At 40.6% G+C, this 144,179-nt stretch overlaps 1 protein-coding gene and 1 long non-coding RNA gene across 7 annotated transcripts; one reads left to right on the forward strand and one right to left on the reverse strand.

Annotated features, from left to right (window-relative positions):
- Positions 1–37,107: 37,107 nt before the first annotated feature.
- On the reverse strand, positions 37,108–76,428 carry LOC142361410 (uncharacterized). 4 transcript variants are annotated; one of them, XR_012764007.1, is made up of 7 exons: positions 75,844–76,428; positions 75,061–75,169; positions 70,447–70,584; positions 67,149–67,217; positions 66,310–66,539; positions 41,002–41,097; positions 37,108–38,289 (listed from the first exon to the last, which is right to left on the reverse strand). It is a non-coding gene; the product is annotated as an uncharacterized LOC142361410 (long non-coding RNA). The 4 variants fall into 4 exon arrangements; XR_012764006.1 differs by having other exon boundaries at positions 70,447–70,869; XR_012764008.1 differs by lacking the exon at positions 70,447–70,584 and having other exon boundaries at positions 66,310–66,380.
- Positions 76,429–78,247: 1,819 nt separating this feature from the next.
- On the forward strand, positions 78,248–112,100 carry PCDH10 (protocadherin 10). 3 transcript variants are annotated; one of them, XM_075420975.1, is made up of 7 exons: positions 78,248–81,888; positions 83,224–83,282; positions 83,865–83,971; positions 92,408–92,713; positions 106,028–106,117; positions 108,089–108,163; positions 110,485–112,100. In XM_075420975.1, exons 1-6 carry the CDS (start codon positions 79,273–79,275, stop codon positions 108,121–108,123), a joined length of 3,213 nt encoding a protein of 1,070 aa, XP_075277090.1. In that variant the 5' UTR covers positions 78,248–79,272; the 3' UTR covers positions 108,124–108,163; positions 110,485–112,100. The 3 variants fall into 3 exon arrangements, with proteins under 3 accessions (XP_075277090.1, XP_075277091.1, XP_075277092.1); XM_075420976.1 differs by lacking the exon at positions 106,028–106,117; XM_075420977.1 differs by lacking the exons at positions 106,028–106,117; positions 108,089–108,163.
- The last annotated feature ends 32,079 nt before the right edge of the window (positions 112,101–144,179 follow it).

Below are 144,179 nucleotides of genomic sequence, written 5' to 3' on the forward strand. Positions count from 1 at the left end.
GGCCAAAGATCATTAAGAGAAAACAGAAGTGTCCAGATCCTACTGCAGAAACATGTAAAATTTAGTCAATCTTGCTTGACTATATTTTGTTAACTTGCTTATTGAAGAAGTTATCTGTCAGTGTTTAAGAGGCATTTGGACAACAACCTTAATAACATGCTTTACCTTTTGGTCAGCCCTGAACTAGTCAGGCAGTTGGACTAGACGCTCATTTTAGGTCCCTTCCAAATGAAATATTCTGTTCTGTTCTATCTTAAAATCTTAGACTGTGATAACAGTCTAAGTCTTAACTGTGAAAACAAAGGCATGTTACAGGTAACTAATTACACTGTGTATCACTCCATTTCCACTTCAGTGTCTGATGATAAGCTAAAATAGCTTTTTCACCCTTGTGAGGATGATTCCCTTGCCACCCTCCTTTATAGAAAAGGGTAAATGAACCTAAAGTCAGCTGGAGTGGGGGCCAAATGGCTTTGGTGCTTCTCCAGTGTGCAGCTCCCCAGCCACCACCGTTATGCAACGTTTGTTAGAAAATTCTCCTGGAGAAGCAAGTGGAAAATCACCTCTGTCATGTCCCCTAGCTGCCAGATGGCACACCAGCTTGAAGAGACAAGGGTTGTTATCTGAATAGTCTCACTAGAGGACAAAATAAGGATAAGAGCAAGGGAGGACATGTAGGATTGAATCTCCTGCCTGCAAAAGGTGTATATCTTGGGATTTTCACTTGCAGGTGGATATCCCAACATATACAATTGCTTAGTGAATAATTATCCCGGAAGTCCAACTTCATAGCAGGGGTTATTATCTCAGCAGCAGCATCCTATTCATGTGGTAACACAGCTTCTGAGAAGCTCAAAGAAAGCTCATGGTTTCTGAGAACACTCATTTGTATAGAGACAGTCTAAAATTACATGGCAAACAGAGGAAAGAAGGGGTTTCAAATGCTTCCAAAATGTAAATGAGACCAAAAAATCCCCAAGCAGCAGCAGGTGCTTTTACATATCAGCATTAAAAAAAAAAACCCACATTTTTTTCTGAATGACTACAGTCAGTATAGCTGATGAGAGGAAAAATATAGCATTGATGTGAAACATTATGACTTTATATTTGTGAAACGAGCACTCCTTCCCCACCCACACATCCTTCTAAGTCAAAAAAAAATTCTCTAAACTGTACAGTGATGACACTGGGAACCTAAGCCACCTAATCATCCTTATGTTTCTCTGTGAAGGAAGAGGGAAACATAAGAGATCTCTTTCCCCAGGAGATGAAAGAGTTCCTATATGGCATATACAGCCATATATACAAGGTATCTACCAAAAACATTAATAAAGTAGAAAATTAAAAATCAATTAAATGTCATTTTGTAATCAAGAAATTAGTGTTTCTGCTTTTCTGTCCACCTCTCAATGTGCAGTTTCTTTTACTGTCTCTTTCCTTCTCTTCCATGTTTTACTTCATTCCCCTTGCTAGATGCTTAATTGTGCTGAAAAAGTATTTTCCCTTTCTAAACTAAAAAAAAAAAGGCAAGAAGCAGCTATTTAACACTCATTACGTTTCATTAAACCTCATCATTTCCCTGTGTCAAGCACTTTGCCACGAAAACTATTTTCTCTCATGCTCTTCCTTTACAAGTAATAGTACAAATCTTATGATCTTTTGGAAAACATTACCTCTCATAATGGCATGTATGAATTCATAACCTTACCTCTCCCAGGTGTATTATCCCATCACAAGAAACACAGTGACTCGTGAACTTCAAAATTTCTTCAACCCTACAGGAGCTGATGAGCAGGGCAGTTTTGCTTTGTCTTTCTTTACACTGAATCAGAATAGATCTAGCACCAGTTTGACCTGGAGATTGAATTGAATCATTGGGTAAAATCGAATGATTGTAGAAAATATGTAAAGCAGTGTAGTGATAGGTAATGTAATGGACTCCTTCAAAAGCTCTTCTGCACAACTCTGCGGATGTTAAGGCGGCTATTTATTTTGCCTCAGACTTTCAGTCTGTTTGTTCTTTATAAAATCTTCCAGATAAATTCACACAAATTCTAGGGAGACATTTTTTTTTTTTGAAGAATTCTTTGTAGCATTGCCAGTGGTAGTTCAGTATACTTAAGAAACAAAAAGGCTCATTTTCTTTCTTTCTGAAAACCTTTGATTTCCAACAATTGCTTTTTACCTCAATTAATCTATATAAAGGTATACCTTCACCATAAATATGTGTGTGCTTCTACAGATTTCTGAAATAGCCCTTTAAAGTATCGCTAAGAAAAAGCAAAAAGTATGTTGTATTCTACATAAGACACCAGTTTACCTGTCTGACCTTTGATTAAGTATTTCATTAGCCTCTCACTCCTAGCAGGAAGCATTCTTCAGATATAGCATGTATGACATATCAGGAAAAGAAATAGGAGTTAAAACAATTTTCACATCTCCTAATGACTTGGCATAGTGGAGAATCTTCTATAGATCAGTTGATGGTCCACACAGCTCTTTGATTATACAGTGGTGGGATTGTAGTTGTGTGTCACTGAAGGTTTTTTTATTATTTATTTTTAATTTGTGCTGGAATTTATGATAGGGTCACTTATTTTTCATAACTTTCTAATCAATATGAATTTTGGAGAAGTGGGGGTGATGCCTCATGCAACTTCTTTTCCCACCTAAGTCGCTAGGTCTAATTTCAAATGTCTTCAATGACTTCTTGGAGTTGAGTAAGAGGAAACCAAAACACATTTGCTGCTGTATTCAGTCCTTCCTCAGTTTTGCTGTCAGGGAATATTTGGGATTCTTCAAGCATATTTATTAAGTCTATACTCAGAACAGCAGCCATGCAAAATATATCTGCATATTTTAAAATAAGGGTAAGACTGCATTAAATCTACTAAAAACTACTGTCCTAGTTCTAGGTTTACTTTTTAAGCATTTTCTTTCCACTCAGGTTTTACTTTCAATCTTGCTTCATCATTACATTGTAGTTTGGTTTCTGATGCCTTCTTCATGAAGTCTTATGGCACCTTCTTCATCACAAGTCTTTTGAAATCTTACCTCTCTGAGAAATTACTTTTTCTTTCCCAGATTTCCCTTCTGGGAGCTACTTTCATGAACAGTCAGCCTACCTTCAGCAAACAAATTGTGTTTAGGTTCTTCCAAGCAAGTATCACCCTATCTGTTGTGGTACTTGTCACATACTGTGGGAAAGCAAACCTTCTCCAGACTTAGGCTGAGCACTGTAGTCTGAAATAAGTAATGTAGCATGAAGAAAGACTGTACTATTAACTTCTGAACTCTTAAGAAGAATGCACTTAGAAGGATATTAATTTATCCACATGTCAGCCGTTGTGCTAAACATATAGGAAGATAGACAAGGAAGATGGTTTACTTAGACAGCTTCATTACTTTAGTCTACTGAAAGTTATTAAACCTTACGTAAAGAAGGGCTCCTGTCAGACTCTGCTCCTTAGTAACAGTTTACGCAGTCTTCTCAAACAAGGAGGACCAGAAAACAGTTGTAAAATGCTTCTTGCATGAATAACAAGCATCACCAACCTAAACTTCCAGTTCTTAGGAAATTTTGTACAAAGCTGGCTTCTGTTCAATTATCTCATTGAAAATGAAACATAAGGCACAGGACTATCTGTTCCCCATTACGAGGGCACATAATTTTAAATAAAGTCTCTTGCTTTTAGTTACATTATTTTCACCTGTCATTGTCTCCACCTCTTCAGAACCGATTGGGTTTTCTGGGAGACATGAAGAGCGTTTTCCCCTTTGAAGTGGCTTACAGGTAACTAAAATAAGAGACAGTTCCCTTGAATTGAAAAAGAGATTATTAGGTCTTCATGTCAAAGAATCACAGAACCACAGAATGGTAGGGGTTGGAAGGGACCTCTGGGGGTCACCTAGTCCAAACCCCCTACCAAAGCAGGGTCACCTACAGCAGGTTGCACAGGACCTTGTCCAGGAAGGTCTTGAATATCTCCAGAGAAGGAGACTCCACAACCTCCCTGGGCAGCCTGTTCCAGTGCTCCGTCACCCTCAAAGTGAAGAAATTCTTCCTCATGTTCAGGCGGAACTTCCTATGCTTCAGTTTGTACCCACCGCCCCTTGTCCTGTCGCTGGGCACCATTGAAAAGAGTGTGGCCCCATCCTCCTGACACCCACCCTTCAGATATTTATAAGCATTTGTTAGGTCCCCTCGCAGCCTTCTCTTCTTCAGCCTAAACAAGCCCAGATCCCTCAGCCTCTCCTCATAGGAGAGATGCTCCAGTCCCCTCATCATCCTTGTAGCCCTCTGCTGGACTCTCTCCAGTAGCTCCTCATCTTTCTTGAACTGGGGAGCCCAGAACTGGACACAGTACTCCAGATGGGGCCTCACTAGGGCAGTGTAGAGGGGAAGGAGAACCTCCCTCGACCTGCTGGCCACACTCCTCCTAGTGCATCCCAGGATCCCATTAACTTTCTTGGCAGCCAGGGCACACTGCTGGCTAATGGTTAACCTGTCGTCCACCAGGACACCCAGGTCCCTCTCCACAGAGCTGCTCTCCAGCAGGTCCGCCCCAAGCCTGTACTGATGAATGGGGTTGTTCCTCCCCAGGTGCAGGACCCTGCACTTGCCCTTGTTGAACCTCATCAGGTTCCTCTCTGCCCAACTCTCCAGCCTGTCCAGGTCACGCTGAATGGCAGCACAGCCTTCTGGTGTATCTACCGGTTCTCCCAGTTTGGTGTCATCAGCAAACTTGCTGAGGGTACATTCTAACTCTTCATCCAGGTCGTTGATGAAGAAGTTGAACAAGACTGGGCCCAGTACTGACCCCTCAGTAACATCACTAGTTAACGGCCTCCAACTAGACTTAGCGCCGCTGATGACAGCCCTCTGAGCTCTGCCATTCAGCCAGTTCTCAATCCATCTCACCGACCACTCATCCAGCCCACACTTCCTGAGCTTCCCTATGAGGATGTTATGGGAGACAGCATCAAAAGCCTTGCTGAAGTCGAGGTAGACAACATCCACTGCTCTCCCCTCATCTACTCAGCCAGTCATGCCATTGTAGAAAGCTATCAGATTGGTCAGGCATGATTTCCCCTTGGTGAATCCATGCTGACTACTCCTGATAACCTTCTTTTCCTCCACTTGCTTGTTGATGACCTCCAGGATAAGCTGCTCCATCACCTTTCGTGGGATGGAGGTGAGGCTGACCGGCCTGTAGTTCCCTGGGTCCTCCTTCTTGCCCTTTTTGAAGATTGGAGTGACATTGGCCTTTCTCCAGTCCTCGGACACCTCTCCTGTCCTCCAGGACCTCTCAAAGGTGATGGAGAGTGGCTCAGCAATGACATCCGCCAGCTCCCTCAGCACTCGTGGGTGCATTCCATCGGGGCCCATGGATTTCTGGGCATTCAGATCGCTTAAGCGATCCCTCACACAGTCCTCCTCGACCAAGGGAAAGTCATCCTCTCTGTAGGCTTCCTCTCTTACCTCCAGGGCCTGGGATTCCTGAGGGCCTGCCTTGGCACTGAAGACTGAAGCAAAGAAGGCATTCAGTAGCTCTGCCTTCTCTGCATCCTCCGTCACCAGGACACCCGCCTCATTCAGCAGCGGCCCAACATTGTCCCTAGTCTTCCTTTTGCTGCTGATGTAGTTGAAGAAGCCCTTCTTGTTGTTTTTGACATCCCTTAACCCATAAGCTCTCAACTCGTTCATCTGCCCCCAGGCCAAGCTCAATGCATTCCAGCTTCAATTCCAGGTGGGCCCTGGCCTTCCTCGTCACATCCCTGCATGCTCTGACCACATTCCTGTATTCTTTCCAAGTGGCCTGTCCCTCTTTCCACATTCCGTGGACCTTTCTCTTCCACCTGATCTCCGCTAGAAGCTCCTTGTTCAGTCATGCAGGTCTCCTGCCTCCTTTGTTAGATTTCTTTCTCAGAGGGATGTACTGCTCGTGAGCATGGAGGAAGTGACGTTTAAACAGCGACCAACACTCTTGGACCTGCCTTCGAGTGCGCTGGCACACAGGATTCCTCCGAGTAGCTCCTTGAAGAGGCCAAACTTAGCTCTCCTGAGGTCCAAGGTTTTGATCCTGCCTATCGCCCTGCTTCCTCCACGCAGGATCCTGAACTCCACCATTTCATGGTCACTGCAGCCAAGTCTACCTCCAACCTTCACATCCTCAACCAGTCCCTCCTTGTTTGTTAATACAAGGTCCAGCAGAGCGCCTTTCCTTGTTGGTTCCTCCACCACTTGCATCAGAAAGTTATCATCGATGCTCTGTAGGAACCTCCTGGATTGCGCCTGCCTAGCTGTATGGTCTTCCCAGCTGATGTCAGGGTGGTTGATGTCCCCCATGAGAACCAGGGCCTGTGACTGTGAGGCTGCTTGCAGCTGCCTGTAGAAGGCCTCATCAACTTCCTCCTCCTCGTCAGGTGGCCTGTAGTACATACCCACAGTAATGTCACCCTTATGAGCCTGTCCCTTAATTCTAACCCATAAGCTCTCAACTCGTTCATCTGCCCCCAGGCCAAGCTCAATGCATTCCAGTTGCTCCTTCACACATAGAGCAACTCCACCACCTCTCCTTGTTGGCCTGTCTTTCCTAAAGAGTCTGTAGCCACTCATGACATCACGCCAGTCATGCGAGTTGTCCCACCACGTTTCTGTGATGGCGACCAAGTCGTAGCCGTCCTGCTGTATAATGGCTTCCAGCTCCTCCTGTTTATTGCCCATGCTACATGCATTGGTATAGACACACTTGAGCTGGGCTGTCAATCTCACCCCTGACCCTGGCACGCCAAGCCTGGGCTCATCCCTAGTGAGGTGGGCTATGTCCCCTTCCCCCTTCGAACCTAGTTTAAAGCCCTCTCAATGAGCCTCGCCAGCTCGTGGCCAAGAATCCTTTTTCCCCTTTGAGATAGCTGCACTCCGTCTGTCCTGACACAAGTCAGAATAAACTGTGCAACTCATTCATGTTTGAGCTAGAGAAGTTAACCAGATAGTCTATTAAAGTCCTTCTAGGGGAGTTTGAGTCTTGCGTTCCTGTTTTCCACTTCCTCCTCTCAGTGAAGAACAACTTGGCTTTTCACATTAGCATATCTGTGATTCCCCTTTCCAGCAGGATCTCTTTTCCCACGTCTCCTGATATGAAAATTTAGGCAAGTACATCAAGACAATCAAAAATATCTGAAAGAAACTAAAATAATGTTTGTAAAAAACCCAAGTAAACTTGGTATAACAAACATTCCAAGTTATGCTTTTATGTAACCTCTAGGAAGTTGCTTAACTGAGGCCAGCATTTTTGCAAAGCTTTCTGCCATTTTTAATTGCAGCCACTTTTTCACATCTATTTGCATGTTCTAAATCAAACTGAGAGCCGAAGGTGTATTCAAGAGATCTTTTTTCAGTTGTTTGAAATTACTACTCTGAGCTAAAAATCAATGTTCTATCAACAACCTTTTTTTTAAAGGAATTTTAAAATATAATTTCTGCAGTTAACTTCAGGCTACCCTTATATTCTCTTTCTAGGCCCTCTTCTTTCCTTCAATCTGCCACCCATTCTATCTCAAAAAGTGAAAATTAACTGAGACATTATTGCTTAAATGCACTGATAATTATATTGTTTAGATTACCTACTGCTTTCTCACAGCCAAACAGGACTGGAGTTTTTTTCTTGTCAATGCTTGTTCTCTTTCTGAAAACCTGTATTTCCAGCTGTGAAATAACAAATAACCGATCTTCACCCCTTCTCTACCTCCTGAATTTCCCAGAACTTTCATACGCGAAAATTAAATGTCTTAAGTGTGTCTGCAGGCTCTCATTTTTTTAAGACTTTTTATTTTTTCAGTAAATAATTGTGGAAAGCTCCAATGTCAGATGTAAGTATGTAAGGGAGAGGAAGGGAATAGATAAAGCATGGAAATATATCAGTGGAAAAGGACTCTGATACTCCATAATTTTCTACCTTCACAGGTAAAATGCAAATCTTCGATATTTACATTAACACAAAACACCTCTGACTAACTTGAAAAATGTATTGATCTCATTTTTTCCATAACTTTACCCTTTTTCTCATATTGGTTCAGAGCTGCCAGTCGAAGATGTCTTCAGCAATTGCTGGAGGAATTTCACTGCATCACCTGTAAGGACGCTAGATACTCCATATCTCCCCATGCACCATACTCACAGCCACCTCTCCGAACAGCCACAGGCCCTCTTACACCCACGAGTGGAAAAATCAGCTGCTTTTTCTGTATGTCCTGGATAAGCAGATCTCCGTTAAGTTGAAGAAGTTGCACATGTGCTGCCTGCCCCTACAGAGCTAGCTGCAGAACTGAAACATGTACCCGTAGAGTATAAAACTGCTTTTCAACTCTGAGACTGCAATTTCCAAACACATTTTTTAAAAAAAAAGTCCACTTCAGAGTATTTAACATCAAAGTCATTTCATGTTAACCTATGAAAACCAGAGTAAGACACTGTATCTAGAGCCATACAATGATGTATCCATAACCAGCTTGGAAATATAACAAGATTTGTGATACCTTAGCTTTAAAACTGTCCAATGATTTTTTTCTGTAGTTTCTACAGCGTATAACAGCTAACTGGAAAACTAATTACTTGATTGCAGAAAGTGCTTTCACATGAGATGATCCTCAAATAGTGAAAAACCTCAGCTAAAGACCTTGTCCTCTCCCTGCATTTATAACAGATGCCCACATAGTATTTTTTAGTTGCACTTTAGGTACTTTTTTTAGGAAGTAAAACTGCCTACAAAGTAAGCAAGCTCCCTGTAAATTTTCATAGCTCATTTTGGCTGTTGCTTAAAGTGTCTGAAGAATTAACAGAATCTGCTGTCAGTGAGAGAAACCAGTGGGCTGCACAAATAAACTTAAATTTTACTTCCAGGGGTTGAAAGTGAGAATAAAACCTGTTTCTTTGAAAAAAATGTTTTTTTACTCTGCTATGATGCAACCTCTGGCTGAGCAACCAGTGTGAATCCTGTGATATGCAAAAAGGAGTTAATCAGCTTTCGGCAGTGCTAGAAGCGTCATGTTGCAGCCCCAACGCTATCAGCAAGTGACAGTGCAGCCTTATGATGTAATCCTTCTAACTTTGTCTTGCATTATGACATCAGAGCACTCTGCCTACACAAGAACAGGGGCAGACAAACTGCATTTCCAACTCTGTCATCAGTTGCTGGTAGGTAAACATCCTCCAACCCCTGTAGCTCCAATGCAACATTAATTTTGCAACGTTAATTATGGCTGATAAATATACTAGGAGAAAAATATTTGAATGCAAGAGTTATTAGCACATGTTCACTTTTATCTGAAACCAGTACACATTTTCATAGTTATAAAGAACAAGATACAATATTTGATCATATTTTTAATGGTGTTTTAGAGAAAATGTGTCATTTGTCTTCACTATTTTACTTATTTTGCATCTTATTTCACACATAAAATCAAATTTTAAATAAAGTCTCAAGACACACTGACGGAAAAATATCAAGCATACAAAAAAAAATCTTTTACATATAAAAAGAAATTTGAAATTGTAACTTGGGGGGGGGGGCAGGGGGGCTGTTATTTTGATAACTACAGAATACCCATAAGGGTCTAAAGAAGACAATACAGATTACAACAATTCTTGCTTTTTTTCACACCACTTCCAAAACCTGCAAATAGAAACGAGCATAAGATACTTGCTGTTAAGAACCTGGAATTCAAACAGACCAGAAGAGGCACCAGTACTATGTCATTTACATTATTACTTGTACAGGAGCTACAATCTTGTTTTTTAAATGGGAGAAGCCTCCAGGCAGACATTACAACGAATTCTGAAACCACAAGTACAATTAGGCCCAGGGCCAACAGCCTGAAGCATGACTCAGTCAAGGGACATCAGATCATAGATCAATATCTCTGATCAAAAGAACAAAAGCAGAAGTAAGCAGGGTGCATACATGCGAAGAAGTAATGAGCAGAAATATTTTCCTAGCCAGAGTTTAAAGAGGAAAATAAACTGAGGAGTATGATACAATGGTCATATGTTGATATTATTCCTATATTCTTCTGGGGAAAAAATCCTTTAAAAATCAAGCTAGGACCATGCTGTTTAAACGCCTCTCTATTAACCGCGAACCTTAGTGATTTAATGTCATCTTCAGACCCTGTAACTACAGATTCATATACATAACTCTACCTGTGTGAATAGTCTCAAAGATTTCAACAGAATAATATATACACCGAATGCACACCCAGTATTTATCTGAAAAGAATGAGTACACTGTAACATGCATAAATAATGCTTAATGAAAGGTTGGTTTTGAGGTAACTTTATTTTAAAAACTGAATTATCAGGGCATTTGTAAGACAAGTGTGTTCAAATGCAAACAGACGCGATCTGCTGGGGTCATTTCTTTTTGCCTCCATTGCCTCAGCGGCCACCTCTGAGGGAAGGGAAGGGAAGGGAAGGGAAGGGAAGGGAAGGGAAGGGAAGGGAAGGGAAGGGAAGGGAAGGGAAGGGAAGGGAAGGGAAGGGAAGGGAAGGGAAGGGAAGGGAAGGGAAGGGAAGGGAAGGGAAGGGAAGGGAAGGGAAGGGAAGGGAAGGGAAGGGAAGGGAAGGGAAGGGAAGGGAAGGGAAGGGAAGGGAAGGGAAGGGAAGGGAAGGGAAGGGAAGGGAAGGGAAGGGAAGGGAAGGGAAGGGAAGGGAAGGGAAGGGAAGGTGCTGCATCTCCCTCCCTTCCCCAGAACATAGCTATTGAACGTAAAGGGTCTCCTGCCATATGTAGAGTGTGCATCATGCCATACAGCTCCTCTCCCAAGCCAAGAGACCGCGGGAGCAGTGGGCATTGCGAAGCCAAGAGAATTATTGAAGGAGGCAGGTTTGCTTTTTACTCTATGGAAACATGACAGTATTCCACATTAAATAAGTGTTGTGGTTACAAATCTTCTTTGTTTTTGAACTTGTCTTAAGCTGCTATTAGAGTATTATTTCCTTTTTTGACAGTTGGCTGGCATCCTTCTAGCATGGGTGAAGTCATAACTAAATTCCTTTCTCAGGACTCATTCTAAACCCTATGGGAAAGCAAACACCTTTGCACAATGTTTTTTTGCTTGTGTGTTCCTCTAGTCACTTTTGCAACACAAGTAGCTTTGCTCAGCAGCAAATCCTATTCAAGCAGTTATTGTGATTGCCTGCACTAACATGAGACACTCATTTAAGAAGATTACAAAATAATGATGAAATTGCAGCATTACAGCAGTGTAAATCTCATCGGTGAAGACAGAGCGGAGCTCTCAGAAAGTAACAGATTGCTATTTTGAGTTTCTCTGTTTCTATTATTTGACTTGTCTGAACACAAGAAAAATAAAACCTTTGATATTTTAAATGTAATTAAATACTTCAGAGGTAGCTGTGTATATTGCCTATATTGTAGTTTCACCCCAGAGTTAACAAATGAATAGCAGGTGATTAAAATGCCATTTATTGTACCAGTAACTTGTTTCATAAACATGAATGTTGCCACTTTAAATTACCTTGCAAAAGCTAAGCCATGTCAGCTTGTACATCAGACATTTTTGCACTGTAACAGGTATTTGGATTGGAAGCGCTTAAGACTATGAACTGCCACTTTGTTGAAAGACCCAGTAAGATAGCCAGTACTTTAAAATTATATATTTCAGCAAATATTCTGCAAAACAGTCACGAACTTAGATTAATTACTATAACCAGACTGGGAAGGCACCAAAACCATGGGAATTCATTGTTGGATTGCTCTTACTGCTCAGCTGTGAGCCTCAGGTTCAGGCAAAACTGAAGACAACTGAAATTATCTAAAACTTCAAACCCATTGTGAAAGCAAACCTGCTGATCTTGCTGCAGGACACCTCGCTCCCTGCAGATACTCTTAGCAAAATACTTCCCTCTTCTTCCCCATAATTCCACACCCTTGAGGTGTTTGTGCCTTTCTGGGCTGTGATGCGGTCTCGTGCTCTGCTATGGAAATGGGTAAGCTGGCTTCCAGCAGTACAGTCTAGTGAGTGATTAAAAAAAGAAGAGCAGCTGTTCTCAGCTTGGATGTACTGGCACTGTTTGCATTTTAGCATCCTAACAGTGCCATGAGTTACTGAGAGTATTTACTGCTCTCGCTCGCCCCAGACACCTTTTCTGAAGCAGTTTATATAATAGACTTAGCAATTTATGCCCATATTCACAAGTGGTTCATCCACCCAGGCTCTCACTCAAAGTATTATAAAACACATTACCATATGTATAAGGCTTTATGTACAGATATTATATATACATTCATACATACATATGTTTTAAGTTAATATACATTCTGACAAGGACAGATCTGAGCAAGTGAAATTCTTCTCTTATTGAAGTTAATAGCAAATAACCTCAATAGTAAGCCAAGATTGAGGCACAGTAAGAAAGATTTCTGGACTTTTTTCACAATTAAACCTAGGTGAGGAACTTTTTGGGATGACATTTCCGCTGAAGCTACGGGAAATAAAATAGTGGTTGATGATGGAAAGCTATAATCCACTACCTATGTCTCCGCATCGGCCCTCAGAGCAAGGCTGTTACTCCAAGGACAGGAATCTGCTAGAAAAACTACATATCTTACACGCAGACAGAAAAAAAGTCCAAAAAAATATATAGTTATCCTTTCTCATTTATCAAGAAGAGCATGGCTAGAATGTAAGCTATCTGTTTAGATAAATTACCTTGAAAAGATTTTTATATCACAGTTAGCTGAGAGGTGGGTTGTGTCTTTCTTGTGGGGAAGGCAGATGGCAGGAGGACACTGCCTCTGCACTCCTGGTAGGTTGCAGGTATCTGCTGCCCCAAGACCCTCCGCTCCGGGCCAAACTATTGACTCAATTTGTTAAATATTTCAGGAAGGTGGTGGCAGAGTGTGAATTTCCAGAGGCCTCACAGCAGCTGTCATGGACAGTGGCTGCCCATTTAGAATTTTATCTTATTTCCATCCTGAAAGGACAGCGTGTTTTTTGGTGTAGTGAGATACTTGCAGGCATTAGCTGGTAAGGAAACCACCCTAAGCACTTATTTTTATTGTAAGGCACAAACACTTTCAAAATTCTTGTTCTGGTGTTCCTATTCTAGTCAATTTATTTTTCAAATCATTTGAGAAAACACGTCTTTATAGCTTAAAAATATGCCTGTAAAAATAGCCTTTATAGCTAAACTTTAAAGCAGCTGAACTTCTTTGGAAAAAACTTGATGATTTACAGTTACAGTATTCTGTAGTTACAAGGAGCATTTCACCCTAAATGTAAATGATTTGCATTTGAAAAACAAAGTTAAGCAAAACATTACTCTGCTTTCAGATTTCAAATCAGTTTTGGCAGACAACATATGTTCCCCAAAAGCATACTTTGGGGACTTGGGCCTTGACAGAAGGGAAGCACTAAAAGGATGAACAACCAAGTGATATATTCCATCTCTGTTTTCAGTAATGTTATCGTTTGTAGCATTTACAACAACAGCAAAAAAATGATTATTCACAAAGCAACAGCTGTCTTCTTCAAACTGCTCTTAAAACTCATCTCTGTAATGATGTTCACAAAAATTTGACAATGGTTAGGCAGATGATATTCTGCAGTTGCCACTTATTCCAAAAATGAGAATCATTTCGTTCCTAACTAGTGTTTCTTCTGTCTCTTTGTATTTGCTTTTGTGAATAGGGACTATGTTTTGCTATACGTTCCAAGCATGTTGGCAATAATCATAGACTCTCTAGATATTAGAAATATTAAAGGAATAGGAAATAAAATATCATGTTTATATTTACACTAAAGCACAAGTTCTGTTAGACAACTAAGCAAATGACAGCAAATGGCTCCTGTATTTACACTAGGTAATAATTTACTCCAGTAAATTATGAAATTACATCTAATTGTTTCTCTTAGGTAACTATATTGTATTAAATAATCTGACATGTGAAATCAGATTTAAATGTCAAGTTGAAAGAAATCCACTGAACAGGTCTCTCCAGGTATCATAGGAATGCTAACATAAAACTGCAGCTAGGAACATAATAAACAAAAAAAACATTTCCAGCATAATCCCAGCAATATTTTTGGGATAGATCACAAGAGAATTTCAGGCAAATAAAGAACTCTTTATGTGTATTGCTGAGACTCAACAATATCAAAGCAGATAGTTTTCATCAGCTGCCTTAAAACCCCTCAGCTGTCACTCTTTCCACCTCAAGCCATAAAAACACACTTGATATCAGGACTGGTATGTTTACAGCTCCAGGAGTAGAGGCAGCAAGATTCATCTCTCACCTTGTCTCCACCTAGTACAGATCTACCAAAATATCATGCTGGATTTCTTAACACACAAACAGTGAGGAAAAGTTGACGTGAAAAAAGCTCTCCTGAAATGCCTCTCAGTGCCTTGAGAACCCTTTTGAATACTGGAGATTCAGGTTAAAAATGACACTGAAATTTGAAACGCCTCTCCCTGGGACAGGGATTTCTAACTCCCAAGAAAACAGCCCAACCCCTAGACCATAGGCATGCTCTGAGAAAACTAGATTTCTCCAATTCTGAATGTTTGGGGACAGGGAAGGATGCAAAAGAAATGGAAACACGTTCTCCATCCATCTAAAAACAACCCAATGATTTAGATTTTTTTTATTCGTATCATAGAAGTGTTAGCTATATAGAATATTCTAAAGATAAAAGTCTCCTCTGAATATGTATATAAAAGCTGGAATGATTTTTTGAGTACTTTAACAGCTTCAGTAGTAACCCATGAAGCACTGGGCTGAAATTGTTCAAACGGTAGCTAATATTCAAATAACCCATCGAAACTGTGTTTGCAACAGACTGGCATCATGAAAAGAATTTTGGATAAAGGGGAACAGATGAAGAGAAATAGCAAAGAGAACTCGGAGGCGCTGTCAAAGTCCCCCAGGACAGTTTCAGACAGAATTAGGACACCATTTGCAGGGAAAGTCGTTGTTATGGACACTGAAGGCTCAGCCCCAGCTCCGCATGAAGAAAGCAGTCAGAGACGAACTTGGATGTTCAGCTCCGATCAGAATTTAATTTACATTTAATTTTCCTGTAACCTGTTGACTCCAAATTTTAAAGTAGAGGTCCAGCCTCACACCAGACTTCAATCTTGGATACACATCCAGGTGAAAAAAAAAAAACCTTGGGGACTGTTCTCCCTTGCAATTCTAAACAAAGCTGGGATATGGAGGCACGCAGAGGACACCGATCTGTGCTTCAGAGACACGAGAGTTGAAGAATCACACTCTAAGTTAAATACTGACTGATAGAATCGGGTGGGTGCCAGGACAGGTAGAAAGACACCACCTGGGAGGTGTAAGTGACACTTTGGCAAGGCATGTCCCCTCTGCAAAGAGACGATGCCAGGCGGCAGCTTCACAGCCTCGGTGTGGTGTTTCAGACCTTACCTCAGCATCCCTGCTGCTGAATCCCAGCTATAAACCCCAGGACTGACTTGTACCTGATTTTCCTGTGTCTTTGGTGAGTGTGGTAGGCACTTTCTCTTCCTTTTCTCTCCTCCATGGTCGTCATGGCCCAAAGCTCGTCATAATTGATCTCTGATTAGAGATTCAAAATTGCTTTAGAAGAAGGTATCAAAGCAAATGGTTCCCAGAATACCACAGACTGTGGTGTTGGGATATTCTTAGCGAAAGCAGAACACTTCTAAATTCTGCACCAAGTAAAATTGAAATTTTTATAAATTCTGGTGGGACATTAGACCACAGATGCAGATGAGTCTTTTTGTGATGAAGAGGGATATAACCTGGCACAAAGTCCAAGGGGCACTTTGTTGTTAGGAACCTCCAGCATGGCTGGGCACGGTACGCTGAGAAGCTGGACCCTGACTTGTCACCCCAGCATTTCCTAATGTTTAGCTTCAGACAGCTTCCCATTCCAACCTGTTAGTACTTCCATATCACATTCCCAGGGACCTTCCAGTGCACAGGGTGAGGTTACTCTGCAACTTGGATATCCGAACTTAAGAAATGATGTGGTCTCCACGAGTTAGGGGACACAGCGACTTTCGTGGCTTGAGCTCTTTGCCAGTACTTAGGCACCGGTTTATTCCGTAGTGATACAACAAATATTTTGAACCATCTGCAGAGTATGTATTATTGGCTAAACAGTCAATTTATCAAATTACTATATATCAAGATTGTGGAGTCAATATACTCTGGCTTTGTGACAGAGAGTGGGAGTAGGAGGAAGAGAGTAAATATTCCCCTTAGTAAATACTAAGAGACATCATTATGAATACATACAGAAATACAGAACACTAGAAACTAGCAACCAATTAAGGGCCTTATATCTCTCTGTTTCTTATCTATATCTCAATTCTTATCTTATAAAACCTTTGAATAGAAAAGGAAAGACCATTCTAAAGGCAGTAAGTGGAGTTCGAGGTAGATAACTGATTATAGCGTCTCCAAAGGCACCCAGGGCTCTCAGAAGGATATAATTTAGAAGTTGATAATCTACCTCTGAATGCTTCAGCCACAAAACTCTCCACTTTGCTTTAGGTGATCTAGAGATACTGGCAGCAAGATAGTCACGTCGGTTCAGACCTCCGCAAAATTCCCTTCTTCCTTCCAGAGAAGAGAGTCTTGCATCAGCATCATACTGCACAGTATGGAGCTGTACACAGACATTTGGCCTTTCAGTAGCAGCCAGCACGTTAGGCCGGTCAGCCTAGAGTACTCAAATCAATTTGATAAAACGAAGTGATGGTGCAAATCCTATTTTCACCAAAAGAACGAACTTCGGTAATTTAGGCCAGTGCTTGCTATATTCATTTTTAACAGAGGCTCACTGGCTAAAGGTAAGGTAGTTACCCACAGCAGCCACAGGCACAAAACTTATTTGTACCAAAATGCTTCACTTCTTTAAATCTGGCTCTAAAATTACAGTACAATAAAACAAGGCACAGTGATGTGTTAAACTGCGACAATAATTTCCGTAAAACCAGAGCTGGCAACAGACTCTACATTGCTACCTTACACAAACACCTCTTCTACAGATGGTTTAATGACCCATTCAGCAAGGCGTCACAGGCTGCTATGAATTTGTGCATGTTCCAGGCAGTGGCTGTTAGGAAGCCACGCAGGTCTACATGGAAATCAGCTGCAGACTTCCTGGGAGAAATCCACACAGGTCGGACCAAGATACTCCTTGCATTAAAGGAAGGAAAGGAAATGCAAAGCTAAGAATTACACTTTGTTAGAGTAATGCTGTAGACTTTGCGCATTTTCTTTAACTGAGTAGCTAAAGTTCACAGACCAGCTTTAGTTAAAGAAACTGGCTGGAAAGTGCGGTGCCTCAGTTTATTCTTTTTCTCAACATGCAGCCTCAGCATGGGGTAAAAATGCTATATTCAAAACCACATTTTAATTAAAACAAGTCAAAGGGAAAGAGAGTTTTATGTATAAATAAAAAGACAGCAGCACACCTGCCTGATCCAAATTCCAATTAGACTGGGCTAAGTTTGAATTGGAGAGCTGGATTTGGGTTAAAGCGCAAAGGTTTGAAAAACACTTTCAAACTCATGCAAATTTAGTCACCTCAGGAAACAAGTTTTACATGTTCTCCTAAGCTTTCTGGATGAAAATCCGAACTTGTCCACTCTGAAAAATGGAACCGAGACAAAAATCTTAATGCTAAGCTCAGGCATTTAAACATTTAAAAGCTGAAATGCTATTCAAACCTAGCCATGAGATTCTAGCAACCTTTGACTATCTGCTAGTTCACATCAATAAAAAAATTATAGATGTGAGTTTCGCAGAATAAATAAACAATTTAAATATTAAGAAAACTAATGAGCCAGAATGCTCTGGAAAAAGGATATGTGTTTCAGAGAATTTGTGTATGCAAAAGTTTCTAAACAGGCATTTACAAGCTTCAAATGCATTTGTATGAAACTAAAATTTTTATAGAGATGTAAAATCTCTACTGCCCTGTTGCTTCACTCCCTGCAATATTGCCTATGTCTTCTGAGCACAACACCTAGACTTTGTCTTAGTTTAGCTATAATGAACATTAAAATAAACCGAATCTTCTGTGTAGAGCCAAAATACAGTGTTTCAGATTGAAACTGGAAACTGCGGAATTCAGCTGCATTCATCCACATTTAATTAAGATTGCTGCAAGTGTAGGTATTCCCAAACTGTCCAAAACATGACCTGCTGAGGAAATCAAGTAACCAGGGTCAGATACTCTAATTGGAAATTATTTTGTCCATTAGGAAGATAGGAAAGAAGATAAATGTGGCAGAGAGATAGCTCAGATAGAGAAAAGCAGTACTCGGGCAAACTCTGGTGAGACAGTGCTACAGGGGATCCCTTGGGAAAGGTGGGGGTGGCGAGAGCCGGAGCTGTGACCAAGCCCCTCCTTTCCTCCTGTGATCAGGGAGACACCATCGTATACGTTTCTAAGAAAAATGGGAGAGCATCAAAGGCTAACCCGGTGTCACAACACCAATATACAGTGCCTTGACTGCTGTCCACCTCTGCAGGTCAGAGGGGTAACAAGGAAGAGGCTGTCAAAAGCCTGGGCATTTTCAGTTATTCATATCCCCTTCTCTCAAGTATATAAATGTACTGAAAAAATGCAAATGCATTTTTAGTCATCTTCACACTGCATGCACATACATATTTAAAAATACACACACAGACACACACACAGTGTCTCTTTGGGAGCCATAAAAACAGCTCAGCCATTCTTAGCACTGCTCGAGAGCCTTCTGGAATTCTATCGATCCTACACACGTGCACTCGGAGATGACGCTGTCGCAGCGGAGACCAGTCCACCTGCAGCAAACCCCCATGCAAGCAGGAAACCAAAATTGGGTCCTCGCTCCTGAGAGCCTGTAACTAAAATACAGGACACAGAACTAAAGAAAATCCTAAGCCTCACAGATACTGCAAAAAAAATAAACAGGTGTCCTGTTCCAAAACTTCTACTTTTAACCTATACAATGGAAACTTCTGATGGACTTCAGGTTGTGTGTCCCTGGAATGAAATATGGATCTACAGCCTTTATGAAAGTAAAATATTTCAAAGAGAGCATGAAGGAGAAAAGACATTTTAAATATAATATCTCTCTCAGCAGGAATCTCTCTCAGTGTCAGTTGATGACACTGCAGACTTTGATGCTGCTGTGACAAATATTTTCTCTAAGGTGAACTTTAAGTTGCTTTAGTTTTACCATTTTTTTTCGACTTTAGATCATATAGGAATTGCACTGAAATTACAACCTATACTCCCTCCAATCATTCACAGATCAGATAATAAAGACCATCTATTTTTATTAAACTGCTATCATTTCTTATTAAGATTATCCAGGCAATTAGCTCTTGATAAAATATCTTGTCCGATGTAGTTTTAATTTTGACCTGCAAGACAGAGCAGAAGTAAATAGCATACACTTGAAAGAGCAGTGTAAGTTGTATTTCTTAATTTCCTTAAAAAAATAAAGAAAAAACAGTAATTTGTCATTCTGACAAACTAATGAAAGATACCCTGGTATTTTCTTTTTATTCTTCCAACTTTGGAGTGGTCTGCAATTTTCAAGTTGTTGTTTTAAAATTTTGTCTAAAGTTCTTGGCTTGAATTTTTTTTTGCGAAAGGCAAGCTATCTCTGCATTCCACATTTCTTTGCAGTCTCAAAATAGTCATGTAACACGAAAACTCAGTCAGAGCTGTAACAAGCAGAACTGCCAAGATAACAGCAAAAATATCCATCCACTACTTTTACCTTGGTGCTAAGACATATAGCACAGCATTTTTAAATATTTTATTTTAAACTGGATATTTAAAATCTAGATTGACAAAAGGATAAAACAGGTGATAGTAGCTGTGGCAGCTGAAAAGCCTCATGGCCCACAGCCACAGTTCAGGGTTTTTTTTCCCCCTTTAATGCATTAGGTTAGGAGGAGAAATTATTTCCCTGTTCAGCCAACTCAATCACTCAATTTTCACTTCATGCACAATTCTTATGGTCTGCCATCTCCATCTCCTCCAGTTTTCTCTTTCCATTCAACTGCTGTCATTCCTTGAAGCATAATGTAATGGTAACTTACACAGTGGTATGAGAGAATGCTTTACTTCTTTCCTCTTGCTCTGTTTAAGAAGGAATACTTCTTGTCTTTTTCTATGCATACTTTTTTGTAAAAGGATTGCAACTCTTCAAGTCTCCATTTAAGCTGTAAAATTTCCTCAGAAAGTCCCCTAAAAACCTGTGTGTGTAATTGTACCCTCCACTATTTTAATGCTTTCCAAGACCTGAAAGCATGTGCTTTCAGTTTTAATGGAAAACTTAAATCTTTTTTTCCTAATTATATAAGACTGTGGGTTCTGGTCCCTGTAAATGAGGAATTTCTAGTCATGAAATTTTACCTACAGGAAAAGCTGTCAGTGGTCAAGGCTGAAACTTACCCATTTACACCTTGAACAGCAGCTGATATGCAGACAGGAAAGATCCCCCAGGTCTGGACTCAAAATGCTTTTAGCATTCTTAGAGGACCGGCGTAGAACAGAAACAAGATGAAATAGCTACAGTAAAAGAAATTACAAAAACCATTAAGACATTTCTCCAAACTAGTCTGTTAGGTACGTTCTGATTTATCATAACCTGGTACAAGCGGAGATTAGTATCTTTTCCTATAAGTTCACAAAGAAAGATAAAAGAATGCAAGTAGAGTTAAGAAGGTCAAAGAGTAAAAGCAAACTACACTATTTCCAGCACCATAAAAGAAAGTATTTGGTTGAGAATAGCAGTATTTCACAAAATGGCTTTTGTAGCTTGATTTCTTTGCCAAACCTCTGTTCGGCACAGAACTGCAGGGAAACAATTTCAGCTCCAGCCTTGTTTTCCCAGACTTCCAATTTGTGTATTCAAGGGCCAAAATTTGGTATCCGCCAATCCTCCAATATTGTAAAGAAAGTAAGAATACAACGATGCTAACAAAAATGTCTAAAGGAAACCCTACGCTCTCCTCCCCAATGCAGCTTCAGTCTTCACAGCAGGATGTCAGAGCTGTTGAAACAAAGACCACCAAAGCAGTGACAGTTTCTCCAAGCATTATTTTTTCTGTAGTGTTCATCAAAGACCATTACACAGCTTTGTATCTCATACATACACATAAAACTTGACTGCACAGATATCACTGTGTATCAGACCAGGTGGTATTAATGAGACTGTAACTGACGATAATCTGTGTTGTGATGTTCAAATAATAAGAACCAACTAGACAGCCATATAATTAAGGATGCTGAGGACAAAACGTATATCCCAGACCACTCATGGAGCAGTTACCACAGTAATATGGCTTCAAATAAATGATCAAATTCTAGTTTTAGACTTTTTTTCTGTTAAAGAAGATGGATGAAGCTTGACACAGTTACAAATAATAGCTCTTCTTAAACATGATTAGAAGTTTAAGAGCAAACAAGTAAAACTAGCTTTTTTAATGAAAAGGCACATTTTGACACAATTACAATCAAATTGTCTTCTCAGTATGTAGAACTTAACAGTTGCTTCATTTGAGGAGAGAAACAGAGAGATACATGAATCAACAGTGGATCTGATTGGTAAATGTTAGACTGCTTCCTCAAGAAAATCTCTATTAATCAAAACACTCCTAAACAAAAGAGAATAATAAACTGAATTCAGTTCTATCGTCAGTGTACCTGGGGCAGGGAGGACAAAGGAAGCTTAAAAGTTGACAAGAACATTTGAATATTTTCATAATAAAACACAGACTCCTGTATTTCAAACAAGAAAGGACATCTTAGATAATATTTAGATGGTCAAAATTAAAGACTGTAAGAAAGAAAAATGTTTTTGTTTCCTACACGAGAATATGTTTGACTGTGGGTCTCAGATCAGGGTGGATTTTTGCTCACTCCTCCTCTAAATCAATAAAAATACTGTGCTAGGAAAGTAACGATTATCCTTCATGGATCTGTTGATGTGAACAGTATTGTATTCATATAAAAAACAGCATTGACAAAATGAGAGCCAAGTCTCTTATTCACTAAGTGGTTCAGCTGGGAGATGGATTTCCTAGGAGAACTTGTTTGGACTGCCTATATCTACATGATTAAACCAAAGGCTGCCAGTGGCAAATTTAAATATTCAAGTGTATTTAAGGGAAGGGGAGAGTAGAAGGAGAGTGGCAGCATCCACTAGAAGATGGTGGTTCACTGTATTATATGATACTGTCATTCTAATACCTGGACATACCCAGGGATCCCGATTAGTTGCCATACATGCTGTTAAGCATAGACTGTAACTCAAATCTCATACTTTGGTTGTGAGCACTTCGTATCCAGCTCTCCACCCTCCTCACACACCCCAGCTCAGTAAATAGCATTGTATGACATACTACAGATTTCCTTTTCTACTGCCTTAGGAAAAGCAAGGAACAAGGGATGAGTGATGCATATCTTAGGATGAGATATCAAGAGGTGTGGCAAGAGTTGATCTTTCATATTCCTGTAAAGTACTGACTTTTTATGACCATTTAAATGGCCATTTTTACTTACTATTACATTAATAACATTATCCCAAATATTTCTGATACCTTTCTTATCCTCCTCTCTTATTCTGCTGCAGAGAGTTGGTTTTAAATGGGGAAACATAGAGAATAAACTTTAGACTTTACTTTTGTCAGTGCTTTTGGACTCTGCTCAGTTTGAGCCAACAAGAAACTTCCACACACATCAGTCCTGTGCACTGTAGTTCCATACTAAAGTAAAAGCTAAGTTTTAACCCTACTATATTTAGGATTCTGCATGAGCCACATCAAAACAGAAAAATCATTTTTAGATATATTACTGAAGTGAAAAACCTTCTTATTTTCAAATCTAACCCTTACTCACCCCTTCTTGAATTTTGAATGCCTTTTGAATGACTTCTGACCTTAAGTTACTGTGTTCCTCTTGAATCAGAAGTTTTAAATATTGTATTCCCCAAACCTTGCCCTTTCTGTTCTAAGCAATATTTTATGATTGAGTTGCTTTAAAGTCATATTTGTAACATTTATGAAACAGGAAAGACATTGAAAATATATTGAAACAGAAGAATATTTTTTAACTGAATAATACAACTTTTTAAAATTTCAACTAATGGTAGTATGGTTTTTTTACATGTTGCTTAGAAGTAATTTTATTTGGGACAGATAAGCATTCAGATCATCAAAACCTAGAATGAATGATTTACTCACAATCCTAAACTAGTCTATCACAGATAGTTACGAACTTTTATGCACAACATCATGTATCTGTGGTGAAATTAGGTCCAAGTCACTATCCTAAGCTGATACCCTACCCAGGGAGAATGGATTACAGGCTTAGTTACACCAAAACCATGCCACATCTTCCTTACAGTGGTACACTTTTTTTTTAATACGAGCAGAATTTGACATATGGAACCCTAGATCTGCTCAAAAATAACTATAACAGTATTAATGCAATCATAACGTAACTGGTAATCAAAACGTATCCCAGAATGCTGACATAGCATTTTTTCATTCTAATGGACTAGCTAGACGATTTTTCTTTAAAATACTCAAAACTTTAGACAAAAGCAAAAGAAGTTTTTAGCTCAAGAAGATTAGTTAAGGGCACATCAAGCCTTTATAGGCTATGAAAGATAAAAAAATAATTGGTACCAGCGAAAGACTGCTGTTAGTCATTGGTATAAAAAAAATTGCTAGCCTGACATCTTTGAAAACCGAAACTATCAGCTTATTCATAGGAAACTCACAACAGGGGCAGGAGCAATATAAAAATTCAGATCTCTTCACAATCATTATGACTAATTCTGATGAAGCAGGATTATCTTGTGCTTACATTTGTAGAAGTCTGTGATATGCAGATTTTCACAAAAAAAAAACCCTAAAATATAAATATTGCACTTACAGCTGTTCATATTAAATATGTCTAACTATCAATTTATTTAGGAATGGGAACATGATACAGATACACCCACTTCCGTGCATATAAGCAATGACACATAATGACTAACGCCAGCTTCATTTGTTCTTTGCAGAACTCATTGAACCTTTACATATCAGTTTCTTCATTTGCAATTGCAAGTTTTTGCAGTTATTGGCATGCAGAAAAGTCTCTCACTCTTTCAAGTGCACAAGGTCTTGAAGAATTTGAGTGCACATAATATAACTATTTGGGAAAGGAGGATTAGAAGAAGGAAAAAGAGAGTTATGATGGTGCTTCTCCCTGAGGACTTCTGCAGTTTAAATTTTTCATTATGCATTTTTTCTATGTAAGTTTAACTTTTTAGCATTTTTTTAAATTTAAATCAAATTAAATTTAATAGAATTTCAATAATGTTATCATTTAAATTTTAAATTGCATTTATTTTTGATAAGGAGGGCAAGACAGTAAAGAGGGGCACTTAGAAACATCAATATGCAGCTTCCTTTCTCTCCCTAGACTCAAGCTCATAACCAGCTACATTTTCATGAGGGGAAGACATGTTCAGAGTTACCCAGAAAGACTCTGGAAATAAACAGTTGTTAGTGTGCCTTCTGTCAATGTACAAGTCAAATCACTGCCACGTCCTCCTCTATCCCGTCACGGATTAATGACCTCTGGGCAGCTGCCTGGGGAAGAACAAAGGAGATGCCCATGTCACTGTTTGAAGCACTTGGTAGTAATTCCACATCGCTGCACTGGTATCTACTGGTGACAACAGAGGTAACCAATAGCTGCTGGCTCAGTTGCTGAAGCAGACCCAGTGTTGCAGCCAAAATGCCAATATTTTCAAGATCCAAGATGAGTGTATTAACTAGAAGCTTTAGCTTAGCTTCTGGAGTTGCTTTTGCTCATCCTGCATAAAAACTGGCCTGAGAACAGTAGATCACCTCTGAAAAGTCTCTTGTCGTATGAACTGTAAGTATATTGAGCTTTTAAAAATCTCCCTTTAAAGGTCACAGTGACCCTTTGATACTAAAGTTTCATTGAATATGAATGGAAACTTTTCCCACCTTCCTCCACTATGGCTATCTTACCTCATCTCTTTCTCTAATGAAATTTCCTCTTTTTCATCTCTTCTCAGTTCAGTGACAGTTGACATCATAAAAGATAGATGTAGAAACCTGCAGAAGAACACACTAACCTTTCATGCTGATAGAGCAGACCTTTTAAAGGTTTGGCTGCAGCCTGTAGACTGTACTGATAGAGATTTGTGCTATCATCTTTACAGATGGATAATGAATTTCAAGTATCAAAATGTCTATACAGAATAAATCTTGTTTTGTTGTCAAAAGGGACACCAGAGGACCTCCTCTAACTCCCATTATACAGATTCTCCATCTGAAGAATTTACAAGGTTCTGCAGAAACCATATTCATTTACAGGGACCAAAACTTTGTTTAAAATTGTTGCAGCAGTATCAAAGGCAAACTGGAATTTCTATAGAACAGAAGGCTCCCCTTCTGACACACCAAGTAGCTTCAAGAAAATCGTGTCTCAGACCTCATTTAATGCATTTTACATTACTTTCACCACCTTACCGTCATGCACTCAGGTCATCGCAGTATTTTTTCTTTCCTTCCTGTTCTACTTCATTTTGTATGATGTCCTCTGCCGTGCAGGCTTTTGTGGCACATAACTCAAACACATCTCTTAAGTTGGTCGGTAGGCCTTTAAGTCGAAATTGGCAAGGAAGTGGCAGGGTTTATTATTTTTACTTTACTGTGATACAAACACATTTCTGCATCATAGACTATTGAATTGAATTTCAATGTTGATCCAAGTAGCACCACTCCATCAAAGTTAATATGATAGCTTATGAAAGTAGAAAATTATTCAGAGTTTTCTAGGTCTCAGAACGAAACTGGTGAGAAAACCGTGCGGTATCACAACTTGCAAGGCAGCCGGTGTGTTTAAGTTTCACTTTTGCATAGAAAAAGGAGCAAATGCCAATTGTGAAGTTCAAAGGATTGGCACTGTAGACAGGAACGGATGAAGAGTTCATCATCATTGCTTTTCATATATTATGTATGCACAGGAGGAGAGAGAGCATTTCTCTGTAAAAAAAAATCGGCTGTTATAACACACACATGCAGTTGAAGGAGGGAATTTTTAGAGATTAGATCAAAGACATTGATCTACATCTTGTTTATGACAGCACAAAAAAATTCCATTCATGATCCCGTCAGTTACCACCAATCTAAATTACCTGTAAGAATCAGGGCTATATTAATCTCAGATTAAGCATTTCAGTGTCAATACTAGAACTCTACATTTCCAGTGTTTTATAGAACTGAAAGACACAAGCATCTCCCATCAAGTATCTTTCAGGTGAAAAAAAGTTCTAGAACATAACAGCCTGGACAGGTTTTATAGCAACGTCTTTTCTTGTTGTCCCCTAATTTTGTGGAAGAATTTAGTAGTTTCTCACTATCCCTCCCTAACAACAAAAATCTCTTTGCTGTAGTTACAGGTTTATTGTGTCCTTAAACCATGAGACAACTTGGGTAGAATTTGACATTGCATAATGATTTCCAGCCTTATCATTTCAAACAAAACCCAAGCAGGCAATAAATCCAATGTTTATGAAATCTAGGGCGTGTCAGAGAAACACATGCCATTAAATGACACTGTTTGGTATCATTTTATCTTGGTATTGCTTAAGAATATCAGATGTGAAGCATAAAGTTGAGCTCCATCCCTCTGCTGCAAATTCCCTCTGATTGGGATGAGAAAGAAATGGATGCAGCAGCATCTACAAGAATGTGCTTTTATCTCTGAATCACTGCTTCCTTCCTGCAGTTCAACTACCCAAGTTATAGCAGAATAATTTTGTACCGTTCGTGGAATACTGAAAAGCTTTTCTCTCTCTCATTTGCATGTCTTTTGGCCACTTTTTTCAGCTCATGAAGTCAGAACATTATCATAGTTTTGAGCTTCTCAGCAGTAAGAAAAAAAAAAAACATAATATGATCTTCTCTGTTGGGAGAGCAAGGATGTAGAGGGAACAGATGCAGCAGCAAAATGTAAAATAGTTTCTTTACGGCTATATCTTTCTGGCTTTGCTATGAAAAGACCTCAAACAAATAAGGTGATTAGCTCATGCTATAGATCATTCATAAAAAAACAGAACTTCTCTAGCAACAGCTCACTTGAGGAAGGGCTGCTTTTGGACACACTGTTCATACATCAGAGTCTTCCACAAGTAGGAAAAGCAAAAAGAAAGTACATGCAACCGCTTCTTGTCCTTCCTCAGGCGCACGCCAAAAACTGAACCAATGGGTTGCGCTGAGGTCTAAAGCAAGCCAGCTACAGGACACCCACAGCTGCAGCAACACCACAGAGACATGCTGCAAGTTGGTAACAACTGTGGGAAAATCCATCTAGCAGAGGCTGAAATTTCATTCTTGCACAGCAAAGGAAGGAGAAGAAAGACTCCAGCCAACTGACACTTCTAAATGAATATAGAAGCCACTGTACTTCCTTACAACGTGTATTTGGAACAGATGTTATTCAATTCAAAGATCATATATCAGCACGGGTAACAGGTCAATTTTATCTTCAATCTTAAAGAATCTAGAGTTTTCTTTAATGTAATAGTGATGAGAGGTGCAGTACCACCAGCTGTAGAGCAGAAAAGGCTGAAATCTTTCTCTTAAAACGTCAGACAAAAAGAATTTGTCCAAATCATGTTTGGTATGCATTTTATTAACACAATGAAATTGCAGGTTGCTTGCAACACTAATCACCATGCAAAAACAAATGCTCTTTTATGCCTAGCTAGTATGTTTGTTTACCCCATTTCTACATGACTATGTAGTTACCTCCTAAGATTCAAATTTATATGTTCCTTAAAACAAGTTTTTGCTGCTCAGATTTTCTTCAAAGTAGGAATACATTGCTTTTCAATATAGGAAAGGGGAGCATGTTCTGCCAAATCTTTCTAAGATTATCGTCCGTGCATTTTCTGAAGAGACTGATCTGCTAAGTGTGTTCTCTCCTATTGCATCAGTGTAGTCTCCTGACCCTTAAGACCACAACTTGCATCCAAGTGAAGTGAACACATTGCCTCCAAAAATCCTATGTTCCATTGTGCGTGAAGTTAACAAACCCTGAAGAAATAGTTATGTCAACTCTTAGTTACACTGCAAAATTTAATTTTTCTCGTTTAAATATGACTGAAGAAATTAAATAGCTTCCAGAGCCGGTTCGTCACAAGTTTCATCTTTATTTAGTGGCTTAGGAACTCTGAAGCACAAAAGTGAATCATGAGAAACATCTTTCCACCACCACCTCCTCACAACAAAACAGTAGAAACCAAAAAGACAAAAACAGCCAGAGGAAATCCTTACTTGGAACCACTTCCTTTTCAGATAGTATTTGTTGTGGGTTATTGGTTGTTTTCTAGACCTATGTAACAGAACTTGAGGTGTTTAGTAAATAAATCCTGCATACTTTGAAGCAAGTACACTCCCTCTATTGTGAATAGTATTTTGTAACCACACTGTAATGAAATGTTTTAGAGGATATGTTTCAAAAGTTTAGAATGCATTTTAATATTGTGTATTTATAAGTTTTAGCAATTAGAGAAGACATGTAAACTATTCTGCATAGGTTACAACCAAGGAGAAGTTATTTTGCTCACTGGGAGAGGAATGAAGAAAAAAGACTTTTGCCTCTTTCATTTTAAATTTTGTTTCCCTGACACAAGTAGTACAATAATAGAAGCATTTAATGACACTATTAACTCAACCACCTAAAACCAGAATCTGTATTAATTACATTCATTACACTTAATTGAACATAATCATCTAACCTAACAATTCCTTGTACACTAATTAATAAAACAGCATGTCTTCTGGATCAGAAATGCATTAACTTATTTCTTTTGAAGGTAAGACATTTAGGGGACAGGTAAAATTCATAACTTTCATTATTATTATATTTGGACAGACTGTTAACTTTTGTAATCACAGTGACTGTTGAGGGCAATGGATCTCAAGTGAAATTGAAATTTCATGCAAATTTTGCACATCAAATGTGTTGTTTTTTTTTTTTCTCCTTGATGACATTTGAAGAAAAAGACATGAATCAGCAAGGTCATTTCCACAAAAACACCACAAGAAGTCACAAAAAAAGTCTAGAAAGCATGATCCATATTATGAGCAATCTCAATAACTCTACATTTTTATATAGTGGTGCTCAAGTATACACTGTCATCTCCTTAAGCAGGTAAAAAGTAAAGCATTTCTTCGATAGGTCACAAGCCTGGACAGATCAGACGGACCATTCAAAAAAATGCATAAATTACTTTTTTCTTCCAGCAGGAAGCTCATGATATGATATGATGGATCACTTCAATAGTGATGGATATGCCTTTGTTTCAGGGTGCAAAATGGCCAGAGAAAAGAAAATAAAAGCTTCAGGCTTAAATTGATATGCATACTAAATAAAGCAGCTCTGCACCCAAAAATCTCCCCTTGACTATTGATTACTTTGAAAAAAAAAACCTAACTGTAAGTGTGTTAGCCTTTGATAGCTAAAAGTCTTAGGCACCTACAGTTTTTTTTACACACTGGCAGGAGTGCCTCCACCTTTCCAAATCTGAGCTGCCTCTCATCTGTTGTTCTGTTAGGCATGAGCCAGGCCTAATTTCTCCACCTTGCTTTTGAGAAATATGATTTGATAGCTATTTCAGCCACAATTTCCTTTCAGGAAGGACACAGCTGAACAAAAGCAAGGAACGCTTTCATCCTGACATTGTGGAATGAAGCTTATCCTGTGCTAGAGGAGACCAAAACAAAGACGACCCTCAGCCTGGGAAGTCATCCTAAAACCTGAATGACAGACATCTCTGAGAATTATTCTCTGACCTTCTTATTAAAGCTATTATAATCTTTAATAATAATTAAAGCAGCAATAAGCTAGAGGGAGAAAGCTCTAACCACGTTGTCATTTGGTAGCTATGCAGGTCTGCATCCTAAAGCATGCATTTCGTTTCATACTGAATAAATAATTTCAATAATTTTAATAAGTAATCTTTGAAGAAGGAAATGGAAGAACCAGGCCTATACTTAACAATCAGGACACTTCCCTGGGAAGGGAGAGTAATGTGTGTTTGGTCCAATTAATCTCTGATGTTGCTTCACTGTTCGTAACAAAAATCAAATCAAAAGCTAGAAAATACCACAGACGAACTCGGCAAAATAGTTTAGAAGGCAAAAACAAAAAACAAACAAAAAATAGCACACTCCCATCATGAAGGAATTTTCACCTTGATTTCACATCCTACGTAAGTGAGCTGTGTTTGGTGAAGTAAGCAGGGGAAAGGGTGGAAAAGAGGAAAGCAAGCATATGCTTGCATTCCTAAATATCTCTCTACATTAAAGAAACAAAATGAGAAAAAAACAGACTAGGCATTAATATTCAGGAAATTATCAATCACAAGCTGAAAGCACATCCCCCAGATAATCAAGAAAGGGGTCTAAATTTTAACTTTACAGGAGTTTAAAAACCCATTCCCACTCTCAGCATTACCCTCCGGGAAGTTCAGCCATATGTTGTCTACACGGTACCCACGGACCCCACATTGCAAGCAGAGATGTCCGACTTCTCCACATATACCATATAAGAAGTCTAGATGCTTAACACAGTTCCAGATCTCACATTGGAAACTAACTGCCTAAACTGGTAGCTATTGAAAATGTACCAAAATATAACCTTTCCACAACTACCACCGTCCCTTGAAATTATTCAACACACTTTCTGAATTTGATTTGGCGTGTCTTGTTTGAGGGATGCTATTTCTGCACACAATGATCAAATGCACTTTTCTTTATTTCAGTATATTTGCTGTATGACTGAAATTCTCTCACTGGAAAGTTAGACAAGCTACACATTTGAAAGAAAAAGTAAGTCCACATAGTTTCATAAAAACATATTAGTACAAAATGGTAGGATCAGTCACGGCAGAAGCAAGAACAAAGTTCAGTGGTTGCATTTCCCAGCTCTAAATTAATTTAACCAAGTCATACATCCTTTAAAGATTTTTTTTTAACCTTCTTCCTTAATGAGAGTGACTGAGCAAAAGTTGTATTCCACTCATATCCAGATAATGAAAACATTTGGTATTAGCATCATTCCAAAAAACCTCATCTATTCCCATTTCCTTCAAGTTCCAACAATAACTGAATTAATTAACTGAACAAGCTTCTGTATTGTTTACATCATACAGTATGCTAATACTCTACATCCTACCTGTAAAAAAAAAGTTGTTCTCATGAATCTCCCTCCACTCTTCTCCTCTTTTCTCCCTCAAGCCATTTCATAGGCAGATCTTTTCAGGCCTCTCTCTTCACAGCCTTTGACTCTTTGAACAAGTAAATGGTGGGAACCATCTTGCCAAACTCCACCTAGGCCGTCCATGAGAACCTTTGAACTGTCTGTGTACTAAATACTGGCTCTTACAGTAGAAATAGACAAAACACAAACCTACTTCGATTCTCTCACCTAAAATTACAGAGAGCACACACACATCTACATGTAAACAGCCATACCCACCTCTTGCGAGTTTATCTACACTAACTTGATTTCAGACCAGCCGCATATGACCCTCCTTTCCTCTCTTCCTACTCCTCAACACACAGAGTTTGTGAGTTTCTGACCAAGAGAAAATTTGAATCTTCTACTGTTTGAGCTAAAAATCTTGCAGAGACAGCATATCAATTTTCAGGATATACCAGATCCAAATTATAGCCTGTTCTGAACTCTGATCACTATTTTGGATCCTAGTGTCATTTTCTTAGTTTGTAATTAGTAATGTTATTTTGGTGTCTTATTAATAACTAGTGCCACAAACTAAATACCATAGTTTCAATGAAATCATCTTTCGGAGTCAGTAAAATAAACAGTGTAAAACACATGCATTTCCTAGCTAGACAGGTATGTCACAGCATGCAATTTTTCATTTCATAAGCATAAACAGATCAAGTCTGACTACCCAGTTATTAAGTGATTATACTTATTAGTGAATTAAGCAACTTTAAAAAAAAAAACCAAAAAACATCTATAAGTAGTATACATGACTCACAGGTTCAGGACCTCCTTCCCTTTCCCAGGAAGCGTGCTGCAAGGCACACCCAGCCCCGTATCTGTTCTGTCTTGCCTCTGCAGCGCAAGCTTTGGGGAACGACTGTTATCTTTTGACACTCGTAACTGCACAACACCGCATGATCTGCAGCCCTGCACAGTATGAATGTTACAAATCTTTCTCTGCAAGCAATTTCAATGTAATTTTGGTTTTATTAAATACCTTATGTCCTGTTAATGAACTTCACCTGATTCACTGTGTCTCAGTAGTGTAACAAGAATTTCTTTATAAGGACTTCTAACAGGCAGCCAAGGCTGAAGATACATTCCTGTCCTGAAAAACTTTAACATGTTTGTGATTTTAATAGCTACCTATCAACAGGAATTATTATTTCCCAGTTTTGCTTCCGTCATTTGCTTATTTTCAAGCAAATAACTGTCTTCCTTCAAAAGTGGTTAGAGGGGAGAAAAAAATACTTTTTAAGTTTAATTTCTCTAGAAATGTTTGTGGAAATCAAAGTTACCAGGTAAACTTGAGGATGGTGTGGGCTATATTTGCTGTGGAGGAGAACAGAACTGGCATATGTTGAAACTAGCTTAGCTGGTTACAAATGTAGATGTAAGACATGGCTATTGTATGCACTCTGAAAACAAAGAAAAAATTTAATTTAGTGTTGAGGAGCTGAGAGTGGAAAAACTGGTTTCCCAGCATTCTTCCTCAGAAGCCCAGAGTAAAATTTTAAAATGTAACCCAAATCAGTTTTGCTTCCTGCCCCCCTCCTTTAGACAAACAAAATACTCTCAAGGCTGACTCGTCTTATTTAATAGCACTCTTTAAAACACATTTGCTATTAGAGTTTGGCATCATTAATTTTTCTGGAGCGCACTGTCAGCATGTGAGCAAGTACAAATGAGGAACTCATGCACGTGGTGTTACATGGTATAGAGCCTGCCTTCAGCATTTCTCCATTTCTGACAAGCAGGAAAGTAATTATCAAACCAGTTGATGTAGAAGCCTGAGGCAATACTAACTAGTTAATCTAATCTAATCTAAATTTTTCTGGTTTTGCCAATATGTAGTCTGTTTATTTTTTTAATTATTAACCTACCTGTTTGTGTTTTTTTTAAGCTGTCACCCTGGAACTGTTGTATCAGAATTCCCTTTATGTAACAAAATGCCACCAAAAAACAAAATATTATCATTGGGAGTTCCAGGTTTTCTTCTCTCTGGAAAAAAAAGTCATTACATGTGAAAAAAGTATTCTTAAATGGAGCTCAATTAAAGAAAAAATTGATGTTGGTTCACAAATATGCTCTGAACCCATAATTTTTGTGTTCCTTCCTTTTCCTCTTCCTTTTCTTACGCAGCCAGTGCCCACTAAGATCTGCAGTCAGGCTGCAGCAGTAACAGGCTCCTGCCCCAGGAGGGCTTCCCGACCACCCCTGGCTTCCCCACAAGGAGAAGATGGCAGGGACGACCCCCAGGGCCAGGTACCGGAGCCTCAGCTCTGCCCTAGCCAGGAGGCTGCTGCTCTCACCCTGGATTCCGCAATCCGACACCGGCTCCAAAATGGGTAGGAAGGGAGGGACAGCACTGGAGCCCTCTCCCACTGCTTGGATTTTCCCACTCGAGGCTTCTCCTTCCTGAAGGAAGGACAGGCACAGCCTCCCCCACTCCCTGCTCATTGCCCTTCAGGGCAGGAGGTTAAGCAGGTGCACTTTTTTTCTCTAACTCAACTACTTTCATTTCTCTTTTCCCTCTTGAAATCTCTTTATTTTGCAGGCTTATATCACATTACCCCCCGTCTATCGTCTCTTTCCAGCTGAGAAACTCTGCTTTTCCACATTTGGTTGTTCCTCAAACAGAAACTATCCCATAGCTTTACACTTTGTTGCTGTCCTTCTCTGAACCTATTCCAGATGTACTATATGCTTTTTGAAACAACAGGAGCCAGCGCTACATACAGTATCCAATGAGATGCAGGCAAAACAGGGATTAATACACGATGCTCTGTTTTGTTCTCTGTTCCTTTCCCAACAGCCCCTAGCACTCTGTTTTCTTTTTGGATTATTACTGAGCTGAGGTTTTCACAGAACTATTTATCATAAACTCTGAAACTCACTCATAGTGATAACAAGACTTGAACCTCAGCAGCAGAACAAGCATGCAAAGCAAGGACAGCAGCAGGGCAGTGGAAGAGAAATCTTTAAAGACGTTCTTTGAGACCTACACCCCATGGCTGACTTCTCAGTTTATGAAAGTTTACATTAAGAATTCAAAATTTGTTTTCATTCTTAATGTAAGCACAAAAGCAGAACTTAAGCAACTGTCAAGGAAGAGTAAAGAAGTAAGTCAAAGAAAAATAAGAATGCAACATCAAGGGTGACTAACAAAGAACAGAATGGTTCAGAAACCGCTGAAACCTAAGGGCTCCCATGTCTCCCACATCCCAGGCAAGCACTGCTCCTCTTCCCTGCAAATGGCATCCGACACCAAGGAGCTACTGCTGAACCAGACCTGCTGCCAAACAATCCCTGCAACAACTCTCTCAGGCAAGCAAAGCCAACGCCACACTTCTACACTGCTTTGTGGGCTAATCCACTCACTCTCTCCATGCACTGGGCTTCAACGTAAGCCAGCAAGACTCCCAAAATCTGGATAGTGATAGCTAGTGAATTGCTTCACTTGAGCTTTAAAGGCTTCCTCTCAGCAGGATTTATGATCTCAGCTGATCATCATGCTAACTGTAGTGACATAGCTGCCTATTCATAGTTCCCCAGAGGGAAAGAAATGTGCTGAAGTATGCTAGCAGAAGACCATAAAGACAGACTGTGAAGACACGTACATCTTTTTTAAAGGAGGACTGCTTGTTAGTGGACTGAGCACCTTTGGATGCTAGCCCCTACTTGCTCTTCGCCTTTCGGCAAATCAGCCAGCATCTTTTCTGGATTAAATTAACTATAAGCACAAGGATGAGATAAAGAGTGACTCGTCGTCTTACCTTCGGTGGTGTCTTATCTACCAAAAAACTGCCCTCTGTCCCTTGAGGCACATGAGAATAGCAGTACACAGACCAGACCAACTTACTTGTTATAAGATGCTGTTAACACCCCAGAAAATCCTACATGAGAATAAAGCACTTGCAGAGTGCAGGGAAATTGCATCACTTTTTGAGAAAGATTATTTACATTCATGGGAGCATGCATCTTGCAGTCAGTGTTGAATAGCCAAATAACATCAGTGAGGGAACACCACAGATTTGACACTTGTGATGCTTTCTGCTGTGAAAGGCAGATAATTTTGCTCCAATCATTTCCAGGGGCATCTAGTGAGTAAAATGAGTACTTTTGAAGAAGTTACATAGCTAAAAGTGTAAGAGATTACACTCCTTGCTCTTTTGGTCACCAAGAAAGTTGTCACATAATGCAAGACTCTGCTCAGACTGAAGTAGAGGAGAAGTCTCTTCTGGTGTGACAACATTCATTGCTATGGCAGACACTGCAGAGTCTGGAGGAAGATATATTAAAGAGAGACTTCATAAATTCATGGAAAAACAAATAAAACTGATAAAGCTTTCAGGAGAATGCCTCACTGGAAGATTATTAGATTGTTTCCTATAAACAAAGACAGGTTGTGTTTACCATCAGATCAACTACTTGCGTCTAAATCTGATGGATCCCAGTTGACAACAGTGAAAAAATACCCTGTCCAAGTGTTATCTCTGTTATCACTGGCTTGCTTTGTCACTTTCTAAAGTTTTGTAGCCATTGAAGCTGGCTGATAAATGGTTGCCCATCAATAAAGATCATCCCTTAATGTCTAGGTTTGTCTCAGTAAATGCCAATTTTTTTAAACCACTGAAGCACTTCATCAAAATCTAAAGTGTGCTCATTAATTCAGGACTTCCCAGATTACCTTCTTATCTTAATTCACTATATACAATACTTGTCAGATATTTAGAAGAAAAATTGACACCAATAAATCTGGGGTGGGTGGAGGAGTGGGCAGTAGGGGTAGGGGGGAAGCTCAAGCAGACTTGCACACTGTCTTACCAAGGAATCCTCAGCTGAATATGCAACCAAGCATCCTGTGCCAGAAAAAGGCATGGGTGTATCCAGAATCTGACACAAAAACAATCATGTAAGACATAAGCATTATCTGACACATTCATTTTTCTTGGGTTTTTGAGAGATGACAACAGACAAGATTATCTTTCCTTCAGGTCATGACAGACTTTAGGATGAACAATACAGGAAGTGAAAAACCATTATTTGAAAAGAACCTGGTAATATTAAACTGAAGAGCCTAAAGCAATGTGAAGGTCTTGATACCGTACTTCATGACCATTTAGCCAGGCAGAAATCTATACCAAATTAACGGAACTACAAAGATTTTCTACTTGTTAGTAGAAAGCACAAAACATGAGGCAGCTTCTTGTTTTCTAGCACGTGGGATAATTTAGCTCACATACTTTGCTATTGCTTTGTCACCAAACAAGGACCAAAACTTGTTATTTCCACTGTGACAAATGATCAAGCATGGATACTAATTCAGTTCCACATCACATTTGATAAGGTTGACAGGTTCAGAAGAGGGAAAATCTGTAACTGCTTATTTGGCCAGATTGTTATGAAATGATGTGGGCATTTGCTGCACAGCAGGGGGTGGCTTTTATTGGCCAGGAGCTCAGCAGACAGGAAAGCTGTGTTTCGAAACTGCAGATCTTGAGGTTTCAATCCTGTTTTCTAGTGCAGGTCATATTGAGACAGACCTCTCTTTGTAACTTGTTCCACACTGTTGGAACTGCTACTGCAAGTCTATCTGCTCACATACATTATTAATATCAGCCCCATGTGTCATCCCCCCTCTAACCTTCAGTCCAGCTATTTGAATTTCATTAGGCTATAACTAGAGTCAGTTGAAACTCGGCGCTGAAGACAGACAAATCACAACAATTCTCTTACCTCGTTATTAAAGATTTATATTACAGCACAAGATACAAAGATTACAAACTTCATGTTCTTAAATGAGGGAAAACACCAAAATGTTCTTCTCTGGTGAGGATGAAGTATAGTGCTCCTCAAATACTATTTTCTTCTTATATTATTTTAGAATACCTTGTAAAAATCAGTCCATGCCTTCAGAAGGTTGCAGTTGCAAAGAAACGTAGTTCTCGCAATACAAAAGCATTCCTTTGGGACACATTCCAACAGCAAGAACCACATTAACATAAGGGTTTTCAGGAAACACAGGGGATGAAGGGTACATAGGATGTCTGGCCTAGGTGACCACTTCTTGTTCTTTTCTTCTTTCAAGAAGCTTGATAGATGCAAGATCAGACACACTCTACAGTGTTCAGTAGCAGAACGTACAGCATTTCCTCCAATGGAGAAAAGCCATGCCAACTTTCTCTTTTCTTTTATGTTTCAAAACAATGTCTCAGTCATTGCTGGGAAAAAAAATCTTCAACACCTAGGCTCAGCTTAAGGTTAGCATTTTGGAAATGTTTTTCATGTTAAAAAAAAGCTTTGTGCACAGGTAGGGCAGTTCCATACTCACAGCTACACAAGCGATCAAGCTCCACAAAAGATTTTTTTTTTTCAGTTCAGAACTTGTTTTTCTCTTTCCACACTTTCACACTCTAAAAGTTGCTATTTCACAGTAGTAAATTACATCATTAAATTTTTTGACAAACATCCCTGGATATTAGGAAAAACAGAGTGGTTAGCTTTTCTGTTAATCATAAGCCCTCTTTATAATTGGTTTTAATGACACAGTAATTCTTCTGTAGTTTTCTTAGTGGCTGTTTGCTTTCCCTTTTATCATTCACATTCATGTACTGTGTGGTGCACTAGCTGTCCTTGACATTCCCTTATTAGGTTTACAAATAATCATTAATTTGTTTTGTGTTCTGCCTCCTGTTTCAGTGATATATAGGCATGTCATCACCTTTCTAAAGTGTATTCATTATTTTTCTTCTTCAAAAAAAGCCCACTACATGAAGGGTTCAAGGTAATTTGCATGGTACACACATAACTCTGTATACTCTTCAGTGCATCTTCAAAGTTTACGTTGTCTATTCTTTAGATTTCATAATGAATGGACTCGTGTTCTGAAGTCTCTTTCACCATTTGATTGCTCTTTCTCTTGACCTGTTTGAAAGGCATTGCACTACAGTGAACAGAATATTAAACTTGGACTCCAGCTTGATTGTTACTCCTCTTTTTGTCCCAGGCCTTTGTATTGCACCATCTCCACTTCCCTCCCACCACAGAGGAAGCAAGGCATTCCTAAAACATGGGCTTGAGCACGGGTTTTTCTGTTGAAGGGGTGGGGGGGTGTTGGGGGGGTTTTGTTGTTTTTTGTTTTTTGTTCTTTTTTCCAGGAGGAACAATCTCTTATTCTGGCTTTGTACAGTACCTGACACAGACCTAGGGAATTAGTTGAGGCCTATAGGCACTAAGGCCTTCTTTTTTCTGTTTCCACTTTCTCCCCTAGGCTATTTCTATTAATTCAGCTCAAGATTTGAAAGTTCTTTGATATAAAGAGGTTGCCTCATTTCACGGCTTGAGGTCAGCATTTATACCAGTGAATGCAGTATTACTAAGAAAAGTATTTTTATCAAAGCTTTGCAACATACTAGAAAATGCTAATTCTGATTTGATACATCAGATGTCCTTAAAGTTATCAGTTAAATTTAAAGTCATCCTCAGACTTGTGTCTCTTCTCTCCCGAGAAGCTAGCTCAGGAATTCTCGCTTAGAATCTCTGCACTCCACTGTGACTGACTGTCAAAGGGGCATTTATTGGCAAGTCATCTGGAATTTAAAGCCCTAACAAACAAACATGAATCTTTCTATTATACTTCCACCTGCCCCCCAGCAGTTTTGGTAACCTAGTTTATGTAGTACTGTAATCCTTACTGCTGAAAAAGTAAATTACAGGGACATTCTGGATAACGAACTTGTTCAAAATATACTCTTAATTAAAAAGTTAACACCACACCAAACCAGTTCAAAATTTCACTTGTGTTTCTGATATTTAGATGCAATATTCTACAGTTAATAAAACATTAATAGCCAAATAAAAAGAAAGCTATGACACAATTTTCTTCTCATGTTGCCAAGAAGGAAGAAAAACAAGCTAATGAGCCTGTAGCCATTCTCAGCAGTTTGAAATTCAATAAACTCTGGAATCAAAGGCCCATTTGTTCATAGTATCAGCTGGATTATAGACAACTAATTGGAAACCAGTTGGAAAGGAAAACTAAAAAGGCACAAATGTGATTTGTGGGACTAGGTGACCCTGATCTGTGCTATAGGTGACCCTGCTTTGGCCGGAGTGTTGAACTAGATGATCCACAGAAGTCCCTTCCAACTCCTACCATTCTGTGATAATGTGACAGGTGGATCCCATCCCCTTGTGAAAGAAGAATACCACCATATATTTCCTGCGGCTAACAAAATTGAAAAGTTATTACAGAATTACTCAATAGTTTAAAAGGATCCATGGAAAAAAATAAGAATTTTTAACAGAAAGTGGTGTAGGGGACAACTTGTCCGAAGTTGGGTCCCATTAAAGCCTGAAAATGTCAGCCGCATTAAATAATCCCATTGAAGTTTGTACAATATTAGAGGCCATGTCACAGACAGTTATCCACAGACATTAGAAAAGCCATCCTGAAGAACAAAGGACACCGACCAGAACCAAATAATTTTTGCTGCACTCTCAGAAATGACAGTCAGGCATGTTATTTAATACACAGTATAGCCCAGGTGATGATGATTTATCAGTTTGATGCTGGAATTAAACACATGGTTATCCAGTTCACCTTCTACGATAGATATGCTCACGATAGATGTTGCCACTACGTTGGAAAGACATACACTAAGACTTTTTTTTCTTAAGTTTCTATCATGAAAAGAAACCAAGAGACCAAGATACAAGGCAGATTACCTCTCAGTGATTTTAAAACAGCAGAAGTCAGATGACTTCAAGAAAGGCATGTTGAAAGAGAAAAAGATTAGAAGTAAGATTAATCTGATTTATACTGGAGTACCAGTGTGAATCCACATCTCTTATGTTCTGCCTTAAAGAAAACAGTAACAAAAATCAGTTGCCATGTGTGTTGCATTTTTTTTCATCCACACTAAGCTAGTACTGAACAAAGTGATATGCCTTGTTATCTTAGTAGAACCTCATAATCAGTGATTCATTCAACGAAATCATTAGACCATATTCAACATAAGGAATTATCTGTCCTGTACTCATAGCTCTATGCATTGACCTGATCCATGCTGCATACCTCATTTCTCTTTATATTGCTTTGTAAGGAGCCATCCCTTATTTTGGTCTGAACATTCTGTCAACATCTGCATATGTGTAAACCAAGTGTAAAAGACAATCATGTCAAAAGTGATAGCGTTTCCCACCCACTCTGTGAGAATGATTACAGTGTGTTTAAGGCTGTGAATCTGGTCCACTGTGCCTTGTGGCAGCCTTTTCCAACACAATCCAACTAAAGTGAGCCCTGTGCTGTCCTTCATGTGATGTTCTAAAACTAATGTCAAAATTAGGGACCTCAGAGTTGAACGAGATTTATTTTTAATGCGTGTTTCAAATCACTGATACGGTGGAGCTGAATAAAATGCAGCTTTCATTTCTTCCCAGAAACAAATTGTTGAAAAGAGTTAGTTATTGCAGCTTCTTGGAAGTAATGTCTTACAGTGACGAATTTCCTTTTCCCCCTTGTATATTGTATTTGTACAAATGACAACAAGAACATGCAGTGTCATGTAGGATATTCACAACATTTTACTAGAGAATTATATTTGCAATATGTTATTCAGCACATTCCTAACACACCTCTGTATTTAGAGATTCATAACTCCAGCGAAATTTCTACTTCACCTGGAACTTGGCAAACAGGTTCTCCACTCAGCAGATCTTCTTCATGTGAGCCTGAGAAAAAAAAAAAAAGGCCAATAAATGGGAACGCATATGCAGCTTATGGCAGAAATTACATTAAAACTGAAAAGAAACTATACTCATTGTATCAGTTTATATACTAATGTGAATTCTATAAGATTTAGAACTGGAAAGCTTTTCTTAAGAAGCAATAAAAGCTATACAGAAAGAATACTTCATCCTTCCTGAAAGCTGAAATTATTAGTGTAAGATTTAAGAGAAGACTGGAAGACTTTTTTGAAAGGTAAAATATCACATATTTTCTCCTTTTCTTGAGTTAGCCAGGTCATAACTATCTGTACCTATGTTAATATTGGGAATGTCTGAAATAAATTGCTCGCAAGTAAGATATAATCAAGAATTACATAGCTATATTCAATGAAAATTTGAAGTGAGGTCTAAACAGTAGAATCAGTCCACAGAATACTCATGAGCAGAAAAAAAATTCTCACTCATTAAATGGACTTTTCTATAGACTCTAAGTAGGTGATTTACAAAACAAAATACAGTAGCACTTTGCATTAGAAAAATTAAATCCTGTTGTTTGGTAAGACTAACAAAACAAACAAGTAGAAGTCACCACATAACAAGTTGCAGCTGCTTTAAAAAAATTGTTTTAGTTTATCTAGAAAAAGTTGACCATCTCCATGCAATCAGTGTCAAAAAACAAATGACTGAGCTTCCCTACAGCGTTTCAATGGAATTAAAATCTGTTAACTGTCTGCACATCAATAATCTTTTGCAACAACCACTTTAAATCTCAAGGCTAAAGGCACACTCTCAAATGAAGTACATCATCAAGTACCGAATAATTTAAAAGGTCATGAAGAAAGTTATGCTTGAGTAGTGTTGTAACAAATAAGCAAACCAAACAAGCCATAGCTCACCCACTTCCCCTTTCTGCCTCACCTAGCACCACCCCTCCTTCCACACACTAGGGTTTGAAACCTCAGGTAATAAAAGCTGTCATGTGTTTATTAAGGTCATGAACATACAACACCTGAATGATCTTTATATCCTTGGTACAACTCCTGAACTATATAAACTGGCCACACTTGTCTTTTTAACAACATCAGGAGTACACATTTTATAACAAACACACAATTTTGACAGTGGCAATAGTTGCACCCTCCCTAAATGTTTCAGAGGGGAAGAAAAAGTGGAATTCAAACCTCTTCCATATTTATGTACTTGCGTCACATCTTACTGAAGACAACCTCAAACATCATACCCTAGGTTACTTATGTATCAGAATTCTCCAAGTATAACCTATAGGAGATATGAGAATCTAATTCAGACAGGCTTTCATGCATGACTAACATTAATCAACTTATAAATCTTGATGTAGAAGTTTAGCTTAAGAAAAATACAGTAATTAAATCAATACAACATTGCTGTTATATTTTGTTCGTCACTACCTATAATACTGTATCATTAAGCGTGTTTAATTCCACATAAAGCAGTCAAGCAGTGAACGCTAAAGCCTTTCTCAGACATCATTTAACCCAGCAAGCCTCAGGCGCCACTGGAAAAAGCATGCAATTTGAGAAGATGGATAAATCCAAAGATAGCACAAATTTGGAAATATTTCATGTCTCAGTGGCCAAACACAACAAGCCTGTATTAATGACAAAATTCTGTCATTGATAATACTCATTATTCATAGCAAGACATACTCCATAAAAGGACAATGATCTTTTGAGGTATATATTACTGCATTAAATACATAAATGCAGGCTAACATACTCCTCCATTACCCCCCTTCAAGCTGCAGTGGAATCACTATAACAAAATGTGGATGGAAGACAGTGAATGACTTCACCCCAGCCTGGGAAAGTCTCTCTCGTCCACTTCTGAAGCAATCAAACAGGCATCCTTCAGGCTCAGCAGAAGGCATAAACAGTGTTTACTGCTCCGTCCCTCACAGGTCACTTAATCTCATCTGTCCTCCAACAAAAAGAGTGCAATGGGGAGGTGTAATGGGTTTGCATGGTGAGGTTTTGGTAGCTGGGGGGAGGAGGGGGTGGGCTATCGGGGTGGCTTCTTTGAGAAGCTGTGAGAAGCTTCTCCCGTGTCTGATAAACCCAGTGCCAGCCGGCTCCAAGATGGACCCACCGCTGGCCAAGGCCAAGCCAATCAGCAACGGTGGTAGCACCTCTGGGATAACATACTTAAGAAAGGGAAGGAAAAAAGCTCTGGGGGGAAATGGCAGTAAAGAGAGAGAAGTGAGATGATGTGAGAGAAACAACTCTGCAGACACCAAGGTCACTGAAGAAGGAGGGGGGAGGTGGTGCTCGAGACGCCAGAGCAGAGACACTCCCCTTGCAGCTCATGACGAAGACCATGGTGAGACAGGTTGTTCCCCTGCAGTCCATGGAGGTCCACGGTGGAGCAAATACCCACTTGTAGTCCATGGAAGGGACCCCACGACGGAGCAGGTGGATGCCTGAAGGAGGCTGTGATGCTGTGGGGAGCCTGCACTGGAGAGGCTCCTGCCAGGACCTGTGGACACCTGGAGAGAGAAGCCCATGTTGGAGCAGGTTTGCTGGCAGGGCTTGTGACCTCCATGGGGGATGCATGCTGGAGCAGCCTGTTCCTGAAGGACTGCACTCATGGGAAGGACCCACGCTGGGGCAGTTTGTGAAGAGCTGCAGCCCATGGGAAGGACTCACATTGGAGAAGTTTGTGGAGAACAGTCTCCTGTGAGAGGAACCTGCACACTGGAGCAGGGGAAGAGTGTGAGGAGTCCTCCCCCTGAGGAGGAAGGAGCGGCAGAGACAATGTGTGATGAACTGACCGTAACCCCCATTCCTCATCCCCCTGCACCGCTCGGGGGGATGAGGGGGAGAAACAGGAGTGAAGCCGAGCCTGGGAAGAAGGGAGGGGTGGGGGCAAGGTGTTTTAAGATCTGGATTTATTTCTCACTATCCTACTCTGATTTGATTGGTGATGAATTAAACTCCCTTTTCTCCCCAAGTTCAGTCTGTTTTGTCCGTGACAGTAACTGATGAGTGATCTCTCCCTGTCCTTGTGTCGACCCTCGAGCCTTTCATCATATTTTCTCTCCCCTGTCCAGCTGAGAAGGGGCAGTGATAGAGCCATTTTAATGGGTACCTGGCATTTATCCAGGCCAAACCAAAACAGGAAGTCAAAAAAATTACACATCCCACAGATGCTCTTAACGTGCAGTTTGCTGTTATTTTACATTTCCATGAACCCTGAGGGTTCATCTTTCAAAATGTGAAATGAGAACTATGCAGTGTCTGCCCAACGTAGTAGGAGAATTACTGAGGAAACCCCTGTTTTCTTATTACACTAAGAGTTACAGATAATCATTCTCACATAGCAACAGAAATCCATTGAAACCAGAATCTCCATCGTCCGGCAATGATACAGGAAAGCACAATTCATCGTTGAAGCAGACCATCAATTGTCACTGAGCAGCGACATCAGAGAATGCTTTCCTGTGGAGTCCCAAGTCATCGGCCTGAACTTCTGCTACATTTTTGCATTAGACATTTGCCTGCTGAGCAGTATTTGCCAACACAGCGAGAGGCAAACATATTAGCCATGGGGAGAACAGAAGGGGGAAAAAAACAATAAAACAAACACAAAAATATGGGAAAATAGTATAAAATCTTGTAAATATCAGAGACAAGAAGTGGAAATAATCCTCATCCCAGCACGCACAAAACACATGAGAGGTTCAGTAACATGCTCCTTCTAGGGACTCCTCTGAGGATTCAGAAGTACTTGCTTATATCCAGTACTTCGGTGTTTATACCTCTATTTTCACATGCGTTTTGACCTAGAAATTTTTGTTCGTTTTCTATTTTCTTACAACTTAAGGTACCAGGTGATAAAACCCTGAATTAGCTGTTCAGATCAGCAACTAAACTGAACCATTTCATATCAACTGAACTCAAATTTTCTGCTTTAATTAACCACAAAAAGATCTAGCCCCTTTAGAAACAGCAATTTCTTTTTCATCTTCCAAGCAAATAAGAGTATAAACATCAATAAATTCTGAAATGCGAGTTAGAAATGAAACTTCCCAGATGTTTTATTATTTCAGTATGTGTAGGTTCCTATAGGAATAACCAACATTCCTGCAAGAACACTCCCCCATTTCATTAATAGTGAAGTTGTTAATGCAGTAGACAAAATGGACCACAGTGACAAAACGAACACTTCCAAAAGTCTGTTGATCAAGCAATATCAAAGAAGCAGCAGTGTCTGAAGGAAAGGTAAAAGATCACACAGTAGGAGAAGACTGGGGTAAAATAAGTGGATAATGATTAACTTAGGAAAAGTTTAACATGTAAGGTACCACAAAAGCCTATGCATTGGTTTGTCAAACCTTTTTTTCCAATTTTTTTTTTCCTTGTAGCCATTATCTACATCCCTTCAGTGCTATCTATCTCAGGTGTGACTACACGGTCTATGCAGTCATTCCAGAGCTCAGCCTGATCTAGCTAGCAGAGGCTGTGAGCATGCTGGCACTATCTGACAGCCCACAGATTTTAGACTAAATTATATATACAGTTATGTAATGGTCTGTTTTATAGTACATTACAGAATTTACAATACAGTCCCACAGAGAACCTACAGATGGCAACAATAATGCATTTTCACTTTTGTGAGTGAAACCCAATTATATGTTCAAATCTCCAAACATTTCAACTGCAATTTAAGAGAAGGTGGTGAATTGGAAAGCAAAGATAATAAGAATTAAACAGTTGTGAAGGTCTGTAGTATGGCTTGGCAATCACTGTTTTACTTTAATCATACATATTCAAAACAATTCTCTTCACAGGTTAACACTTTCCTTGCTCACCAACAAGTAATGGGCCAGTTCACTATGGCAATATTTACTGTTCCTTAAATGGGAGCTTAGAAAATATTCTGACAGCCTCCAACTTAATTGAAACTTGTACAGTCAGTGAAAGGTTGAGGGAGGAGATAGACAATACTGAGGATGTAATTTTATTCATTTCAATGCAATCAATGTAAGCCATCATTCAAAAGTCAGAGAGTCTTCATGGATTCAAAAGACAAATATTGAACAGTTCCCTCCCTTTGGGGGGATTAGTACCATTCACAAAACTATATGCTAGTCAGACATTAAAAATGTCTTCAAATTCATTTGCCTCTTGAAAAAAGAGATTACTATCTGCCATTGATAGAAAGAGAACAGAAATTCAGTTTTCCTTCTAGGATAAAATCCTCTTTATTTAGTAGTTAAATTTATTTGAAATAGTGATGAACAAACACAATCACAGCAAACCACTGGAAAAAAGTAGATCCAAACTCTAAATCCACCATCAAAACTAGAAGCCTTCCAAATGAGCATGCCCCGTATTCATGTATTTGCAGATAACTTCACTCTGTCGTCGTGGCCTCTGTGTCAACTTTAGCTTTCATAAGCTCTGTAAATTAACTCTGAATGATTACTGAAACAACTCCACCACAATTTAGAGCTTAGCAAGTCTTTTAAATACTTTTCAAATATGCATAACTATAATTTTTTATTCTGGATCTGCGATCTTGTCATGAGGACATGCAAGTGCACTGCAGAGAAATCATGATTCAGACGATCACAACTTCTCCCACATTTCTCCCATTATGGTAAGGATAGAAAATTATTTCACCTGCAAACCTTTCTTAAACTGGCTTTGTAAAATCTATTGTTTTTAAAAACTCAGCCTTTCAAGGCATGGTATCTGAAAAAGAAAAACACACATTCTTTTTAAATTTCAAGTCTTTTTTCCAGCCTTCCTTTATACAATTTCCAGCCTTCCTTGATATACAATTATATCAGATGTGGATTAAAAACATAATCCAGAAATTATGAAATTTAAGTCTTGTTTTTTAAAGTCTATTCCCCTCTTTGCCACTTTTCATAGAGCACTTTCATCTCACTACATGCCTAGTGAGGAAAGACTAGTGTCACATCTTTAACCAATTCCTGCTCTCCTGATTTCTTTTCTTTTTTTTTTTTAAGAGATTTCCAGGGTACAAGTTCATTCCTTATGTGACTAGTTTTAATGAAAAGGGAATGAAGGTCCTGTCCTTTTTACCAAGATCAAACTCCAGGCCTTGTGTGAAGAAAACTGTTTGCTTGATGTTTCCTTGGTAAGCAAGTAGGGACAGAAAGATTTTAGGCCCAGAGGGCCGTCCACAGAACATGCTTATTGCCAGTTAATTCTGATTAGTTTATAGCTCTGAAGTGAGGAAATACAGGGAAAGTAATATGAATTTTACTCCTGAAAAAATATGTTTGCCTCTTCTACATTATAAGACAATGCACTAGTTACACATCCAATTTTGGGACATAATTGGTCATCAGCCAGCCATGAAATCAGTTCTGAGCATTAAGGTCTGTTTGCAAGGACAACTTTTTTTTTGGAAGATACTAACAAGGTGGTTGCACCAAAGGCATCACTAACCACATCACTGACTTGGAGAGAATGTATGCAGAAGTGCAGTTATCTCTATAGGAAAGAGTCTTAAACAGTCAGTAGTATGAAGGAGTTTGTCAATGTTTGTGTCCTATTGCACATATTACTGGAAACAGTCATGCCATTTGGAGAAGCAACAATTTAGGATTTCCTTATGATACATTTGCAAGATTTATTTTGACCTGGCTGATCTTTCCACCAGGGAATTAATTCAGATCAGCATTTGTAGCGCTCTAATCTCTTTAAATGACATACTGTCCCCTCTTGACACATAAGCAGAGGAGCAGGCTAGGCCTTGCTATCTTATCCTTGTCTTCTGTCCCAGAGATGTTGGAAGATGCAGTGCTTATACTGTAGATAGAGTACCAGGATCTGCTTATAGACACATGTGAAATTTGCTGTAGGGGTGTGTAAGTCTTATACAGAAAGACCAGATAATGTTTTTGTTGAATCTTCCTCCACAGCCTGTAAGGCGACGAGGATTCGACCTCTCTGTGTATCTTACCTCCATTGACTCCCTGGCCTATACCCTCAGAGCTATTTCTCTAGAAAGCTGTACCTCCACATTAGACTTCACCTGAATTAAGACAGTAGCTATAAGAAATATTCATGGTAAAATGCATACCTATCTTAGCAAGTTTGGGCACGCTTTCCAGTTAATATGCTTATACGTTAAGGTCAGAGTCCATTTTCACATTACTCTGTTTTTAGGCTTCCACTAATGTGATGATAAATCACATATGCAGTACCTGGGTCCTAGTGTCATTCTAGGTCAGTCTTCCTAACTAGAAATTGCATCTCTTCTTTCTAAACTTAGTACAAAAATCAAACCATATAGCCTGCTAAAGACTTGATTAATAACTTGCTGATCTTTTAAGTGCAAGGAATTTTAGTTACAGACAGTGGCAAAACAGAACATTATTATTAAAAGAAAATGTTTTAAAGTAGATCTGTCACCAACTACGCTACTTCTATTTGTCTTGTCTTGTTACTGTAGAGGCAAAAAGCATAGATGTTTTGTCTTGTTATCAGCTTAGACTTTGTATATAGATATTATACATTTATTAGATAACCTAAAGAAGAATGATAAAACAAAAGTTAGTTTAACTACCCCCACCAATTAGGTACTTCTCCACAGACATCTAACTGGAAATGCAAGAGGGTTATGTCCGAGATTTTGCCTCTCCCATGAAGGATATGTAGACACTTGACTAGGGGGTGAAGAAACGTCTCTGTGCTCTCAAGATCCAGACTATAGAATTACCCCTTGAGGGCAGATGATTGAAAATATAATTTTACCATTTTTAAAACCAATCAGAAGTTTTCTGCTAAGTGTCATATGTAAGTTCTTTGACCAAGGGACTCAAACACTCATCTTTCCAGTGCACACTTGTAAACTATGACAGAACTCAAAAAAACCCCACAAAACTAAAACATACTTCTGTTAACGTTAAACCAGTAATTAGTAGAAGACACAAGCAAAATCCAGTGCAAATATACCTCCAACAAGGTTAGCTGGATTAGAAAGTTTAAAAGCTATAGGTATAGCAGTAGCTCAGCAACAGAAATACTCAGTGTGAAGCATTAATATGAGTGTCTTCACCACATTAAACTGAGCACATCAGACAGGTTGTATATTTGGACATCAGAAAAAAACACAGCTGTGAAACCCCTTAAGCTAAAAATCCACATTTCCTACTTCTTGGATGTCTTACACAGAATGCAACATAGTAAGTATCCTCCTCCTCCAGTAAGGTTTCACAGAACATTTTCTGTATCTAGTTCATGAATAGTAACTACATCCATGCAAGCAAAAAAAACATTATTAACTGCTTACTGCATCAGTCAAACCGTTTTCAAACCACAGTAAAATGTGTGAGGAAGACAGATGCTCAAATAGTTAGGCCAAACAAGTTTAAGAGGTAGAAGCTGAGCTTCAAAGTGCTCAAGTCAGAAAATCAGGTTTATATAGTATGCAGTAGAGTGTTTTTAAATTGCAATGATTTCCTAGTCAAAATCACCTTAATCTACATCTATTTTAGAAAAAAAGAAAATGTGTTTTGATTAGTTGTTTTAACTCTAGCTGTAATCCTAAGCAATACAGTTTGTTGGTTCTTAAGAGAGGGCAACTATTTACAAGATAGCAAGGGATTTTGTTTCTGTAATACATGTTTTCAGTTTGTTTGTGTACATTCATGCGCTGTTTTTCTTGCCCATTTGAAGTAGCATTAAGTGCTTCAAAAATATTACATTTATGTACAAAAACAAGCCTTAATGCAAGAGGATTTCTCCAAAGAGAACTCTGTAATAGAAGGCCATTCACTTAAAAACAAAAATGGTAAATTGTGCATCTGTCTACTCCTTTCTGGCAGTGTTAATTATAGAGTATGCATAGAGATAAAGCAAAGCACACATACAGTTTAATATATAAAGAAATGTATTTTTTATTAAAATTTTGAGTAGCTCCTCATTTCAGGTACATGCACATCCCACTTATCTAATCTTGTAGTGATTGTTTTCCAAGATAAATTTTACAGTCTTTGAAGACACCAAATAATTTCAAAAACTGGGAAGCAACTATTACAGCATAACTTGCCATGAAGTCTCAAGTTTGCCAGTAAATCAGTTCTACATCTAAAGTAATATTGTATAACAGATTATAAAGGGAAGCCTCGTTAGATTTTTATCTTGTAGGACCTAATATGGAATCAGTCAGTACCTAGTTGGGAAACCAAAAACATACAGTAATTAATGTACTATAGTATGCTTGCATTGATTTTTACATGGACTATATTTTAGCAGTAATAATGTCTGGCACCAGACTACAAATCAATAGGAGACACTATTGTGCTGTTGTTTTTAAAAAAAAAAAAAAATTAAGGACAACAATCTTTTGTTTAACCGGCACCATCTGAGATCCACATCCCAATTTCGCTATTGTAACGCTTGCTGTGTTATTTTAAATAATATTCTCATTCCAAACTTATATCACCAAATAAATACCCAGTCCTTGTACTAGCTCTGTTCTTCTCAGAAGAAACACATTGTCAGTTTTGGAAAACAAGCAAAACACTAGCATCAGATGGAAATGGGACTAGGTCTTCTGCATGAGAATATTCTTGAGGATTTGCGTTTGTCGTCTACAGTTCAAACACCATAATGTTATGCTTTGCTTTCCTTCATTGTTTTCTCTTAGAATTGTTCAGCAAGTTTCAGACTACTATGTGAACAGAAGATGAGCTAGAAACACTGGATGAGTTTCCTGAGAAGGTGTTACTGAATATGGAGGACAGAAAAGGGAGGAGTACGCTTGTCTGTACTCTACCAAAATCACTAGAAGAGTGAACAACACTTTCATTAGATTAAAATCTGTTTCTTTTTATTATGGCCGGGAAAATTCAGAATCTCAAACACAGTTGTAATCCAAAAGTTACTAATCTTGAAAGAAAAGTTAATTCTGGAGGTTCAATATCTTGTTGAACTCTTCCAAGGCCTCCAGGCTGAAGGGAACATGGCTGGTAGCAGTGAACAAATTCTGTCTGCTTACTGTTCTTTGGTAACTGCACAGGTGTAGAACTGTAACCTTGCACAAGGGAATTTCCAGTTGCCTCACAATATAGAGGGATAAGTTAAGTGCCAACTCCAAAGAAGCTGTACTGGAGCAAGCGGCAGGCAAGTGACCCAGGATGGAGGCAAAACAAGAAAGGCCGACATGTCCGCACCTGCGCAGTCATTCACTGAACATGCTTTCATAGACTTAAAACAAACAAAAAAAAAATCACCATTTGTAAGCTGTAACTTCACAAAATCCCATGAAAATGGCAGAAGGAAAGAAAAACACTACACTACTAAGTTGTAAGGTATATAGAAATCCAAGGACAACTATGGTACATATGAAGGATATTTTGCCTTATGTAAGGAAGTTATTTTACTTGAGACTTGGGGTCAGAACAGCCTCCAGAACAGTAAAGCCAATATTATGGCATGCTAAAAAATCATCCAGGCAGAAAAAAGAATACTCAATTAAGATTCCCGCTACTGATAATGCAGCCTATTTTAAAAAGGCAGGCCTGCAAAAGGAAAATAGCCTTTATTTAAGGAAAAAAGATCAGTATAAGCAATCTCTCTCTCCAAAGTACCTACTGTCCTTTTACTTCCAAGGCAATACCAGGCCTGCTTCCACTGTCTTTTCCTATTAGTAGCACAGAGTCAAGAAAAGCTGGCATAGGTAAATGTTAAAATCCATTGTCATTACCATTTGACTTAGCACACAGAATGAAGCTGATAGAAGTCATAAATTTTCCACTTTTTATACTGTGGTTAGTGTTTCAGAATTTTTTGAATAAAGAAATGGGATTATTACTTTTATACTAGGAAGAAAATAATCTAAAAATTAAATTAGCACAATGACCTTTAAGAGAAAGCATGTATGCAACCTCTATGAAGGTTGCTGCTAATATACAGGAAAATAAAAGCATTATTTTTTCTAGAATATCTTTAGATTAGCCAGCTGGTTCTCTTGCATACCAAAAGTTTAGAGGCTATTGGGGATCTACAGATCCCATTTCCATCAGCAGATGTTACACACACACAGTTCTTGGGGGGGGGAAAGGAGAAGAGCTTCTGTGATCACACCTTAAAATTGTTTTCTAAAATACATTACAAGTCTCAGAAATATTCAGCCAACATTTCTACAGAGGGTTGTGATTTAACTGTTTTACCATATGAACAATAGACTTAAGCCCAGAAAGATACATTTAAAAAGTTTGTTAGATAGGGGACACAATATTAGGAAATATTCCTAATTTGAAATTCTGTCTTAGAGTGAGGATTGAAAGCATTCAGCAACTCCCAGCATTTGACTTCCTATTTTTAGCCAGGAATGTGTGTGATCTAGTGCAGCACCATTTGCTTTTTTAAATTGATTGCACTGTCTTTTTGCTGGTATTAAATATACTGTCCTAATACCATTTACATAAATACCTGGAACCAACACAGCATTAAAAAAACCCACAAAAGCCCACAAAAACCTACTAACAAAGAAAAGCTTTTTCAGGGCTGTCAGGTTTCACCGACACAAGTTAGCAAGGATAGATCAGATACAGTAGAAAAAAAGAGTAGTATACAGTAGGAAAATAAAACAAAGCAGCACCCTTCAGAAGACAGGTTAAAGAGAATCCAGCATTACACCAGCTCTGATCTTCTGGGTTTAGTATTCAAGTGGCTGAGACACTGATCATTTACATTTCAAAGAACAAACTGAAGCTTGCTGACGATCTTCCACAGTGTGGGTGAGACTGCCTAACTCTGCATGACCTGTACCCACAGAAGCAGAGGAAGCACCTTCAGAGCCCACCCCTCCCAGCAGCATTCGTGCAACTCGAGCATTGTCTCTCTCACCCAAAGCAATCACATTTACCAACACAAAACCTGACCCAAGCATAATGGTAAACTGTTTCCAGACAGTAAGGTATACCACTTTCCATGAGTATCAATACATCTAGTGGAACTAAGTCTAAGAAATGTATATAAACAATGGCAGGTTGTTCACCTGCAGATGAAGGAATGAAGTGATTCAGCTAGCATGCATCTTGACTTCACCGATTCCCACACACCCCCCCCCCTTGCAGGTGCTATTAATGCAATGGAACCAACAGTCTAAATGTTGATGTTTGTCATGTTCTTTTGATTATGTCTACAGCAGCAGATGTCAACATGTCCCCTCACATTTTGTAGCACTAAACTTCACAGAGGAAGATCCGAGAGCCCCAGTGCCAAATTCCACTATCTGACCAACTTGGGGGCGGGTTTGTGTTGAAAAAAACATGCTTGAGAACAGAAAACTTGTCTAATGGGCCCAAATCATTGTTGTCTGAAAAAAGGAGCGATATATGCAAAAACAGCATTTGATCATTCTCTTCTTGTTGAGCTTTAAGTTGGGAACCAGTTTAGTGCACATTTGAGGAAAAAATTTGCTTTGGTTTTGTTTCCTGGCAGGTTTCTCCCCTCCTCACTGCTTAAAAGTAGATCTTACGAAATCAGGTCTCAGAGGTTTTCTAGAAGAATAAACACATGTGAGATGTTCTCTTTAGAACGATGGTTGCTTCGGTCAGATAACACACCATCACATCTCCCCATGGGGATAAAGGAGGGCGCTCATTTGTTCCCCCTCCTTTTACTCTAAAGGTATCAATTCATAAACCACAGTTCTTAGCTGAAGAATTTCTTTTCCCGCACTCTTAGAAATAATGCATAAATATATATGAAAAGATAAGTAAATAAAAAGGAGAACGCAACCTTTATTTCTTCCTTGGCAACTTAATATCTTCAACAGAACGTCTTTGAGAATTTTCCTGCCACTGACATGTAAGACCAGACCTCAGCTACTTCAGAGTCCTATTAAAGTAAATTGGGCACATGAGTTACACCCGTTTTCTCCACTGTAATTTTAAGTGCCAGTCCTAAAACAGAGTGCAAGTGGGGTGTCTTATCTTCCCCAATTCAAAAAGTCCCTCGCAGTCAAAAATAGCCTTAGTGAACTCCGTATCAACTTGATAGATAAGAGTATTTACATTTATCCTGCCTCTTTCTCCAACCTCACTGTGTCTAAAAAAAGCCAAGAACTTCTGTCTGTCTGAAGGATCATTTGAACATAGCATTCAGTCATGATAGGTTTAAAAAAGTAAAACAAACATTTAAAAAAATGAACATCTAAGCATTTTGGTTTCAATCTTTCTTGGAGTAACAGAAACAATCTTCATTTCAACACCCCCACACACACACATCTCCCCTCTTTTCTTTCACAAGAATATCCTACTTAGTTCACAGTCTGAAATTAACCTTTTATTTCAACAGCTCCACTACTTGCAGAAATAAACATTTTCTTCCTGGCACAGTAGTGACTATTTTAATATTCTTTTCAGACACTCTCTTCGTCGCAATCCTAATAAACACATTCAGGTTTACGATGAAGAGAGATCCTACCAGACAAATGGCAGCAAGGTTACAAGCTCGAGCTGGTGACCTTCTGAAAGCTTGTTTTCCAGAGCTGCCTGATGGGGTGAACATTCCAGCAATGTTATTCATTGAAACAGGAACTCCAAATATTCCCCTTTTCTAAACAATGTCATTTTAGCTTGACAACATATCATCACTGGCTTTCTTCTGTTCATCTCCTAGGTCACGAAAGAAAGGTGAACAATTTATCACTCATGAATCCCTGATTTTAATGCCGATATTAACTGAAATTCAATTCCATTGAATACATACTTTGAATATTATATACACATACATATGCAGTAGCATTAAGGCACAAAGGCTAAACACATCTGTCAGATCTGATCTGAACTGGGATGGAGATATAGCACTTTTCAGCTACAGTATCAAACTCTAGAGACTTACACTTCACAAATTCCTGATTTCTCTAAAGCCTTTAAGCTATTTAACCATTAGAAAGCAAACAACCGGATTTCCAGTTTTATAATTCATTTGACTTCAGCTTGCAAGAGTTAAAAAAGGGTTAGGTCATACAGGTTCATTTATTCTGAATACCACAAATCTTTAATGATTTGTCTGCTTTCTTTTCAGAAGGAGGATTTACAATTTGGATTATATCCCACAGAGCTATAGACAAAGGTGTCCTTCCATGTGCTAATCTCCTTTTGGCACAGAGATTTCACCTCTAAAACACTCCCTGGGTGACAGAGAGGGGGCCCACCCTCCTTTCGTCCCACACTGAGAAAGCTGATGCCATCACTTGAGATGTATATAGGTTTCTTATTTGGGTACTACTGCAATCCAAACTCCAAAGCTACCTTGTAAAACTTTTCTGCCTGAAAAGCAGACAGCTTCAGTCCTTACCTCACATCCTAAAAGGGCACCTTCAGTTTGCCAGGAAAGATTCAGAAATTCAGCTTGCTTCAGCATAGAGAATTACAGGGTACAACCCCAAGCAAATTAATAACACACCAAGACTCAGAAAATAAGGTCACAGCGTCTTTGGCATGGTTTTGAATAGGACAGTCACAGTTGGTCTATAGTCTTGTGTTAAGACCTTCTTTGAAAGCACACTTTTTATTAACCGTGGTAGAAAAACATGGATATGCCGGGTATGGGGATCAAGCCTCATGTTCCTCTACCCATTGTAAGTTATAGAAGAGAACAGAGCTTAGTTTTGTAGTGCCCTTTTCATATAGTTCCTTCCAGACCACTGAAGGAAGCTGAACCTGGGATACAGAGCTGATTACAGAAGCAGTTATCTCCACCGATGTAGATGTCCGTGGTATTCTACAGCTCTCCACTAAGTCCACCAGCTACCACCAAGGAGCATTGCCAAGCTTATCCTGCAACACAGGGGACTATAAAATAGCTGAATAACAAAGGAATACTTGCCTAGCTTTGTCTTTCTCCAGATTATCCCAGAGATTTTACAAACCTAAATGACTAGGAGCTACATTGTATTTGCATACCTCCTAGTGGGCAGGCATATATTTTCTCTTATGTTCTGGTAAGTAACTAAGTATCCTTAATAGTGCTCTACAATAACATGTATTCATGTTATTAGCATATTTCTCAAAAAGAGGAAATTTTCTTTTTTCTCTCCATCAGTGTTAAAAATAGTCTTCTTTTAAAGTAACCGGCTGCTTCCTGACAGGATCTAGTTTACACCTCAACTGGTACCACTATAAAGGTATTTCTTCAAAACATTTAAATTAAGTGCAGCTTTATTTGTTGACACTGCTATAATTTTAAAACTACTTTTGTCAGTCTACATAGCCCCTACTTGTGTTGTCTCAAACTGATGGAGTGAGGACAATGCAGTACCTTTGCTTGCAGTTACATTTTTTTATAAAGGAGTCCAACTTTTCAAAAGGTAGTTGTCTTCCCCTGTCAAAGTCAAAAGGATTTAGTCGTCCAAAGCGGCACAATTTAGAGCCTTATCTGTGTATGGTCAAGAACAACTCTTCATAAAACAATCCTTTAACTTTAAAAGGAAATTAGAAGTATTTAGTATAGTTCCAAGCAAGCAACTCTTGCCAAGTGGCTGTCAGATCAGAATGCTGTGCAGTATACTTGACAGAAAAGCAAGTGCAGTAACAAGAAACCAACCTGAGATTTAGCACTGGAATAATTCAAACTCTGCCAAAAAGAATCACACAATAAGTGCACACTGTAACAGAGCTTTTGGGATTCTTATTCATGCATATCTAGACTCTCACACCTACAATCATGCACTCTATTGTTTCAGGTGCTCCTCAAATTTAGCTCTAAGAGTTACACTTAGGCTACCCTTAATAAAAAAGTAAATCTGTATTTTAAAAAAAGTTTTTCAAAGAGTGGGAAAATAACTAAAAAATACAGAGGAAAAAATCCATCACCCTCACACGCTTGGAACAATAGGACTGTAGAAATATGATAGTCATACTGCAGAAGTACTCTAACCTGCACCATTAGGACATTTTTACAGATCTAAGTAGTTTTTCTACTTATAACTCAAAGGCTACTAGCACTACACTTGATGCACTTCCCCTTCCCACTTGGGCCTCTCCCCACCTCTGCCAAAGCTGTGAATTAAAATACAAGCACACCATATTGGTGTGAAACTAGTTAAATTACCAGGATTAGTTATTCTGATGCATATTCTCTTTTGCAGTGCACCTGTGTTAGGCAAATGCATTTATATTAGTGCAAACGTCTTTGTTGAGGCTAACTATAAACTAAAAGGAAAATATAAATATTTCAGTGATTAGAACATCAAAACATCTAAAAGGTGAGGCATTAGATGTCAGAGGACTGGAGCTGGAAGTCAAATTAGTTTAAGGGCTTAACTACACCCCTGGAATGAAGTGATATTCATTGCTGGAAATACCGAGCAGACTCTGACAAGTCTAATTAATGAATAGAATTCTTGTGTCTTTTATAATACAGCTTTAAACTGTTCCTACTCAGCAGGCTCAAAATTATTTCATTGAGGGGTACAGGGGCTATTGAGCTGAAATTGCAGCCGTTTTGCTCAGCTCGCCTCATGTCATACCAGAATCCCAGGGAGTTTTGTACTGCATGCTAGCATCCCCCTTGCCCCTTCCCTCCAAAAAGTAAACTTAACCATAGTATCACAGTGAAAAACTCTGGAAGAAGTTCACATCTCTCTGTGCACTGCTTAAACTTTCAAAGATACTTAAAACTGGTTTCAGGGTATACTTTCCCATCCCGATCTTGCCCAGGCACGCATCAGTGAAGTACAGCCTTCGCACGTCCACACATTCCCATATTCATAACCACCAAAATGGAGGTCTATAAGGAAGACTGTTTCATGTTCAGGTTTCCATATGCCTACCAAACCTTTTCTGAGCCCTGTAAAAAGCACTAAACTAAGACAGGTCATCTAAAGTTTATTAGAGCATCTGTGCGTTCCAGCACGGAGTTCACAAATCTTGAATGCAAGATTATTCAGTCAATTTAACAAGATTAGCCAGCCTGCTTTTTCCACTTTCTGTCATTTCTTCTTCCATAACAAGCTAGCTTGTAGCTAAGGGAAGCCAAGCTCTTTTAAAGCTTTATTCTTTCACAGCTAGTAAAGTACAGCATTTACAATTGGGAGCTATCATGTCAGAAGCACAGTAGTTTCTCATGGGTCATTCAAAGTGTGCTACACAAACCAGAAACAAGAAAATAGAAAGGAGACAGGGAAGAAAGGAGACTAATTAACAGTTCTAAATTTTAGTTAAACTCTGTTCAACCTTCTGCTTCTCAGATCCAGCTAGACAGCTAATAAGCCTCATGGAATTCTGGCTCTTAATTAACACACAATTATTTCTCCAGAAGGATTAGAAGTTTCACCAAATGCTCAAGAAGTCAGTTTCTACAGCTCAAATTAGATTACTGCCTACATTTAGGAGCAAGGGTTACTGCTCCATTTTCTATTTGTAACAAGCTATTTTTTTTAAATACAATCACATCTTTAAAGGAGATAAAGGACGCCTGCATTTTCATTGCACAAAGCTTCCCTCTATGGGAGCACGTAACTTTCCCAGCCAATAATTCAGTTGCTTGACATGAAAAGATAACAGCCATTAATGTAAGCATCCCAGTTACACTTTAACTGTCTGAAAGCAAAACTATCTGGGATTCGCCTTCAGAAGGGTGGCTGCTCCAACATCTTATAGGCCCAAGTCCGAGACTCTCTGCTCCCTAGCAAGGAGCTGATCATCACAAGCAAAACACTAAGCAAAGCAAAACCAGATGCACCCAGCGGCTTACACCACTAACTTCCATCAGCATGAATGATGTATTGTAAATGGCACCCTTCCCAAAGCAGACCACCTTCTCTGTTGGCAACTAGTCCTTCCTGAACTTCTGGCTAAACACATGCAGTCCATTTTAAAGCCCTGCCTCAGTTTTGTGAGAGCAGCAGAAGGTGAGTTTTAAATCACAACACTGAAGCGCTTGCCTTTAATGGGACAGTCAACCTTCAGACCTCCCCCTCTTACTCCCCCTCCTCCCCCCCCCCCATCTACAGCTGTCTTCAAGCCAAAGCCAGCTATCAGTCTTACAGTCACACAGATTTCTTCCTCACAAAGTAAAACAGTGCAACCATCTCCTTTCCTCTAAACATGCTAGCTTTTGTCTGCTCCTTCTGGCTGCAACTGCACTTCATCAAGAAAAGCAGCTCTGTGCTGCAAATTAATACATGTTACCTCAGTATATCACTTAGGGAATTCGAGTGCACAATGCTGGAAAGGCTTAGAAGACTGATGAATCAGACCAGCTTTAAACTTTAAAACAAAACTGTATTATTCTCACTTGTTGGCAGCAACATGCTACGGTTACCCCTTACGCCTTGTTAATCATTTTTGCTGCATGCAGAACTGTCAGTCTTCCACATCTCTATCCTAAACCAGCTGCGAGCAGCATGCAGCACCACAGAGCTGATGGCAATTCTCATTGCAGAGGTGAATGTGATCTGGCCTGACTGACAGCTCCTCAGCTAGCAAAGCTGGGGCTGAGACAGGCTTGCCTTCTCTTCTCTGCCTTTCTTCCTCCTTCAGGTTTCTGCTACTTACTCCCCTGTCATCCCTCCAAAGGGGGGGTCATCTGCTTCCAGTAACGCTTACCTTGTTTTTGCCACTCACCCCTCTGCATTTGGTCGGACACTCTGCACGTTTATCTTGCAGCTTTTTGTTGTTTGGATGTTTCCTATGTGCAGATACCCTCATCTTTGTGGCCCCTTTGATGGTCACATTGCTTATATATTGTATTTAGCTATGCCATCAGTGCTACAAAATACTCACATACTGGGTTTTTTTAACCGTCTTAGCATGCTCTTATTTAGATTCAAGGCAGACTAACATTATTACATCCCAATTAATGCACTTGTCAGTTGTAGGTGTCATAAGCCTTTGCTTTAGCTATGCCTAGATATACAACTGCCAGGCTAAACAGGTGCCCTTCTATCTATGGTAGTAAAGAATTTCTTCTACAGCCTGTGCTACACATACCTTATTTTCATACTGGCAGAGAAAGTTTAATGTGATATGGCTAAAAGTGATAACAGGAACAGAGTACAAAGCAGGGGGTAAAGACTTTTTTTCTCCAGAAGAAAGTTCAAAAAAATGTTGAATATCATTTGAAAAGCAATGTGTTATTTTTGATAATACAATCTAGATAGAAGCAGGAATTGCTACTGTATTTACACTACTAATACTCAAGAGTTCTCCCTGGCCAGCACTGATGTGGTCTGCTATCCTGGAATATTACCCTTCCCTTATTCCATCAACAGACTCATTCTTCAAATCCACAGATTAGAGCAATACAGCAATAATGATTTGCCTAGTATATTTTGTCTATGACTTACCAACTGTGACACCAACACTAAGCAAACACACACAAAAAATATTTTTTTCTACCATTTCTACTTGGTATCACTTGACTTACCTCTTTCTGATTTCCCTCATCCATAAGTATTTTTATAAACACAGATCCTACTGAAGAAAAAGAATGAGCCCTTGGCCCATATTTTGAAGGCTGTTTGTTTACTACACACACACAGAGAACACAAGCATGGAGTTTAGACAACTTAGAATGTTTAAAATAGAATAAGGAAAATTGATTCCCTGCAAGGAAATTAAACAATGTACTCATTATCTGGATGGCATAGAAAGCATGCATTTAATTTCATGTTGCATACATTTTTATTTCCATTACACCAGTTTCATTATGGCCTGCCAACAAAGTTTTCAAGCTTAAAGTTCTGGTGAGTTTTTCTGGAAAAACACCACTGGCTATAGACCAACCACTGTGGGTATACTTCCAGCCAGCTGACGAGTCATGAAATTATAGTTTGGGAGTCCTGGGCACCTGGAGAAGCAACTAAAAAGGTTTTCTGACTGCTCAGTGCCTGAAGAAGTCGCTTAACAAAGTCCATGACTGAAGATCTACCTCCAAAACTGTCAGCCTGGTTCCTGATCCCACTACTGATCTCTCCAGACATTACGCTCACCCTGACATTCCTGGTGGTCAAGCCCCAAATCCTCATCACCCACAAGTATCTGTATGACAGTCCTGCCACAGTTCCTGATGCTTGATCATCTGCCAAAACTAGAAAACACATGGATCAAGCCAAACCATCCGCTAGGAAACACATGGATTCAGCCACTTACTTCCAAGCTCTCTGCACTCTGTTGAATGGGAGAGCTCCTCAAGCACCATGGTGGAGACAGGTCCTGCCCTCCTGCAGCCCATGGCCTCATGCTCGCAAAGAGCAGGGTCATGCACTCACTGAGGTATTGCCAGGGCACAGAGAAGGAAACACACAGAAAAGCTCAATGAAACAAAAATCACTTTTTTACATGATAGCTCTGTAGATTTAGCAAGCATCTAAAGTCGGGCCTGGGGATCACCCTTGGAAAGGCACATTTTCTCCTCCTCCACCTCTGCTCAACTCACTGGGCCAGCAGCAAGGGCCATTTTGGCCAAGAGCAAGCAGCCCCTGAGCCAGTTGCTGGGCTTGGGCTCAAAGAGCCTGGGCATCTAACGGGTGCTGGTGACCCTCCAGCTCACATGGGGCTCTGGCCACCCACAGGCAGGGCAGAACACTTGTAAGCAGCAGGCTGGTGGGGACGGGTACTGCCCCTGCACTGGCTCTCACTACAGCTCTTCCTGGGGGGCTGTTGGCCCCTGCCTCCCAGCCAGCTGCCTAGCAACAAAACCACCAGCATAGAGAGACACACAATCCTAAAAAAATCCAAAACAAATCACGCACAAATCAAACATACCAGGAAATCTAACCAGGCCAGGAAGATTCATCACATGAGATGACCAGTACTGAAGGAGCTGATGAAAGACAGCAACACCAAGGACCCACTTCAGGGAGCCACAGAGACCAAGCTTTCTCCTTCCAAACAGCCTACACAAACAGCACCAGCACCAGCACCAGCACCAGCACCAGCACCAGCACCAGCACCAGCACCAGCACCAGCACCAGCACCAGCACCAGCACCAGCACCAGCACCAGCACCGCCGCCACCCCCCCCTCCCAGCTACCTCATCAGAGTAGCCCCCTAGCAGCTTCTTAAACCCTAGCTACGTTCCATGTGTATTGATTAACAAATAATTGCTTTATACTTTCAAGCTATGTATGTCCCACTCGCAGAGCATCATTGCACCTGGCAACAGGCACCCAAATAAACTAGCCCAGAAGTGGAGTGATAACTGCTTACCCACAGTCAGGTGGTAAAAAAGTCATCTTCCTTGAGACAGGAAGTGTGTTTGGCCATGAGCTCGTCATGATCACCATTAGGTATTGCTACACCATTCATGTATGCCAGACACAGCTGAAACCCTTGGTGGGCCATCACAGCATTTTCACCTAGCCACAAGGTAGGCGCCATCAGTGTTGGTCCTGGCATCGCTTCCTGTGTGAAAGCAGGGTGCCAGGCTGCTCCATGGCTCAGGTACCTTCCCAACCACTGATGCTACTACAACGCTGGCCAGCCACAAAAATGAATGAAAAACCTATACGGAGGCATGTGTAACTCAGCCACTGAGTCTGTCACATGGAGTGTGAAGGAACATGGATATGGTGGCTGGCGTTGTCACGTAGAATAGGAATAACTACTGTGAGCTGATGGCTGCTCCAGATTTATGGGTTTTTTTAATATATATAGGCAAACTCAGCTCAACTTCTGGTTCTTCCTAATTTTAAACATTTACCAGCACTTTTATTTAATTATATATGCCTTTAAAATACTGTTGATGAAAACTTACTAAGTTTCCATAGCACCTTGTGGGTATCTTCCCATTAACATTTCTTAGACTTTCCATAAAGGTGTGATTTATGGCCTTATTCTGCAACCGCCCATAGGAGGGATTTTGAATTCACCGAGACAATCTGCATGAGTAAATGTTACTCATGTACATTAGTGGTTTCCAAGTCAGGCAATTAACTTACAAATGTTTGCAGGCTCTTTCTTCATTTTTTTCATACCATAGTCAGGCACAATATTAATATCCAGTACTGAGTCTAATAAGATTTCCATTACCTTCTGGGGTTAATAATGAACACAGCAGGGACAAAATCAGTATCACTGTATTAACTATCATTAAATAGAGTATCTAAGCATCAGCATCATAGTGACTGAAAAGCCTAGTGTATATAAAAAAATTGTATTTGTCTACTTATCTCATTCAAATTCTAACTTTAACATTAAGCCTTGGATTTTAAAATTAGTAACACACAAACACATTGTGCATGGTCAATTAAATCGAACTCTACTATTTCACGGAATTGCAGAAACTGTGAAAACCAGAAGTTAACTTTATTTCAGCCAGTTTCAAACAAGTATTTTAGATTTTTTTTTCATTAATTAAAAAAATTATCTGTCGTGGATTTTAAAGACGCTATTCTCTGAAGAATTAGACCCTAGTATGACCATTTCAACTTAAAAACTGAATCCATGCTACATACTATAGTAGTAAAATTAAATTTTACTACATTCCTTCATTAGCAACATGCATCTGTGTAATTAAAATACTTACAGTTATCAAATCTGAGGCATGTATTATGTCTGGTCTACCACATGGAAGTCTGTGGTAGAGGGTTCAAGGCATATTCTCTACCAGCTAACCTCGGGCACTTAATTTAAGTGTTTGAGTGGACAAGTAGGCTCCATACAACCTGTCAAGCCAGCAAAGAGAGACAAACCCAAACCAACCACGTAAATCTGAAGTCACCTCCACACGTGATAAAATGATGGCAGAACCACATTTGGGGAAAAGGAAGGAAAAAGCGAAAATGCCTCTTTGTCTAGGAGGAAGTCAGTAAAACAGAATGGGGAGAGGACACACAAGGGATCCCAGCTCCTCACGTGCTCAAGGCAATGAACTCACCCCAGCACTCCGATAATCCCATCCGAACTACACGGCGTGCAAGGGAGAAGGGCAGGGCTAATGTCTCCTGCAGTCTCCTCCCACTATGGACTCAGGATACAGACAAAAGCATGAGCCTGCAGGTGGCACAAGGTGGACACAACCCAAACTCAGATGATGATGCCTACGCATGGCTCTTCCCTGCACTGTTCTCTGTTAATAGCTTGATGATGGGAAGAGAGGCACCACGCGATCGCTGATTAAGCTCAAAATGCACAAGTCAGCACTGTTCTGGTCTGAGAAAGTTTATTTATGGCTGAACCCTACTTGGGAAGACCTGCTACCCACTCATACTGTTGCAACAGACTGCAGCCACTCCAGTTTTAAAAGTAATCCTACTGTTCTTAATGTGAACCACACACCAACAGCGTAATTAATACTAGTTGGCATTTATTAGCAGTTTGAGATACAAGGCAGTGCATGGGCTTAGAAATGTGTGGCCTCTTAAGGCAGGCCTCTTCAGGAAAAAAAGGTAACACAGCACAGAAATACCATGAGACTTTGCTTGCAGCTTCATAACCTGCTTTTTTTGAGATTGGTTTGACAGGTGAAATACACAGAGCAAAAAGATAAACTTTCTAGGACTAAATCTAGACCATCCTTGAATACCAAACATCTTTTAAAATACACAATTAAAATGACACAGTTTCATAAGTATCACAATTTATCTTCCCACACAAATGAGAACAAAATTAGTTTTAAATACCTCAGAAGCAAATTTTTTCCTCCTTCAGAATCAAAAGGGGCTGAGTACTTTTTGAACAAAGGGATTGACAGCAAACACCTGCAAGCATCTGTAGCTACATGCATTTCTCATTTACATCTTTATTTTTCTCCTTCTTCCTCGAAGTAATTAAAATCTTCCCTTTGCTGGAAGGCCCACGAGGAACCATCTCAGGGGAGCTGCTCTGAGAGATGACGAGGTCCTGAGGTGAACCAGCTTCCTCCGGGTCCTCGGTCAACATCATCTCCACCGCACTACGGGTTGTGCAGCGCTCCCGGCAAACCTTTCTTGGTGCTACCCCAGCAAGCACCAGTGGCACGTGGAAATGCCGTTTCCGTTGCTCAGTGGACTGAACCTAGGCTTGTGCCTCTGCCTGAGGGCTGACTCACTCAGCTGACTTCCACCCCGACTGACCTAGCCTCATTTTGTCTGCAAGAGTCGAGCTGTACTTTAGGTAAGTGCAGCTAAATTTGGGAGATGATAACTTTATTTCTGCACATCCACTCAATTAATCTCTTCCTGCACTGTCACTGATAATAATTCTCCAAGAATTACCGATTAAGTCATACACTTAAAATTGTTTTCTGAAACCTCCTATTGTCATCCAAGAACTTTGACAGTGACTGTTGTCCTTACAGCTCGTTACCCATCAGCATCATCACATCCAAAATAAGGATTATGGTTTTGCATCTTCATTCACAGGACTATAAATGTAGTGGAGGGATTACCACTTCATATTCTACCTCTTATTTGCTAGAACTTTCCTTACCCAGTTTTCTCTCTGGGATCTTTGAAAATAAGTATTTCCTTATTCTTTTCTGGTATTTTCTGCAATTCCTCCTTATCTCCATTATTACTGCTGAAACTATTCACTGTTCCTTCCCATTTTGCAAAAACCTTAAATTCCCTCCCCACCCAAACTGTTTCAGGGCTTTTACTTCTGCTGTATATCAGATAGGCTAAAGCTCTAGTTTTCTGTTTTGCTTAATCCTAATTAAACTTCTGGCCCACATACAAATGATACCTATTACCTCTGTGGAAGCTTGTGCTTTTGACTAATCTAGAAATATTAATTTTCCTATATTTTTTGTACTAAAGGAAGCTGTCTTTAAAGATGAGCAACTTTGCTCTTCAAACACTTTATCAGTGAAAACCACACAGAGATGTAATCTGCTTTCTTACAGCCCTCCCTGCATCAATCTAGGATGAGGCGTTTTGTACTACCTACGAACCAGAACACTATTTAAAACAATTTAACTACGATGGGACATAAATATTCAGATTACAAAATAAATAAGTGAATTGAGAAGATTAAAAAAAAAAAGTGTGGGAAAATTAACCCTGATGTAAAGCCAGCTAGTTAAACTGTATTCTTGCTATATAGCCACCATTAGCCAACCCCTGCAGTTTCCAGATGTTTATTACAGGATGTGCCTGGACAAATCTTCTTTCATGAAAGCTCTTTTACACAAAGACATTAAAGTTTAAGTACCTTAACACAAAAGCAGACCTTTTAAAGGGGATTTGCTTGAACTTTCTATACACAAAAACAGCTGGAAAGGGAATAGAATGACAATGAAGTAAAACAATACTTACAGACAACCAGTCAGTAAATCTCTATCTTCTTCTCCTTTCGGCACAAAAGCGAACTCCATACACCATCAGCACTGTGCACACAACAGTCCTATTAATCTCACCGTTTTCTAGAAGATTAAGGGCCTGATCAAAAGAACACTAAAATCGCTGGAAATCTTGCTATTTGCTTGAACAACTTTGGATCTGGTCCATACTGACTCCATAACTGCTCATAACAACTCAGCTTAAAGCTGTAAGAAAACAACTCTGGTTATAACCTTCATAAAAATACAGTAAAAAGGAACACATGTTTTCTTTCTATTTACTTTACTTTACATAATTTTTAAAAGGGAAACTTCCAGCATTTGGCTCCACAATATAATCCAATTCATTTGGTCTGAGGAAGCGAAAGGAAAATACCACAAAGCATAGAAGTTTGGTTCCCTATTCTGAGATATCATTATTCACAGTGAAAATAACTATTATTTTATCCCTTGGTTTAATGCTGAACCAAAAATTACTTGCCAAAAATTGGGGGGCACAGTAGGACATGCTTTTTCTTTCTAGAAAACACTCCCTGTATTGCTGGTTCCAGAGTCTTGGTTCTGCATTTCTTCCGTGTCCCAACTACCTACAGTCTTTTCATCACAATTTCACATGTTCATTAAATCCTAGGTCAGACTTCTGTAACCAACAGCTTTACTTTCACTTGTATGTATGCATGTGTGTGCATATATATATATATATATATATATATATAGTAGAGCAAGGCCAAAAAATGAATATATCATCAAATGATAAAAACAAGGAACATGATTCCAAAACATTTTAACTAAAACTTATGCTGGTTGGATACTGACCATTCCTAATTTCAGGCAAGGCTTCTACTGTTTGCAGTGAGTGCCAGAGACAATATGTTTCTATTGTTCCTGTAAGAGAAAACAAAAACCAAAAAACATGATCAAAGAACAGCTATCCACTGGCTGACAAACACACACAGATTTGCAGGACAAATGAAGCCGTGTCTACATGCAGGATCTCATCTTACCCCAAGTAAAAAAAACTGTGTCAAAAACTCCAGTGATTTAAGTGGGACTAGAACAGATGCCAAAGTTATGATGCTCTTAGAGCCAGAAAGGTTAAACCATTTCATAATTTTTTTTCTACTACTCTCACAGACTGAAAGCTATTATTGCCTAATGCCACATCTGGCAACCAGGTGGTACTGAGAAAACCTCTATTCTAATTTTACAGGTATTTTAATAAATTTATGCTAGGCTATTTAGATCACTAATATATGATTAGCATCTTCTATACATGAGTAGATAGAACATATACATGCTATCTGATCACCCAGCAATAACAAGCTGGATCAGGTTCAAGTTAATCAATCACGATCCTAGTAAAACAGACAAATCAAGCAATATGGAATACCTACTCACTTCTTCCAAATCAAGACAGATGTTACCTATGATCTAGCATATAGGGCACAAGCAGTAAACCTTGCCATTCCAAAATTAACTTCTCTATATATTCTGAAGACATTTGAATAAGCCAAACATGTTTACATCGGGCTGTATTTTGGCCATAGCCACAGCATTTTTGATGCGGCACTGGAAGCTCTAAAACTGCATTTTTCATACTGCCAAACCACAACAAGTTCCTATAGAAAGTTAGGATGCCCAAAGCAGACATTTCTACTTCTGTCTCATTTCAGTAGGCAGGCTTACAGAAAACCCTTCTCGGACTGGACTCCTACACAGTAATGAAGTCCAATTCCTGTATAGGACCGTCTCACTCGTGCACCCAATTCACTTCCAGTGAGAAAGAACATTATGCCCATTATACATATATAAAGACTAAGCCATGGAAAAGTAAAGCAGTTCTTCCAAACTCCCACCACTAGCAAAGAAAGAGCACAATCCTGTCTTCTAACTTTGGTACTACATCAAATGGCAGTTTTTGCCATTCCCTAAATGCACATAAGCTCTGGAAACTGTTTTATTACAGCATTCATTTCTAGAAATTTTCAGAACCAAATTGCTACCCAGAAAGCTCATTTTGGTAGGAAAAAAATACCGTTAGATAGTCTAGCTCCATTTTTTGTGATTCAGGTATTATCCTCCCTCTTCCTACGGAGATCACAACACAAGGTGGTTATTTATTACCTATTGAAAATTCTCAAAAGAAGCATTAAAATTTACAGTTTTATATCTACAGTTCTGTAGACGAAGACTTCTGGTGATGCTATAATATTCCTGAATTCTGATCAAGGATTTTCAGTTAATATTCTTTGATAGTGCCCTGTAAGCCTATAGTTACATTGCAAAATCAATGTATACAAGTATTATTTGGCTTTTCTATCTCTGCCTGCAATAAGAACCTCATTTCTGAAGCTATTTATTGGCACTTTGGTAATGCTGTAAAGGCTGTTTCTTCCTTCCTAATTGTGCTTTTGTTCCTTTCAGTACTGAGCAAAATACGGCAAAGGGCCAGAAGTACATATCCCTTCTTTCCAGCAAATTGAACGTGATAAACTAGTTTCCTGGCCACCTCCAGATTCTTAGAAACTACAGAGTGGTGGAAACTGGGCGACACGAGTGCACCCCAGATCCCTACTGCCTAACATTACAGCAGCATGGGAGAGCAGCAGACAACTTTCTAACACATTCTTCCAGAAGAGGATTTCCCAATTAAAGCCGATCGTAGGCCACAACCCGTAATCGTGAGCAGTTGGTCCAAAATATTCCTGCTTTGCTATTAACACTGCCTTTTACAGCACGCAATGACCCGCTTTCACTGTCTCCCCCAATTACAGGGAAATCTATGAGAATCACCGAAAGCCAGCAAACTCTTGAATGCTTTTCAAAGCTAAGAAAATCCAAGCCTTCCTACAAGATTTCTATCATCTTCCCACTCTACCCTAAATCACATTTACATGACTCACTCTTCCATTTTACACTTCCCACAACTTGAGTCCTTCCTGTCTTCTCTTCCTTTCCCCCCCCTTTCCTGCAAATCTCTTTACTTTCATGCTTAGCTCACACAGTTATTGCAGTGCCCATGTTACATTTTTCTCCACTAAATCGATTGCTTCTTTAAGCCAGCTCTCTGCCTTCTGGAGACAGACACTCCCCTCGTGACCGCGCAGCAGTGCAGATTACTACGCAACAGCGCGCTGCGTCGCTACTTTTGTTTGTAATGAGCATAGCTCCTCTTTTTGTGCGGGCAGCACTTTGCATATTTGCAGCCCAGCCGCTGCCTCCCACAGCTGCAGGATTCGCCAGCCCACCCTTTCGCAGCTCCAGCTCCCTGGCATGCCGCGGGCTGCAGAAGGGCAGGCTGCTGCTGGAGGAAGGATGCTCTCCGTGCCCGCAGCACCGGGGCCCGGCACCGATGCTCGGCAGTCGGGAGGATCAGCCACCGAGGCCATACGGCCGCTGCGCTGAGCTCCGTCACGCCGAGGTGACCCTGCCAGCTAGTCATGGGGGTAATGTTTTGCAGTCTCGAGTGGCGGAGGTGACCAGCCTCTTCCGAGAGCTTGGAAGTGTGTTGAACCAAAAGGCATTGACACTCACTGGAGGCAGGATCGGTTTGGTACTGGCCCTGGTGCCTGCTGAACTCGATTGCAGCTGCATTCCCCTCTCCCCCCACACGTACATCTTGTAGTACTGTCATTTCTTCCCAAGCTTAACATCAAGGTTCATGTAATTACATATAAGCATATGTATATTATTGTATATGCACACGTTACTTCAAAAAGATTTGCATAGTAAAGCCTGCAAAATGAGAAAACTCCAATATTAAAGGAAGCAGGTGTGATTCAGCAGCTTGTTGTGGCCATGTCAGGAGACAGTCACATGTGGCTGCAAACTTCTTTAGTGCGTATCGTGCCAACTCCACTTCCTATAAAATTGTAATCAACTCCAGAGCTCTTCTCATCATACCCAAGTGCTTCGCAAGTATTCATGCATTCATGTCAAAATACATTCGGCAATACTGTGCTAGCCCCTCTTCAAACAGAGGAACTGGGGCATACGTTATATATGTTAACATACAACAGCATTTGGCATTCAACATTTTTTACTCTAAGATCTTTCTTTTCCTTCTTCATGCACTGTATACTGTAACAGAGGCTGAAGTCCTGCAAGTACTAACCGGCTCCGATTCAACGTCAGCAGCACTGCTCGTTGTGTGCACTGATCAAACAGCAAAAGCTTTCCTGGAAAAGATCTTGTCCCAGAATAAAAATCCGGTACCGTTTGAGTCCCTTGTTCCAACAAACAAACTGCAGGACTGATGGGCAGCAGAGAGGGATCTTTCAGGCATGGATCACCACAACGTACAGGCTCAGTAGAAGCAACATCGTAAGTTCAACATTCAAATCAAACATTTCCAAAGTCTGATTATGCAACTTGCACACTTTGTTCATAGTTTTCCCAAAGTTTTGCTGAGCGAGGTGTATCATCCCTGTCTGCTGTAGCCGCAGCGTCCTGCTGACCAGAGCAACTCCGCGGCTGTGTAAGGCAGCGGCTGCTGGGCCAGCGTGGCCCCCCGAGACCCCGACTTTAGCACGGGCTTCTGTCGAGACAGACAATCTTTTGGTTTGATTCCTTAATTGAAAAACTGTTATTGTAGCAACACCAGGCCCCAGCTTGCATAATGAACAGAGTGGGGACCACTGAGATCTATAGCACAGACTACTCCTACTTTACCTAATTAACTAAGAGCTAGCAGTTGTGAGCTTTCCATATGCATATGTAAAGCCTCCTGACAAAAGGGAAGGGGAACTCTTAACAGCTCTTTTGTTGCCGTTGTTAGACTGCAGGAACTTAGGAAGCTGCTGAAAAGGCTGGTAGGATATTTAGCTTTGTGGTTATAGTCTGATTGCTTTTGCTTTTAAGTCTAAATGCTTTTTTAAATTTTTCTCTTATCATTTGTTTTGCTGTACTTGTACTTTCACAGTCATTTCTGTATACTTGTGATCTCCTTTTTCTGCCATTCTATGCGTTGCCCTATGTGTATGCTTTACTTTTTCTACTTTCTCCTGCTAACCTACCACCAGTGGGAGTAGTAAGCATATGGATGGTAAGCGTAACCATGCTCCGAATCTATATCCAGCTCTACAGAGCAACCTGTAGAAGCCTGGAAATAATTATTCTAAGAAAAATGGTGTTCATCGTTCACAGCAATTGCATGGAACATATGAACTTGCACAGTTTCTGTCATCTAGTCCAGCTACTAAGCAGGAATTGTGAGAGGAAACGCCCGGTGCAGATTTTGCAAGGACCAACTGACAAATGTCTGAGTGTGTAAGCTGAGGCTTTTCAAGGACTTATCGCTTTGGTGTGTCTTCCTAAGAATGGCAAAAAGCGCTCTTGAGACCTCCATCTGCTAAAGTCACTCTTCCAAAATGGGGAGGTGGTAAAATCTCTGAAGTGAATGTTGCAATATTTTTAGCATAGACAAAATAATGTGTTTTCCTTGATTACTGCCTCATAAATGACTAAACTGCTTCCCAGCTGGAACTTCCTCAATAATCAAACTGAGGTGGGTAACACTATGGAAAAGCTGGTGCTAGCCAGACGCAATTTCAGGAGAAAAAAGCAAGCACCCGAGTATAGGGTCTTACAATGTGAAGACTCAAATAGAAAAATGAAGCTTTAAGTATTGGTAGTGAAAGTAGTAAAAATACAGACCTGCGCTCTCTTCCTAAGTAACTACATAATTCTAACATCATTTCTCCCGTCTTTCTCCTTTCCCTTCCCAGTCGGTGCTATTGTTATCTGCTGTGTAGTTGGTATGATGACTCAGATGATAGAATTATGGTGGAGATTATATATACGTGGAGCACAGAGGCCCAAGAGTGCGAAATCTCCTGGGCAAACAATCTAGGGTGGGTGTTTTCATTATTTATTTTGCTAAGCACTACGCATACAGTATTATAAGGATAAGAATAAAAGTTTCATATTGTTAAGTACCGCTTTCAAGCTGAACGTCAGAATCAGCTATGCTTTAGTTCAAGGCTTGAACTTGCTGTTGAAAGGAAAATCAACAGAGCAATTTTCTTTATCATGAGCAACTACATCTACCTATGGCTTTGAGTGTATAATAAGAAGCTTAGCAGAGTTTCAAGCCACCGGAGTTTTCCACTGCAGTTCTGTCCTCATTTGCTCTAGTAATCATTCAAACTTAGCAGCATTTGTTAAATTCAGATACAGGTCAACTGTATTTTGATGAAGTTCAAAGAAATGGGTGCAGCTGATTGAGCCATATCATAAAAAAAGAAATTTATACAGAAAATAGTGGCTTGATGATGCCTGTCTTGATAAATGTGATAATATTTTGCTTCTCAGCTGATGCAGTACAAGGCTTCGATCTATGGAGTAAACTATCTTTCTGAAAATTCTAGTTAGACGATAAGAAATTTGCCTTATTGAAAAGTATCAAGAAATATCTTCTGTGAGGTAAGCGGGATACAGATGTCATCTCTTGCCTGCAAGTAAACAGATATATTAAAAGGAATATGTACTTTTGACTGATCACCTTGTGTAAAGTCATTTTCATTGGTTTATAATGTATCTGCAGCACCACAGTAAGCGTTAAGTTCAAGATTGTCAGATTTGCCAATAACTAGTAGATTAAAAATAATGGGACATGACACAAGCTTATAGGAATCGGGTCCAATGTGTGCTGATTAAAGACACGCATACAGAAGTGAGGGTTCTGAAGTGACCTTGGGTGGTCTGATCTGGACACTGTAAAAAGCCCTGGTTGCCAGAAAATGTTGAGAGCTGAACTGTGGGGGGGGGGAAAAAGAAAAAGTATTTTCTTATATTCAATGCAGACTTGAATCAGCTAAAACCACAAGTCATTAAAACAGGCTGGGATGATTTTTTTTTTTCCACAATAAAGCTTATGATAGACTCTGAAAGCTGGAGAAGGTAGGATAATAGCAACAGACTGCACCAGTCCACTGTTCCACACTGAACAGCCTCTTGCTGCTTGAGTGGTCTCCCTGAAATGTTTGGGGGCAAGGAAAAGGAGGCAGAAGCTGGCCTTGAGAAACAGGATGCATCCACTGTAATTCTGTTCTGGACTGTGGTGTGTCCGCTGCAATTCTTATTCTGAAAGACTTCCAGCACCTTCTGGAGACGCTCCATCATATCCGATCACTAATGCAGTCCAGGGCATGTAATGAAGTAATACTTTATCTTCATTTATTAAAACAGCTGTCTAAGGTCATAAATACAGTGAGTTGTTTTTTATCGCCAGGAGTCCTCCCATAAGCATGAGGATGATGATTAACATCGTATCTCCAGTTCTGCTTATATCTGCAACCTCGCAGCAGATGCTTGGCTCCAGCACTGTTTAAAAGCTGTCAGAAAATGTCGTGATCACTGGTGACCTCTGCAAGAACTTTGGTGGCTGCTACATCGATCTGACCCAAGGAGTGCCCACGAAGGCAGGCTTTTTTTTTATTGATTAGCCAAATGGTCTAGCCTTCCTGTTTTGTCTCCTCATTGGCAATTAAGAGAGAAATCCATTGAGGGAGTGGTGGCAGCGAACCTTTCCCTCTGACACAAATAACCTTAATCAGGCCTCTTAGTTAATTTCTGAGATTGTTCCCTATCGACCTCTGTTTGAAGCAGGATTTTCATCCTACAGCCCTATCAGTAAAACATACACATCTTCCTGTTAGCAAAGCAGGCTTTTTCTAAAAGTGACATCTTTTACTTCTTATTTACAATCCTAATCACATCATTGATTCCAGTAATCTTTCCTGCACTAAGAGCTGTTATTAATTCTCTCGAAGGAGAACTTGGGTGGGTTTTGCTGTCGGTTTTTTGTTTGTTTGGGTTTTTTTTAAACCTAGATAATTAAAATTAAACCAAGTAATGACAATCTAGGAGATTGGGGGGGGGGGGGGGGGGGGATGAGTCAGTCCAATTCTCAGTGTGTTTTTAACATCCAGACGGTAAAGAGACTACAAAGTTCCTCAGCCTAAAACCAAGACTGATACCTAAAATGGAACCAACAGATCGTTTTGGTGACTCAACTAAACAATGGGGATTAGCTTTCTATGCCCAAAGCTATGACTGCCTGGGTTAGGAAAGTGATTAATCCAAAACACAGCATTTGGGCATTTCCTTACTTCTGTGACTCCTTCTGTGTCTGAACAATGGAAATACTTCACTCAGGTAGTGAGAAATGAAGCGTTTCCTCACCTCTTCCCCAATAATCACTGATTTAACCCCTCCAAATGAATACATTAATCCTTTACCTCCATCTTCACCATCTCTGATTCATATTGTTCCATGAAAGGCCGGGACTTGCTTGTCCTTCTTAATGTGGAGTGATATTTTAGCCTAGGAACCACTGAAATAATTGGGAATGTTCACAGTTTATGTTGCTATGAATTCATCGCTGATCTGTGATGAAGGGCAAAAAGAACTCGGCTGCAGGAGAGGGGAAGCCCTGGCCTGGGGGCACTAATGCAGGCTGAATCTGGGGCTAAGCCCCCTCCTTCTCCTGCAGCTCTTCCCCCCTCCCTGTGCACATGCACTCAGTTTTTCGTGTTGATGTGCTCTCCCAGCCTGTGTGAGTTAAACCCAAAGTTTTTTATCTTTAAGCTAATCCGTGAGATTTGGTAAATGGAGACATGAGGGAAGTTCTGGCCCAGCAGGAGTATTACTGAGAAACTGCCCCTCCGTACTCGGGTTGCCAGAGAGGCGTGTGAGGATTTTGGCAGAGAGGAAAGGTTTGACTTACCCGGGTGCTATCCCCGTCAGCACGGTGGATTTCAAACCTGATGTCATCTATTTACATTTCGGAGCGAAAGGCAGCGACACACAAGATTAGTCTTCATTCAGCGAAGCAACTGCCAAATTAAATGATGACAGATAGAAAAACTGAACGCCGCGGTGTCAGGGGCCCGATAATGGCCCGCTGCTTCAGCGAGAGGTAAATGCGCAGACCTCAGCTGGTGCCTGCCGAAGGTGCGCGTCCAGCACAGACAGCCCTCGGACTCTTTATTTAATCGATACCGCCTGTCGCAGAGAGCAGCGTGCAGCATTAGAACTAAAACAGTGTTATTAGAAAATGATATACTGCACATTAGGATGTATAATTCATGTCGCCTTCATTTGCTCAGGCCGTCGTGAAAATCCATAAATCATTTTCTCGTTCATGTATTGCCTAAGTGCGATTTGTCATTCTGCGTTAGAGGGCTGCCTCCCACCGCCGCCGCTTCTCATCCACCGCCCGGGGTCCCGCACGACGCGGGGCCCGCGCAGGAACCCGCCGCCGCCTGCGGCCGCCTCACGCAGAACGGGGAACCGGCTGCGCCCTGAGGCGCGGAGCGAGGCGGGGGGGAGGGGAGCGCACCGCAGCCCCCGCCGGAGGGAGGGGGCGGCTCCCGCGGCGCCTGTGTGTGCTGTGGACGTATGGCGAGATGCGTGTTCGCGCGGGGTTATGGCCCCCGGACCGGGCCGCGCCCCGACGCCGCCGCGCTGAGGCGGGGACCCCCGGCCGCCCGCCCGCCCCCTCCCTTACCTCCGGCTGCCGAGGCTCCCCCGGGTTCGGCCTGCCCGCTTTCCTCGAAGGCAGGGGCTGCCGCCGCTCCCGGGGATCCGGCGGCGGGGAGGGGTTACCGAGGGGCCGCCGCGGGTCGCGGTAAATCGCGGGAGGCGGCCGGCTCTGTAAGGGCGGGTTAACGCCCCGGCCCCTCGCACCAGCGCGGAGCAAGCCCGGCGAGCCCCCACCCGCGCCCGCCGGGCAGCGGCAGCCGCAGCCCGGGGGGTTCCGACGAGATCCGTTCTGCTGGGAAGGACCCCCCGGCACCCGTGGTGGGCTCTGAGAGGGGCCGGGGGGCACAGGGCATTCCCTGCCTGCCGCGCCGCGGGCAGTACCGGGGGCTCCCCCGCACACACGCACCGGCGCTGCTTTCCTGCCGCTCCCCCTCCCGCGGCCAGGCAGCACCGGGCGCCGCCAGACCGGACTGCGGAGCCGTTGGCGGGCGTGGCCGCGGTAGCGGGGGAGCTGCGGCCGGGGAGAAGGGGGGTGTGTGGGCGGGGGGCGGCAGGAGAAGAGGGCTCGGGGCCGGTCGGCGGGGACGAACGAAAGCCCCGCGCTCCCCACCGGAGCGGAGGCGGTGCCGCCGCCGCGGCGCAGCGCGCCCCTGCCGCCGCTGGGGGGCGCCCGCCGCCCGCGGTTGCGGCCGCGGCGGGGGGGGGGGGGGGGGCGGGGGCCCCGGGTCCTCGCTGCCTGCGCGGGGTCCGGCAGCGCAGGGTCCGGCAGCCCTTGGCGCGGAGCCGCCCCCCCCGCCCCGGGCCAGACGCCGAGGCCGGCGGGCGGAGGCGGCGGTGAGCCGTGCCCCGGCGCGGGGGCCGTTTCGCAAACTGCCGCCGCGGCTTGAGGCCGAGAAGGGTTTGGCCTCGGCGGCGTGAGTTCGGCTGCACCCCCGCCTCGGCTCACCGCGGGCTGGCGCCCGGTGGCCTCGGGATCGAGACCCCTTCCCCGGGCATGGCGAGGGCGGGGGCGGGCGGGAGCGCGCACAGAAGCCGAGGTGCCCTTGGTAGGCGCGCAAGTTTGGCGGAGAGGAGCGGTGCGTTCCCGCGGCGGCGAAGGCGGCCGAGCGCGAAGGCGGTCACTGTCCTGCTTCCGAGCGGGCTGGAGACGGGCTGGAAGCAGAGGGCGCTCACGCCCGCTCCGTGTTGTTCTTTAGAAACAATAAAGTAGCATTTCGCAAAAGAAAAGAGATACAGATGTTTAATCCTTTTCGCTTTGTAAAGTTACGGACGCGGATGCGCCGCTGTAAAAAGCCTAGGGGTGGTATGGGACCCTGGCACGGCTCGGGGTTGGACCTGCGGCCGCCCGCCCCCGGGGCTCAGCCCCGGGCGCTGCGCCCTCTCCCCCGCAGCCGAACGCACCCACGGAGCCAGCCCTCAGCCGAGCGCCGGGCGCGCTGGCGGCAGAACCGATTTCACTGAGCCCCGAGCTGCCTCCCCACGGCCCGAGGGAAAAAGGAGGAAGGAAAACGTCCCGTTGCCCCGCGAGGCAGAGGGACACCCGGCCTGGGTCGCCAAACCCTGCGGGGAGCGTCAAGCCCGAGTCCCGGCGGCCGGCTGGGAGCGCCGGCTCGGGGCCCTCGGTGCGGGCCGCCGAGCCTCCGGCGTGGACGGCGGGGAAAGCAGGGGCACGGCGAGCACCGGCACCCAGTATCGGAGCGTTTCCATTGAAAATGAACAGATCGGTGGCTGCGAGCCTCTGCCGGTTCCTCCTGCCTACTCCCACCCCCCCACCACCCCCGGGACAGAAACCGTGCCCGCTTCGCCGCTTCCCTCGCACCCGACGCATCTCCCGTTACGTTGGTGGAAATTCCGAAGCGTGGAACGGGGAGAGACCGGCGCAAGGCTCGTGATACTTTAAAATTTAATCAGCTGGAAACACCGCACGGGCGTCACGACGGAAAGTTTGCACTTTTTTTCTCCACCGTCAAACAAACCCATTAACTCAGGCGGCCCACTGGGGGTTGGGGGGAGTAATAAGTTTCCCCTTGTTTACGTTTTTCCTAAAAACGTTAAAGTTTACCGGGGTGTGCGCGCCGGTGACGAGCAACGGCCGCCCGGCAGGCATCTCCCCCCACCCCGCAGCAGCGCCTACAGCGGGGAGCGAGCGAGCGAGCGAGCGAGCGAGCGAGCGAGCGAGCGAGCGAGCGAGCTGCCTGCCTGCCTGCCTGCCTGCCTGCCTGCCTGCCTGCCTGCCTGCCTGCCTGCCTGCCTGCCTGCCTGCCTTACGCTGCCTTGCCGGCTCCGCCATCTCCGACGCAGCCCTACTTGACGTGCGCCGCGGCCAATGGGGCGCCGCCCCCCCGCGGTGGGGCGGGGCGGGGCGTTGCTGCCTTCCCCGATTGGTTGGCAGGAGCCGAGCGCTGCGCAAAAACAGAAAAGCCGAGCGCTGCCGGCTCCAGAAACCGCCGGCAGAGATCGGAGGAGCCGGGACGGGAGGCAAGCGGCGGCGGCAGCGGCAGCAGCAGAGACAGACAGAGACAGAGAGGGGCTAGACGCAAACGCAGCAAGAGAGGGGGAAAAAAAACCCCACCAAACTGATCAGCTCATCCATAAAAAGCAGAGTGGTGATGATGATGAACGTAACGATAGCAATAAAAGAAGAAAATGAAAGACTGTTGATAGAAGAGAGGAAAATCTGAGATCTTTAAATAAAAAAAAAAAAGAGGAAATCCCAGAGAAATCGGGGATTGAAAGTTTTGGGTAGCAAAGCTGTTCTCTGCCTTTTTTATATATATATATGAAACCTTTTTGCGGGGTGTAATTTTTTTTTTTTTTAATTTCGCGGTTTTCTGCCTTTTTCTCGCGTCTAAAGAGGGCATGTCCACCGGCTCTTCCAGCAGCATCTACCCCTGCAGCTCCCACCAGGAAGACAAACCGAGGACAATCTTGAAATACAAAAATTTCCTCCCTGGGATTTGCTGCTGCTGCTGCCGCCTCCGCCGCCACTGCTGCTGCCGCGGTGCAGTGCCAAGACTCTCGGAATAAATAAGAGCGGGCTACTGTGTATCTCTAGATACATCCAGCTAATAGCTGTTATTAGTTGACCGTTTATTTCGAAGATCACAGATGAAGTGGGGACGCCTGCCTTCTTCATTTGGTCAGCGTGTGAAACAGTAATACTCGTAACAAAAAGAAGGGAGATGGGGGAGAAAAAAATCCTAACATGAATCAGAAGAAATAATATCTAGCACCCCCCGTAAATCAACCTCTCTCTCTTCCCCCCCCCCCCTTCCTTCCCCCGATCTCTCTCTCTCCGCACGCTCGCAGGCGCGGACACACGCACACAGACACACACACAGATAGGCAGGCAAGGCAGACTGTACTGTGTGTTTTCGGAGGAGGTGGTGGTGGTGGTGGTGGCTGTTGGAAGAGGAGGTGTCGGGGAGGGGGGGATCTCTTTCCCCGCTTGGAGATGATCGTGCTATTCCTCTTTGTCTTGCTCTGGATGGTGGAGGGGGCCCTTTGCCAGCTCCATTACACGGTGCAGGAGGAGCAGGAGCATGGCACGTTCGTGGGGAATATCGCCGAGGACCTGGGCTTGGACATTACAAAACTTTCGGCTCGCCGCTTCCAGACGGCGCCCAACTCCCGCAGCCCTTACCTGGAGCTCAACCTGGAGACCGGGGTGCTCTACGTGAACGAGAAGATCGACCGGGAGCAGATCTGCAAGCAGAGCCCCTCCTGCCTGCTGCACCTGGAGGTCTTCCTGGAGAACCCCCTCGAGCTGTTCCGGGTGGAGATCGAGGTGCTGGACATCAACGACAACCCTCCCGCCTTCCCGGAGCCCGACCTGACGGTGGAGATCTCGGAGAGCGCGACGCCGGGCACCCGCTTCCCCCTGGAGAGCGCCTTCGACCCCGACGTGGGCACCAACTCGCTGCGCACCTACGAGATCACCCCCAACAGCTACTTCTCCCTCGACGTGCAGACGCAGGGGGACGGCAACCGCTTCGCCGAGCTGGTGCTGGACAAGCCCCTGGACCGGGAGCAGCAGGCGGTGCACCGCTACGTGCTGACGGCGGTGGACGGCGGGCAGCCCCAGCAGCGGACCGGCACCGCCCTGCTGACCGTCCGGGTGCTGGACTCCAACGACAACGTGCCCGCCTTCGAGCAGCCCGTCTACACCGTGTCGCTGCCGGAGAACTCGCCGCCGGGCACGCTGGTGCTGCAGCTGAACGCCACTGACCCCGACGAGGGCCAGAACGGCGAGGTGATCTACTCCTTCAGCAGCCACATCTCGGCCCGCGCCCGGGAGCTCTTCGGCATCGCGCCGCGCACCGGGCGGCTGGAGGTGAGCGGCGAGCTGGATTACGAGGAGAGCAGCGTCTACCAGGTGTACGTGCAAGCCAAGGACTTGGGGCCCAACGCCGTGCCGGCGCACTGCAAGGTGCTGGTGCGGGTGCTGGACGCCAACGACAACGCGCCGGAGATCAGCTTCTCCACCGTCAAGGAGGCGGTGAGCGAGGCGGCGGCGCCGGGCACGGTGGTGGCCCTCTTCAGCGTCTCGGACCGCGACTCGGAGGAGAACGGGCAGGTGCAGTGCGAGCTGCTGCAGGGCGACGCGCCCTTCCGCCTCAAGAGCTCCTTCAAGAACTACTACACCATCGTCACCGAAGGCCCGCTGGACCGCGAGCAGCCCGGCGGCGACGCCTACACCCTCACCGTGGTGGCCCGGGACCGCGGCCAGCCGCCGCTCAGCACCAGCAAGTCCATCCAGGTGCGGGTGAGCGACGTGAACGACAACGCGCCGCGCTTCAGCCAGCCGGTCTACCAGGTCTACGTGAGCGAGAACAACGTGCCCGGCGCCTACATCTACGCCGTCAGCGCCACCGACCGGGACCAGGGCGCCAACGCCCGCCTCGCCTACTCCATCCTGGAGAGCCAGATCCAGGGCATGTCCGTCTTCACCTACGTCTCCATCAACTCCGAGAACGGCTTCCTCTACGCCCTCCGCTCCTTCGACTACGAGCAGCTCAAGGAGTTCAGCTTCCAGGTGGAGGCCCGCGACGCCGGCGAGGACCCGCAGCCGCTGGCCGGCAACGCCACCGTCCACATCGTCGTCGTGGACCAGAACGACAACGCCCCCGCCATCGTCAGCCCCCTGCCCGGCCGCAACGGCACCCCGGCGCGGGAGGCGCTGCCCCGCGGCGCCGAGCCGGGCTACCTGGTCAGCCGGGTGGCGGCCGTGGACGCCGACGACGGCGAGAACGCGCGCCTCACCTACAGCATCGCGCGGGGCAACGAGGCCAGCCTCTTCCGCATGGACTGGCGCACCGGGGAGCTGCGGACGGCCCGCAGGGTGCCTGCCCGGCGCGACCCCCAGCGCCCCTACGAGCTGGTCATCGAGGTGCGCGACCACGGGCAGCCGCCGCTCTCCTCCACCGCCGCCGTCCAGGTGGTGCTGGTGGACGGCGCGGCCGAGCGGCCCGGCGGCGGCGGCGGCGGCGGCGGCCCGGGCGCGGGGGCGGGCGGGGGGGGCGGCGGGGGCGGCGGCGGCGGCCCCGGCGAGCATCGCCCCAGCCGCTCCGGGGGGGACACCTCGCTCGACCTCACCCTCATCCTCATCATCGCCCTGGGCTCCGTCTCCTTCGTCTTCCTGCTGGCCATGATCGTCCTGGCCGTGCGCTGCCAGAAGGAGAAGAAGCTCAACATCTACACCTGCCTGGCCAGCGACTGCTGCCTGGGCTGCTGCTGCTGTTGCCCCTGCTGCAGCCGCCAGGCGCGGGCCCGCAAGAAGAAGCTCAGCAAGTCGGACATCATGCTGGTGCAGAGCTCCAACGCGCCCAGCAACCCGGCGCAGGTGCCCGTGGAGGAGTCCGGCAGCTTCGGCTCCCACCACCACAACCAGAACTACTGCTACCAGGTCTGCCTCACCCCCGAGTCCGCCAAGACCGACCTGATGTTCCTCAAGCCCTGCAGCCCCTCCCGCAGCACCGATGCCGAGCACAACCCCTGCGGGGCCATTGTCACCGGCTACGCCGACCAGCAGCCCGACATCATCTCCAACGGCAGCATTTTGTCCAGCGAGGTAAGGCCCGGCCGACCGGCACCCCCCACCGCGCTTCAGCCCCGCGCGCCGCACCGTTGCGGGACCGTTGCGACCACCTGGGCCAGCCGCGGGCTACCCCCCCCGTCCCGGGCCCGCAGACGGCGGCAGGCAAGCGTGGCCTTCCCCCCCCCCCCCCCCCCCCCCCCCCCGCCCCCGGTGCCTGCGAGGGAAGCCGGCCGCGGGCGGGGGGCTGCCTTTCGCAGGGTGGCCGCGGCTGACGGGGAGGGAATGGCTTGAGGCGTAATCGCAGGGGTTTCCGAAGCAACGTTTGAAAACTCGGTCTTTATTTTTTTTCTTTAATTTTTTTTTTCCCTTCCTGAAACGTTTGCGTGTGGGAGCAAGGCTTTGGCGGAACCCCCCTCTGGGACCGTGACAATCTCTACAGTCAGCGAGAGCTTTAATTAATTTGTGAATTAGGGTTTACTAATTGACTTTTCTTCATCTGAACAGCGCTTTGTAACCCAAAGCTGAGTTCGCAAAGGAAAGCGTCGAGAAAGAGTTTCCGTGAAATTACGTGCGGAGACTGAACGTCCCCTCCCGCTACACGCGTTGCCTGTGTTGTGTTACCTAGTGTGGGGAGAATTGCTATCGCAGCATACGCCGTGCCAGAATGCTCCCCTGTTCATGGTTTTCCTCCGGGTTAGCTCACACACCCGCTCAGTACCTCTCTGCCTGTGCGCTAACGAAAACAGCACATCCTCTCTTAGACGCTGGCACCTGAAATGCTGCCCAGTCTGGCAGAGGTGGCCTGAGTGATGTTGTCTGAAGCATTAAGTCTTGCAGTAAAATCTCTAACACTGGATTGTAAGATTGACCTTTCCTGCAGATGTCTGTAAAACTCTGTCTGCTGCTGCCTTTTTAAGGACCTGAGGGTATCTCAATGTATTTTTTTCCTTAGGGTGCAGTAACTGTACTGTCTCCCCCTATTTTTATACGCTGGAATTAAAAACAGGCTGAAAAGTAGATTACAGTAAGTTTTTTGTCAGACCAAGTAGTACACAACTCTCAAAATAGTTCTGTTGATTTTTGTGGGAGTCCTTGTGAGGCTCGACAGCATGCACTGTCAGAAAACGTGTCAGAATCTCATCCCAAAAAAACTCAGGAAAAAATCCCTCACGCCTTCCCATCTGTGCGAACAAGAATAAGAGCTGGGTTTTTTTCCCCCTTACATCCTAGAAACAGATTGTGTAGGCCTACTTGCAGCTAAACATTGCCATTTATAGTGAATATGGTGAGCTGCTCTGGTATGTTTTCTGATGCTGTTTACGGAAATACCAAGAGTTAAAATGTCTTCCAATATTTTCTTTTTCCTAGACGAAACATCAGCGCGCTGAGCTCAGTTATCTAGTTGACAGACCCCGACGGGTGAACAGGTATGAGCTCCTTCGCCTTGGTTTCCTAATGCATGCTTTGCCAAGTCTGAATGGGGTGCAGAAATGCGTTTACTGCGGGTGTAAAATAGTAGTCAAGCAATGGGAAATTGAACCCGTGTAGACACATTAAATAAAGAAAAGGTCAGCTAAATGAGTTTGAATTACAGCTTTTCTGAACTGGTTTCAGAACCAACTGAAAAGAGAACAAAATCTCTTTTTGTGTTAGTCTAAAACGTGCTTTACATGCTTATGAATGCTTCTGTAGTAGGGTCTTCCAGATAACGTCGGTCTCTCTGAGTCAAAATTTAGCTACCCAACTTCAGTAAATGCTACCAAATTATTCACACCAGTTACATGAAAACCAGGCGGAGCAATAGTGCTTGCTGAAAGGGTGTTTCAGCTGGACTGCCAAGGTCTGAAAATGCCAGTTTTGGTCATGGTGGACAGAGCACCCCTGCAGAAGCAGTGAAGCAGACGGGAGTGGGTGAATGTAGAACTGTGTTTGGCCATGTGATGGCAGAAGAATGTTTTACGAGTTCCTCTTTCATGTTTATTCTAATGTAAAGATGTTTCTGTGTCTAGTTCTGCATTCCAGGAAGCAGACATAGTAAGCTCTAAGGACAGTGGTCATGGAGACAGTGAGCAAGGAGACAGTGATCATGATGCCACTAATCGAGGTCAATCCTCTGGTAAGTCTGATGAGGGAATGGAAATAGTAGATCTTTAAGTAGGGAGACTAGAAAGAACGGTTACTTACAGGAATATGATACAAGAGTGGCATAAATGATGTGAACATATTGTACGGGAGGCTGGGTTTAAGTCAGCTTTCTGTTACAGTAGCCCGGTCAAGGAGACCGTTTTGAACCCCTGCCATTCATGGGGCAGAGTTTATTTTATTCATTTGTTTGGGGGGGGATGGTATGTTCTGCATCATTTGCTGTAACAAAACTTCTTGCACATTAAAACAAAGTTATTGGTAAGTTTCATAGTGCATTTTTCAATGGCAGATTTGCAGAATTTCAAAGCATGAGGCAATTCTGTTTAGTGGGCACTTCAGCTGGCATGGCAGTGTGAAGTGAAGGGGGAGTTCCCAAGGGAGAGAATGAACCCAGTGATGGAATGACAGCCAGACTGTGAGGATTTTTGCTGGGGATCAGTGGAGACACGTTGGGTGCTCTGAATGTGTAATACCGTAGCGTTTTCTGAGGGTTGTTTTTTAATTCATATTGAGGCACCATATATTATAAGTGATCTCCATGTCAATAAAGCTAAGGTATTCTTAAGTATGTTTCTTTCAGTCCTGACAAAGGAAAAAAATGCTTTAAAAGACTATGATTTGAATCACCTAGAAGATACATACACTGCACTGTTATTCCCATGTGTACGGCTTGCTGCCTTTGCTCTCATGCTGCGAGTTTTCTTCTGAAACGGACATTTGTTTAGAGCCCATGTATTAGAATTCATTCTCACCCTCGCACTGCATTTTAGCCGCAAATGCTTGTGCTTTCTTTCCTACCACAGTGTCCAAAGATCTGGTGTGTCTTGGTTCAATACAGCGATTTCTTTCCCCTTGTTTCCTCTGTGCTCTACCATGTATAAGGATTTGCCACAAGTGTGTCATAGAAAATACTGCCAGAGTCTCTTCAGTCAGCCGTTTTTTTCCCCTGACCCCTGTCTTAGAGGATACCAGGGCAAGGGAGTCGGTACTGTCACAGCAGTGCTGCCTCTCCCGCGTGCTCTGTTAACATCCTCTGTTTTCTTGCTGCTGTAGTCACTGTGCCCTTAACGATGGGAAACCCAGGCACCAGGGGAAGAGGAGGCTACTACAGGGCCCCTTTATGTTGCTGCAAGTCATTAATATGCAGACCTAATGAGACTCAAGAAGAGCCAAGAGTCTCCGGAGCTCCCTGCTTCTTGCAGGGCTTCATGCTAAGTGAACAGAGTGTCTATTTTGTGTCTGGGAACCTGACAACAAACCAGGTCTTGCCAGAAGTTTACATCTGAACACAGAGCCTCTTTCATTTTTGGCCCATATATGGCATATGATTTATTGTTGATTTAAAAAGCCATGTATTTAGCCTCCCCCGCCCTTTCTTTCGCACTGTTTCTGATGCAGCAATCAGTGCTACTGAGTTATAAAAAGCTCCCTCTCCTCCTGCCCTCCCTGCATTCCATTTTTTTTTCCTTTTACGCATTTTACTGCAGCAGTCATCTCAATGAACATTTCAATCAGCTTAGTCCCTCAACATAATGAACCATAATAACAAAACAGGAGAGAAAAGAATAAACATCTGCAGAAGGGGCTGGATTTGACTGATGGTGGGAATATAATCATGTAGTTGCACATCAACTGAAAGCTATTTTGTTTTAGATACATTCAGTGCTGTTATTGTTGTGCCTCTGCGCTTTGTTTTTTCTCCATTTTAAAAGTAGTCTATCTAAGGTATGAACACTGAAACTACTGTCAAACTTGGCATTAGTCCTTAGCTGGGTAAATGCTTCATTTTTATCATCTCTGTTTTATCAAACTGGGGAAGGGGGGAAATCTACTCTATACTTTCAAAATAATGTCAAACTATTAAGAATCTGATGTGATGTGTGAACTTCCATGTCTTCAATGATGACGACATATGAAGTAATGAAAGGTGTCAATTAGGTTTGATCTACTCACAATTAACAGTTTGAACTGAAACCTCAAGTACACAGAACTTCCAATTAAATATATTGGTGCTGTGCTTTGAGAATAATTTTCATGCAGAATTTTTAAAATTCTAGTTCCAAATAGATATTTAAATACAAATCTCTGTAGAAATCGCTTTGGTCTTCTGCATACGTATAATATAGTTTTCCTGTACATTTTGGGCTGAATCCTGCTGTCGTGATGCAAAGAACTTGCCCCTTGATCTCAGTGATGACAAGATATTTTGATCTAAAAAGTTCGCACTTGCTATTAGATTTTGGTGATGAATTTTATAGAAAAAAAAAGGAGCATAAATCTTGTTTGATCTTGAATGGCTAGAGAAAATATCTGAGGGAATGTCTTCTCAGTTTTTCAGTCATTCTGGTGCTATATCATCATTTCTTCCTAAATTATTGAAGGAAAACACACTGGTTGATAACATGGATGAAGTTTGGGCTGTTTTTTTCAGAACGTTACCTGATACCATGCAGCATCATATTTGTTTTCAAAAGCATCGTATTTGCATCCAAAAATATTTAGTAGATAATTCATTGACAAAAAAAACTCACTCCCTACCAGTTTTAGCCAGCAGCATGTTCTGCTCGCAGAACATCTTTTTACTGTTCTGTGCATGACTTCTGTTACTGCCATCACTGAACAGTCCTGTGGCACACAAGTAGCTATTCTATAGTAGTCCATTGCTCGCCACACTGACTGTCTAAAGTCGTGGTCAGTTATTAATTGGGAAGGACAACCTGCAGGATGAAAATCTATGACTGTGCCATAGATTTGTCCTGCCCAATTATTTAGTCAAAATTCTGAACTAAGCTGTTCTATGTATCATAAAATATTTCATTATGTTTTGACATAAGATTCTAGTTCACCTTTTAACAAAATAGATTTTCTTAACAGTGATTTAATCATGGTTTCAAATATGCTGGAATGTATGTAAGGGATTCATATTGTTCCCATTGAAGTACCACCCGAATGCATCGTAATTAGCCACATTCTTATCTACCTAAACATCCATGAAGTGCAAAAGTTCCGTCATCCGCATGTAGGGGGAAATGGCAAGCAGTGGGATACTCAAGAGACAGATTTTCATGGATCGAGTAGTCATTTCGTTGACTGGGATAGGAATCTGAGCTTGTTGGAAAATGACTTTCCAAAGGTGAAGAAGTGCAAGAAGTTTTTGGAAAACAGAGGAGAGGTTTCTCAAACCCCACATGCGTGTTCTAATTACTTGTGCTCTTCTTTGGATCAAAATTGTTGAGACAAAAGCTACTATTTGTTATAGAACAAATGCAGCTAATGCAACACTGCTACCTATTATTAACACACTGTATTTCAATCATGTTCTGTAGGAGTAATTTCTAAGCATGAGGTTAGTTTGTTTCCCATGGTTGATTAAATTCTTGGCCTCCCTTGTGAAATTGCCAACTTGGGTGCCAATTAATACTCCACATGTGTGTATGTTTAAATTGTGTGATTAGACACCTGTCCTGTAAGATTTGGACTCATACCATTAACTTATTTCATGTGGTTGCTCACTAGCTACTCGGCTTCCTCAGGCCGAACTTGCAGAATTCTTCACACTGTTACCTTTGTTTCACCTTTTTGACTGAATTGGCATGGTCTCTCAGACACACTCCAGGAAGGAACATCCAAGATGTGAAGCTAAGTACATGTACTGTCATTTATACTATAAAATGTATCAGCTTTTTTGATCATTTCCTCTGTGCAGTACTGGACAGTATGCATTGGTGACGGGCTGAGACCTAAAATCAGGCTGAGATCTAAAATCAGGCTTCGGCTAGTGGACTTTATGAAGGGGATTGATAGGGGTCTAATACAAAGGCACGGGGTGAAACATTGCCTCAGACCTTTCCACTACAGAATAGGCAAAACCCGAGAGGGTTAGTATGTGCTATTGCAGAAGAGCTGCAATATTTCAGTGTTCATAAGGAGAAGAATTTGGGAAGTCAGAAGAAGAATTTTAGTGATAAAGGGACAGAGAGAACCAGTATTCCTTCTGAGCCTATGCAGAGTGACAGCTAAATCCTGTTTTGAAGATCACATGGGCTAAGAGCCTATCTCGGATAAAGTGAGAGTGAACATGGAAATGGCTTAGGAAGTGCTTTGACTCAAGCTAAGGGCGGTTTCTTTTACTTTTTTTTTCTCTTCTTTCCTTGGACTGCATGCTTAATAATGTTCACATCTCAATGGTCCAGATAGGGCTTTGAAGTTGAGATTTGGATGAGCTGAATATTGAAGATGTTTGAGTCTTTGTTCATGTTCTCATTCAGATGAAGTCAGTTTTATCCAAGGCGGCACACCAATTACTTAGCAAGAAAGAATTACAATAACTCTATTTCATAAAGCCCAATTCTTCAGTAGATGAAGTCTTCTACAAAGGAGGTTAACATTATTATCATTATTTACCAACACAAAACATGAATCACAGGGAAATGAGTAACTTGCTCAAGGATAATCTAACCAGATGGGTAGTTGTTCTGGTAATGGAGCTCTGAGAAGGAGGCCTGGTTCCCTGCGTCACACCTATCTCACACCTAACTGGCTTTTTTAAGAAAAACTGCCACAGAAGAAACAGAAGATGCCATTTTATTCCAAGTAAAAGCCAAAGCTATGAAAAAATGACATGTTAGGGGGTAAAAGAAACCCTCTCAATAACAATGCTACAAAAATCCTTTGTAAATATTTAATTTGTATATTTGCTTTTTATTACATCATTTACTCAGCAATACATATGGACGTGTTCATTCGTTGCTCTAAAGGCTTGGTGTATGGCTCTTCTCCCTTAATTAAATTAAGAAAGAATACATTATTTTAAAATGGTTTTAGGCCTAATTTTTGCTTTGATCTGAACTGTCTTTCAAACCAATTAGAGTTCATGCACATAGAAATTTTTATTTTCTCCTTTTGAAATAGGATAAGGAAGCAAATTGGGAATATGCTTCAGAAGTTCAACCCTACCAAGTATCTGATTCAAAGCACCTGAGTTCAGGAATTTCAGATGCAGATATCAAATTTAATATTTAACTCCTTTCCTAGTTTTTGGTTTCCTTTGAGGGAGGAGGCGTGGGGGCTTGTTTCTCTTCAAAACCTGCAAAGTTAAGGTCAAGTGAGAGCTCATATTGCCCACTGGCCTATCTAGCAATAAGACCTGAACAAATAAAAATGAACTAGTGGCCTTTGCCATGAGCGTTTATATGTATGCTGTATTTGGAATAGTGCAACGCTTATCATTTTTCAGCACTTCACTGCACTATACTATTTGTATCCACAGAGGACATTTAAAATTCAGCATTCAGAGTCACCTTTAAAATCTCAGTTTATCTGCATGCAAGGTCTAATACGATAACTAAATGAAAAATATAAAGCATTTTTCTTTAATGTGGATTTGCAATTATGATGGATAGTTTAGTTCTGAAGGATCATATATATAACCAGATTTATGAGGTAGAAGAGACGGAAGTGTTATACTGCTGAACGTTTCTTTTTGTTATAAATCAAGAACATGATTCTTGGTGTATGAAGGAGTTCTGTGCTGAACGTCTTACTTCGTTTACTGTGATACACCCTTTCTTCTTGGAAAACAGCAAATAGCCTCCCCGCCCTGTTTTTAATGTTTTTCAATTAGAAACAGAGAATTCTATACCTTGACCCACAGGAAAAAGATGGAGGAAGAATAGCCAACATTCATATCATAGTCAGTGTAAATATATATAGGTACCCAGGGATTTCAAAGTCAGACTGCTAATTTGAATTTATTTTCTGTCAAAATACTAAAACCAAGGGCTTGGTTCTGCACCCGTTAAACTCTGAGGGAATGTTGTGACTGATTCAAGTAGGAACAATACCCAACCCAGGCCTCTCTGAACATTTTGTTCCCATCCTAAACAAGCATTTCAATTCTAGCTGTATGTTCCAGCAGTGTATCTTAAAATTTAGATGTATATGTATATAAATTTTTTTTTTCTTTTACAAGTTGTCATCTTCAAGGGGGGGAAAGTTTGTCATAGAAGCATACATTTTATACCCCCTACATTCATTATTTTGTTTATTCAAAATCCTGATTTATAGTGGCTATAACATCTCTTTTATCATAAGCCGTTATATAATACCATTCAGTGCACTGCAGTAGACAAGCAGTATTCAAAAGGGAACTAAAAAATAATATTTGGATAGAGACATTTTGCAGTTTACCAGCTGATGTGAAAACAAAATAGTAAAATGGAGGGTAATTTTTCACAGGAAATAAAAATCCATGAAGGGAAAAATGGGTCTGTCTTTGAATATGTATCTTAAGAGCAATATCATAATATCTCACTCCCCACTGACTAAGGAATATAATTTAATATTTATCTGTAAGTTTTTCTTTCTCCTGCTATCTTTCAGGAAATCTTGAATGAATATGGTCACTGATACACTGTTAGCAAAATATAACTGTAATCGTTTTCCTATTAAAAGCAGGGTTATTTGTTGTTTACATATAACTTTGCTAGGAACTCTGAAAATTGAAATAACCATTTTGTGTTAATTATCAAATCTTCTGAATGGCAAAAAATTAAATTCATAAAATATGTCTTTTCTTGCATGAGACATATTTTTGTGCAGACATTTCAATACATAAGATACACATTTTTATAGACATTGCTGTATATTAATTTCTTTCTAGGAAGCCTGCAACTAAATCTTTCTTTTCAGTCTTTGATAGCTACTACAGCTACGGAATTTAGAACTATACAATTTGTACGCCTTGCCTGATCTTCATCTGATTCCTTAATCGTATCTGCAGTTCACGTCTGCATTCTTCAACACTTCACTGATCAGTAATTTATTTTCAGACTTCTGCATGCCAGTTATCAATGCAAGGTTCTAATCTAAACTGGACCTAGCATTGTATATTACTTAATTTAAAATTAAAAAATCATCATGAAGTGAGGTTAATAGAGGATGAATTTTTTCTTTCTTCTTTTTTTTTTCTGTCTAAGTGACTGCCTTTAGTACTGAAGCACTTGTTGATAGCTCAGAAAGATTCTTGCTTGCTGAAGAGACTGGTATTTGTGGTGTGAGATGTCACGTAAATATTACTAATATAAGTCAAATTATGTTTCAAAACAGTGGTAGAATTCTTAATACTAATCCTCACATCGGAGATCAAGCTAATCCAGTTCTTTACAATGCTGGCTGGTGAAAGAGCTACATTACATGAATCTTATTACAGCTGTTAAAAATTTTTTCCTATTTCTCTTGCAAGTAGTGTCATTTTTTTGTAATTCTAATGCAATGCTTGTAAATGCAATGTTTATAACAGATTTAGTTCAGTTTTGACATACACCTCTTCTAAGATACTCGGTTCTCTTTATAAATACAAGAAAAAGCTATTTCTTTACTGTTCTGCTTTCTGTATGATGTTGAACATCAACTTGGAGACACTGGTATTTATTTTACTCTATGTCAATGATTTTATGCACCATTCCTGTCAAAACAAGTGTAATCCAACAACTCAGTGACTCACAGGCAGGAAATAGTCTTTTGGAAGGCCAGTCTGAAGGTGGTCAATAGAAGCATAGCTTGTCATTTGAAATCTTAATAGCATTAGAGGATTTATAAGCAAACAGTTCCATGTTGTCAGGGACGAGTGTTTGCTTTTATAGGGGAAGCATTAACAATTTTGTCAATAGTATCCACAGCCATGTCGCGTCGGACTACAGCTACCTTTGTACCGCTAATTACAGTAATTTATTATAGGATTCTGTCCTATTACTTGGATGACTTGATGACAGTAAGGACTGCTGCAGTAGCAATGAAAACTGTCTCTGAAAGAATGATGTAACAATTGATTAAATAAGCCATCCTGATCACTTGAAAGCTGGATTCCTACTTTGTAAGATCTGCTTTTAATATCAGTAGGCTCTGTCTGTATACTAATGTATGCACAGATACTTCCTTTGTAGGATTCATTAATATTTCATTTTTATAAATGAAATCTGTGATTCCTCAACCAGGACATTTCATTTCTTTGGTCAGAGATACATGTACATAGAAATAATTCCATTGTGTTCTTAAACAAGTATTTTCAACTGGTGAACCACAGACATCAACCTTCAAGTGGAATTGAACCTTATTTGAACAGGTTCTAAACAGTGAGATCTGCAAGTGATTTTGTGATATAGAACCACCTATACCCTCCTTCTTGTGACATTTGTGTGTGTGTGTGACATTCTGGCATTATTTATGCTTATTAAATGGTGTCTTTGACTTCTGAAGACTGGACAATGAGATTTTTTTTTGTTGAGGAGATGAAAGTAGCAGTAGAAGTTCTTACGACAGTTCTCTTTCCACTTCTCTCTTATCTGTCAGAAGCTGTTCATGATGCTGAAGCTTATATCTCTAGTTTATTTTTCTCTCATGCTTGTAGGCATGGATCTCTTCTCCAATTGCACGGAGGAATGTAAAGCACTGGGCCACTCAGATCGGTGCTGGATGCCTTCCTTTGTTCCATCTGATGGACGCCAAGCTGCAGATTACCGCAGCAATCTGCATGTACCTGGCATGGACTCCGTTCCAGACACTGAAGTGTTTGAAACACCAGAAGCCCAGCCAGGGACAGAAAGGTCCTTCTCCACCTTCGGCAAAGAGAAGGCCCTTCACAACACCCTGGAGAGGAAGGAGTTGGATGGACTGCTGTCTAATACACGAGCGCCTTACAAACCACCATATTTGAGTAAGTACTATTCAAAAAGCTCTGTGAAAGTGTTCCCTTTGCGGGAATAAAAATTAGCTCTTTCTGCTATTCATAGTAGGAATAATACAGATAATATTTTAGGAGCAGTTGGGAGGAGTGGCTTCTCTTGGATTCAGGCACCACTGAGGAAGGCATTGTTCAATGCTTTAAAAAAAAAGACAAAACCTTGTTTGTTTTTAGTGTGACATGATTGTCAACAGCAAAAGTATCAGCTGATATTAGAGAGGGAGTTGCTCAGTTTCCCGTTCTGATGCTGGATTATTTTCAAAGTTTTCTTGGATAGATGGTTTAAACATTGACAGTGCCAGGCCAACACTTTAAGACTAAAATTGAGTCAAGAGAACTGTCCTAGGAGTTTCTTTTTATTATTGAGCAGTATCTTGTGAATAAACAGTATGTGTATTATTTTTAAGTAACTATTTACATCATTAATATTAAGGATTGGAAGGAAGAAGACAAAACTTCTTGCCTCCGGTCTGATCATATTTCAGCCTACATAGTATTGACTTTTGCCAGTGCTCCTCCATGCCTTCTGTCTTGTTTCAAAATCTTGCCTCTTTCTTTACTCACCTTTTGACTATGGTTGGGTGGCATAAAAGACTGTGATAGATGTCAAAAAGGCCTTCATAATTCCTTTTGGAGTCTGAGCCAGTTGTAGAACCCTTGAGTAATACTTTGATCTAATATGTCTTTTCATTCTATTTAGCAGCCTTCTGTATTCTATTAGAGACTGTAATCTCCTTGACTTCAAGAGCTTACGATGTTTATCTCATCCAAATAAGCCAAAGACATTAACGTTGCAATACCGACCCTTTTTAAAGCAACAGAAGTCTTCTAGGACAGCAGATCAGGGGTGAAAAAAAAAAAAAGAATCTCACTAAATGGTATTAATAGATTTATTTTTCCAAAGCATTTAGTTGTTCTGAAAGGTGCTACACTGGCAGTCCTGGCATGTGAAAATCTTTGCTACAGATCATTCTCAGCACACACAGCTCAGTTCTCTCTTCTTAATTATCTGTCCAGGTATTTCAGTCCTTCAGAGAGGTCTTTTTACCACTTCACTCTTTAGATTTGCTTTACTGAAAGCTTCAAAATTTGGATACCAGTTCTGACATGCAAAAGCCATTCCTAAAAAGCCTATTCTGAGACAATGAGCTTATCTTGTGTAGATGAATATGTCAGGTGTCCATCAACTGGTCATACTCTAAAGACCAATGTGAAACTTCACTTAGCTATGACCTAACGACTCATGACTCTGCCTTTCCCTAACTGGTCTTCCATCATTCTTTAGCAATAAGCTGTAATCTAGCAGTACTAATTTCATCTCTATCACTTCAGTTAAAAATCTGAGTTTTGTGGCCATGATGGTCTAATCACAACAGAGTTCTGATGCAGTATGTGCATGACAATGATGAATATATCTGCTGACACCACAATTATAGTTCTGTTCTGTTTTGTTCTAGTCCTGGGAGTTTTATTTCAAATAACAATGAAATATTTATTTTTTTGATTGCTTAGGGATTTAAAATTTTGTCCAGCTAACATAAATAGTAAAGTTGAAAAATATGTTTACATATAGACGTCGGTCTACATTTTTCACTTCTCTGGTACAAGAGCATAAAAAATTGGAGGTAAAATATCAGAAGTAAACAATATAAATGAGTGGTATTACATAATCCACACTTCAGAATACAGATTCAGTTTTGCTTTTTTTTCTTTGAACCTCAAAACTAAAACTGCTACAAAGCAAGACTAATATTTCTGTTTTATTTTCCCATATTTAATATTTTCTTTAGTAAAATTTTGGATTATAACTGTATAGCAAATAACAGATGCAAAGAAAAGAAACTGAGCACAGTAGTTGTAGCAATGAGTAAATAATTCATTATTAGTAATGTATTCAATGAATAAGGCAAGAGGAATGCATAAGAGGAAGTTCATTCAGGAAGGAACTTTAGTTGAGCCACTGGGTAATTGAAATTGTGATAAAACTAAATTCAACTTCTTAACGAAGAAGATAATATAAAAATCAGTTTGTCAGTAGAATTTTTTTTTAAAAGAAGTGATTAAAATGCATGAACCAGAACCCTCATCTTCAGCTAAAATACTGTTTAAAAAGTTGCCGCGTGTGTGAAAACAGCCATATGAAAAATCAGTAGCAAAGAAGAACAAGTATATTGCAGAATACAAAAAATATTTGAACTTAAAAGGTCTCTTAGAAAAAGAGAGATTCTTAAGAGAAATGGTCAGAAAAGAGCATAAGTTCTAGCAAGTAAACTTTGGCATAGTAATTAGTGGAGATAAGAGAGCCTTCTTAGAGCAAATAACCAAAGGCACGCAAATAAATACAGACAATTTTTAAGATGCAAATGTAGTAAGTTGGGGGAGGCTTGGTGGGTCTCTTGAGCTGCAGCTAGTGAGGACAAGGATGTTGCAGAGATTGTACACTGTCTCTTTGCATTTGTATTTACCAGAGGAGGGACAGAGAAAGAAAGACAGGCCTATTTAGGAAGCCACACATCCCAGGTAACCGTTTCAAATAAAAGTGCAAGACTGAGTCATGAAAGAGGATGTTGTTGAAAAATTAACTAAAACAAATAGGAGGAAGTCAGTGGATTATGTGTTTCTTTAATTCTCAGTTTCTAACAAAAGCTAGTAACCAAAGAATGTCAGAAGTTGTGTTTATTGTTAAAAAAGATACTTGAAAATATTGTAAATTAGAGACCAGTGAGAAGCCTTAGCGTAGGGCATAAAATTGTAAATCAGGGGTTTTAGGAACAAGGTAGCTGGCATCTGTCCAGGAAAATTGCACAGAAAGATTGTCAATCTATTAGAATTTTGATAGAGTGAGTGAGAATTAATCAATATAGTGTATTTGAACCGTCAAAAAAAGCCCTTTAGCGTAGCTTCTGTGTGGTAGAAGAAGCTACTAAAGTAAGCAAGTGTTGTTACAGGGCAAAGCATTACCAGACCCTCTGTGCCTAAGAGAAAAAAATCATAAGGATAAATGGAACATTTTAGCAGAAGCAGAGTTCCCCAAGTGTCTATGCAGAGATCCCTGGGGTTTAAAAAAATAATTATTTAGAAACGGAAATGAGAAAAAGGAGGTAGTATTTGCAGATGATCTAAAATGGTTTAGGTCGATCAAGTCTCTAATAGACTACATATGGCCACACTGTGCAGTGAAGCATGGTCCAGCAAACCCAGTCTGCTTCTGACCTAGCTCGCTCTGGAATTGAAAGCTGCAGAGCAGTGTCAGCCCGGTGGAATAGCTGAGCGAACTTTCTTGCTTAAGCTGTACCGTTAGCGCAATAGCTGCAAATGTAAACTGCTCTATGTGGGGCTTTCACCCGTGCCATATGAGTGTATCTGCTCCAGTTTGTGTCTGCTTGCTGATTCCTGCACTGTGTTCCAATGGGTGCATTCAGTGCAGAAGCTTAGGAAAGATAAATGAGGAAGGCGATGTATATTACAATGAGAAATTTGAAGTCTTCTTGAGAAAAATTCCCCGAAAAGTGTCCCCCAATGTACAAAGCCAGCAAGAAGGAAATAAAATGATGTGTTGCGAAAAGGAAATGAATTGAAAATACACTAAAAAAGTATTACAAAACCCTTACACAAAATCTATCACTATGTTGCTCTAGCCAGTCTATTCATTCCATAGAAATATGTAGCATAATGGAAAAAATACTGAAAATATTTCTGTGCGAAGTCATATCAAAAGCTTAGTGCTAATTAATTTAGACAAGCTGTGATAGGGACATGAAATAAACAGGAGACCGCATGAAAACAGAGAAGGTAAACTGGGCGCTTTCGCTTGCCGCTGTTGGTAACAAGAGAACAGCAAGGCAGCAAAACAATTGAAGGGCAACCAGGTCATGAACTGATAAGATCATACACATTTGATAAAATGATACACCTTTGACACAAACTTAATGTTTAGGGGGTATGATTGAAACCAAAGGCTTAATAGCGGGGATTTGGCTGTTTGCTTCTTTGCTGTTTGAGGTTTAGGTCATTTCATTGATAAATGAAAACAGCAGCAGCTATTTTACAAATTATAATGTAGAAAAAGAAATAAATCCTCATACTTGAAAGAGTTTCTTTATGTCCCATGATCAAATTTTCACCTTACTGGTCTAAGCCGCTGGACTTTTTCATACATCAATTTCCACATAAACATACATACTCTGTATATTATTCTGAGCAGAATGCACCAAAAGTAGCTCTCTGTACTCAAATAATATATTTTGAAGACTATTTTTTTTGTGTATGTTTTAAGTATTTATTATCAATAGAAGTTATAAAATTGTGGTGGGATCAATAAACTGCAAGGTTTTTGAAAACTTTTTTCTCATAGATTGACTCCAGGATTCTTCTAACTTGCACGTTCTTCTTACTGTCTAATTTGCACTTATTTCTTCTTATTCTTCCATGTGATTTGAACACTGCCTTTCTGTAAACAGTTAAGAAATTTTCATAATTATTTGAATGTTCATAAAACATGAAAGACATTCTGAATTTGACTGGAGAAAATGAAGTGAAATAACACTAGTGAGGAAAATGAAATGTAGCTTTTGAACAATTCCTATATTTTTAAAATAGATTCTAACAATTTCTATCTAATTTTTCATTCAGTGGTGGTTATATTAGCCATTATTTTTGTAATTATGTTTACTGTAGTGACCAAAAAGCCTAATCCAACATTCAAACTCTGTTGTACCAGTTTCTGTAGATTATCTAACAGAAACTATCTTCACAATGAATACCTGATCAGTCTGATTCTCCTCTATTTCTAATACTTTGGACCAGGTCCTCAGATGGTAACAGTGGGAATAGCACCATTATATCCACTTCAGCAGCATTGTGGTCTATAATTGGTGATAAAAAGTAGCTTTTTTTTTCTTTTCTGTAATTGTGGACCATTCTAGATTCCATTTCTTTTATAATACTTCAGAGCTTTCCGAAAGTTACATACTGACATTAGTGATAGCATATTTTTTTTCTTCCTATTAGGAGTTTAGGATTTTTTAAATATATGTAAACAGTCAGATATTGCCATAATACCTTATCTTTCTGTGTAGAAATGCTTATTTTGCTCTAAAAAAAATGACTTTGGCATACTTTAATCTACTTTGGAAGCAGGTTAAAATAAACTACATGGAGGCACAATTCACTACACAGAATAACAGTGTTTATACAAGGAGACATTCTGGAATAATAGTTGTGTTCTAAAGTAGTCTTCTAATTAGCTCTGCAATATTTTCTACATACATGCAAGCATCTTCATCTTCAGTGAAGAAACTATATCGTTATCACAGTAATTCTTGCCAACGCCATCAACATATTTTATATATGAATCAGGATTTTATCATGTTTTGTGTGATATATACATAGAGAGAGAGAAATGCTGGTCTTTTCCCCAAACTGCTGGCTGCCTAAGCAAGGAGAATTGGAAAGGGAAAAAAAAAACAACTCCTTCTTTTGGCTAACTGTTTTGATTTGTGCGGCATGGTTACTAAACATCAGCCCAACCTTTGATAGATGCACATTGGTGTAGGCTTGCAGAGTCAAATGATTTGCATGAGACTTGTTTGTATCATCTGAGAAATTTAAAGGTAAGGTTGTCCTCATTCTGTGCCTCTGTTTCTTCACCTGGATAGCCGTCAACACGCTCTGCAGTAGAGGTACGATGAAGGCCTGTACGCAGCCAGGGAGATTGAGCTTGGGTCTGCGCGCAAGTCCTTGTGTTCTTGTGGAAGTGTAGATGTAGTCCGAGGTTCCCGTTCTACAAAATATTTGGCACCTGCTCAATTTGACTTATCCAAGTCAAGTTGGTTTACAAATAAAATTAAAAAGCTTTCAAAAGTCTTTGCACTGTTGAATGTTTAGGATTTGGACCATCAATTTATTTTCAAATAATCTACCATTTTTATTTCAAATAATCTACCACAGAGCTAGCACAAAGAATGGTTTAACATACAATTGTTATCCATCTCCCTGAATTAGATTAGAACAAAAGACCTAGTGGAGAAATTAGATTAGAACAAAAGATCTAGTGGAGAAAAATGTCCATGTCTTTATACCAGGATAAGAAGAGTCTCGCAATCCTTTGATTATTTTTCAAAGTAATAAAAAAAGTGCATGTAAATATTTTTGTGGTATTTTGATCTAGTTAGGATTATAAAAGCTTGTTTCAATAGGACAGGATACGTTACACAACATTTTCTGCTGATCTTTAACATAAATATATGAAAAGATGTTTTAGCAAGAAGTCTTTACTGTTTTGGAAAAGTTTTCAAAAAAAAAAGAGAAGGAAATTACAATTTTGTACACTTAATGTGATGGAAGAAGAATTTTCTTTATTTTTTTGCTTAGCTACATCTTATTTCTGGAAATTATTTGCGTAGTTTTATCACAGCTGTGATAGACATTACAGCATTACATTTGCATAAACATAAATAACAGCTATTTTGAATGGGACACTTGATTAATTTTTAAAAATTAGGCATGTCTACTTTTTTGCTTTTAAAATTAGCCTACTTGATTTCTAATACAAATCAGGTAAACCTGTGAGCTGTCTAATCCCTTCATTAATCATTTTTAACCCAGTTTGTGATTTTCGCACATCCTTGAAGTAAAAATGCACAGAAGTAAAAGCAAACAAATCGGCACCAGTGAGTTGCACGTACATATCGCAGTTCTTGGGGTAAGAAGAAAGAAAACATTGTAACGCTGGATAAAAAAAAAAAAGGAAGAAGTTGCATTGAAATGCAATTTTTATTGGTATGAATGAAAAAATGATGTGTGCGTAGTAAAAGAGTTGTCCCTTTCTGAATAGTACAGTTTTGTGCTCAAACAGAATGTTAAAATTGTACCTTTCAACTTTAAATCTGATCTGCATAGCTGAAAATCCTGCATGTCCTGTCACACACAGTGGAACTCTTCACTCATTCAGGAGTTTAACTCTGGGACAGGATACAGCGCTCATTTCTGCACAAATGAGAATAACTTTGTACATGCAAAATTGCCCAGCAAAAATGGAGGCTGAGTTGAAAAACCACTATCTAATAATGTTAAGAAACCTAATTGAATAATTTTCCTTTTCTAAAAAGTCTAATAGAGCATTCCCACTTTTGCTGTATCTGAAATGCTACAAGATTTATTCACTTATACCTCAGGTTTGCTACTTCAGATACATCATCTCTATTAGGTAAATGAAGCTTACAAAAAAACCCCCAAACCTGAAATAAAACTTCAACAGGTAGTACTAATTGAAGTATAATAAGGGGAGAGCAAGAGTATGATGTACTTTTACTCATTATTGTAGATACTCTGTGATCTTGAATAAACCATTTCTGATGATTCGCTGTTCAATGTTTATTGCACAACTTCTGAAAGGTATTTTTATCTCGCGTTCATGACTGGTTTACATTCTTCCTCTGAATGTATTCCTCTTGCAGCTATTGCTCAGAGAGAAGAACACAGAGTATTCCTGCAATAACAGAAAGAAAATGGATAATTCAGAAAGCAAAATTAGAAAGTAATATATAAATGTGCAAAGATAGCTTGCCTGTAGCCCAATAAAACCTGTAAATGACATTATTTTTATCAAATTTCTATTAAAATAATGACTATAAGAAAAAAATATGCATTCTTCTTTTAATTTTAAAGCACAGGTGTTAGCTGTTATAATTAAATACTATTTGCTTGAATCTCTTTATGTAACTGTGATCTTGGACAGAATTAACAGTACCCTGTAATGTGCAAAATACTGATAAAAAAAATGTACCCGTTATTAGGTTTACTTAGCATCTTTTATCTGAGACATCTGTAAAACTTTTTGTAACTACAGTGTAGGAAAATAAGTGAAAAAGTTAAAACAACTCGAGTAACTTCTATTTGAAAGAAAATTCTAGGTTTAGTTTGTGTTAACAATATATAATCTCAACTATTTCTTTTCCTCTAATAGCTGTAAAAGTCTGTATTTGCCAGTTCTGACTGGAACACATAGAGGTCTTGTATATCTAACTGTCTCAGACTGGTGCTATATTTATTCATTTATGTCAGTTTTGAGACTGCTTATGTCTGCCATGAATATACCATCTGTGCAGATTTTTTTTTTTTTAAATAATGAAATACCATTTTCTGGATTCCTACCCATGGAATATGAAAAAAAAAACCCACAACAGCAGAAAGATTGCATGAAACTTTAGGAGTAATTTTTGAGATTACTCTGTTACGCTGGTTTAAAATTCCACAATGCCTCTTGCCCTATAAATTTAAATCTTATGACAAAAGTAGTTTAGCCACTTATGGACATGAGTCTCTTTGGAAAGCAACGAGATGTTTGCAGTTAAAATTTTCAAAGGCACTAAGGTTATTTATTTTTGATAGTCAAATTCTATTCATTATGAATAAATTCTGTTCTTAAATGTACAAACCTCTTTACTGTGACAGTCAGGAGATGGAGAATTGAATGTGTGCCGAATCTTGGGTCTATGTGCAGCAAAGTCTTGTCCTCTCTGCTTGCCTCTATCTGAGGAACTGGTTGGCCGGCGCAGCGGAGGGAATTGTTCTTCTTCCTGGCTCTTCTGCTGCACACAATAGCTCTGATTTTCCACCGTCATTTCCACTACTTTAATTTTTGAGGGCTTCCCTTCCTTTTTTTTTTTTCTTGACCAAAGGAGGAAAAATAGGTAAAGCCATTTAAAGAATGCAACAAATAGCCAGTGAAAAAAGGAACTTCATATATTTATTGTTTTTGTACAAGCACACTATAGGGATCAGCGTTGCTGTTTATCTGGCAAGTCTGTCAACAGCTTTATTTGTATACTAGCCACCGAGAATCCACAGTTTCATGCTTAGCGTAGGATGACTGCTGCTGGGAAGTAGCTGTCAATAAATTTAATTTGTTTTAGAAACATAGTATAGTAAAGGCAGAAGAGTGAAAAATTATGTATTTGGTACCTTCTTGTAAGACAGGAAGTAAGAGGATACAGACAATTAGGATACAGTTTTCAACTTCAATACCTAATAAATTGTTGGAAGAAATAAATAAGATTATAGTAATTAATGTGGATTCACTGAAAATCTAAACTCTCCTAAGGTAATTTAGTTTCTCTCTTTGATAGGATACTGATCTTTATTGGTTGAAGAAAATACTGCAGGCATGGGGAGGCAAATATTCAGAACTTGCTTCCTAAGTTCTGCCTGAAAATTACATGCACGTATGAGTTGCAAAAGTAAATCTGCATTTCTTGCATACACATGAATATTTCATATGTGTAAATGATGTTATTTTACATGACATTTTCACAGATTATCAGGAGTAATGTGGATTAGAAAGAAAAAAAAAAATGGATGCAGAGTAGATTCACCAAAGAATTTACGGGGATGACTGACTCCTGTTTTAGCAAGTGACCTGAGTCCTCTGACTTTATCCTTTCACCTCCAGCATCATGGCTGCATTCAACACTGGAAAAGGATTCATTATGAAACTGCTTGAATGCAACCTTTCTTTATTCATAAAGAATTTTATAGATGCTGATATCATGGATTCATCTCATGTCAGAGTAAAATTCTGTCACTTTGTGACTTTTTTAGTTGCCTATTTCTGCTTTAATTTGACATCCATCTATTCTCAATTGGAATTTAGATGACAATGGAATGTAGCTGCACACAGCTGTGGATATTGATAGGAACTGAGATCTAAAAAAGCTCTTGCTTACAAATGAGATGCAGTAATACTTTTTTTCTGCTCTACTTGAGATAAAGTGCTGTGTGCTTTGTACTTGCAATGTTCTTTATGTCCAATATGCCTACACTGCTTCTAATGAATTAGACAGGATCCTTCCCAGCACTGGAATATAATGGTCTGTACTGTTACACACTCCAGCATGCTGTTAGCATGTGTCAGGTAGCTTTCTTCCCCAGCAAGTCCTGGACATGGTGTCAGAATATGGGCCATGAGCCATTGCTGAAAGCAGATTGAATATGATCACACTATATGGCCCCCATATATTGCTCGATATGGCTGAGAAATTTTAATAATGTGGATATAAATCATTCCATTCTGGCAGTCTTAAGTGACAAAGAATGGTCACAGGCAAATTTCATTCACAGATAGAAATCGAGCCAGTATGTCTTTTTAAGTAAGAGAAGTTTTGAAAGGATTGTGAGAAGTTTGTATGATACACTTACGTACATTATCTTGGTAAACTGGGAAGGACTTTCTGATATTTCTGAGTGTATGCTGCTCACGAAAAACAATGTTAAGTACTGTGCTTTAGAAACAGAAAATAAATCGTTCACAAAAAGAGTGGGGACATACCTGCCGGATCCTAATGCCACCTAATCCCTGCCAGGAGAGAGGGATGGTGGAAAAAAAGTCATGACAAAGATAAATTGGCTAGGAATACACAGTGTGATGCTAACGTAGTGCTGTAATGCATGTTTACCTCATGTAAGAACAAGTAAATTTAATTATTTCAGGCCAAATCCAGCATGATTAATTTAGGCACCTCTGAAGGCCACGAAAGGGTGACTTCTATGTCTGCTTCTCCCTGTAATCTGTAGGGAATTTAGGCACTTAAGAGCAATTTAGGGGAAATGGGTCATATCCCGCTGCTTCTCCCCAGGGCACTGAAAATTTTAAGTCACATTGTAGTCAGCCTTTAGTGTATTCTGCGTTGGTTAACTCTCAAACTGACATGTTCATTTTCAGGCTTGTCAGCTTAAAGAGATGTAGATTTCAGAAGACCACAATAGAATGGTAAATTAAAAAATGAAAAACAAAATCAAAAAAACACAACCAAACTGCATGGAGGAAGAAGAAAAGAAGATTGAGGAGAATAAATGATTGTTGCATACAAATACATAAGCATTTTTTATAAAAAAAGAAGCAAACACTGGTATTACTACGGATGGTACCAGAATTATTAGCTTACAGTAAATCAAGAAGAATGTCAATTTGCTACTAGAACATGTATGCAATTAGAATAAGTTGTTGATGGAGAATTTGGAATTATTCTTAGGGAATATGCTCTGTGCGAAGTTTGACATACATCAGGAATAATTTAGGAGTTATTTAATCAGTCTTAATACAGTACATAATTATAAGAACTCTTGCAAAATTAAATATTCCATGATTCTCTGAATATAATGGTGATGTCATGTATTATCTTTAGTGTTTTCAGGTAGATAATACAGTTATAATAGTACAGAAAGACGAAAATGCTTTCTTCTGCTCACTGTATCTTATGGGAAAACTGTCTTTGGTATTTTTGTGGTACATTATAGAGTATAGCCTAGCATTTTCTGTGCTGAACTGTAGTAACTAAAAAGCACTGTTTCTGTAGTAAATAATGGGAACCAGAGATAAATCAAATCTGACATGTACTGTGCCACTGGGCTGTTGCTGGCACTGAAAAAAAAATTGTCAGCATTTAGAACAGAAAATCAAATACACATAAAAGTATCTTATGTGCCAGAGAACATTTATGACAAAATCCAGGACTTGATTCAAAAGAAAATCCTTCTTAATTGTATATTTTATGTAAAGAACATGTTGATTAAGGTCAACACTTAAACTTAAGCCTATGCCTGAGGATAGTCCTAAACAGAGAGAAATTTTATCTGGTGCTTACATGAACTGGGACTTGGATGCTCATTCCTAAAACTGAAATGCTTTTTTTTTTCGCAGAGGCTCACCTAAGTTCAGGTAGAATATAAAACTCCGAGCACTCAGTAGCACCAGAGAAACATTATTTCAGTGACTGTCATAATGTGTCAACATTTGTATCAGGTATCCCACTTGCCAAATGAAAATATTTACCAAGATACGTTCCAAAAATATCTTCTAAGTCTGTATTTTCTGATCTTGAAATGAAGCTAATAGAAGTGGCAATATGTGTCCGTCAGAAATTTGGTCAATAAACTTTTTTTCCAAAAACAGTGATAATCTGTTTAAATTGTTGATACAGAATTCAGCACTATGTTCAAATTTGAAAAGTGGCAGTTTGGTACTTAAGTGCAAAGGACAAACCTCTTTCCCCCTTTTCATGGAGTAGGTACCGCTGTTTTTCATGTTCACTAGATTACGGTCAGTGCAGAGTCCAGCACTGTCAAATTTTGGCTTGGCTGGAAATCACTGTTCCTTGAACTGATTTGAATGAATATAGACGTGGAAGCATATGCACTTAATGCAAGACAAAAGGAAAGGACAATATATGTGATTACATTGTTTGTTTTATACAAAAGATAGCTTGTTGGCATAATCACCTTTGTTCCAGAAGTGAAGATGTATTCTCAGAGGAAGGAAAGACTTTAATTGTTTGTGGGGTTTATTTATTTAGCTAAAAGCAAGTTTGTTTCCAGAAAAGATTCAGTGCAACTATTACAAATTTTGCATTTTGGCCTACTTTATTTATTCACAGCCTGAAGACCTAATGCTCACAATTGTTTTTTTGTTACACATGAAATCCAGGCAATTGTACCCATCAGTCCAAATTCTGTTGGTTTATATTAGAAACAATATTTATATTTTGGGTTTTGCAGACCCCAGCAAGAACATTTCAGTCATACTGAATTCCATATCTTTATTAGGGACTAATTCTGCCTTGGTGCAACTTACACGTTCACGTGCGGGAGCCTGTCCTGCCTCCCTTATCTTGTCACCTGCCAGAAATTGCCAGGTGGAATGTGGTCTCATTCTTACCAAACTCCCTTGGTGGCCTTAAGGAGTCTTCAGACATACACTCAAGCACATAAACAGTGGCCACCAGAGCCAACTGACTCACTGACATTAGGGAGGAGTTGGGCTTTTTTTTTAAAAAAAAAGTGTAAGAGTAAGTATGTTCCATCTTCCTTTTTTCAACTATTTGATGGAATACAGAGTTAACAAAACCACATTAATTGTGTAAAATGTAACGTGGGCATCTGGATCGCAAGGTATTTTGTCCAAGTGTGCTCTACAGAGTACATAGATTTGAAGCACAAAATCCCTTAACTAAAGCCTTGAAAGAAAAGAAAAAAAGTTCCCCTTAAACTAATTCATGAGGAAAAGATACATGAGAAAAATATTATTTTCATATTTGTGTACCAAAGTTTATCGGATTGGATAAGACCAGCTCTTTTTATAATGCCATTAGTGGAATTTTCATAAAATATTATTAGCAATGCTTAAAAAAACTTCTTTAAGTAATAGCTCATTTGAAAAAAAAAAAGACTTTATGGATTGTGAAAGATACTGAATTGACACCTGCAATGACCGGAATACTTTTTTATCCGCAGAACGTGGGTGGCAGCAGAGTAATCCCCATCCTACATCCCCCAGCTCCAGCCGCGTGTCTCACCCTTTGCCTGGATGCACCACTACAAAGGGTGAGGGAGCTATGGTAGTTTACTCTGCATTCCCATTTGCTTGTTGACCTCTTTCCAAAAATACAGTTGCTGATAACTGGACTAGAGCTCCAGGTTAACTGAAGCAGCCAGGTTATTTCACGTAGCATACCTTCTACCACTGAAGTCCTGGTCTCTGTTCAATTGGGCCAAGTTACAACAAGGAAGCTGAGTTTGCAGCCTGTTGGTTGTCACTAGAATTATCCATTCCTGGCTCTGTCAAAGCTAATGGGACTTAGTGAAGGGCAATATTTCATCTGCTACAGTTAACATATAGACTGTAAAGCAAACCATAAAAATATAAAGAGAGTGAAAATTAATAATGCAGATTTAAAACCAACATTGCCATAATGTATATTAGGTAATTAACTCCTTTTAAAATTATTGTTTACTACAAGTGAAAGGCAGTCACTGTAAAGTCTGAATAGCTGGGCTATTTCTGAGTGGAATGCAGGAGATTACAGCCTCCCCTAATCTCTGAAACGGTGGCAGTGTTACGTGGGGACCACTGGGTCTGCATACACGTGGCACAGTGAGGCACACGTTGTTTACAGGGGACCCACAAGAAAAGATGTAATGCATCAAGTGCTTGCATAGAAGCCCATATCTGAAAGCCCATATGAGAACAGGTATTAATTGGATATGGTGCTAACTTACAGAATTTGGATCTGAAATAGCAAGATGACAGTTTACTTACCGGCTTTTTCCTCTGTTCTCCTGTTGCATAGCTTGCTTTGATTGAAAAGACAGTTTTTTAGGTTCAGGTGTCTTCTTTCTTCTACATGAAGGGGGATCAGTAGTATTTCTGTAACAGCAGCAGCATGCCTGGCATTTGACATTCTTTGGAGATTTTATTATCTAGGGGTTCATTTGGATCTTTAGACCTTTGGCACTTGGGGGAACTCAGCAGTCACTCTGTTAGAACAGATATAATGCTGTGGGAGTTCGTGGAATTCTTAAATGTAGTGTAGCGTGAAAGTGACAATAGTTATGAAAGGTATAGGATGTGTTTTCTTTTGCTGCATTGGTTGCCAGCCGTGGGGGGAAGCAGTGGGCCTTCTCTCCGTCCTAGTTAGATTAGCTAGTGATACTAAGCAGGAGAAAATTTCGATTCGGAGAGTTTGAAGGTCTTCCAAGTACAGGCTATCCATTCTAGGGTTTGCCAAAAGAGGAAATGCGCATGGCTGTATTCACGGCTGGAAAGCAGCGGTCTGACACCAAGGTTGGACGCAGTAGGATGATTCACAACAGGGTGTAAGGAAGATTTATTAAAGAGACTAGGGCTGTACAGTATTTTCTGTTCATTTCTGATTCGTAAACTAGAAATAATCATTGCATACTTTATTTTCTCTTTTCTGTTTCTTATGTTAGTGTTTTGCATTTCTTTGTCTGTTCATCTGCCACCGATGTCTTTACACATCTTCTCTCATCAGCCTACACAGAACTAGCTCGCTGCGAATGGGAGGCTTACCAATGTGTACTGAGGAACAAATGAATCTTAATGTATTTTTGCTGCTTTTTATTTCCAGTTTTTATTACAATTCCATATAAATTTTATGCATTAAGCATTCTTACTGTAACACTCAAAATCTTTCTTAAGGTCTTTGGGGAAGGATCAATAGTCAGTACAGTGCAAGTCATGTACACTAAGAATTTTAACTTGTGGTTCTTTAGTCATCTTGTTCACCTCAAACACTGTTAGAATATATGTACAAATAGTATAATTACATAACCAGAATTATGAAACTGCTTATTACTAAAACCCTCTTTCTAACTAATGCCAGTAGTCCCACAGACTTGAAGCTTCCCTATGCAATAGTCTGAGAGTTCGGAACAGGAGATAAAGTAGGGATGAAAGAGAGAGCTGTGATCTCAGAGGAGATATTAGGCACCAGAAGTTATGGTGTTCTTGTTCCAGCTCTTACACTGACTCTGATACTTCCATTTCTATAGCACTTGCCATCTCTGGATCTCAAAGTGGATTATAAAGAATAGTGATTTAAACCTTCCTGCACCTCTAGGAGATAGGTAAGCAATATTATTCCCATTTTTGCAGATGGAGAAATCGTGATACAGAGAGGCTTAGTGTTTCTTGTTAAAGTTTATTTATGAACACACATGCATGCACACACACGGAGCCAGAAACAGGTGTCAGAACTTTTGTTGCCTTCTGTTTTACGCTAAGTCCATCCTCCTTTCCATTTAACCTCTCTGATTTATATTCCCCATCTGTAAAAAGACGGAAACTGGTATAGACATGGAGAGATTTGCTTGCACGTAAATTTCTGTGCAAACACAGAAAAAAAAACACCTTGGAGGACAAAAGTTGCCTTTGAAATCCAATGCATTTTATGTGTTAGCAAAGGATATTTTAGGATTTGGGACGAGGTTTTTTGTAGGTGGGGAGAGCTGCCAGTCTTTTGCACCCCAACATGTAGTATTTAGTTATTGCTATAAAATGGCCTGATTTTTTTGTAATGCAAGCATATTAACTGAAGTTTAAAAATTTAAAAATGCAGTAGTTTACATGGCAAAAGACTAGACACAGCCAGTAACTCAGTCTCTATATTATCTGTAAGAAATTGTAAGCAGATTTTGCTGTGCACCTCAAGTGCCACCTCATCACCACCAATGCACTGTGTCAGACAGGAGTAGGACAGTCGTGCTGCATGAAAGCAGCAATTGCCCTGGCTGCATATCTGTAGTTTTCTCCCACAGAAGTCCTACTGTGTCTGTACTGCAGCTTGAGTTCCGCAATGGCAGACAGCTGTCTAGGCTGCTGTACTGACATATTTACAAGAGAACTGAAATTATCAGTCAACTTTTGAAAAAAAAATTTTTGAAGATCAAATATAAGTCTTGTTATTGTTATTACTATTATTGGAATGATTGTTTCTTGTAATATTAAAAAAGATATTTTAAAAGATGTCTAGGAACTTGATTGGTCTGATTATACACTGCATCAAAACATCATGAAGATTCTGATCTCATTAATCTTAACTACAATGTTAAAAAAGTATCTTGCGGAAACTTTTAAAAATCCTTTCTAATTCTGCTACTAATCTGCTACAGAATTGAAACATCCAAAACATATTAGCTGTTTTAATTCTAATGTTAATAACACGTCTGGCAATTGTCTGTATGTTGAACAGATAGCTTATACATAAATGTTTTTCATGTTTTTCTGCATGCATCCTATGGCATAGGCAGGCTAGATTAGATGAACATAAACACCCTTGTTAACGTTTTCCTGTAAGTAATCTAACTTCCCTCTAATACAGTAGCTACATTTCACATGTTTACTATCAAACATATATAGTGAATAAGTATGGCTAATGTATATATTTATGTTAAATGGAACGGAGACTGGATGTGTTTTTGTGTCAGCATGCAAGCATCAACATGTATATAAGGATGGCTTGATTCAAAGATTTGTTCTGGAGTTAAGATTCCTTTTTGGTTTAGTTGTAACACTTCGTGCACAGAAATACACTGAATTTCAGGTAGAGATTTACTTGATTTGGAGCTAAGGTAAAATCTGATTTTATTATTACAAGCTTTACTAAGCAATGATGATAATAATACTACTACTACTTCAGCAAGTGAGTTAGTTCCTTGTCTCAGCTTCATGTGTGACTGAGATCAGAATTTAACCCAGGGTCTTCCTGAGTGCTGGTACAAATCATTTGTTACCTTTGCTCCCAATTACAGTTAAAATAGCCAGTGTCTTGAGATAATGTAGCTACCACAGCTGGTGGATTAGGATATGGGTTTGCTAATGCATTGACCTTCTTCATCTGTGTAACACGAGTTAATTTCCAGCCTGACAGTAAATGCTGAAATTTGAATTGTGGCACTAATGCTCCATTTTTTCGTCTCTGGCAAACCAGACTAAAGGGTCATTTGGTGATGAGGATAATGGTTCACTTTGAAATAGAAGGAAAACTGGCTTCTGAATCTTTGGGGGATTCTAGATTTTGCTTCAAATAATAAGCTGAACTAGGAAAAAATAGACTTGGAAATTCCAGTAATATTGAACCTGCAAGTCTGACTATTTGCCTTGTTCTTATACTGATTCTGTATAGGCACATTGGAATACTTGCCATGCCACGTTAGACAGAATAATAAAACAGCATGTGAAGTTTGGTTTTCAGGCTATCAAACCTCAAAAATACTTTTCTCTGAAAAGTGAATCAACAGTAAACTGTTGGCTACAATGGGAATTCTAAGCGACACTTTGTGACAAGTTTTGATTCTTTCTCTGCACTCTAAGAAATATTAAACCTAGGAACTGTTGGAGACTGATTTTTTTTTTCCCTCTCAGAAGTGTCTTTCTTTCTTTCCTGCAGCACGGAAAAGGATATGCTAGTCACTTCTACAGGACTTACCTGAAGCAGCATGATTTGCACAAAAGTCGACCAACAAAAAGCATCAACTTTCAACTTCATTATCTTGGCCATCCAGTTCTGTGTAACTGAAGGATCTGTGTGCTGTTGGAGACATCATGGCCAACTATAGGACCTAATTGCTCTCAGCAGGCCTGAGAAATGAGTTGAAATGTGTAGAACTGTAGAAACTTCAGAGGCAACTGATCTTGCCTCTCTGATCAGTGTGTGCCTGTTTACAGCACTATATATCTTTCTCTCTCCAAAATGTCACTGAGCCCTTTAGATGTTTATATTCACCACAAGAAGCCAATCGTACAGATAAAGAAATGTGCATTATAAATGCAATATCACTGTTTTAAACTTGACTGTTTTATATTATTTTTGTGTGATCGAGTGTTCCCCAAACTATTCCAACTTTACAAGAGAGATTGTGATCATGTTCTTTTCACCTGTGGGTCATAAAAATGTTGTTAATCTGAAGACCCACAAAATTATCAAAGACATTCTGTAGTTTATACACCGTGTTGCAAAGTGTTTACTGTACTATTTCAAAGCTTCTAAATAAATATAAAATATATATATATTATATTATATATAATTTTCCGAAAAACGTGGTACAACTTAGTTGATTTTTAAATGGATTCATACAGTCTACACCATATACTAAAGTGAGAAGGTAATTCAGGGTTCCTAAGATATCCTTGCTAAAAACAAAAATAAAATAAACCCGTAATAGTAGTTCCCCAATATTCGTATTTTGGTCAATCCTGTTTCTCTTGTTTTTTTTTTAAAAAAAGCTGTAAGCAACAACATTTTGTCTAAAAGATGTAATGAATTTTCAATGCCAAAGATGCAGCTGTCAATATTACCAGAATGAGCGCTATGTACTATCAGAGGTATAAATCACTCTCCATTATTTTGATTATATTTCTATGGTTTTTAATTTGGAATCACAGAATCTTTTATAAGGCTCTATAAACTCACCTGTATATGTTGTTAAGAAGAACATTGGGTGTCTGTACATTTTGCAATGTAAGATATAATGTAAGTGAAGTTAAGTATTTTAAGAAAATCATCCCAAACTCATAAGTATGCATACATACATACATACATACGTACATACACACACAAACACCCACACATCTCTCTCTGACATAGTTTTGTGAAACTATACAAATATATTGCCTAAAAATATTTCTCTTGTGGCTAGGAATAGTTGTTGATAGAACTCAAATTACAAAGGCAAAGTATATGCCAAACTATTGACTCTTTTATCACAAAGGAGATTTGAAATTAGGAACATGGCACATTCTCAGCTGACCCCTCTCCAATTTGGAGTTAAAATGGAGTTGGCTACCATCTTCGTTGGGAAAAGGATTAAGCCCTTGCATATAATCTTTATGTTCTGTAATAATTCTGTGGTCTGAGACCGTATCTTAGAGTGTTTCTTTTCTATGAAATGTTGAAAAAGGTAAAATTTCAAAGTTAAAGTTTAAAATTACTTTCATGTCCATGGAGTTTAAGTACCATTTACTAAATGTAAAAATCTAGTAAAATGTTTTTTTCTTTTTTTTTTCTTTTTGTATTGTGTTTTTTTCCCCACTGTATCTTAATATGTCAAATATTGAAAGAAAGGAGAGAACACTGTGTTATCAACCAACGTCTAGCCAAATTTGAACAAATTCTTAGTGATGATTCAATATTAAGACAAGAGAAAACCTCTCATTGATTGCAGTGGAATTTGGATCATGCTGTTCTATAGAAATTCTGATATCCCCACCAATGCTGCCACAGGATGAATATGTGAGAAGCTGAATTTAGCTACTGCTATGTCGTAATAGAGTTTGGGTGTCTTCCTTTTTGGGGTTTTGTTGGGGGGGGGGGTTGTTTATAATGCCAGTTTCTATTAGATGGAAGTATACGAATCATCTGTATGGAAACCATCCTGCTATGGATCCAAACAAGACTCCTGATCAATTTGTGAGAGCTCTTTGTACAAACAGCTACTGGATCGAGCCCTGAAGTTGTTAATTTAATAATCTGAACAAAAAAATATGCTTGTTAAACACTTTTAATGTGTACAACTAGCACATTTGTAGAACTACAAAACATTTTGCAGGATCCTTTTTAATATGTGTATTATATAAAACACAATCAAAAAAAAAGCACCAACAATAGCTATTGCTTTGAGCAAACACACAGCAGTGAAACTTTTCTCTAGCTGTAGGTAGCGGGACTTTTAGTCACCTACAGGCTTTGTTAATTTTATGAAGAAAAGCAATGAAATTTGTGACAAATATTTCAATGAGTTTGTTAAATTCTTGTTTCTGCTTTTAAAGCAAGAAAGTCTTTGCCCTTCTTAGAACTGTTTTTTCTTTATTTCCAAGTATCTCTTTAATATTAGACAAATACTGTAAATTAAGATTGTTTTCAGTCTTTGGGAGGAAAAGGAAATCTTTTTCCTTTCTGTTTCATGGACAGTTGAAGTGTCTTTATTGAATGAAATTGCCTTCCCATTTTGCATGCCATTTTTTCTGAAAAACTGAACCATATCATACCCTGTCATTCATTTCCATAACTGAACTATTTTCATGAACAGTGTATGTGATATACATACCCATTTCCTTTTCCTTTTTTTTTTTTTTAAATGTTAGATAAGGTAGACATTGGTCCATGTATGCACAGAAATCCTTCTGAGTTCACTGGGAGAGTCCCAGAGGGAACCGTGATAGGATGCAGGACTGCTGGTTAAAAGGAAGTTTTTAAGTAGTACAGCCTGGGCTCCCAAGATATTTAAAGACGTAGCTTTTGCTGATTTCCCCAGCAAATCCACTGTGAATTTCAGAACGGTAACATCTGACGACACAAGCTTTAGGACACACCATTAGAAAACAGAGCCTAGCTGCTGTGTCCTCTGAGAAGTGCTGAGAAGCGTGTTGGGCAGCACAGAAGCTCAGTTTCTTCCCTGCTTGTTTGTTTCAGTGGGGAAGATACCTGTCGCACCCAGCCAGCTCCTGTTCAGATTGACTTGTTCAGCATCTCGCATATATTTCATCATGCTACTAGGTGCCTATCTGCAGTGATAGGTATGTAAATGCCTTTAAGCACTAGCTTTTGTGTTTGCCTCTTCCTTTAAGAATATGTGATGCAAATATCTAAGGACTCTGATTTGCATATTGGACACAAAAGTAAACTGAAGAAGTCAGAAAATGTTTAGACTGGATATTAAGGGGAAATATCTACACCCTTATGCTGGGATAAGAAAGGTTCTGAAATCTCCTTCATTAAAGGTTTTCAAAAATATTTCAAAATATACCTGTCAGGGATGATATAAGTGTACTTAAACTTGCCTCAGAGAAAAAGCATGGACTGGCCTCTCGGGCCTGTTGTTCTGTGATGTCCCTAGTAGGGCACGCTAAGCTTTGGAGGATGTGATCTGTACACAGCTGTAGGGATAACAATGTTCTATCCTTCAGTTAGGTATCAGAAGCAATATTTAATGTTTAACTTTACAATTTATGAGCATAATAGAACAAGCTGTCTGTGCGAAGAACTGTCTTTGGAGTAAGTTAGAGTTCCAGCACAGTATACAGGATCTTATAAAGGATAACAAAATGGAATCAGATCTGTAAATCTCTATTTTTTTTTTTCAATTCCTAATTTAGATATGTAGCAATGGATCTCTAAGCAGCTTGCATATTTGATTTCTTCAAAACCAGACTTTAGTCTCTTCCAGATGGATTCTTCCAAAACTTAGAAATACTAAAACTTTTTGCTACTTGAAATAAAATTCCAATTATTTAATGCAAGTTTTTACTAAGCTGCCTATTGAGAGAAACTAAAAAAAGAAAAGAGGTATTTCTGTTAATATAATCTCAGCTGATTTGAAAAAGGTGTGGTAGTTTTTCATCAGAATTGTTGCAAAATTAAGTGGAACGACAATTCACGGATAAACACAATTTGTAAAGATTATGCTTCCTGCATTATAGTCACTATATATGTGTGTGGGGAGATATGTGTGTGTGTATGTAATTGTAGTTCAAAATCTGGTAAGTTGCCACCGGATTTTTTTCTTACAGGAGTACGCTCCTATAAGTAAATGCAAACAGAAGAGTAGAAACACATTTATGATACTACCAAGTTAGACTTCTTCTTTAGTGTAGAATGGAGTTTTGCATTCAAGGTTTGAGTTTAGTCCTTGCTTCATGCATTATGCCCACAACCAAGCACACATTTCAGTATTTGACTTTCAAAATTTTAGCTGCTCATAGAAGGATTTTTTTTTTTTTTTAAGTACTATCATTCCTCAGGGTAAAGGGTGGATAAACAGATAGTCTTCCTAGGCTGACAGATTGTCATTGCAGTTTTGCAAGGCTGTTAAATATTTGTATGTCTCATATGGAGAAAGCTGATCATATCCTGCCATTGTTCCATGTTCAAGTCTTGACTTCTGTGGCATAGGGACTTTTGAATTAAAATCAATACAAAAGTGTAGGGGCCAAAATAAGCATCTTTGATATATGTTTAGTTATTGCAATTTGATTGGCATCAGACGTCTATAAAGAATAGAAAGCTGTTTGTTCTATTTGTAGTAATGTAAAAGACAGCTAGCAAGACTTTATTATAATATTATGCTATGAGAAATTCTGAAACGGTGAGTTAAATCCATTGCACTGACCCCTACAATGAGAGCTCAAATTCCTCTTAAAGAGCTCCTTCATTTTATTTTGTCTCTAATCTGCTAATTGTTCTTGGTATGAAATGGATGCATATATATAAACAAATGCACACATCGATTAAAATTCATTGTTGGGCATCTGTGGTTTTGTAGATATCCTCATATGTAAGAAATGAGCAAGAACTAACTTGGACAGCTTTCTTGAAGTGAAATTGTTTTTGAATTTGAATTTGAATTTGTTAATAAAGTTCATGATATTGACAGACGTCAGGAAAAATGAAATCTATGTGGCTGTAGTTCTCCAGAAGGCAAATGCTTCATTTAGGAAGCATCCTGTCACAAACATATAAATGTGAGTGCTGGAAATCTTGCTGAGTCAAGATAAACCCACTGTGCTAAAGCCTTCTCGTTCGCTGTGTCAGCACTGATTCAGGTGTCCTCTGGATGGTAACCACTTTAGTCAATCAGAAGATATCAAAATGGCAAACAGGATTCAGATAACGTTTACCATTCTTATGAAGAGAGCCGAAGACAATAGGGGAATATATACTAAAATATTTATGTATAATATACAATATGCAAAATTCAGTTAAGCCAAAAAATTAATAAAACAGTATGCTTCCAAATACATGCACTTCAAAGATTAAAGTTCATCTGATGCTCAACTGAAAAGCCTGTTTTAGATAACTCATATTTGAGTTGCACTAACAGTGAAGAGTAATGTACTGTATAACAAAGCCTTATGACAACATGATAAAGGGAATGTAACCAAACCAACCTTAAGTCTTAGAAGTCTTAGAGCCAAATATTCAGGCTGCAAAACTGAACTGTATTTTATAAGCATTAGAGCCTAATTCCATTTAAGGCAACAGCCCAAGCCACAGTGATTCGAAGGAAAGTAAAAGGAAGTTTTCATTTCTTTCTTTGTGCACATGTATTTTTAAGCAAGAGCAGCCTACAATAACATTATTTGACATCAGGAAAAGGAAACTTCACTAGCTCTGCTACTGACAAGCTGTGCAATCAAGTTTGGAAATTTGGACATAGCTATGTGTCAATTTAAAACAGATATGTTTCTAATAATTTTATCTCAAAATAAAATAACACAAGAAGTTAAATGATATCTCTGTTCAGCTTTTCTAAGAAGGCAAAGACAGAAATGCCGTCCTGAAAAGACAGATTCATGTTTTTACTATGCAGAAGGGCAGAGAATTAAAAATTCATTGGAGCCGAGTATTCTTACACTGCCGTAGCTGGTGGCTGAAAATGAGAGCAAAGCAAGCGAAGATAGTGCCAACCTCACCAATGAATGCTTCAGACAGTTTTGCTTTGCAAGGTAACAAATGGATCCTAAGCACATTATCTCCTTTCAGACCTAGACGGAAAGATGTTTCCTATCATCTTTTCTGGTCTAACTTTTACTTGGAGCATAAAAGCAGGCCTCTGAAGGGTTTGCACGTCCACCTCGGGACGGAGGTGGGGGGAGGGGGTATTGCTGTTTGATGAGAACAAAACAGAAAAAAGACCTAGATGAAGTCTGATGTCAAAATTACCTAGTAATTCCATCCCCATCACTACAGCTTTTCTAGACATGTATCAGAGTAATTTAGGGCAGAAGCTTTACAGCATGCTGACAGAAGAGCAGTGGTGTGTCACTGTTCTACTATGAAGAATAGCGAGGAGGGAGAAAGAGAGAGAACATTCTCTACTTTTCCTAGTCTCGCAGATGACATTAAATGGTACTTAAATAGTGCTTTGTTCAGGAACATAAATATCACAAAAGAGAAAGATTTCACCATGAGAGCAATATATTTGTTGTGGCTTATGCTATCTACAAAAAAGTGATGAATGCAGGCAAACATTCTCCTGCTCAGCCCCCCGGAGATGAGGCTAAATGATGCCCTTGGAGCTCACGGCCATTCAGGTTTCGTAGGAGGCTTGGTTTGATTTATCTTCCGACTGTCAACAAAGAAAGAGAAGAAAGACAGAGTGCTGGAAGTACAAGATAGTTAATTAATACAATCTACGGAGAAAATGCAGTATAATGATATCACTAAATCTCACTGAGCTTCTGGAAACTATCTGTTAGAAAATAAAAGAACAAACAAACAAACAGAACACCCAAAACAAAAAATAAGTCCACTCCTTGAGACTCCAAGTACACATTTAAATTACATCAGTCACAACTGAATTGAAAAATAATGGCATGTGAAGTATCACCTTCTTTCTTACACCTATTTCCAGGCGACAGCGGGGGACAGCCTGGGTGGAGGCTAGGATGAGGCCCAGTGCAGGGGACCGGGGTCTGCTGGGCTGCGGGGGGGCCCTGGCCATGGCCACCCTATGGCACAGCATGGAGCCTCTCCCCATGGTCCCCAGAAGGATGGGGCCATCCGGGGCTGCCCCAGTGCTGAGCCAGCCCTGAGTCCCCACAGTCAAACCCCCGGGAGGGTTTCTCACCCTATTGCGAAAACGTGACAATTTACAAACTTCCTTCCCAGGTACACTGCTAGATTCTGCTTCAAATACTACCTTTTAATGGGTGTTTCTTCACTATGCTTTTCACCATTTATGTCAGCTGGTTTTGGGGGATTCCTGGCATTGCGTATAGTCAAGTAATAGAGTAATTATGCCTTTATAATTACAGATGGAGTTCGACTAGCCCTTATCATATAGAAACTCATATTAAAGTTTCTGGGTTTAACTTTGCTATTTTAATTCCTTCTGTCACTTCCTATGTGACAAGATGGAAATTAATTTCATTCTATTATTAATGAAATTAAATTAAATTATATTTTACTTACTAAATATGATCCAAGAAGCACCACTTATCCAGAAAAAAATTCCAGGCAAAGCAGGTAGTTTACCTTTTTTCTTTTTGTATATAAATTATTTCCATACATCCACTGTTCAGGGATAAGGACATGAAGTGCAGTAACAGAAAATATTTGAAGTCTGCACAGTGTTGACTGGACTGGGGAAATTTCTTTCCTGTTTTCACTCCGTCTGGAGTAAACTGGAAACCACCATTTGTATGCAAACTTGTCAGGTGTTTAATTCTTCATTTGTAGAGTGAAATCTACTTCACTGAACATGTTGCCAATATTCACAGATCTAAAGCTTCAGGAAAAAACAAATCCAAAAATCTGTCTTCCTGTTCACATCCAAAAAATAACCTTGAGCACTGGATAATCTATGCATAGCTGGAAATTGAAAAATCATTTATTTCAAAGTTAGATTTCTATTAACGGCTGTTCTGTGCACTTTATATCCTTTATTCATAATCAAAATACACTCCAGTGTTACGACAGATGCCTGTATCACTATCCTTGCTTTACTGAAGCATAACTGAAAAATTTCATAATGCAGTTTATTGCAGATGTGGGAATAGAACCTAGTTCCTAAATCAAAATAATAAGAGAAAAACCCCACCACAACAACAGTGATTATAATATAAAATAATGTAAAACCACATGGGTGCTACAATACTGAGATCTCCCCACATGCAGGTTAATGAGCTAACTAGTAGTCTAGAGAGCAACATGTAATTTGGTGTCCTTGGTCTCTCTGTCAAAAAAACACATAATTATTCTTTGCAAAATGGGACAGCTTCAAAGAGAAAAACGAAGAGCTCTTCATCTTTCCACTCAGAGCTTAAGTCCTTTTGGATTTGATGATTAGAGAGGGTAGGGAAAAGAAAATTGGGTCTATCTCCCATCATATAAAAGAAGCATTTGTTCTCAGCGGCCAACACCATGGGCAAACACTATGATCAGTAGGGTATAAAAAGGGCATCTATCAGCATTTCTTTCTCTGGTAGCATTCTGTTCAATACATGTCTTCCCAGAACACCTAAAAATAGGATCCTATTTTGTTAAGGTGTTTGTGAAGATGTTAAAGACTAAGTACCTAAGATTTCCAGAGCAGATGGTATGACTTTTGGAATATTTTTTCAGAATGTGGGTAATCTGCATTCAGTTCTCTCCATCTCAGATAATTTCTGCATCCATATCCAGCTTAGAAGAGTTTCTAAACAGCAAGTTGGAGGATTATCTCGTGTTTTGCTGTTCCAGTCTACAAAAGCACTTAAACATCTCTTGGTGCAGGAAGAAGGTACGTGTGCCACCTTCTATGGCTGATCATTGATTAAATACAGACTCATTTTACTTGCTCTCCATTGAGCATTTAGCATTGTATAAAAAATTTTGCTCGGTAGGTATCTATAGAAGACAGGCAGCGTGACATGAGGCATACCACAGAACTGTTTGAGAGCTTGCCCTCTTGCCAAAGGGAGAGATCAAGAGAGCGAACCACAGCTGACATGTTAGTGGCATAGATGAACGTATTACCAGAAAATACTCGGACATAATGGTGGTAAGGACAGTCTAAAAGTTTTACACTAACAGAACACATGACTGGGAAGGACTTACCTGGTATTCACCTGGCAGATGTTTTCAAGTTCAGAGATTCTGGACAACTGGATATAATTCCAGAAGGTAAGTCGTTCCTAAGTCATCCTACTGATGGCAACAGAATTACTGTACTAGTTAAGTAGGGAAACAGCACTTCTTCACTGTTTCCCTGGAATAAGTACCCGCACACTAGTGCTATAAACTGGAAAGATGTAGAGGAAAAGTAAAACAAGAATGCGGCTTACGGAGTTGCTGGTATAAAAAGAGGATTTGCCCACCTCTCTGACTCCCTTGGACGACTCCGATGGCCTCAGACATCCCAGGGCTGCCATCTCCCCCTGGTTCCTCTCCCTTGGTCTGATGCTGACCTCCACCTGCGGGCCGATGTCCCAGCCCTTCCTAGGCCCAGCCCCATCCCCAGGGAGGTGCGGGATGCCCAGGGCTGGGGCTGTCCCTGGCCGCTCTCTGCCTGCCCTGCTCCTGGCTGGGGCAGTGGGACGGGCCCTGCCCAAACAGCCCTGGGGAGTCTGTCCCGTTAATTTGGCAGAAAATAAACCCCCTTGCTTTCTAACGCTCTTCACTGGTGTGAGAGGCTAGGTGCGGCTAGGTTTAAATTCTGAGTGATGTCCAATTTGCCACTACCAGTCCATTCGCGTTTAATATGTATATTAAACTACCACGATTCTGGATACACTAATAGCAGTCTGCACCTCCAGTCCAGTCGTACTCATGAACTGGCACGGCCGCATTTGGTCGCGTTCAGTGAGAAACTGTGACAACTGGCTACTTAAACAGTGCAGTTTTATTTGTGCAACAGGTATATAGGTTTTTTTTGAATTGCTGGTGATAGCGACTGTCTGCGAGAAAGCACGTGCAAATATAAAACGCATGAAAAGGTTATAAATAATACAGCCTGGCTATAAACATGAGAGAGTAACTATTCCCAAGAACAGCACTTAGTTTAAGTCTCACCCAAGGCGTCCCAAGGAGGGGAGAAGCAAGGCTCAGCCCGTCGGCCAGTCCCGGTTGTCGGAGGCAGTCTGAGGTGGAGTTTCCCTTGACTTGCTCACGGTGTTATATTCTTTTCCTCCAAAGATCTTCTTCTCCGAAAATCCCCCATTTCCCTGGCTATTTTTATATCCTTTCTATCTTTAAGGTGGAGTTTGAGTGACTGTAGTCATACGTACCTTTTATCATGATTGGTGTAAAATTCTCTCGCTTCACGTTTAAAGGTCTAGTTTACGAAAAATCGAGAGCGCAGACTTGAAGAGGGGTGGTCGCACCTTGGAGGCAGGTAGCCTTCGGGATGGAGGTGTGTTTTGGTATTAAAATGATATTAAAACGAGCAAAGTTCACAAGAGTATAGCACTTTGACAAGGTTTCGAAAACCTGTTGGCTCAGGGGGCCAGATGAGCTGCTTATCAGTTCTAGAGGACCATTTCTTCCCACTTTATCATCACGGAGCATGGCCACAGAATCTTCACTCCCCTCCATCCTCTGTGGTACATTGCAGGGAGTTGCTGTGTGAGTGGATTCCTTGCATGCCTGCTGCAGCTATGTCCCATCCTCAGAGCTCCTTTTGATTTCATGCTTTTCCTCAATGGGTGAACACTGCTACGTTTTTCATATAAACCTTAATTTTCAGATGTAAAACTTTAATTTTACTAATAATTCCACAGAGTCCCCGGTCCCGAGGGAGCCCCCAGCCCCTCAGCACCCTGACACAGGGCAGCCATTGTTCCCGATTCTTCCGCCATGCTGCAGGGTCAGCACTCTGGATGCCATTACCAACACATGTTTACCTAACCTGTTCTTACAGACTGTGCTAATGCCTGGCACAACATGTTTCTGTCATGAGAGAGAGATTCCTCTTTTCAGTGGTGCCCAGCAACAGGACAAGGGGCAATGGGCACAAGCTGAAGCATAGGAAGTTCTGTCTGAACATGAGGAAGAACTTCTTCCCTCTGAGGGTGACGGAGCACTGGAACAGGCTGCCCAGGGAGGTTGTGGAGTCTCCTTCTCTGGAGATATTCAAGACCCGCCTGGACGCGGTCCTGTGCAGTCTGCTGTAGGTGACCCTGCTTGGGCAGGGGGCTTGGACTAGATAACCCACAGAGGTCCCTTCCAAACCCTACCATTCTGTGATTCTGTGATTCTTTGATGGAAAAATGAGTATTTCATTTCGAGACAGAATTTTCTTTTGATAAGTTTATATCCCTGATGTTATGCTATTGTAAAATACTGGAGTATTTAGACTGCAGAATAACAGCTGTTTCAAATAAATCAAACTAGAACATTTCCTGTGCATATGTTGTCACTAATGCTACTCAAGGTCCTTGTTTTATCTTCCTGGTCTTGGTTTGCTCTTACAAAGAAAAACCTTGCACCTATAACAGTTCTGTCTCTTCCTCTTTCCCCAACCTCCTCCCCACCAAGACATTTAAATTGGCCTGTCAGTACCTTGAACGAGTAAGAAAATGAGAGAAACTGTAGGAGACATGAAAATAAATTCAGTTGAAGAATTTTGTACAGTTGTTGGTGTGCAGGTAAAATCCTACTTCAATTCCAGTTTAGTCTAAATAAACTAAGGAGAATAAAGGTAGGTTCTTAGCCTAGCATGAGTTTGTGCAATTCCATTCAGGTGAGCGCCTTGCCCTGCAAGGTCTATTGTAAAGAAGGTAAACTGACCCATTAATCAAACTACCAAACAACTATGTAGAACTACAATTTTATAGTTGAGTGAATATACGTAAATAATCAATAAATGCAAACTGAATTAAAAAGTGAGATATGGGGTTGTCCCTTTCAAAGTCACAGCACAGAACTCATGACTTAGAGGAGAAGAAATGAGATAATATAAAAGGGTATCTGAACTGATCACTCTGTACTCCTGATAGAAGCAGATTATGCCAGAAGTTTGTCAATTTTTCAGCAGCCTCCCAGACCGTATTTCTTACAGACTATTTTGCCAGAAGTGAAGATCTCTCTCTGCTCCCATGCTATTCCCAGGATCTGTGTTCCCCTGGGACTTCTGAAGAAGAAAGAAGAGGGCAACAGAGATTTTTCTCCTTTGCTGCTGGTGACAATACCTCTCTGGATTGATCTTGTATTTTAACATCCTGTTGTATCGCCCCTGCACTTTTACTCAACATACTTGAAAATGGCTCGCTTAAAAGATCAAAATCTCAGAAGGCTTTGAACCCTTAAATGATATGGAAGATCACAAGAAGCCTGTTCAAGTTAGAAGAATCTGTTCATCACCTTGAGTTATATCAGTACCGTGCTTCTCTATTGCCCTCAGAATGTGCAGAGTCAAAGACAAAATGGCACAACAAATGACACTCTGTGGCCTGCTGATTTCTGGCTGCTATTTGCACGTTAAATCACCAGCAGCTGTCATGATCAGGAAGAGCAGTCATCAGTGTTGGAGGGGATAAACATACACGCACGAAAATGGGGGCGTGATTCTTTGGGGAAGAAAGCAAGACGAAATAAAAATGGAGTGGTATAGACAATGCAGGTGGATGAATGAAGAACTCACACTGTTGTAAAAGGAATATGAGGCGAGTGCTTTGCAAGGATCATTTACATAGCTCAGTACTTCTGTCTGAATTTTCATTGCGTATTGCATCTCAAAAAGTGAATGGAAAATGCTTTTAAATGTCAGGCGTTTTTATTAGGATTGTTTACATGTGCTTCTGTTGCACAACAGTTACTACAATAAGCAAAAGTTTGGAGTTTCAGAAGGTTGCAGCCAGCTCTTATATTTGGGGGATAACACCATCTGCTGCGTAGCACAGAGAGCTCACTTCACCTGGACTTCACTGTGGAGCCACTTTTTGGTCACCTTTCTTTGGATGAACTGGGGAGCAGGCCACTCCTACAGAACCATCACCTGGTCCGTACTCAGGCTGAAGAGTGGTTCCTTCACAACTTAAAACCCAAATGAAATTAATTGTTGAATCTGTTTTTTACCTAAGAATACTTCATGTCTCCGTACACTGATTTTAAAGATTTCTGAGCAGCCAGAGCTCCTGCTTAGGTCAAAGGGGGCCAGGTATGCTCGATGTTTTTTGAAAGTAAGTTAGTACATTAAAAAGAGTCCACAGTTATGGATGCAGTGTTTCCCTCATCTTTATTTCAACGTTAAGCTTTCTTTGTTCAACGAACACAAGATGCATTTACAAATGTCTGCTGGGAAGGTACCGTGAATTTTTCTTCCTCCCTTAGCTGCATATTTATGCAATCCATGCTGAGCACTGTTGTGCAGGTAGGAACTCATGCACGAAACAGTGTTGAATTCCTCTTGTTTGTAGACTGGGTACCTTTCAACAGATTGACTCTCACCTGCTACATCTGTTAGCACTTCACTGGGAAGTGTCTTTCTTTGATGGCCTGTCACTCTTCACGAAGGATCCTTCCCTTTTGTTCCTAATCCCTGCACAGCATTGCTTTCTCTTTGTTAGACAGATTGCTTCTTCAGAATTCACAATCTTTAACAAACACATCATTGACAAAATGCTTTCATCTATTCTTTAGATTTTGTAACATCTCTAGAAATTATTTTGCTCCTTCTATGTGTTTTGCATAAACTTGTCAGCAAATCTGTTTACCTCGCTCTCAGAGAGCTAAAGTTTTTACTTTTTAAAAAATCTTTGTTCTTCTCTCAGCTCAGTTACTAGTCGTCAGATGACTTGCACTCTTTGGCGCTGTTTTTTCAACCGCTCACCATGACAATTGAATTGATCGTACACAAGCCCAGGCTCAGATATCCCACTGTTATCAGTGTAAAAGAAAAGTCTTAGACCCAGATTTTTATTATATGTAAAATACCTGCAGCAGAGTCTTGAATTTTTAAGTTTTAGTTTTAGCATTTGTTACAAATTGACGCCATCCAATGTCCCCATGTGAATATACTCGACATTCTGTATTACATACAAAAGAGTTACTTGCAAGTATCATAAAAATTCTGCTTCATATTTTATATGAGTTGCTGATTAATGAGGTGCATGCAACGTATCAGTACAAGGACCAAACACCTTTTCTTACTCATACTTGGGTGTGGATATCAGATTTTTATTTATCAGTATTGTTAAAACAATAGCATGTAGCAGACACATTTGTAGGCAGAGCTGCTTGTACTAGTGAATGCACAAACACACTAATAAAAGATGCCCTGACCACACTGATCTTACAGTTTAATTATTAAAGTCAACAGCAGGATCTGGACAAACAAACAGAGGACCACAAGGGAAAACACACACAACAACGAGAAGTGGGAACCTAGTCTACACAGTACTGAAATTCAGTGGTACTTCATAAGAGACGTGTAGGAAAGATGGCCTGCTGGCAGAGATCAGCAGGGATGAAAGGAGTTGAAGATTAGAGCTTTTCTCCACAGACATATTAAGCCCGGAACTTCAGTACTTGTGGAAGACCACATATCTCTCTGGGGACTCACAACCTTCAGAACTCATGAAGACAAAATGCTAAAGTGGGGCTGACCTTTTGGAAATTTGGAAGTTTGAACCACGGTTGCACGTCATAGCCCAGATCCATCCCACCCAAGTTTAGACATTGACATCAGGTGACCTCGTGAGGCTATGGCAGTAAGGTGCTAAATAACACAGGGAATGAGAGAAGAGTACCAGGGGAAGCTGAAGTTGAAGCAGCGCTGAAACGCCTACTGGTGCTGCCAAGAGGCAGCTGAAGATAACTAGGCTCCAAATTTTGATGCTTCATTTAAGTGCCAAAACTTCAATACAATAAAGTCAATCTTAGGAGCTCCATCTTCTTAAGTCGCAAGACAGAGTCCTCTTCGCAAGCTGAACATTGACCAGAGAAAGCCGCATTTTTTAAGCCTTGGCTGAGCCGAGTAACTGTGTCTGTACACGCGGTTCAGAAGTTGGTGGCGAAGTCGGAGCCCTGCCCTGGGAAGTGGCATGCCCGCAGCCTCCCCCCACCCCCAGCCCCGGCTGGTTTCCTCCCTGTCGCTGTCGTGCGCGCGGGGCACGTGAGGGGAAGGGGACTCCACGACGGCCCCCTTTGGAGATCGGCAAAGTACATTTAATCGCTCTTCTCTCCTGGGACACGCCATCTGATACCGGTCTCTCAGGTACTACCAAGGCAGCCAGTAGTACTTGAAACTATAATCCATTGTGGGGCTATTAGCAATGAAGACAGAGCTTTTCTCCTAGTACTAAATTTTATTTTTTTGTTACATTTTAATTGCTGCTAACCGGTATTTTAAAATAGAAGACAGCAGCTAAAGTTTTAAATCAACAACAGAAACTGAAATAGTTGCTGCAGTTCATTATTAGCTTGGAAGAAAACAGAGCAGCGATTATTTCCCTAATTGTCCTTAAAGTCATTATTACATATGCAAGTACAATTTGGTACTCTCCAGAGTCTTTCCCTCATTACACTGTGTGATTCACTGAATTACACGATTGTGATTAGTGCGGCAATCGGTGTCCAAGTGGTATCAGGCAACTACTGGGCTCCTTTTGCAGAGGTCAATTTAATTACATTGTGCATGACAGAAACCAGGCCAACCGAGTATTGCCTTTGCCACCAGCAATTGACACCTGAGTGTTAATGAGCTGGTAATTAAGAGTTGGCACAGACAGGCACATTTTAGTGTTTGGGACTGGGATTACCATATGCTTCAATGCCTCTATGCTAAAAGCCTGAAGTTATCCATTTTCTAAAATATACAGGATTTTAAAACAAAGGCACATTATGGCATTTGCAAATGACCAGTGAGAAAACACTTTTAATCAGGACTGAATGCTGCCTCTCATGAACTTGTGAGAAACCCTCTCTTTCCACTTGCAAACTTTTTGCCAGCATTTTATTTTTTGTAATACATGTTTACCAATACAGGCTTACACTGGAAGTGCCTGTAATCAAAGGGATGTTTTAAAGTTTGCTTAAAAGTAAGCAATCATTGTTCTTAATTTCACTACTGCAGTTTGGCCTAGAAAACTTAATCAGATCTAAACCTGTATTGAAAGATCTTTCTTATTGGCCTAGAAAATTCAATCAGAGCTAAACCTGTATTGAAAGATCTTTCTTACAATCTAGAAATCTGTGCAATATCTTTCTCAAAGAAGAGAAAAACCAAAGTTGGTAAGCATTAACAGACAGGCATTTTATTAATAAGAGGCTATAAATACCAAAATGTTAGCTGTACATTTCCTGGTTTTTTTCCTGATTTCCCCAAGTTTTTTCAGTATCTTTGAGGGTCTGGTCTATTGTTATCTGTTATTATTAAAAAGAAATCCTGCGTTCCACCCTCCTCACAATATAGCTTTATAGAAAAGTCATATATCTCTGCATTTCTGAATATCTGGGATGCAAATTCTCCAATCTTTGATATAATTGATAATATTTGTTTTCACTTTTTGTGAGGCTCTTCTCAGCCCAACGATGGTTGTTACCAGGCTCTTCCTAGACAAGCAGACAGGCATGGGTTTGTCTGCAGCATGTCACCTGGGGAGGGTGACATGGCCGGTTGCTTTTGCAGAAGGTAGTGGGAGAGGGAAAAGGCAGCTCCGCTGGAGTTGCTTTCCCAGTGCCTTTATGCACCTTTGAAAACAACCTCTGCATGCTGTCTGAATTTATGGAGAAGAAAGAAGATGATGAAGGAGACTGAGCTTAAGGAGAACTGAAAAGTGACTGGCATGAAGGAGACTGTGATGACAAGTCAGGGCAGGGAGGCGGGGAAGGAGACTGGAAAATTAGAGAGAAGGAAAAGCTATACGGTAGGGAAACCACTTCCGAAATATAATTCCAGAAAATCAGTATTACCAGCACTCATGATTATGTTGCAACTACTCCAATTTTAATTTATTACAATGTTCCTCAAGTCCTGTGACTACATGCAGCTCAACTTTAAATCTAAAAAAAAATATATATCTAACTGTCAGAGAGATTTGAAGCCAAGTACGTAAAGCGAGTAAGGTAAATTAAAACCACTCCAATGATTTTTAGCATTTTTATGGGTTTCGTGAGGTTATCTCTGCACGTTCAGTGTAAGGAATATTACGAATGAACTGATTTCTGTGAAGCAGCATGTATATCATTTGTGGCTGTAGTTCCTATATCTCAATTTTGTCATGTAATAGGGTGACACGTTACCGGCAAGCCCAAACAATGTTATACAAGTCATTACCATGGGGAAGTTTTTGAAGTTTTTGTGAAGACCAAATACATGGCAGATGTACCTATTTAAAAGCCCTCTTCCGCATCTCTTATCATGATGTCTGAAGCAAGTAGGGTTGCTACAGACCCCTCTTTCCCCAGAAGCCTGCGACAGCCCCTGGCAGGAGAGGTGTTTCAGCTCCGGGAGGCTCCTTCAGACCCCACTCCAAGCACAGCCACCTCGCAGGGTGCCCAGACCCTGACGGGGGACCCCCACGCGCCCCGGCCGGCAGCAGCCTCCGAGGCTGGCAGCAAGCTCCGAGGCCAGCCGCAGGCTCCGAGGCCATCCGCCCCTCGCAGCAGCCGCGGTTTCCTTACGTAGGCAGACTGGCTCAGTGCGGTGGCTCAGACAATTTTCTGGTGGCTTTACAAATCCACAGGATGTTCACATCAGATGAATAACGTATTAACTTGACTGGATCTTAGTTGTGGGATTTACTCCTAATTTTCTTCTTTTGAAGAGTTTGCTTTTTTCCACTGAACCCTCCGTAGGACATACAGCCTTTTATATGCAGATTGCTATAATTACGCTTTGAAATAGCTTTGAATTCCCAGTGGCTTAAACGGAGAACATGAAAGGGCAAATGTTACGCTGAGCTGAAGGATATGAAAGTGGCACATACATCCGTCTAAAATGAGATATAGGGACGAACAGCTCTTTACACAGCGACGTCAGCTCTTGACAGGTTATTGAAGGATCTCTGCAGCCACAGGGGCTGTCTCGGGCAGCATGGAAACGCTGCCTAGGGATAGCTTATCAGCTTACATTTTTCTTTCTTAATACGGAAAGGTGAGTAGGTGCGAAGCGAGGCGGGAAAAGCAGACCGCCAGCAAAGCTGCAGCCCTCCCTCCCCACCGCCGGCCGGCCCCAAGCCCCAGGCCCCAGGCCCCAGGCAGGCACTGGGCTTCCGGGCCGGGGCAAGCAGCTGGGCCATCACCACCCTGGGCGGTTCCCCACAGCCATGGCTATCGTATTATTTTATGTAATGTAAAAATATTATATTTTTAACACCACTGCGGCCCAGCGGGGTGGCCGTGGCCCAGGACACCTCCTGTCCCAGGCCTCATGGCTGCCCATGCTGTGGCTGGCGACGCCTGGGAGTGAGGGGCTGAGGGCTGAGGGCCCCTGCTGCGGAAAGCAGAGGGGGAGAGCAACGAAGCCGCCCACCGCCTGCTGGCTTTGTTTGCTTCTTTGTTACTTTATCTTTTTGCGTGCACGGAGAGACTACTCCTGGCCCTTAAAGCCAGCCGGCGGCACGCCGTGCCGGGCGGGCACCCGTGGGGCTGTGCCTTTCCCTCACTGTCGCTGCCTGCCCGACCTGGCCGGCCCTGGGGCCGCACTGCAGGTGACACGGGGCCCAGACGTGCGGGTTACGCTGGGAAAGCAGCTGCCTGCTCCGTTACCGAACAGCCAGGCAAATTCTTCTCGTGAATGGAAATACACCAGGTATACGTAAAGTGTTTTCTCTTGTGTATGTTTTAATGCGCCCTGATAGATTACACCTATGTATATTTGTGGTTTAAAATGTATTGCTTACAGAATTGATAAGGTGTTTGGGGGTTTTTTTAGCTCATGCTTGCACAGAAAGGCTTCTCATTCAGGGCCTCTGAAACACTGGCATGCTTCTTTAAATCACGGAGTGGTGCAGAAGCGTGAAGTTATCGGTTTGGGGCTTTTTAAAAACTTCTTTGCAGTCACTCGATCGGCAGCTGAGCGCTTCGGGCTGGCAGATCCCCCGGGCCGCCGGCACGGCTGCGGGCAGCCGGCGGAAGCCGTGCCCTCAGGCCCGGGGCAGGCGCAGCGGGGCTGCCCGTCCGCTGCGGGCAGGGCTTGGGGGGCGCGGGGGGGGGCAGGGCCTGGCACCGAGCTGCAGCCCCGACGAGGTGGGCCTGAGGCATCGAGTGAGGCTGGGGCTGGGGCTGGGCCTGGGCCTGGGCCTGGGCCGGGAGGGGAGGCGTCGGGGACTGCGGCCGGGAGCCGGGGCAGGGCGCCGGGCAGGGCGCGACGAGGCCCCTGGAGCGGGGCCTGGGCGGCTGGGGGAAGGGCCTCTGCTCCACCTTGCCCTTAGATGAGGTTTAAAAAGAAACCACCCCCCCAAACCCCTCACCGGACCCCCCGTGAGGTGCTGCGATGGCGGGGCTGGTGCAGGGTTGGGGCTCGGTAGGATGGTGTTCATGAGTGTTGCTCCAGATGGGTTTCCCTTCAAGGCTGAGCCAGGCGTTGGACCTCAGCACTGGGTTGTTTTTTTTTTTGGCTGATAGGCAGAAGCCAACCTCTGTGCTCTTCTTACTGGTATTACTCTAAAAATAGAGGCATGATAAATAATGAAAAAGAGCTGAGTAGAAAATAACTACTCTGGAGGTAATACTTTCTGAATCTTGAAATTATTTATGTATATTGATGGAAGTTTTGGGCTTTTTTTTCCAAAGGTGAAACAATAGGAGTTTTGCTTTGACTAAGCACAGGCTTAGATCTAAGAACCTAAGAAACTTGGTCCGTCATGGTCAACTGGTGGTGGTTGTGTACACGCTTCGGAAATAGCCCCCCCTTCTTTTTCATTCCACCTCCGTGGAAAGCCTCTGTTCTGATCTCGCCAGTTTGAAGACTGTAACGGATAGGGCAGTTGAAAACCTCCATTTTCCTTCCATACTTGAAAATGGATTAGCCGTTTTCAGAGGTTATAAACGAACAAAGAGACAACTGAATGTGTGCTAGGATTTGGTTGTCTCATAGCTAGATGTATTTAACTGGTGCTGTTACTGAATTGTCTGTTGTTGTTTGGTATGGCTTGGAGATGGATCGGGAAATTGTGGTAGTTCTGGATGTGTGAGAAGGTTTAAACACTTTCCAGTGATAAAGAATGCTACTCTAGGATGGATGCACTATTTGGAGCAGCTCCCCAAACTCTTTTGATCGCACATCCCTAACAGTAAAAAAATGCATACACAGTATATGAGTATGTATTTATCCATTATATACAGGTACTAATGTATTATGGACATTATAAAACATACACAAAAATAGAAATGAAAAAAGGATGAGATGAAGATGAAGCAAATCCTATTTTGAAAATATTTTATTGCTTAAGGTTACAAATATATTTTTTCTGCACCACAGTGGAATGTTGTGCACAATCCCTGGGATGCGTGCACCCCGCTTTGGGGACCATTGACTTAAAGCATCTTCATAGTTGACCAAGGAAAGAAACCAACTCTCAGTGTGGTAGAACCAAGCGATGATGTAGTTTAGTTTGAAATAAGTGCTTTTACGACTGTAGAGTTCATTGTCCTGTTTCTAACACCCTCTTTTCCTTCCCCCCTTTCTCTGTATTCAAATTCTTCACTAGGTTATCTGCTTCATGAGGGCAAATACCCTAATTCAAATTCATTGGCAGTGAGAACTGAATGTGGCTCAGCTGTGGAAGTACTTAATGAACTTAGTTATAACCTTTGCTGATCCTCTCTGCTGTGATCATTATCTTGTAACTGCTTCCAGAGTTCAAGTTTTGCGAAGGCAAGGGAAGTTTTAATGAAGTTCTTAGATTGCAGTAATAGCTGCAAACTTGGTCATTTAAAGTTTTTTTGATGGGATCTTGAGATCAAGACCTATTAATTTCTGGGAAACCGGACACAAGTTTGTATATTGAAGTTCAGGTATATATTCTGCTTTCATTTTTATGTGCTGATTCTTTTCTCTGCTGAAAGCTGTTCTTCTGCAGTGAAAAAAGTGACAAGAACACCAGTATGAACAATACGTTTTCTTCTCTGTAACAGAAAAATTTCTGGCAGCGGGAAGCAAGAGGTAACTTAATGAGAAGTCTGATTTGTCTGGTAAGATCTTGTATCTTAGAATTATTTGGCATAAGAGTTTGTCTTTTGCTTTTAGTGGAGGAAATTATTTAAAGAATAAGTTGTCCTTGGCCTACCACTTCAGAAAATTGCATGAAAATTCTCATGGAAATGAGAAAGCAGTAGGATGTACATTTTCATTCTGAAAGTGAATTCTTGCTCCCAACAGGTGTGTAGTAACTTCACTCACCCTATCAAATGGAAGGTGACACATTCATCAATGTTTGTTAGGAACAGCAATTAAGAAGGTTTGTATTTCCTTGGTGAAGGGGTATGTTCAGCCGCTTGTTGGTCCTGTAATCCCACAGAGCACTGATCTGGTGTTCAGTGTGCACTTGAAAGGACTCGAGTCACTCAATAGGGGAGATACCGCACGTCCACTCTTTAGTGCACTGCAGTGCTGTCCCTGAGCTAGCTCAGAGGTCTCCAGCATGAAATCCTGCCCTCAGTAAGGAGCTTTCCTCCCTGCCACTGAAGATAGAGGCAGTCCTGTCCTGTAGCCACTGTTTTACTTCTGGGAACTGCACTGGTGTCTTTGCAGGGCGGTACGCTATTCTGATTTTTTTATCAACCTATTTGCTGAGATCTCTGAACTGAGATGTACAAATGGGTGTCTGTTTCGTTGAATAATCATTGCAGAATCTTTACGTGGTATGTAGAGCGTGATAGACATTAAAAACTGGATTTGGAGAAATGACTGTGCTGAATGCGAGACCTCTCTGGTTAAGTGGCAGTGGCTGCTGGATGAAAACCAATGTGTGAATCTCAGTTTTGTGCTCATGATTTAACTTTTGTTTACTCATTACATAGGAAATCTGGAAAGCAAGGTTCTGATTTAGGCAATTATCACACAAACTGGCATCAAGTTCAGATAGTGTGAATTGTAAGAGGTGAAACAGTCAAAGAATAGGTTGAGTGCTCAGTGTTCAGAGTAGCACATTCAGGGTGTATGATGAATGCTTTGCTGATGAGGCAAGCTGAACAGTGTATGTTACGTCAGGTTGTGGCTGGACAGGGAAGAGAAACTGTGTATGATGTCCTGGCTGCTGCTGCACTCTTCGACATACTGTACTTTCCCTGGAAAGGGAACGAAGGAGAAAATGCTCCTTTCCTAGACTGGGGAAGGCTCTGGTGAATGGAGTGAAGCGGTCAGCTAGTGAGATGGGCAGCAAGAGGAGATCCTGCCTTCAGCACGGCCCTGCCTTCAGGAATGATGACAGACTTCACAGAGACCTAAGAGAGACTTGTCTGATGTCTGTTCAACTTGAGAAAGGACTGAAAGCTGTTGGGCTAGCAATCAGGACTGGGAGGGACCCCTCCGCTTATTTCAGAGGTGTGAGTAGAGGGCGGGAGATGTTCACCCTGCCTCAGCAGTTTCTTTAATCTGATCACCCACTGGATTTAAGATTTTTTTCTTCTGCTTATGTACTGTCTTGCAAAATGATGCCTTGGTGCATTCTAATAAAACACTGTTCGAGTCTGTAAGCCAGCTTTCTTTGAAGAAGAGGCATAAAGAGATCAGGCAGACACCCCTCCGAGTCTTGTTGAGCTCAAGTCTCGGTATGGTTCTGGATTTTGTTTCAACCTGCACACATTCTTTTAAAGTGAAGAAGAGGTTTGAATGGAGGAGAAGAGAGATGGGAGATAATTTCTTTGAATAACAAAGGTGCAGACTTTGAAATTTAAGTTACAGATGCTTGGCCATTTACTTCTTGATATATAGGGGGGTTTGTGTCTTCTGGTGCATAAAAATCTTGGGTTTTTTCTTTAGTTAAGAAAAAGACTACTTTAGAAAAGAGAAATCTGTAGGCAATTTAATTCATAGAGGGTAAGGTTTCTGAACTTGTCTGATTGAAATAACCTCACTTAATTTGAAAGAAATTGCATTTCATACTGCTGTTTTTAAAGTACCTGGTTGTTGTCATTGCATACAATAAAACTGCTGCTTGAAAGTCTTTTTCTGTGAAAACTCCTTTAATCATGCTGGGGAGAAAGTAATTTTCCCTTGTGCTGTCTTCCATCTTCCCCACTGTATTTGTGAGCTCATATGTATGTAAACAAACAAACATGCTATTGGAAGGTTCAAGAAGTGATTAATGATTACAACCCTTATCCACCCTTCTGATTGTTGAGATTACGTTGTATTAGACTTATTTTGGGGATGCTACACTGATGGCTCTGTGTTGGCTAGTATGTTGCATCTCGCTGTCCAGTGATTTATTTATTTGAAAATCTACGCTTAAGAACTGACTGTGTGGAAAAGAAGGCATATGCCAGAACTAAAGCTCTTCACTGCTTGCCATCCTACAAGAAAATAGAAACAGGTGGGCTGGTAAGTACCACTTGTAAGGTGATGTCTGTGGGCGTGAACGCCAGTAGGCTTAGTCCCACGGCTTGCAAGTAATTAATTTCATAATATGTCACCAAGCTGTTGTGAGACTCTGGTTAGCCTGAAACATTCCTGAGGCTTAAGACGCTGACCTGTAGCGCATGCTGTTCTGTTCATCCCTTGAGCCTTTTTCTGTTTCTTGCAGGTGCTGTAGAATAAATGAGAAAAGGTTAGATTTTGAGGACTGAAGTGACACCCTGATAGTTTTGCTATTAGACTGATTTTAGTAGGCAGAAGAAATAGATACGCAAATTCACAAGCTATGCCCCATCCATTGTGACCCTTTATTAGTGTACTTTAACAACAATAAGCTTATACCTAAATCTGAGGTCTTGACCCTCTCGTGTGAAGTCCCTTTCATCTTGCTTATCCTCTTTTGCTTTTGGCAAAACATTCTTCCTTTCACTTTGACTGGTAAGACTAGATTATCTTTGACAGGAAAGCTGTGTGTCTAGTGAGAGGCAAGAGTCAGAAGGCAGCTCCATGCATCCACTGATCCACAAACCAACATTCCTCTTGAAATGCAACTGTGTAGGTTAACAAGGTACCCTCTGCAGGCTTGCTCAGCAGCATACGAGGTTGTGAAATGCCTACAACTTGCTTAGTTTCACCCTTTTGTATGTTGGGAAGCATCTATTTTTCTGATTTCAGTGTCTCAGGAGATGAACTGTGGTACTTAGTGATTCAGATCCTGGGCTACAACCGTGTGGAAGAATGTACTTCTGTTTGCCTGTGAGAATTACATACTTTATAATGTTTTGCTCGTAACTGTTCCGTGAAGAAACCAGAATGAAATGCTGCCTAATAAATCAGGAGACATGCAAAGATTTGTACAGTGCTCAGAACAGTAGAGAGGACAAACATCCAGGTGCTGTTAGGACCATTCCTCGTCATATTGAACCTGGATTCTCTTGGGAATCGTAGAGCCATTACAAGCTTCACATCCAGGGAAGATGGATTTAGATGAGTCTGTTTTGTCAGTCTCCAATACAGGCATCCCTGTCTGCTACTGTGTGGTTGCTGGGGATTAAATCACCCCTTGCCCTTTTCTCTCACGCCTATCTGTGGTGGTATTACCTTCAAGAGATGTTACTCCTTTTGAAAGCCTGTCTTCTCTGAGCATTTCAAACTAGTGCGTGGTTGGATGATGATTGCTATTCGTCTCTTCATGTGAAGAGTGAGGTTTGAATTGATGACCAAATTAACTTTTCATGTGCAAATTTGGGCATGACAGTGAAGAATTACTTCTGATCTTTGCAATAAATATGATAATTATAACAACAATTATCATACAGATAGGACAGAGCTGGAAGAAGATTGTTAGTCTAGATGGGGGAGTACACTCCATTTCCTCCTGTATTGCTACAGCTGAAGTGGACAAGTGGTATCTCTGCCTGTGGATCGCTTATGTTCTTGTTTTAATCCCAGGAGCAAGGAGGACTGGAGAAGCCCACCCAGCACCCACACATTTTTTGAATGACCTGAAACATAGTTTCTGTTCAAGTTAATGATGGTTGGTTGAAGAGTTGGTTTAGTTTTTTTTAAATAGCTTTCTTTTCTATGCTAGATAGTCTTTCACAACTCTCAGTATTCAAAGATAAAATTTATAAAACAACTTGAAAAGTGAAGTTCTTCACAGTAAATATTGCAGACTGACTTTAAGGGAGATCTGCAGAAAACATGAAAGCTAATCAGATGAGTGCCAGGTAAAGTCTTTTTCGTGGATTTCATTACAAACCTGATGAAAAAAGAAGATAACACTTATCTGTTTGATCATCTGGATTTTGGCTAATGAAGAATGGAAGGAACTAAGTCTTCAGAATACTGTTGTCCTTGAAAGAAGGAAAGAGAAGAGAAAGACAAGAATAACCTGTGTAATTCAATCAGATAATGTGAACTTTCAGAGTGTATTTGCACATATAGCAATACAATTTTTTTAAAAGGAAGCAAGCCTGATGTTTTATATTCATTCACAGTGCTTTCTTAACTCTCTAGACATCTGAAGAACCTGATCCTGCATACTATTACTTTGTGTTTTAAGTTTGGATTTCAGTGTTTCATTTCTGATATAACTTTGGATTATATAATTGTTTTGAAATAAGCTTCGGCTGAGTACAATTTGAGCTGCATCACTTCTCAGAAGCAAAAGAGATGATTACTGTATCTTACAAGTATGACAGACTCATACTGAGGCAAAGAAGTAGTCACTAATGTGCTCAAAACTAGTATGTATATATACATATATATATGTATCTGACATTGAAAAAGTATTGTAGAAGGAGAACAGTTAGGAATTTATTTACATAACTCTAAACTACTTCCTATCCCAGAAAATGTGCTGGATTGAAGGAAGTTGCAAGTTATTTAATCTGACAGAACAAAAACCTAGCTGTTGCTGAAAACAGAAGGTAAAAATACAGAATGGACGGGTGATATTTAATGAACAGTAGCTGTGTATTATTGAACATCAGAAAAGGATCTATATAGCCAGATTAAAGACAGATGACCTTTTTAGAGTTTAGTTAACCTTTTGGTCACTTTTGAGAGTTATCAGTTATGAAGATAAAGGTCAAGCTGGAGCTTGGTCTTCATATATTCTCTTTTTCCTGAGATGAAAGGTATGCCCCTCTCAGTTCTGCTTTCTTAAGGAGCTGTAGTTGTTGTTCAATTTAACAAGTGTAGTGTGTAGAAAGCTTCTATGTTTTCTAACCCTTGTCAAAATGATTTTGAAGGGGAAATCCTTTTGTACCAAATGGATGGTCCTTGATTTTTAGTCTTTTCAGTATCTTCCTGTTAGCATTAGAAAAAAAAGAGGTCATTACTTCATGTAAATGACTGCAATACTTCTGAAATCAATATAATTTTGCAAAATTGCACTGAGTAGCCTTTGTTTTTAAGAATAGCTGTTGGTGGGAAGAAAGACAAACTGTTGTACCCAAGAACTCCATAATAAAACCCAGCAATTTTATCACAGTTATTTATGGATTCACAGGCATACAAACTCCTAATCAGCCAACCGTGTGTGAACGTGGCACACTGGTTCATAGCCACTCCAAAGAAGGCCATGGCTAGTCCTTTACTAGGAAACCTGTCCATCAGTTGCTAATTCTCTGACAGTTTATTACTTTTTTTGGTTTGGTGCTTTTTTTTTTTTATTTATTTTTTTGAATTGCATCCTTTAGTTGAGCGTTGAGGTAAAATTGGAAGCCTGCTTCAGACAGCTGTTTGACTAGTTTCAGCATTTAGGTTACTGTTACAGATGCACAGAATACTTTCTAAATTTCAGGAGGCTTCTTCCATTCTTTAGCTGATGTAGTTGGGATCAAAATGAAATGAAACTTTGCATCACGCAGGAAACACACGCATGCATAACGAGGTATCCAAGTATATCTTGGTGGTTTCAGTGGAAATACAATAGTTCTCTGCCAGAGTGAACTTCATATCCAGGGAAGAGGGGCTGCAGGTGAGAGGTACAAAAGCTGCCACTCGTCTTTCCCTTCTGCCTCTCGTGAGGGCAGCAGGTAGGAAAACTGGACTGATTGTTAGAGGACCATCCATGGTTTTGAGCATATAGACGTTGTAGAAAATAAATAACTGTTCTGTAAGTGCAAATAATGAAATATTTGCCAATAACCAGTTTTCATTGTTTTCTGGAAGTTGAACTTAACATTTGTAGTGATCAAATGCATGTCATGCTAAAATTAATTTTAGCGAATGCTTTAGGAAAGATTTGAGTTGAATAGGAAAATAACTCCTCCACCATCCTTCTTGGAACATTGTTCAGACTGACGTTCTGTGTGTTATGCAAGAACTAGCCAAGTGATAGTGTTTCCAGGCCAGCCTGAAATAGTAAAAAAAAACCCCAAAACAAACCAGACAAAAAAAATCCAAACCACATGTAGCATATGTAACATGAATAAAAATGATAGTTTTACAGGCTGTGTGCATGTTGACTCCTTACAGAATTGGAGACACAATGCATATTGCATGGATACCGAGTTGTAGATTAAGAACATAGAAAGGGCTGAGGGCTACTTGCTCTTTCCTTCAGTCAGTCATTAACAAGGCTGACTAAGGAAAAGACCTGATTGTCTTTCCATTGTATCTGACCGGTTGCCATACCAGGTCTAACCAAGGATATTTCTACCCTGCTGCCTTGGGGCTTGCAGCACTCACCAAGAGGAGTGCGAGGAGGTGTGAAGTATGAATCACATGGGCTTGATGCTCCTATGCTTGGTCAGCATCCGGCCATCCGGAACCTGTGTCTGGGCAGTCATGTTTTAATGGTCACACTTAATCTCTGCAAATTGATCAAATCTCAGATTTGTTGTTCTTTGGCAGTGACCTCCAAAATTTTGATGAAAATTTGCATGAAAAGCAGAATTACTTTTAACTTCGTTTTCAGCCTCCTTGGTGATGACTCTACTGGGTGCTACCTAGTTCTTTCCCCTTGCCCTGCTGTAAAAGAGGGTAGTCTTCAGCTTCTTTACACAGTGCGTAATTTTGTAGACTACTGCTCACTCTCTCTCTCCCCTAGTCTTCTCTTCAGAAGGCAAACTGATCTACTCAATCCCTCTGTAAAGAAGATTTTCCTGTACCTTTGGTTATCCTCACAGCATTTTCTACTTTTTTGGTGCCATTTTTGAAATTGGATTATGGAACTGCATGCAATATGAATTCATAAATGTGTGTGTGGTCTTTTGGAGGGATATCACGATGCTTTCTGGTTTACTGTTCCTTTCCTAATGATGTGAAGCCTTCTATTTGTCTCCTTCTCAATAGTGAGTTAATTTTAGTGTCGTTCCTGAGTGGTAACTCTCCCTTCTTAAGTGTTTGTGTGAGGCAGAGACCAATATTTTTTTCTCCAAGTACATCTGTGAATTAATCTTTGTCTTCACTCATCTGCTTAAGGTACTCTCCAACCAGTCACAGTAATCCTTAGCTCTTAAACTGTAAACTCTATACCCTTCTCTCCCTTCTCTTCATGCATCAGCTTCCTCTCTGCCCCATCTTGATCTCCTGAGCGCACTGAACAGTGAAGCACCAGATATATGTATTTCAAGGACTGTCTTGTCAACTGCTTTGAAAGGACAGTTTTCATAAATTAATAAATGATCAAAGGGTAGGAAATGAAGGGTAGCCTCTTCTCTCATCTAATTAAGGTTCAGTTTCTTTAGGAGCCTTTAATGAGGATTTGTGACAAAAGCTTCTAGGAAACAGGAGTATATTTATTGACAAGATTATTCATGTGTTCTCTGACCCCTTCGAAGGGCTTCAGCTTGAACTGAGAGAGAAGTGATTTCTTATCCTAAACAAATTGCTCCTCTTTCCCTGGTTTGTGTTTATGTCTGCTGATTTTCCTCTTTTTATGGGTTCTGCTTTTTGCTTTGCACACAAGTTATGAATTAAAATTTACCGTTCTCTTGAAACCATTTTTAAAGATTTCTGCGTGGCAAATAGACACTATTCCTCTTCCATATGTGCTCATGCAGGTGACAAGTTACAGGATGCGGTTATTCAGCATCTTAGTATTCAGATTCCCTTAGGACCATTTGGATGAGCGGTTGAGTGACTGTCCCAGTCATTTGTGTTTTATGTTCATTTAATGAATTTTTTCTAAGATGTTTTCTGCTGATAACTGGGTCAGGTATTCGGATTCAGCCATTAGATAGTAGCATTGGCAATGCGGCGAAAATGTGAGTGAATAGCTCTGAGGACTGTGCTGCAATAGCCTGGTTGCTGGTTGTCATGAGTTAACGTAATCACTTACTCTGTGTATCTTAAAATGCAGAGCAATTTAGTAAAGATCTGGCTAGACTTAAATGAGGACTGGGAATTCCAGCAAATGAATGAGGTCTCGTACACAGGGCAAGGCTTTCTCCTCCTGCTGACTGAAGTGGGTTTTTTGGCTGGACTGTCTCTGGCAGATTTGACCTTGTGAAGTGGTGTCAACTCACAGTGGGAGATGTTAGTGTGAGATGGGAGGAGCTGGGGACTGTATATGTGCATTTGAAGCATGTCAGTGCACCTTTTTGTTGTCTTTTTTGCTCTGGATTAGTTTTAATCTAATTCCATGGGCTGAGTTATCCGTTTGTCTGAGTGCGAGGGGTACTGTGATTTAGCTTCATCAAAAAGGAACCCAGAGTCCACCTCACTGTGCAAAATGAAGCATGGTAAATGTTTGAAAGCTTCTTAAAAAACACACTTCCAATCTTCTAATCCCCAAGTGTTGAAGCACCTGGTGTTCTCAAGGATACTGTTGTGGAATCTGCCTTGGTTCTTGGCAAGGCAGGATAGATTGCGAAGGAGCTTTGAGGAAGGGTTCAATAACTGTATTTTCTCTTGGATCTGTTCTTCTAGTGTGTGGAAGGATGGCTCCATGCTCTCTGCTTTCCCATGTCATGGGCAGGTTTGCTGTGTGCAGTCACCTGTGCACCCAAAGTGGGGTGAGGATTGGTTGCAAAGCTGTAACAGAAGTCTTGTTACAGACCTTACCTAAAGGCCATTAAAAACTGTGGATCACCGTAAGAGAACTTGTCCGTTACAAGGCTGCTGTTAACAAGGAGTGATCTTAGACTTAATCTTGCAGCCGTCTAGGCTGAAATTAAAGGCAGTCTTGCCCGAGTAAGAGGCACCATACTGAACCTTTATATGTGTTAAATTATAAATTGTGTTGAAATATGTATCCTTTTGATTACATACTTGGCGCCATTATTTTGGAATATAGTCTGTGTGAGGCTTTTAAGAAGCTTTGGTAACGTGGAGGTCTTGGAGACTCCTTTTACTCTTAAACATTTGAAAAAGTGGAACTGTTGAACTGATTGTATCGGTTCTTTGTTATTAGGCTTTTTTGCTTGGTTAGAAAAGCAATAAGGTTATGAGTTTCTTATCTAATAATGAAAAGGTCTGGAATGGTTTACATCAACTGTTCTTCAAAATTAGGAAAGGGGAGATGCATCTAAATTGAGGACTGTAATGCTAGCCTTCACACTGATGGAAATCAACTTTGAAAAGTCTTTAATTGCTACAAAGCAGGATTTATAATGGTAGTGTGAATAGACATGCTAAATATATAGCATGTTTTTGAGGTGCCACTCATGCACATTGTATTATCTTTGTGTTACTTGTTTAAATATGACTTCTCTTATAGTTTCAGCCCAGTTCTTACCTTTAGAGGTCTTTATGCTTTCTTAATTCCCTCTTCTGTATTATCTGTATTTATTTGATGGCATAATAAAAACATTGCTAAACAGCTACTTCTAGTCCATAAAATTGGCTTGACCTCTTTGTAACTGTGAAGTCTAGCACAAAAAGGTATTTAGTGTTTTGAAGTTGATGGTGACTTTTTCTGGAATGGCAAGCAAAATGAATGGGATGCGTTCTAAAATGTTGAAGTAGAAGATTACATGAAATAAAAGAACAAAAAAGATAACAAAGGAATACATGCTGATCTTTGCATATTAAACCCTGCATAAGTCAATATGTGAAAATGTTTTTGTGGAATAAAATATTCTGTACTTCATGATTCGTAGAGCTCTGTACAACAGTTTAAATAGTGGAACTGCAAGCATAGAAACCTTTTTTCTTTAAGATTTAAAAAAAGCCTCCTAGTGTCTGATGGTCAAAAAGACGTGCTGGTTATGCCAATAGACACCTCTGGAATGAGCAGTTGAGCTCCTTGTGTTACCGTTGTGTTCTGAAAGTGCTTTAGAAACCTCAGAACAGGAGATGGCATTGCCTGTGCAGATGTATTGTACTCATAGATAACTAGATATGTGGGTGTCAACACTTAGTAATTAGCTGGTGTGGTGAGTCAGGTGAGGAAGTTATTTTGGAAAACAGCAATTTCGACTGTAAAGGGTTGACATAGTACTTGAAATAGTATGCAATGTTTTCCACCCCCTACCACCTATAATAGCTCAAAATGGGATTTAAGCACCTCATCAAAAAGGAGCTTTCTCTAATTACGTTTTTGTGCCACTAGCTTAAGTCATGTGCAAAGATTCAAAAAGAACTTGTATTAGTAGAAATCTGACAGTGCTAGGCTTACAGATTTTTTTTTTTATTAATGTTGGTCTGAATTAGGAGTGTCTTTAAATAAAACATCTGCATCTTAATGAATGTTGGGCAGATTTATGCACTTTATCTATCCTTTGACCTTAATCCTTGTAACTCGTCTGCATGTCCAATTCAGATATTCACATTAAGTCACTTATCCTGTCTTTCCCTTTTCTTGGGAGCTTGAGTGAGACAGGGTAAATAATATATGATACAATTTTTCCTGTGTAGACAGTTCCTCCCCTCTTCCCTTAACCTCCCCGATCATCATTATCAGTTTAACACTTTATTAATAAAAGACACTCTAGTCTTTCTAAAAGAAAAGATATTATGGAGAATAATTGGAAAGTAGGGTAATTGAAACTGTTCCTATTATATCTGATGGAAATTACATTAATTATGCTGGACTTTGCAAGACCAAGTAATAGTTGTTTTCATGAAACTTAGTTTGAGTAAAATTACTTTTTAATAAAGGCTGTCAAATCTATTACCAAGTTTAACTCTTGAATTGTCACTATTTGCAAAATAACAGGTGAAATTTATGTTAAAGTGAATTCTAACAAAGAAGTGTCATTGTTTATTAAGCTACTTGGAAAGATTCACCAAATGTTTTAATTGATATTTGCAAGAATAAGCTTTACTCAGAGATTTTTCTGCGCACCGAGAGGTACATGAAATACTGCAGAAGAGATTGTCAGCTGCTTTGTGACAAGTTACTTTGTTAAGGTGTTATCTGGCTCCTGAATCAAGTCCCCCCATGAAGTGAAGCACTTCACTCAATGCTATTTTATCTTACAGTGTTTGCATATTATCAGATTCTATCTAAGAAAGGTGTAAGCAATTTGCATTAGCAGAACTTAATTTAAAATTCTTCCTTGCATAGAGGTGCGGTAAGAGAGACTCTGTGCTCCAAACTGGTATTGATGTTCCTACCCGAAGATACCGTAGGCCTAAAACTTGCCAAGTCCTGATGTGCGCAGCTGTGATGACTGAAGAAAGTGCCATAGAAAACCAAGTGCATAAATAATTTTGTCAGCTTCTGTTGCTGGATCCGTATGTCTGTGAGGATCTCTCTGCAGGAATCTGATTCTGACACTTGGAAGTTTGCTTTGCACTTCAAGTGGGGGTGTCAAATGGGAAAGGCAGCCAATGTATTTAACAGTATGATACTGCATCTCAGTTGGTGGGCACCTCTTCATGAGCTAGCAGAAGTGATTTAGAAATGGTAAGAGTGATTTGGTGGTTAATTGTAAAAGCATTAATCAAGATCAGTTTTAGTTCAAAAGTTGAAGCCAGCCATTCAGACTCTTCAAAGCTTTTAAAATTTTACGGAAAAAAAGACCAAACCCAAAGGGGAGGACACAGGAGACGAATTCCTACATCTGGAGTTTTGTCAATGGCTGCATAGTTTTTATCCTTGAACAAGAGCAATTACCAGTAACTTACTATCACACTTCTCATGTCTTCAGATACTCCCTTAGTTCGTAGAAAGAAAGAATGCGGATGCTGTGATCTGAACAAGACAGACAGGTAGCATGCTTTTGCAGAAATTAAGTGAAAGTCTGAGTCACAAGGAGTAAACCCAAGGTTAGAGACACTCCCCTGTGAGTTCTATCTTGTGTATCGCTCATCCACAACCAGTGCCAATGTTCCTGAAAGGTTAACTCTTTGGTTTTGGAAACTGCACATAAGCAGTCCATGAAGAAGCTGGAAATGTCTTTTGCTAAGATCTTGTTAGCTTTTCTGTATCTCTAAGATGATCTTATAAGACAACAGGAATAGCCTGTACAGTATTTTTCTATCTGGTGTAGCTGTTTTTTTGCTTATGATTTCACAAGCAGGCAGAAACACTTTGTAGTAGGGTTTCAAAAGGTCTCCCTCCAGTTCACCGAAACTGATGGTAACTCAGTGATAGGGCAGCCAAATTTCCTGAGAAGAATTTGAATTGTAAGTAGTAGGATTTTTTTCCCTTCTCACTTCTCGCTTGCTGATCTCACTTGTCCCCTATAAAAGCTATTTCCCATCGGTAGAGCAGCACTGGTAAATTCTTTTATTATTTTTCCAA

Source organism: Opisthocomus hoazin, chromosome 5, assembly GCF_030867145.1.
Source record: "Opisthocomus hoazin isolate bOpiHoa1 chromosome 5, bOpiHoa1.hap1, whole genome shotgun sequence".
Lineage (NCBI taxonomy): Eukaryota > Metazoa > Chordata > Aves > Opisthocomiformes > Opisthocomidae > Opisthocomus > Opisthocomus hoazin.

Excerpts from the sequence above, each read along its gene's own strand:
- PCDH10 (XM_075420975.1), top strand. The coding sequence starts at position 79,273 with ATGATCGTGCTATTCCTCTTTGTCTTGCTCTGGATGGTGGAGGGGGCC. Across the intron at positions 81,889-83,223 it reads GCAGCATTTTGTCCAGCGAG|ACGAAACATCAGCGCGCTGA; the intron begins GTAAGGCCCGGC and ends TCTTTTTCCTAG. Across the intron at positions 83,972-92,407 it reads TAATCGAGGTCAATCCTCTG|GCATGGATCTCTTCTCCAAT; the intron begins GTAAGTCTGATG and ends TCATGCTTGTAG.